Here is a 144,179-nt window from a genome sequence, read left to right on the forward strand (position 1 = left end):
CCTCTGAGCGAAGAGTTGAACTCACTTAATAAAGCTTGAATTCATCAGAGAGTCCAAAGCGAGTTCTTTTCCTCAGTGCTGATTGACCATCGACCTCCAGCTAATCATTGTGCTGTGTACAGGAGTTAAAACAGAATTGACTGACTACCTATGTTTAATGGCTGCCTGCTTATTTATAAAAACTTACTCAACAATGGGGAGGCTATTGTGATCGAGCAGCAAAGAATGTATGTTTGCAATTCCTTGTCACTCCAGGTGTTGAGGATGGGGATTGACATTCTTAGGCTTGCAGCAGGAGGTGAGATACATTTCACTGATTCCCTGTTGAGGTGCATTTCTGAAATGGGGAGCATTATGCGATTACAAGTCTTTCCTGATATACTTGTTTTGCTTTATCTGATTTAAAAGAGTGCTCATGCATTTAGATGGGAGTTAAATGAACTATGCAAATGGTGCACATTGGACATTGACACAGAATTCACAGTGACTACTAATCAGGTTGCATTCTATATGAAATAGAGTTGTGATAACACAGTGTGGAGCTGGAGGAACACAGTGGGCCAGGCAGCATCAGAAGAGCAGGAAAGTTGACGTTTCGGGTCGGGACCCTTCATCAGAAATGGAGTTGAGTTCTTTTAGCTGTGTTTTTATGTCTCAGTTAGATAAAGTTAGAAATTCACACGACACTAGGTTATAGTCCAACAGATTTATTTGAAAACGCAAGCCAGTACAACACCAGCACCTCCACATCTGTTAAACCACCGTCACCATTGTTGCATACACACAGACAATACCACAATGACAGAGAAGAACTGCTCTTGTCATTACAGAACTTGTTGTGGAGGTGCGAGTGTTGGACTGGGTGGAAAAGGTCAGAAGTCACGCGACACCAGGTTATAGTCCAACCGATTTATTTGGAATCACACAAGTTTTCAGAGTGCAGCCCCTTCACCAGGTGCAGTGAGAGGAGCACCTGACAGAACTGGCTTGATACAATGTCCAAATCCATCTACCTGAGGAGGCTCAGCTCAAGAGAATCAGAGCAGGTTGCACATTCTTTTAGATAGGTCATGGAGAGAAGGAATGACCTGAAACTGTCAAAGGCTTTGGTTTCACGAACCATCTCCTCAATAAATAGACTTACCTTCCCAAGAGTATTGATTAAGCTCAAGAAAGTGCTTAATCTCCCTGCACGGCAACAGGCAAGCTACGCTCATCAATGCATTCACCCCCACTGTAATCAACCCTGATGATGTCAGGGATAAATTCTGTGAAAGTCTGTGTGTTCTTTGATTTCTGCTGTGCCAAAGTCTGACTAAACTTTCTTGGTAACTTCAATTAGCCCTCAGCTTGGGAAAAAGTTCCCCTTTCCTAATTCCTTTGAACCTATTTTATGAGTTGGTGCAGATCATCAGGCAGAGAAACTAAAGAGTCGCCCATGAATAGTGAAAAATGGACCCTCACTGCACTGGGAGAATGACAGGTCAATCTTTAAGGTTACAGTGAAGCCCACTATTATTAGAGGTCCTTGGCCTTAACTCACGTAAGCGTCAGATTTATTCAACAAAAGCAATGAGCTGACCCAGAAACTACAAGGGGAGAAGTGGTAGATTTAGGGGGCTTAACTTAATGACAAGTCATCATTATCCAAGCACGATGGAGACTGAAACATTTGCAGGACTGTTGAATGAACTGTCACCAGTTTCTGTGGCTCAACAGCTCAGCATCACATTGTGAATTGAAAGGTTGCTGGTTCCAGACCATCCAGGGACAGGACTTTAGTTAAGGGGTGGCACAGTGGCTCAGTGGTTAGCACTGCTGCCTCACAGCACTAGGGACCTGGGTTCGATTCCAGCCTCAAGCAACTGTCTGTGTGGAGTTTGTATGTTCTCCCCGTGTCTGCGTGGGTTTCTGCCGGATGCTCCGGTTTCCTCCCACAATCCAAAGTTGTGCAGGTTAGGTGGATTGGCCATGGGTAATACATGGTTACAGGGAAAGGGTGGGGGGATACAGATATGTCTGGGTGGGATGCTGTTCGGAGGGGTGATGTGGACTTGTTGAGTTGAATAGCCTGTTACCACCCTGTAGGGATTCTATGAAAGCTCAGGGAAAGCAAGAAACTTTGCTGAATTAGAAGGTGGACAAATTTCAGTGATATTTTGACTGGAAGAGATTCTACGATGTCTGAAATCTATCTGTAAAATTAGAACACTGAATCATCATTGAAGTGGCATTTAGTGACTAGTGGGGTACAACATGTATCAATGCTTGGACCCTAGCTATTCACAATATATATGAGCGATTAAAATGGGGAAACATTCAGGGAAAGAAACAAGTAATAAGAAGAAGAGGAATGGTGATTGGATTGGATGGATGGTAAAAAAAAATTGCACAAATAAGGAGGAACAGTTTCAGAATTAGGAAGTAACTAGAGTGGTAGGCGAAATTTAAATCGCTCAGTGAGGCCAAAGGTGAGGAGGAAAAAGCAATTTTTTAATCTTTGGAGTAAAGGCAAATTGTTGAAGGACAGTAACAGGAACTTTATTCCATGTCCAACCTGCTACACATGACTTAATGGGACAGTTTAGAGGGGGTTTTAACCTGCCTCTAATTCATCCTATATCTGATTTTTTGAACACCCGTGTTCTCAATTTGATAAGCAGAAGTGTAAACCAAAATGCAAACAGAATGAAAATTATATATACAGATTATTTCAAACTAACACAGACTTAAATGCTCCTGAAATGTATCCATAACTGAGGGACGTCAAACCTCTGCCGGGCATCTGATTTGATTGGTTCAAATGGTTTTTCAGTTACACCTATGATGTGGTGTTAGCCAGAGATTCACTCATGCAGACTGCAGCACTTTTCTCCATCATTTCTGGATCTTAGGATGACGTTCAACTTCATATCTGTACCTGTTCTGTATCTTCACTTCCAGAGAAGTACCTTAATCAGTGCATCCACTCATGCTCCATCTTCAAATATCATCTGGACTTTGATCAGCTGCCACACATATCTGCAAATTTGGACACAGTTTGTTAATGTTATCTCTTATCTATTTCTTATCTGCAATGGTTTTTATGTGTCACGTAAGCAGGCTAATGTAACTTGAGCTTTTTTTAATACCCATTTGCATTTGCATGTGCATTTTGGCATTGCTCTGATCTGACTTTTATGTTCATATTTTCTCCCTTTTCCACTTCTTTCTTATTTACCTCCCCAGATCTCTCTCCCTCCTGTCACCATGCCTCTTCTCATATTCTGCTTGCCAGTACTCTGCCTTTCTAATTCCCAAACCATCAGTTTTCCTGACCATCCTACTTGACTGCCACCTTCCCAGATTTGACTTACTATTGAACTCATTCTATAGCTTTCCTATAAGCCTTTATTGGAAACATCTGAAGGACCGATCAAGGCACTCAATACCAGTTACGAACAGCAACTGAACTCTCTCATCCTATACTGTCAATGATCTTCCCACACAAAGACCATGCTGAAGAGTAGCCTTTCCTATCTTCTCCCCATCCAACTCAATCCTCTCACTATGACCCTGTAGAATGTGCCAGCATATCAGTTATTACTGTCCTCTTTCTTCCTCCCTTATTCCTTGTTATCCATATTGTGAATGATTACATTGGTATCATCACTAAATCAGGCCTAATTCCATTCCTTACTCCTCTGGTACTTAATCCTCCTTTGAACATGTCACTTTGTTGAGCTCCTGTCACCTTCATTTTAAATCTTCTTTGTCTATTCTTTCCCCATTAAAGAACCATAAAAATTGTTCACTGATTTAACTTCACTGTTAGTCTCTGCAATGAGCAAATGCTCAGTGCCAGTTATTTCAAACTCCCTTTGAACTCTTAAGAACGTAAGAAGTAGAAGCAGGGAAAGGCCATCTGGCCCATCAATTCTGCTCCGCCATTCAATAAGATCATGGCTGATCTTTTTGTGGACTCAGCTTCACTTACCCACCTGCTCACCATAACCCTTAATTCCTTTACTGTCCAAAAAACTATCTATCTTTGCCTTAAAAACATTCAATGAGGCAGCCTCAACTGCTTCACTGGGCAGGGAATTCCACAGATTCACAATCCTTTGGGTGAAGAAGTTCCTCCTCAATTTGGTTCCAAATCTGCTCTCCCTTATTTTGAGGTTTTGACCCCTAGTTCTAGTTCCACCCTGCAGTAGAAACAACTGCCCCTACTTCTATCTTAGCTATTCCTTTCATAATTTTATATGTTTCAATAAGATCCCCCTTCATTCTTCTAAATTCCAATGAGCATAGTGCCAATCTACTCAATCTCTCCTCATAAGGCAACCCTCTCAATTCTGGAATCAACCTAGTGAACCTCCTCTGCACCATCTCCAGTGCCAGTACATCCTTTCTCAACTCTCAACTCATCATGCTCTCTCTGAGTTGACTGTCATCTTATTCTCCCCAGGATTTTCCCTCCACGTAAATTCCATTACTCATATTCAGAGTTACACCCTTGGCTTTACCATCGGTCACTACACCTATATCAACGATCACAAATAAGGCCACCTCTGATCACTTCCTTGTATCAGTTACCAACCACATCCCCCTTCCACAACCAAACCCTACATCCTTCTGTATTCAGCGTTGGGGGAAAATAACATTCCCATTTCACTTACAACTGTACTTTCAACATTCCAAAAGTTGAGCCTTTGACCCGATGACATTTCTACAGCTACTGATTCGCTCAAGTACATCCTTACCTCCAACTTTGATGTCCTAATCCCCACAAAATCCATTACTGCCTCTCCCCTGATACGGCTATCATTACTGCTTACTTAAATCCAAGTGATACAGACTTGGAAGGATAGATTGAAACACCAGTTTAGCCTTTCATCAACACATTTGGCTGGAACACATTATTGTTTGCCAAAGCTGCTCCTTATTTTAGGATCTCTCTGGAATGCCTACCAGGGGAACAGCTACAGTGAGAAAGGCAGTAGTAAGAGCATAAAAGAATCAGAGCAGGAGTAGACAATTTGGCCCCTCGAGCTTGCTCCACCATTCAATAGGATCACAGCTGATCTGACACTCTTCATATCCACTTTCTTGCCCATTCCCCATAACACTTGATTCCCCAACAGATCAAGAATATATCTATCTTAAATATGCAGAAGGACTCTCTCCCCACAGCTCTCTGTGGCAAGAACTTCTAATGACTAAGACTGCCTCTGGAGTACTGTGTACAGTACTGGTCATTATATTCATGGAAGGACGTTATCACTATGGAATCAGTTAGGAGAAGGTTTACTTGACCAATACTTGGAATGAGGTGCCTTATAAGGAAAGGCTGGACAGGTTAGCCCTGTATCCTCTGGAATTTAGGAGAGACAGAGGTGACTTATTTGAAACATATGACAGCCAGAGGGACTAGGCCTGGTGAATGTTGAAAGCATATTTCCTCTTGTGGGAAAATCTAGATCTAGTGATCGTAGTTTAAAAATAAAGGGGGCAACAATTTAAAACAGAGATGGCGAAAAAAGAATTCTCTCCAAGGGTAGGGAGTCTTTGGAATTCTCTTCCTCAAGAGGCAGTGGATGCAGATTTTATAAATATTTTAAAGCAGAGGTAGATAGATTCATGATTACCAAAAGGATGAAAGATTGTCTGTGGTATGCAGGAAAGTAGAGTTGAGGCTACAATCAGATCAACCCTGATCTTATTGAATGGAGTAGCAGGCTTGAAGGACCAAATGGCTTACTTTTTTGTATACTCTTGTTTGTATTTTCATATATTTATATGCAAAGAAAACCTTGACTTATTTTCTCTACCACAAGCCATCTTATTAAACCCTCTCCGCGGCTTCTTCATCCTCACTTCCAGCAAGCAAGGAACTCATAGATTTCTTTACTGTCAAGTTTGAGACCGTCTAACAGCTGTCTCTGTCATTTCCTTTCCCATAGCCCATCAAGACAAGCTCAGTATAGTATTGACCCTGAGATGAACTTCCAACCAAACAGCTGTTTCACCGCTAAAGCTAGCAATTCTGCTCTTGTAACATTGTCAAACTCTCCCTCTGTATTTGTGCAAATAATAATTAAGCTCTCATTCACATTGATATGACTAAACTCAATGATTCCAATATACACTTACCTTATTCAATCCTCCATAAACTCAAGGTTCTATAACTCTGCCATCCAAATCTGCACCAAATTCAGTTCATTTATTGCCCCTTTGCTTGCTGACTTACACTGACACCTGGTTAAATACTGCTCTGATTTTGAAATTCTTATCCTGTTTCCACATCCATCCACAGACTCACTCCATTCTAATCACTATTATCTTTGCCAACTGGAGAAAACTTCAAGGTATTTGTGCTTCTCTCAATCTGGCCTCTTGAAGGCCCCAATTTTAAACTCTGAAGGTCCCTGCATTAACCCCACCACCTCTCTACCCCTTTAAGATATTCCTCAAAACCTATCTCTGACTAAGCTTTTGACCATTCGCCTTAATACCCCTAACATGGTGCAGTTCAAATTTTGCTTCAATAATGTTCCTGTAAGCACATTAAAGGTGCTATATAAATGCAAATTGTTGTTGCTGGCATCCTATTACTTCTGAATATGAGATGATTTGTATTACGAAGAGGCCCATCCACTCTGTACATAATTAATTGGCTAAATTGGTATGCCAGGAATCTAACCTACAGACACAAGTAAACTACTAAAAGCGTTTCTGAAGTTAGGGGATTCACTGTTTGCAATTTTGCGGATAACACCATAAGATTGGAGAGATTACTAGAGGTATAATCCTAGCAGGACTTTCCCAGCAATTCAGCCCTGAACTATCATCAATCTTATTCACAGCTACAGGAAGAGATTAGGCGGCAGCAGGCAGCACAGTAATGAGTGGTGGCTGTCACAATGTAACCACAAAGTCACGCTTAAGCTGCTTATTAGAAACCTGAAACCAATAGCAAGAAGATAAACGCTGAGATACCTGAACCACACGTCCAGCTTATGTACAAAGGCTTAAAGAACAGGTTCAAAATGGCTCTATTTCACCTGAGACTACCAATGTGATTAACATCTTTGTAAATGGTGGTTAAGTGGAATTTCACAATCTGCAGAACCAGGTGAGTCACACATGGGGAGGGGAGGGGGCTTTCTTAGACACATGCTCAGCCATAGGTGTGTTGGTATTTTTAGAATCAATGACCTCACTTGTAGGAAAAATCAAAGTGTTGTAGAATGTCAAAGTTACTCATACTTTAAAGTGAAACGCACACCTAATTTGCATTGAGTTTCTTTCTGCTGGTGAATCATTTTGCAGTTAGAAACAGATGAGGAAACATTCTGTCTCAGCCACACAGGAAATAACTGTAAACATAGACCTCTGCTTCCCCCACAGTAACTGTAACCTTTTAGATTCTGGTTGGGAGCAAGGAGACAGATTAAAAAGGATTAAGGTTTAATGATCTGATATTCCATTTTAGCCCCATTCACTCGTTTCCAAAATGGGACGAAATGGCTATGTTTTATTCAGATGACAGCAAGCTACCCCTTGAGCATCAAATTCATCTGCTTCCAACAAGGAGTGACTGAAAATGAAATTGTAACAGACTCTGATATTGTCACTCCCACATGATTTAAGCTCAAGCAACATTTTGTCCCCAGCTGTCTGTTCACCAACATTGAGAAATGGCCTCTTTGAGCAAGACTTGGAGATCTCTCTTAAGACTTAAAAAGGAAATCAAAGAATTACTGTATTTGGGGGAATTTCAGACCTGATTCCACCCAGAAAAATTCAAATTCAATTTGCCTCATGTCAGAAATGATTCAACACAATGATCTATTACAATGAGGCTCAAAGTCCTTAACATTAGGGAGGTAAATGGTCAATTGAAGTTTCCATTCCTGATCACAATCCAATGACTTGTACTGGAAGATACAGACTGTGGCTGAATATTTTACAACACTCATTATCTATTTCAAGCACTTCTGGCTGGCCTACATAAGTCTGAACACATATATTGCTGGTGCCCATGTTCCAATTCACACTAAGTCATATTCACTCATTAGGAACATAGGAATAAGTATAAGTCATTCAGCCCATCAATCCTGCTCCACCATTCAATTGGATCATGGCTGATCCTATCTCAATGCCACTTTCCCGCATTATCTCCAAATGTCAGTAGTCTCCAATAATCAATCATAGAATCATCAAATCATTCAAAACTTTTGCCCCTCGAGTCTGCATGGACAAAATGCTACTCTAAATCTACACTTGTCCCATTTTCCAACATTTGGCCCATAGGTTTGAATATTATGACATTTCAAGTGCTCATCCAAATACATTTTAAATTTCTTGAGGTTTCCCACCTCAACTGCCTCCCCAGTCCATGACAGTATTGGTAAGAGTGACCATCACACAGTCATTGTGGTGACGAAGTCACACCTTCACATAGACAATACTCTCCATCATGTTGTGTGGCACAATGACTGTGATATATGGGACAGACTTTGAACAAATCTAGCAAATCAAGACTAGACATCCATGAAGCGCTGTGGACCAAATTCAAACAAATTGAACACAATCTGCAACTTCCTGGCTTTGCATATCCCCCACTCAAACATTACCATCAAGGCAGGGGATCACCCTTGGTTCAATGGAGAGTGCAGGAGGACATGCCAGGAACAGCATCAAGCATACCTAAAAATGAGGTGTTATTCTGATAAAGCTGCCAAACAAGACTACTTGCACACCAAACAGTATAAGCAGCAAGTGGTAGACAGGTCTTAGTGGTCCCATAACCAATGAATCAGATTTAAGCTCTGCAGTCCTGACACACCCAGTCATAAAAAATGTTTGATGATTAAATACCTAACTGGAAGAGGAGGCTTTGCAAATATCCCCATCTTCAATGGTGCAAGAACCAACACATTGGTACAAAAGATAAGCCTGAAGCATTCGCAGCAATCTTTCGCCAGAAGTACTGAGTGGATGACCCATTTCAGCCTCCTCCCCAGCATCCCAGCCAATTCAATTCACTCCATATGATATCAAGAAATAGTTGGATGTGTTGGATATTGCAAAGGCTATGGGTCTGACAACATTATGGCAATAGTACTGAAGACTTAAAGTCTAGAACTTGCCACTCCCTTAGCCAAGGTGTTCCAGTAAGACTTCAACACTGGCATCTACCTGACAATGTGTAAAATTGCCCAGGTATGTCCTGTACATGAAAAGCAGGACAAATCCAACCCAGTCAATTTCCGCCCCATCAATCTATTCTCAATCATTAGTAAAGTGATGAGAGGCGACCTCAACAGTGCTGTCAAGCAGCACCTGCTCAGCAATAACCTGCTCAGTGATGCCCAGTTTGGTTCCATCGGTCTACTCGGCTCCTGACCTCATTACAGCCTTGGTTCAAACATGGACAAAAGAGCTGAATTCTGGAGGTGAGGTGAGAGTGACAGCCCTTGACATAAAGGCTGCATTCGACTGAGTGTGGCATGAAGGATCCCTAGCAAAACTGGAATCAATGGATACCAAGGGCAAACTCTCCGCTGGTTGGCATCATAGGAAGATGGTTGTGTTGTCTGACATTAGTCATCTCTGCCCCAGGACATCTCTGCAGGAGTTTGCAGAGTAGACCTGGTGGAACTCAAACTGGGCATCACTGAGCATGTTATTGCTTAGCAGGTGCTGCTTGACAGCATAAGTGGAGATGTTCACTGATGATTGCACAATGTTCAGCACCATTCATGAGTCCTCAGATACTGAAGCAGTCCATGTCCAAATGCAACAAGATCTTTGACAGTATTCAGCCTTGGGCTGACAAGTGGCAAGTAACATTTGTGCCAGGCAATGGCCATCACCAAAAGAGATAATCTAACCATCTATTGACATTCACTGGTGTCACTGTCATTGAATCCCCCACTATCAACATGCTGGGGGTTACCATTGACCAGAAACTCACCTGGAATCACCATATAAATACAATGGCTAAAAGAGCAGGTCAGAGGCTCAGAATACTGCAGTGAGTAATTCACCTCCTGACTCCCCAAAACCTGTCCACCATCTACAAGGTACAAGTCATGAATGTGATGAAAAACTCCACACTTTTCTCTTTCATCCTTTAAGACTCCATTTAATCCTTTTTTGTTGCATATTTTGATATTTCCTTTGACTGTGGGGGCAGAAATATATAGGGGCCTGAAGGATGTGGGCTATGATGAGAAATCTGGTAGAATTATTTGAGAACTTCAGTGAAGCCTATCTTGACATTGAGACCAACCTATTGCATTCTTTGCCTAATTTCTGGACGTCAAGATGAGATTCTTGCTAGGCAGCAATAAGTTGCTTATTAAGAGGGATGATTGCTTGTTAATGACATTACAAACTGCAAAGCTCACCTCATCAATTTGCAGCTTTATATCCTAACATCCACCACACACAAACTGAACATTGACAATTCTTAACATGCAAGTCAGAACAGGTGCCTGGTGACTCCAGCTCGCTGCTTGCTCCAAAGGATCTTCTTGTTGAACACCACGCACCAACATCTCAGAGCATGTGCCATCGGCACTGGTCACATGCACCCCAATCGACTGGCAATGGCATCCTCTGAGTCCTCTTGGCACATCTCTGATTCATTCAGAGTAGGCTTTGGTACTCAAATGCTGCACTTTGTACAGGCAACTCTCAATGTAATGCTGCAGCAAGGACACTGTACTCAGGGATATGCACACAGCACATGGATTCAGCCAAGCTGCAGCTCCAGGTTGTTTGCTTGCTCTCTTCATGCTCACTCAGTCACAGCCTACCTGGATACTCCACTGCGTCGCTGCTTGGCTTTGCCATGCCTTTTTGTACCTTGATCCTCTGCCAGAGAAAGCAGTCTCACTGTATTGCATATTGCCTTGCTTTGTAGTGCAGCCACAAAGCATGGAAATTGTCATGGTTGTCAGCCCTCCTCAGTCAAGTCAAGTGGGATAGCCTTCACTCAGAGGTTCTGGTGCAATAAATCAATAGGTCTAATATATGGCTCTTTCTTATTCTTGACCAGAACCTCAATATTTTTATTCTTCCGTTGTTCCCTACTCTTACCAGCCTTACACTTCACTCTAAAAGGAACGTAATGCCTCTTAACCCCTGTTAGTCTCCCACTTGTCAGTCAGCCCTTTACCTGTGAACAGTCTACTTCAATCAACTTTTGAAAGTTCCTGTCTCATACCATTAAAATTTGCCTTACTCCAATTAAGATATCTAACTTTCATGGAAGGCATATCATTTTCCATAACTATTTTAAAACTAATAGAATTATGATCACTAGTCCCAAAGTGTTCCCCTACTGACACTTCAGTGACTTCTTCTGATTTATTTCCCAAGAGAAGGTCAGGTTTTGCTCCTTCTGTCTTAGGCACATTTACATACTGATAAAGAAAATTATCTTGAACACATTTAACAAATCCCTCACCATCTCAGCCCTTAACATCGTGGCAGTCTCAGTCAATGTTTAGAAAATTAAAATTCTCTACTATTACAACTGTATTATTCTTACATATATCTGAGATTACTCTACATGTTTGCTTATCAATTTCCCTCTGACTGTTGGAGGCCCTACCGTACAATCCCATCAAGGTGATCATCCCTTTCTTATTTCTAAATTCTACCCATATAGCTTCACTGGATGATCCCTCAGAAATATCATCTCTAAATACAATGGTAATGCTTTCCTTAATCAAAAACACCACTCCCCCTCCTCTCTAGCCTCCTTGTCTACCTTCCTATAGCACCTAAAGTCTGAAACATTGAGCTGCCAGTCCTGTCCTTGCCTCAGCCTGGTGGCTCAGTGGTTAGCACTGCTACCTCACAGTGCCAGGGTCCCAGGTTTGATTCCACCCTTGGGTAACAGTCTGTGTGGAGTTTGCACGTTCTCCCTGTGTCTGCGTGGGTTTCTTCTGGGTGCTCTGATTTCCTCCCACAGTCCAAAGATGTGCAGGCTAGGTGGATTGGCCATGCCAAATTGCCTGTAGTGTTCAGGGTTGTGTGGGTTATAGGGGGATTGGTCTGGATGGGATGGGCTGAAGGGCCTGTTTCCACACTGTCATAATTCTATGATTATGAAAAAAATCCTAGTCCCATGTTTACTTACATGCCCTGAGTTCATCTGGCTTAGTGAACAAATATTGTCTAATTCTTCACAGCTGCCTTGTTTTTTGACTTGCTCTTGTCTGTCTTTTCTAATGAATTTGTTCTTTTTTGATTCAGAACTATCCTCATCTATCTTTCCATTTTTATTGCTACTTAGGAACCACCTCAACTAAAGGCACCCAAAATAGAACTAGCAAATTTCCCCACTAGGGTATTGGTCCATTTCCAACTGAGATGAAACCCATTCCTTTTGAACAGGTCTTTTCTGCTCCATAAGAGATCGCAATGATCCAAAAATCTGAGTCCTTCATATTGCATCATATCTTCAGCCATTGATTTATCTTTTTATTCCTACTCTCACTAGAACATGGCACCAGGAGTAAACCAGAGATTACTATCTTTGAGGTTCTACTTTTTAACCTTCTAGCTAACCTCCTATATTCTCTCTACAAAGCCTTAACCCTTTTTCTAACTATGTTGTTCTTACCAATGCGTACAACAACTTCCAGCTTCTTACTGTCCCTTTTAACAACGTGTTTCAATTGTTGACATTATTGACCCTGATACCAGGAAGGAAACATATTATCCTGGATTCATAGTCATGGCTGCAAAATCTCCTGTCTGTTCCCCTGACAGGAGACTCCCCTATAACAATTATTCTTTTAAATCTTAACTAACCCTCCTTAACATAAGATTCATTCTTCGTGCCCAAGATCTGACTGCCACTTTCCTCTGAGAGACTATCCCCTTCAACAGAATCCAAAACAGTATCCAATTCTGTTTGAACTATTTCCACGAGCAATTGTTTTGATCCTAGATGATAGTGATAAAGGGCAAGTCAAATCCCAGAATGGAACTTGGCTTCAAAGATCATATGTTTAATTTTTGCAACAGTTTATGTGGTGGTTAGAGACAGAAACATATTTACATGAATCTGCAGATGTTCTTCTACAACAGAACATAAGTCTATTATACAAAAGGGAAAAAATCAAAGTTATATGTTTAAAACAGATTAGAAAGATCTTAAACAAAACAGAAGCTGCTGGAAATGGTCAGCAGGTCTGGCAGCATCTGTGGAGAGAATCAGAGTTAACATTTCGAGTCCGGTGAGCCTTTCCTCAGAAAGATTTTAACGTGTTCAGCAAAACAAAGTTTCAACTTTTTTCCAACAATAACTTTGAAGCCAAGTTCCATTCTGGGATTTGACTTGCCCTTTATCACTATCATCTAGGATCAAAACAATTGCTCGTGGAAATAGTTCAAACAGAATTGGATACTGTTTTGGATTCTGTTGAAGGGGATAGTCTCTCAGAGGAAAGTGGCAGTCAGATTTTGGGCACGAAGAATGAATCTTATGTTAAGGAGGGTTAGTTAAGATTTAAAAGAATAACGTGTTCAGCAAAACAAAGTTTCAACTTTTTTCCAACAATAACTTTTTACATACACTCAATACCAGAGAAGTAGCATTTCCAATCTCAACTCTATCATTTCTTTAACTGACTCTTCTTCTTGAACTGCTGAGATAGTTGTACGACTTTTTTCTAAGTGTACTATCTTGAACTCTTTTCAAAACTGATGGTTTAAACCTATTTTTAGTTTGGAAAGCCAGAACATTTCTAAACATGCTCACAACCTGGATGCTTCACAGACTGAAGCCACCTCTACCAGGGTCAATGATTCCCCAGAACTGACAACTTCATTCTGCTTCTCGGAGGAAAGTTGCTCTTCTTTTGAAACTGAATTCTTGATTCTTCTGAACTAAGGTCAAAAGCTAAACCAATGACTTGTTGTAAACTCAGCAGTATAAACATTCCATCCATTAACACTACATGTGTCCTGTTTGTCAGTTGTCTGGGTCACATGCTTTCATGGAAATTATGCAATTATGTCACTGTTTCATTTAATGTTCTCAATATTTACAGGAAAAGTCATTCTGAAATCTTATTTCTTTAAAAACTGGCCAAACCAGTCTGCAGCTTGATCTGTGTTAAGTCTGATTAGTAATAAAATGAAATTCAGTGTAATGTTAATAATTGAGTAGATAACACAACATGATTTAACATTATAAGACTCTTATGATGACAAACAAACTCAAAGTACTATAGGCAACAATCTATTTGTGGACACAACTTATACATTAAATTACAGAACTTTTTTAAACACACACAAAAACCTTACTATCAGGTATTTATTGTAAAAGGTAGAAACAGGTATCTTTGAGACACCAACACTCTTTTGTCACATAAGTAACTGGACAGTTTAAAGCATAACTATTTACATCCAACACTTTCAACTCCTTCCTGGGACTTTGCAAGTAAACAGTCTGACCACCACAAACATAAATGTTCCTGCCATTGTCTTTAAGTCTTTAATACCTTACACATTTTTTTCCAGCAAAATAATTATTTGTTTCTTCCTTTAATGTTTAGCAGCCACATCAACCAGCCTGCCTCCAGGTCGACTTCAGCAAGATCACTTGACATCATTTTATCTAAATTAAAATTGCAGTACCAAAAAAGAACAATCAGATTCATGGAGATATACAACACAGAAATAGACCCTTCGGTCCAACTGGTCCATGGCGACCAGATATCCTAAGTAAATCTAGTCCCATTTGCCAGCATTTGGCCCATATCCCTCTAAACCCTTCCTATTCATATACCCATCCAGATGGCTTCTAAATGTTGTAATTGTACTAGCCTCCACCACTTTCTCTGGCAGCTCATTCCATGTACACACCGCCCTCTGCATGAAAAAGTTGCCCCTTATATATCTTTCCCCTCTTGTAAAACCCAAAGTTGATATACAATCCATACATGATTAAGTTGGATTCCTCTGTCCTTTCTACTATTATAAATGGTGTGGATAGCATATCTGGCAATACCTCACAAAGTTTATGCTGTTCCTCTAGCATCTGCCTTTTATTGTGTGGTTCAATGTTACACTATGAGTTTAGGTTCAAGCCAGAATGGTTATGGAGAAGGCAAAGTCAAGAACTACCTTCAGGATAAAGACTTCAATATAGCATGACATATTGTACATTGATGCTAAACACTGCTATACATGCTATATGATCTTTGTGTGTTCATGCCTGTGTGCTCATGTGAGTCTTCCAGAGAGTAATGTAGTCTAATTTAGTTTGGTCCAGTGTAGAATGATCTAACTCCATCCACACTGTGCTATTTATACTCCACGATGTGTAACCCTGTGATGTTATCATGCAATTACTCCAGGATCTGAAGCCCTCATACATAAACAATTTTTCAATGCATTTCTCCTCCTCCCTACCCCAACCTTAACTCTCCAGCACTGCACCTGCCACTAGTGTTTGCTCATCCTCACATGCAAATTATGAATAACCAGGTCAGAACCAAACTGTTTAACATGACTCTTCTGATGTGTAAGGATTTGCACAGGTGCATGCTTGTACATCCAGCAATACTGAGAGAGATTAGGACGAATCAACCTCATGCATTTCCAACAATACTTGCTGTATATGTGAAGATCCTGGAAGGAAAAAAATGAGATATGAATTAATCGTGGCAAATAAACAAAGAAAACAGTTGCCACATTCAGTATTCTCATAGCTCAATCATTGATGAAATCAACTCAGAATGTGTATCAAAGATCAGTAACCAGCTATCAGTGAGTGTGTTTTCTCTCTGTTTCTGATGGACAGAGCCACAGATGTACCATTTGTCTTCAAAGCATTCTCCTCCGCATTTATGTAGTGGACAATTTGTAGTAGCCCACTTTCTGTCCTGTGCCTCTTCTTTGTGCTTTCTGCTGTCTTTGTTTACAAGGAGTGAGAAAACAGCCTGGCAAGTTATTGAATGTCAGGCATTACCTGAGAAGTGCAGTGTATTTGATGGGGGTGCCCATAAGTTAGATGCATTACATTGCATCAGCAAGGGAGTATGTGGCACGGTGGCTGGATTAATTGGTAGATGAAGAAGTGAATAAAAAGCGAAGGATGAGTTCTGCAGAAACGTAAATGAATGTGAGTAATATGATGGAGTAACCTTGATAAGACAGAGTAAGTTTTGTATACACAGGATGTAGATCAGGCCTGTTTTCTTTTCTTATTGGGATTAAATCATTAAACCACTTTCTATATTGATCCAAGATTGGGGACAAAATTAACCTGTTCACTTTGTCAAGAATCTCCAACCGCACCGTTCTGGTGAGAATTGCAGTTTCTTCCTCCCAAAGGTGGGGAGAAGTATGTCCCTATGGCCCTCAACTCTATCCAGCAGATAGGGAAGCATCCTTAAATCTGGTATAAATAAAACAATGAACTGCGGATCCTGGAGATTTAAACAAACAAAAACAGAGATTGCTGGAGAAACTCAGCATGTTTGGCAGCATCTGTGGAGAGAAGATAGAGTTAATGTTTCATGTCTGGAGACCTTTCTTCAGAATACTTTGTGATAATTTGTAGTAATTTTTACATGTGGCCTTCATGTGAGAGTATAGTATTCTTGAACTCTGACAGAAGACATCATTGTTAAATCTTCTGGCTATCATCTAGTTCCCTGATGACCGATGCTTTAAATGTGGAGAATTTACAGCTCCTCGTGTTTTGCATAACAGCTGACTCTTCACTGCTGGCATGAATGTTGCCACTGGAACACTTATATGTACAATTGGATCCTGGTTAACTGGTTCCTATTTCTTCACAGACAATACATTCCTTCATCATCACTGATAAAAATTTTTGTGCTCCTTACCCAACAATACTGTGGAAGCACTTTTACCACATGCATTTCAGCAACTGAAAAATATGTCTAACCACAATCTTACCAAGGGAATTGGGGATGGGCAAGAAATGTTGCTGTTGCCAGCGACACTCACATCCCTGCACAGATAGAAAAAGACATAACACAAAATAAAGGAACTTGGTAAAACCTAAAAACCAAAAGAACTGTGGATGCTGTAAATCAGAAACAAAAACAGAAGTTGCTGGAAAAGCTCAGCAGGTCTGGCAGCATCTGCGAAGAGAAATCAGCGTTAACATTTCGGATCTCAGAACTGAGGAAGGGTCACCAGACCCGAAATGTTAACTGATTTCTCTTCGCAGATGCTGCCAGACCTGCTGAGCTTTTCCAGCCACTCAGGTTTTACCAAAAAACAAAAACAGATCTAGTGATTCATGTTGTCATATTTTTATAGTCCAGGATAAAGCTGACCTGCTGGGAACCGAAGGCAAGGCCTACACTTAGGAAGCAGACAGCAAGATTACATACTGGGACTCCAGTTCAGAACTAGGTTTGAATATGTGACAGAGGTAGAAAGAGAGAGCCTGAGGTTTATTGATATGCTCGTCTGGTCTATAGTGGGTCTACGGCATTCCTAGCCATTTTGCTGTTTGGCAATTGTGTAAACAAAATAGGGGTATTTCATATAAATAGACTTTTGAGGTTAAAAGCACACCCTCTGCTGGACAATGAAAGGTTCAGCAACAAATATTCTGTTTCAGAATAATTTACATGCTAAACATGGAACTCTTGGTTCAATGAGGCATAGTAAAAGATATGGTTAATTTTAGAATTAATAAGTTTAATTTTGGAATTTCTGAAATTCATTCACACAGAATTTAGTTAGGGTTGAAATTTTTAATTTTCTTCTTAACATTATCATCCTGTTTCTTATTTCCATTAAAAATATCCTAACTGCCCTTTCTATATCACTTTCTGTACATTGTTTTACAGTGAATTTAATTGTTCTGAATTATATTTCCTGGTTTAGTTTCCATGAGGATTCTTCAATCTGATTGATTCAAACACCGTGCTGTTGTTCATCCTGTTCACACGTGCCATAGGTCTCCATTAGAGAATGCCACACTGAAAACGATATTTAAAAACCATAAATTCCTGTCAAATGCCTGCAGAACTTTTCGTTTAAAACAGAAATAGCCTGCTCACCCACTTTAGATTCCACCTGAACCAAATGCCTTGTGACCTCAATTCAGCCTGAGTCCGAACATGTCCAAATAGCTGAGCTCAAGGCCAGATGTCAGGGTGATAGCACCCCGACATTAAAGCAGTATTTTATCAAACATGGCATGAAGGAGCCCTAGTAAGTGGAGTCAATAGAATTGTGGAAATTCCACCACTTATTGGAGTCATATGTTGGAGGTCAGTCATCGCAGCACAGCGCAACAGAGGTTCACCAGATTACTTCCTGGCAAGCATGTTTAATGTGAAAAGATTAAGGAAACTGGGTCTGTATTCCCTGGACTGAGTCTGAGAGGTGAACTCATCGAAATTTTCAAATTTTATGCACAGTAATATAGAATGCTTCCCCTGTCTGTGACTCTAGAAGCAGGGGACGTAATCTCAGAATAAAGTGTAGTTCATTTAAGATTGAGATGAGGAGATATTTCTTCACTCAGAAGTAATTGAATCTTTGACATACTGCACTCCAGAAGGCTGCGGAAGGTAAGTATTAAACAGATTTAAGTAGGAAATCAATAGATTTCTGGAGACTAATAAAATCAAATGATACGGAGATAGTACAGAATAGTCACAGTGGGTGCCATGATCCAGAATAGTGAGGCAGCCTTGATGGGCTGAATGGCCTACTCCTGTTCTCATGTACCGATGATACAGTGCAGCAACTCACCAAGGCTAATTTGATAGTAACTCCCAAACCAATGACCACTATAACTACCATATGGAAGAACTAAGGACAGCAGACACATGGGTACACCACAGGCTGCAAGTTCCCTTCCAAGCCACACACCATTCTGATCTGGAATTATTTATTATTCCTTTATTTTTGCTGATCAAAATGCTGGAACTCACAGAGAATTTTCCAAACTAATGACCTCTACCACACAGAAGGAAAAGGGCAACAGATACATGGGAACACCACCATTGACAAGATACCCCAAAGCAATACTCCATCCTGACTTGGAACTTATTACTGTTCTTTCACTGTCATTGGATCAAAATTCTTGAACCTCTTTCATAATAGCACTATGTGTGTAACTAGAGCACATGGACTGCAGCGGGCCAAGAAGACAGGCCACCAACACCAAGGGCAACTAAGGATGGGCAACATATGATGGCCTAGACAGTGACATCCACATCATCTGAATGAATAAAATAAAACTCCATTCCTAACAGCACTGTAGGATTACTCACACAAGAAGGATTCCAATGTGTAAAGATCACATCATTTTATTTTACTTTATTTCTAATTGTGGACTGAATTGGGAAAGGTCTGTTTTCCAACAAAGGACCAAGGAAGGAGTTGCTATACTTTTAAAAGCCAAGTTACTGAAACTCATTGTATTTTGCATTTATATTGTTGCTTTGCAAGCAGAGGGGAAAAATGTAATTGGTGATGGCATGGTACCAGGGTGTGTGTACAAAGGAAGATTCAATTGGCAGCAGGTCACTGATAGGTTTGAGGATTTGTGACCAGGTGCAGATGCCAGAGGTCATCAGCCTGACAACAACTGTCTATTGGTTCCTGGTCTGACAAACAGCTTGTGGGTGTGAGCAATACAGCGAGAAGCCTTTGGACATCTGGAAGGGGAGGTGGTGTGATTCTGTGCAGTAAAAATATCTGAAGTCTGAAAAAGTCAGGTTTTTTTTCTGAGTAGTTGTTCTAAACCAAGGCCTTTAACCCATAACTAAGAGATTTTGCAGTTACGGTACAAATAGCCTGTGCCTCCAAGGAAATGAAAAGGTCCTGGAGAAAAGAAAAGAAAATCTTGGGAGGCAAAACAATCATCCCAGTGAACCCTGTGAACTGGTGTTATCCAACCGTGGTTCCCAGTCTTTATTTTCCCTTCACCCATAAAACCAATTTTTTTTTTGTTTGTATAGGAATTTTAGAAGAGGATCAGTGTTTAACTAGTAGAACCTCACATTGATAGTACATAGCTGTTTACTTGTGCTGAGAATCTATTTATCTGCAATTAGTAGTAGTTCCTGTTAAGTACAGAAACATGTATTTTCTATGAACCTGGGTCTATCCGACAGGCAAATTAGGGGCTTTGCGTACATTGATAAAGTTTTTTAAAGTTTTATGATGACTTAAGAGTGGGGTTTGATTTCCAGCAAGCTCCCCCAGTGAGGTGTAACAAATGGTTTAAGAAATCAGCTCACCACCAACCTTTCAAAGTTAATATGGGTGGCCAATAAATCTGTCTTGTCAGCAACTTCTAGATCCTATTAAAAATTAAAAATCATCATAATGAGTGCTGTTCTTTCACTAATGATCATAAAATCAGGGCCATGATCTTTGGAATACTTAACCAATACCATACCCACTACCCCATCTTAAAAAGTATAAAGATATTGCACATAATGAAATATTTAGAGACCACACATATGGTAAGTGCTTTACAATTAGCTTATTAAAAAACATCATTTTATAAACATGTTAGCTCTGTTACTCTCTCCACAGGTTTTGCTCAGTATGCTGAATATTTCCAGCAGTTTCTGTTTGTACTTCAAATTTGCACTGTCCAGAAGTGCTGCCCTTGTCATGTTGAAGTCACTTGAATGAGAATGAAATAAAATGCAGCACGGAACAAACTAGATGATATATATGGTAAACAGTTACAGGTAAGTTAGAGTCAGTGCTTATAGATTACAATCTGCCATTATAAGTTGTATGATGAGAAACTGGATAAATGATTGATGTTTTTTGAGGACTATGTTTGCTTTGAAGCGGAAAATTTGTGTCCATTTGTATGCACAAGCATCCTTATAGAGTGAAATAATCTGAACACCATATTTGTGCAGCCATTAACAACAGTGAATGTCATTGTTACTGTGCAGAGCTGACAGACCATGATGTTGATCAACATGCAATGCTGATTTGACACCAGCAGTATCGTTTCGGAGTTCAACATGCCAGTTAATGCCTGCTGTTAATTTTGCACAGCTAAACATATGTTCCTAGCAGGAAGTCTCCTCCTCCCTCATCCACCAACATTGTTCACTTATATGGCTTTTTATTAATTTCTTCTAGCCCTTGCTATGATTTGCAAGTATTTGGTACTTTCTACAGTTGTTTTAAGTTGTAGAAATCTACAGGACTTCATATGACAGGTGTAGAGATAGGGTTTTAATGGATATATGGACGTGCCTGTATGATAAGCTGTGAAATCCGTGCCTTCTTTACAACCTGCTTTTCCTGTATACTAACTTTCTACGATGCATGCACGGGAACATCCAGACCTCTCTGCAGCAAAACATTTTGAAGTTTCTCTCCATCTAGATATTAGGGTACCTTTTTATTCTTCTGACGAAAATGGATAACTTCACACTTATCCACACTAACCATTTCTGTGAATTTTTTGCCCAATTGCCTAACCTATCCATACCCATTTGTAAATTTTTTATTTCTTCATTTTTGATTTACTTTCCCATCTATTTTAGTGTCATCAGCAAATTTGGCTATAGCACATTCAATCCCTATGAAATAACTCCCCAGAGGCTGGTATCCCATCACCAAGTCACCCTTTATTTACACATGCATAATACTTGACACAGGCCTGGCTTCCTCTGAGCCAGCTGTCAGAGTGAGCTGAACCTCTGACACTCATGTTTATATCAGTCAGCCAGGCTCCCTGATTGGACCAGATTAACAACCTCAATCAAGGAACTCATAATTTATGAGATCCAACTGGCTGACCTCATTACAATCACTACATCCTGCATCCAAATCCAACAGCCTGAGGACAGAACCTGTGGTACTCCACTAGTTACAGCTTACCAACCAGAAATACAACCCATTTATCCTGACTCTCTGTTTTCAGTTGAAAGCTAATCCTCTATCCAAGCTAACAACATACTCTAACCTCTAATGTGATCTTACATTGTATATTAATCTTTTATGCAGCACCTTAACAAACACCATCCTGAACTTCAGATATACGATATCTACAGGACTCCCAAATCTGCTTTGCTTGTTACACCTTCAAATGACTCTAGCAAATTAGCCAAAAATGATTTATCCTTCATTATACCATGCACACTCTGTTCAATTTCATTTTGACTTTCCAAATGTCCCTTTAATACTTCCTTAATAATGGATACGAACAATTTCCCAATGGCAAACATTGGTTTATAGTTTCCTACTTTCTGGCTTGTTCCCTTTTTAAATAAGCATTTTTAGCATTTTTCCAATCCATTGGAATCTTTCCAGAATCCAAGCAATTTTAGCCAATCCATCACTGCTGACACTTGCTTTGAGACCTTAGGATATAACCCATCAGGCCCTGGTGACTTGTCTGTCTTTAAGCCCAATATTTTGCTCGGTACTTTTTCCCTAGTGATGCTGATTGTTTTACGTTCCTCCTTTTCTGTAAGCTGTGCGTTACCTGTTACTGTTGGAATTGAGGCAAAATATTACTTAAGTGTTTCTGCAATTTCTGTGTTTCCTATTATTAACTCCCCAGCCTCAATTCAAATGGGCCAACATTCACTTTAGCTACACTCTTTGTTTTAATGTAAATATGGAAGCTTTTGTTATCTGTTTTTATATATTTTGTGCTAGCTTTCTTTTAGAAATAATGTTTCTGCTTTTTAATTTTTTTTAGTAACCCTTTATTGGCATTTAGAAGTTTCCCAATCATCCAGCCTTCCACTAACCTTTGTCTTTATGCCTTTATGTTATCTTTAACTTCCTTGCTTAGCCTTTTCCCCTTCTTACAATCTTTCTTCCTCTCTGGAATATATTTTAGTTGGGAAGAATTAAATATCTCCTTAAAAGTTTGCGACTGTTCATCATCTGCCCTACCTTTTAGTCTTTCTGCCAGTTCATTTGGGTCAAATCTGTCCTATGTCTGCATAATTACCTTTGTTTAACACTAGAAGCTAGTGTGGCACCCAACTTTCTCATCCTCAAACTGAATTTGAAATTGATCTTGCTTCCCTAGACAATCCTTTACTATTAATTAATCCTACCTTATTACACAATAGTAAATCCGAGAAAGCCTGGTTGGTTCCCCAACACAATGCTGCGAGAAATAATCACTATTACACTCTATGAACTCACCCTCAAGGATACCCTTGCTAATTTGATTAATCTGGTCTATAGGTATCTTAAAATCACCCATGATTATTTTCATACTTTGCTTATAAGAGCCCAGTATTCCCTCATTTATACCATGTCCTACTGTGGAACTGTCAAGGTACCTATAGATTACTTCCTCTCAGGGACATCTTTCACTTGCTATTTCTTATTTCTGCCCAGACTGATTCTAATTGCCAAAATGATTTGTCACTACAGTACTAATTTGCTTCTTTACTAACAAAGTTATACCTACTTATTTTCCTTTTTATCTATCCTTCCGAAACACCGAGTACCCTTGGATATTCAACTCCCAGACCTGGTCTCCCTGTAACCACATCTCAGCACAACACAGAGTATGCAGCTCTGTAGCCTTATCATCATTTACAATCCATTAACAAATGTTGTTTAGAAGTAACTCATAATTCTGGCTAGAATTCGTATGAAGATTCAGAGAATCAATCCTAAAACTTGGTCATAACAAGGGAGACATATTTGTCTTTTATTCAGAGGACCCTGAAGAGCAACAGGGAAGATAAATGACCACAAGGCAAAGCTGAGAAATCACCAGGAAAGAATCCGTTGAAGACTTCTTGAATACAGTGACTTGAAGATGCAAAGTATGGTGAAGGAGGTGAAGACTTACCCAAATTGACGTAAAATGAGACATGCTCCAAAGTGTCAGCATATCCATGTCAGCGAGCATGCAGCCCCTTTTCAAAGCACTTTGATGCTGTCAAATATTTGATACAAGTACTTTGATGGAAGTTGTGGAAGATTGTCTCCCTGCTATAGGAAAAATGTTGTGAAATTTGAAAGAGTTCAGAAGAGATTTACAAGGATGTTGCCAGGGTTGGAGGGTTTGACCTATAGTGGAGAGGTTGAATAGGCTGGGGCTATTTTCCCTGGAGCATCGGAGGCTGAGGGATGACCTTATAGAAGTTTATAAAATCGTGAGGGGCACATAAGGTGAATAGTCAAGGTCTTTTCTCCAGGGTAGAAGAGTCCAAAACTAGACGTTACAGGTTTAAGGTGAGAGGGGAAAGACTTAAAGGGGACCTACGGGGAAACTTTTTCACACAGAGGGTGGTGCAGATATGGAATGAGCTGCCAGAGGAGGTGGTGGAGGCGGGTACAATTACAAAATTTAAAAGGCATCTGGATAGGTACATGAATAGGAAGGGTTTAGAGGGATATGGTCCAAATGCTGGCGAATGGGACTGGATTAATTTAGGATATCTGGTCAGCATGGATGTGTTGGACTTGTGGGTTTGTTTCCATGCTGTACATCTCTATGACTGTATGAATCTATGCATTTCCACAGGTTCAGCACAGTGATCTTCAATTGGTGCTAGTCATTGTGATAGTTCCGATGGGCCTCACCAATGATGAACAGGACTAGCTCTGGTTGGACACTAAACAATTCAAAGCTATTCGCACTCACTTTCATCAATTTTGCTTCCGTAGCATTAAATTTTGAAAGTTTTTTTTAATCATTCACATGATGAGGGTGCCTTTGGCTGGGCCAGCATTTATTGCTCATCCCTAATTGCCCAGAGGGCAGTTAAGAGTAAACAACATCACTGCAGGTCTGGAGTCACATGTATGCCAGACTAGGTAAGGACAGCAGATTTCCTTCCCTAAAGGACATTAGTGAACCAGATGGGTTTTTCCCCCAACTATTGAGAATGGATTCATGGTCATCATTTTACTCTTAATCCCAGATTTTTAATCACATGGCACGATTTGAACCTGGACCCCCGGAACATTACCGTGGTCTTATGGATTAACAGTCCAGCAATATTGCCACTAGGCCACCTCCTCCCCTTTGCTGTCAATACATGACAGATAGTGAACTCAAAGAAACAGAAAAATACTTGGATAGTTTTTTGCTTGTTAATTTGGAAAGGTGAAGTTGCCATAACCTTACCAAACCACAGCACAGCTCTCTCATTAGAGTAAAATGACTGGTGGTGGTTTAACCTGAGGATCATCACACTCCAGGTGATGGGAGAGGTTGACAAGGACAGTCAGTTCATGGTAATCTCCATTGATGCAGGAATTGAACCTATGTCATTAGCACCACTCTGTATTGCAAACCAGCTGACCAAACACTGATCTAACTGACCCCTTAGCAGTTTGAAAAGTGTTACTGATGACTAAACAGATCCTGGTTGCATTCCTTAGGTCAGCTAGAAATGTATTAATTCTCCTTTTTGCATCACAGCAAGAGTGTTGCATGGATTTTAAAACTAGCTTGTGCAATCGGTGAGGCAATGGCCTCGTGGTATTATCACTGGACTATTAATCCAGAGACGTAGGTAATGTTCTGGGTTTGGATTCTGCCACAGCAGATGGTGGAATTTGAATTCAACAAATATCTGGAAGTAAGAGTCCAATAATGACCATGAGTCCATTGCCGATTGTTGGAAAAACCCATCTGGTTCACTAATGTCCTTTAGGGAAGAAAACTGCCATCCTTACCTAGTCTGGCCTACATGTGACTCCAGACACACAGCAATGTGGTTGGCTCATAACAGAGGGCAATTAGGAATAAGCAATAAATGCTGGCCTAGACATGGTGCTCTCATCCCCTAAATGAATAAAGAAGAAAAAAATTATGTTTTAGATACTTCCTGGTGGTTTTAGTCAATTTCTGGATATTTCTTGCTAATTGCAAAGTGTAATATTTTTTGAGCTGATGCCAAAAAGCTGACCCAATGTTCCTTGAGAGTTCCTGCCATTAGGTTGCTTTCCTGGGGATGTTTTGCTTTCTTCAAAGAATCAGTGTTATTTTCCGTAGTCCAACCTTAATTGATTGTGGTGTGACTCTTGTACTTAGCAAACAAGTAAGAAACTGTGCCACAGACGGGACCATTTTCTAAGCATTAATTGCCAAACACAGAATGAGAGCACTGGCTTTTTGTGTGTTTTTGGTCCTTCTCCTGATCAAAGATTCTTCAGCGACTGTGAGGAAGCATTACATCGCTGCAGTGGAGTTTAACTGGGATTACAGAAACAGCGATCTCTTACTAGGGTTAGGAGCTGGAAATGTGAGGTGAGAATTTAAACTTTTTTGTATGGTAATATCATCAATGTGAAATATCTATTGCAATGCTCCCTACAACTACTGATTTTAAGTGATAGTTTTTGCATTTGTACTTTTGAATTCTTTTCTTGGAGAAAAGGGCAAATTTCTGCACTGATTAGCAGTCTGACAGACTGTGAATTAAAAATTCTAATTACTATTTTACCTGTCCAAGATTTGCTTGATCTACTAGCCATATATACTGAGATAAACCATTATACAAATCTGGGATCCTCCTATGGACAAACATAATAGTAAAGAACAGAAATTATAGGAACAACTCAGCAGGTCTGGCAGCATCTGTGGAGAGCATGGTTCTTAAGAAGGGTCTCTGGACCTGGAATGTTAACTTTGTTTCTCTCTCCACACGTGTTGCCAGACATCTGAGCTTTTCCAGCAATTTCTATTTTGTTTCAGATTTCCAGCAGTCATAGCAGTCTTTGTGGTTTCTTTTTTACAATAATTCAGAGTTTGATTAGACTTTTGCAACTGTATTTAACTTGTAACAAATATTGCTTGAGTAGGGCACTTGGTAGTGTTGTGGCAGTAGCCTGAGCTCTGACCTCGGTCGTGGTAGCATGGTGAGACACAAAATGTAAGAAAGGGAAAGACTGTCTGGAGCTAACATTCTTGCAGCCTGGCTGGCAGCAGTATTTGTGAAGTCACGAGATAATCAGAGATGGTCTCGAAATACAATCATTTGACGAAATAAATTAATGCTTAAATGTCGATTTCTGCGCAGGTCATTTTATTCTTCCAGAACGATCCCTCAGTACAGGAAGGCAATTTTTGTGGAATTCAAAGATTCTTCATTCCTCACACCAGAACCAAGGCCCAAATGGATGGGTAAGAAATGTTTTCATCTCGTGTGAACATCGACATGTCATTACCAAATTATTGGTGTTCTTCTTTCACTCCTGCTTCAGGTATTCATGGGTCTTTTAGATGTAACTACAGCAATGGGCTCCCTGATGGAGAGGAATTGCTGTTTAACCAGCACTGCAGTGGACATACCATACTGATTGTTCAGTACCAGGAATCCCAGACTCATTTCTAACTATTCTCTAATCCAGACAGATTGCATCCATGTATTTAAAATAATCTGGGGAAGAGGTAGAAGAGGAAATGTTGCATATAATTAATAGAATTTTTTTTAGGAAAAAGTGTATTGTCAGTGAACTGAGAGGTAGGTACCTACATTCATGAAGGGAGATAGAACATGTCCAGGGAATTATATAACTAGTCAGCCAATATTGACAAAAGAAAAAGCTAAGTAAAGGAATAAAGGAAAAGAAGAGAGAAAGATCTTGGAGTTAAGGTTGGGGTGCAGGTGTGGTGAGGGAAAAAAATCGAAATCCTTTGAAAATTAGTGCAGAACATTCTACATTTCGAGTTGCCTGCTCATTTTAATGATGATAATATGGAGCTTAGTGTTAATCATGTGACTAACATGCTGCACGGTAGCTCAGATTATTCTTGTGCAGCCTCAGTTTGCTCACACATAAACTCAGAGTGTGCTGTCATCATAGCTGCAGATGCAAACATGAAAAGGGGTTAGCAACGTGCCACAGCAGTGCAGCTACCTGTCCTTTAACATATCGCTATGACATCTCAAGGAAGTGGCAATGTTAGCAGGCAACACAAACTCAGGTTGGCAGATCCCATGGCTCCTACTCTCCTACTCCACCAATGTCCATCAGCAAGCCAGCCAGCTGAGATCACTGCCGCCCATGCTGATGTGGTGGAAACTGATTCTGAGTTTTCTCAGGCCTGAGCTTCTTGATATTGTCCTGCAAGGTTATCTGCGGTCTCCTCCACTGCAAGTCAGCAGGTGTCTACCTGCCATACTGCAGCCACTGGATAACAACGCACAGGAGCACGAGGACAGGCAAAGATACATGGAATAAAGGCATCGAGCATATGTAGAGGATGATTTGTTGGAATATTGAATGTTTCAATTTATAAAGTTGGTTTGAAATGTTAGCTTTATTGGAGCTTTGACATTGTGACAAAGAGTACAGTATGACATTCAGTAACACAAGGAAGGTAAAAATAATTGGTGAACGGTAACTTTGGGTTGCATTTACTGGTACTGCAATCAATCATATGCTAATTGGACAGAAATGGATGACATTTTTATCCAGTGATTTTAGAGGTTTTTTGCAAATTGGTATGAAAAACAACCTACAATAACTTAAAAAGTAGATATGAATAATCTAAACTGAGTTATGGCAGGGCATGTTTTCTGTCTGGGCTGCAGGACGTATGACTTTTTGGAGACAGAGACTGTCCATATTGAACACATCTCCAGTATAAATTAAATCCTCTGCCTCAGTGTCATTGAGCTGGAGACACTCTGACACGTAAGGGAGGGAGACAGTATGTGAGCAATTTCAGACCTCAGTCATATCTTGTAGAAAGATGTAGGTTCTGAACCTGGTTGGTGCAACCTGTACTCAACAGTATGAAGGAAATCCAAGTAAGACAGATAATGCAGACGTGCAGAACCTCATCATATTAAACACATACAAACTATTTGTTACCTGTGAAGGTAAACGTCATGACTGTCGGGAGAACAGCCAGAATGCAGGCCATGGCATCTCAGAGCAGAAGCTTGTCCAAAGCAAGGAAAAGGATGAGAAACATAATATGGTAGATGTAGAGAACTCAATTAATAGGGGAACAATCATTTGTAAGCATGATTGAAAGCCACATGTGGCACCTTGCCTGCCCGGTACAAGCATAAACCGACTTGTAGGCATATTGGAAATGATAAAGCTAAGTGCTAATTCAAGAACAAACAAAAGGGAAGAGGATAGAATAATAATCAGTAATTGTGCTATATGCATTACTGGTAAAGGAAAAGATTTAAAAATGTGAAGTGATTAAACTCAGTCAAAGAAAAAAGAGTGTTAGAGCAGAAGGGCAGCTTATGGTATATGGTTCAAATAAGCTTCTTTGACCAAACAGATGGAGTAAAATGCAGACACAAATTCAACCTGAATATTATGGCATGGTAGCCAGTTCTGATTCATGACTGAAAGATAGGCAGGTCTGGGAACGAAATATATAAGGTTATAGGATCTACAGGAAAGATGATAAAAATGAAAGGGCAGCGGGAGAAGCATTAGTGATTAACATTTGGCTGCATAGAGTTCTTTGTGTTACTGCAGACTCTCCCATGGACTTGTCAAGTTACAAAGATCATATCAGTAGTATTTCTGGATGGCTGGAAACTATGCTGGATCTCTGGAAATATGGAATATTTGACGAATAGGAAGCTGTTCAGGAGGCCCACAGTGGATGGAGGGATATGGTTCTATAAGTTCCACAATTTGATTTAGCACCTTCTTTGAAAAGTGATACAATGATGGCAATGTGGAAGTCATAATTACCTCTTCTTCCCAGATATTTGGAAGTATCTGCGAACTTCAGCAAGTGTTTTTGACCACCAGCTTTATTGATTGCTGGAGGAACATTATCCAGAACCCATTGTTCTTCAGTTGGATAGTTTTTAATATCTCAGCAAGTGATGGAATATACTCAAATTTAATCTCTCTAGTTATTGTGGGATTGCTTTGTTGGTTTGTCTGATACTGCTAATTGAGAAAGTTCTAAAAATAGTCTTTCTGACAATCTTGAACAGTTGCCCCATCTTTGTGAAACATATTCAGCCGGAGGGAGAAAAGACAATTTTTTTTTGTTTTCTCTGAACTTTGGATTTGACTACTAAGTATTCCTCTCGTTCCTTTAGTCCATATAAGGCATCACAATGTAGCTAACAACTTAGGGAGAGATGCACTTTTACTTTTCCTGCTTGTGTATTTTAAGAGAGATTGAAGTACATTCAACTCTCGTTGTACACCAAGCTTCAATTATTTTCCTCAATGCAGCAATGGGTAGCAAACTGGGAGATGTTGCAAGTTTGCCTGTTCCAGCCTGGATGGAGCCAGACACACAATGATACATCATTGCAATCATATTCATAGCCACTGACAGTGTTGACCTCACCCTGTTCTGATGCTGCAGATGTGCGTAATCGGGTGGCATATTTCATCAGAAAAACAGAGTTACTCACACACTGTTTCTTGCTGAGGTTTGAAGTAGGTGAACTGCTTCCTGAAGACTCTTGACAGGCATGTCCTCCAGCTAACAGGTCTCCTCCCTTTCCACTTCCTCCTTCTTCCAACAGGTTGTCCTCCTCTGCACTGCCTCTCTCTATTCCCCCTACCATGCTGTAGGCCAAACTATTGCACCCATAACTGGGAGCAAGTAATCTGTGCAGAAGCCTTGTGGTCAGAACAAATTTTTTCAGTATGTGCTACATCGTTCCCTGGAGACTTCAACAGCTTTCAAAAAAAACCAAAAATATCAAACACTTGTATAAATGCAGCAACAGCCAGTAGATATCGATAAGGGACTAATCTGAAAGTAAAACCAGTGTTCTGATGAAGAGTCACTGGACTCAACACGTTAACTCTGTTTACTTCCCACAGTTGCTGCCAGAGCTGCTGAGTTTCTCCAGCAATTTCTGTTTTTGTTTCAGATCTCCATCATCCATAATTCTTTGTTTTATTATATAACTAACCTGAATGTAATTGATAATCCATTTTAATATCACTGCTATGAGCTGGTGGGTGGGGTTCCTTCCTGATACTCTTGTTCAATTGTGCAAGGTTGAAAGAGGGCATTAGCTGGAGCGCTATCTGCAAAATTGCAGTGGAAAAAAGCATTACACATTTATTGACAGCTCACTCTGTGTTTTGTAAGGCAGGCTTCCTGTACCCAAACTAAGACCTGACTCACAATAACACCCAGCACGACTAACACCAGAAATATGATGCAGACATTACTTAACAACCAAAACAACACCTATAACATTGAAATTCTGAACACTAAACACTCTCTTTCGGAACAGTAAAAACTCAAAGTGTAGACTTAATGGTCAAAATGGATATCATAAGGGAAAGTCGTGCTTAGCCAACATCATTGAATTTTTTGATGTGATGACTGCTAGTGCAGACAAGGGCAAGTTAATATACACAGAATACATCAAGATTTCCAAAGAAACATTTGGTAAATTATCACGTAGAAAATGAATGAAATAACATCAGAGCTGCAGAGTCAGGAGCAAGTAGCAGAATGGATAATTAGTACTGCACAACAGAGAATTGAGATTGTGGAAATCTGAGGTGCAGAGGGATCTGGGTTTTTTAAATTCATTCATTGTTCATGGGCTCTTGAAGCCACAGTATTTATAGTGCTAGCCCAGTTCAGTTTCTGGTCAATGGCAATCACTAAGATGTTGACTGTGGAGGTTTCAACAATGGTAATGCCGTTGAATGTCAATGGCCGATGACAAGTCTCGTTGGAGATGGCTGCTGCTTGTATCTTGTATGGAATGAACTTCAATTGCCACCTGTCAGCTCAAGTCTTGGTCCATGAATCGTAAAAGTTAGTGAGCAACTGGAAATGGGCAATAAATGCTGGTCTGCCAGAGACATTCATGTTCCACGAATGAACGACAAGTACTGCAAATGATTAGTAATGGAAATGGGATAGTATTGTTTGTTACAACATGAACGGACTGTGAAAGCAGACATGTTTTTCTAGAGTTGTACATGATGTTAGTAAGATCATATCTGGAGTACCAGTTTGGTCTACCTGTTAAGAAAAGATATAAATATGTCAGAAACAGTTCAGAGAAAGTTCTAATATCTGGGATTGGCATTGTTGTCTTTGAAGGAAATATTGGACAGTCTGCACCTGTATCCACTGGACTTTATAAGAATGTAAGGTGATCTTATTGAAACCTATAAGACACTAAGGGGAGGCACTGGCCGAGTGGTATTATCGCTGGACTGTTAATCCAGAGACCCAGGTAATGTTCTGGGGACCTGGGTTTGAATCCCGCCATGGCAGATGGTGGGATTTGAATTCAATAAATATCTGGAATTAAGAGTCTAATGATGACCATGAATCCATTGTCAATTGTCAGGAAAAACCCACCTGGTTCACTAATGTCCTTTAGGGAAGGAAACTGCCATCCTTACCTGGTCTGGCCTACATGTGACTCTAGACCCACAGCAATGTGATTGACTCTTAACTGTCCTCTGGGCAATTAGGGATGGGCAATAAATGCTGGTAGAGCCAGTGGCACCCTTATCCTTGTGAATGAATAAAGAAAAAATACTTGACAGGTTGGTTGCTGAAAGTTTGTGGGAGAAACTAGGACTAGGGGACATTTAAATTCAGGGTATTTCCAATTAAGATGGTGCTTGAGGGGAACTTTAATTTCTCTGAGGGTCACAAATTTCCTAGAGAGCAGTGGAAGTAGAGTCACTGAATATATTTAGGGCAGAGATAGATGGATTCTTGCCGAATAAGGGATTTAGGTTATTGGGTGTAGGTGGAAATGTGGAGTTGAAACGTCAAATAATGAGCCATGATCTTATTGAATGGCTCGAAGCGCCAAACGGCCTACTCCTGCACCTAATCATAAGATCACATCTGGATAAAAAGTAGCTATTCAGCACGGCCAAAGGTAGCTCATAAGATCCTGTGTTGGGGCAACTGTTGTTCACAATTCATATTTACAATGTAGATTTTGGAATCAAAAATGAATTTATAAATTAGCAGATGATTCCAAATTGGGATTGTCAAAACCAAGGAGTACCACAACAAATTACCAAACAATATTAATAAACTGTTACCACAGGAAATAGTTGAGTGCTTTTAAAGGAAAGTTTGAGACAAGCATATAAAGAAGAACGGAATGGACGGTTTGCCAATTAAGTTAGGTGAGGAAAAATAGGAGGCATTGAGTGGCAAGGACTGGTTAGAAAGAAGTAATTACTGAGAAAATCTTTTTTGTTCTATCTAATTTTGAAAAGAAAACCTCAACAATTAAAGTTCATTTATATTGCCAGGGCTTAAAAGTTGCAACTATGAGGAAAGATTGGAAAGCCAAGGGAAGACTTAATTGATGTGTTCAAAGTAATGAGGCACTTGGGTAGAGCAGATAGGTCAGTTACAAAGCATCACTGATTTAAGGTAATTGGTAGAAGAATTAGAGGGGAGATGAGGAAAATCCTTTTCACTCGGAGTGGTTGGTTTCTGGAATTCTCTGCACAATTTCAGTGGCCAAGGCAAAAACCCACAACTCATTTAAAAGGAGCTTGGATTTGCATCTGGAGTACTGTAACCTGCAAGCTACAGATTAGGTACCAGCAGTGGGATTAGAACAGGCAGCTAATTTATAAAGCTGGGGCAGACGTGGTGCCCTCTTCCTGTGCCATAACTTTCACATGGTTCTATATAAAAGCACTGTATAGCATAAAGAAAAGTTGGAGTCTATTTCAGGATATTTTTATTTTTAATTTTACACATCTTTTGCTGATTCAAAGAAATTTCTGAGTCTTATTTTCCTCTATTCACTTCAGGCTGCACACAAACTGAAGCTGAGAGACCTGATCTCAAGCATTACAAAGAAATCTTTAACTATCCATTAGGAGGAAGTGGCAGTAGGCAAAGAACTCTACCATTCCTCTCGCAACCAGGAAAAAAATGGCCCTGTTGAGTTTACTACCTGTGTTCGGTGATATCACTGAGATCAGTAACTATGCAACAGAAGTCAGACTTCCAAATCTATGTGGCAGTGCAGTCTTCCCAATGTATTTAACTGCTGGGATTTTTCTGTTCTTGATTGGGTCCTCAAATCAGTGTGAGAAGGTTTCTCCAACAGTGCATTTCTTTTCAGTACTGTTCCAGAATTTACTGTATCCCTGTGTGAACGTATATATGTTTGTGAGAACCACTTTCAGTGTGAAAGTACATAATGCTTGCTTCAGCGAGCAAATATACTAAAACTGGAATGATACAGAGAAGATTATACAACACTAATCCATCACATGCACTCAGAAATCTTCACAGCACATTGCCTCAGTCTAACCTTGTCCCTTGTCTCACAATCTATTCTGAGTCATTCAACTCTTCATGAAGGCCATTGCCAAGTTCAATAGCTCAGGTCTTATGCTATTCACAGTCAGCTATCAGGCAGATCCATCAACTGACAGCATCCTCTCAGAGGAGCCAAAAACAATAAACATAATAACTCAAATACATAGTTAATTTTTTGCTAGAAGATATGAAGGGTCATATTATGACATGTTTTTTTTTCATGTGAATTGAGTTTCTGTTTATACAGTATCCGACAGTTGTTGTCACTCTTTCCTTTCCCCTCAGTTTTTGACCCTCATGTCCCTGCCTAGCCTAAATGCGTAGACATTAACTGAAATGTGGTTTGAATTACATTACGTGCCCTCACGTGTCCTTCACAAGTGGTCAATGTTTAACCCTCAATACAATAGTTGTTTCTCTACTTGAGTATGAGATTATAGATAAACCTAAACCTGCCTAGATTTGTGAATTTTCAACAGTATCACTGGTGTTTGTAAGAGTAATGAGCAATGGTCAACTCCTGCAAAGAAATTGATCACATATCTGAATTATGCATCATCGATCAAAGACACAATGGTAATTTGGACACTGACGTTATCATGCTGTGTAACAACTATGCATTTCTAACAGGATGACAGTATATTAATCAGAAGAGGAAACCTGAGCTCATTTTTGACTCCTTAGCCTATAGGTGCTCAGACCAATTGTAATATCCTAACTGCTACTGTTGGCTGTAATCAGCCAACTCAGCTAACTGCATATTCAACCTTTTTTGTAGAAAATGACAAAGAGTTCAATATGAAAACAACAACGCAATGAGACCTCAGTCTGAGACATAAGAAGCTTTCAGGAATGTGACGTTATCAATTAATTTTGCCCTAAAAAATTACGATCAATAGGACTTTGCTCTCGTTGTAACTATTTCATTGTGACTCATAGAAGAAATCAAAGAATCCCTACAGTGCGGAAGCAGGCCATTTGGCCTATCAATGTAAAGTTTCATGTGACCATCTCTTGTTCTTTTCCGCACCCATTAGACCTATATGTGTATGGTCTGGCCTGTCTCGATGCAGAGTTTATGGATTATGAGTTATTTAGCCTTGAAGATTATATTCTTGGAGTCCTAGTTCATCCCTGAATGGCAGAGAGAATGTGTTAACTCGGGCACCTTTTGGATGCATTCAGGCCATCTATTGATGATGGTCTTTTTGAGTTATTGCAGCTGGCTATCACCTGATGTAGCTTGCTGGATCTGCTCTGCTTGATCGTGACAAAATGTACAAGATCAATGTTTCAGTGTAGGATCTTCGTTGTTGTAACTAACTGACTTGTCACCTCATGGATCATAATAATATACAGGTCCAAGCATAGCATTAGACCAATAATAGCTGGTGAATCAATTTCAAAAGTGTAAAATGTTTCTGGTGTCCGTCCCAAGGATCCACATTGGCATTTAAGATGGATAATGGCAATGCATGCGTTAACATAACCAGAAAGATTATGACAATAATCATACCACATTGCTATCATTAAATATATAACCGTGTAAAATCCTGACGAAACTACCCAAATAACCAATCTGTAGACCTGGATGAACACAGCAGGCCAGGCAGCATTAGAGGAGCAAGAAAGTTGATGTTTCGGGTCTGGACCCTTCTTCAGAAGGTCATTTTTCTGAAAAAGGGTCCAGACCCGAAACGTCAGCTTTCTTGCTCCTCTGATGCTGCCTGGCCTGCTGTGTTCATCTAGCTCTACACCCTGTTATCTCAGACTTCAGCATTGGCAATTCCTACTGTTTCCAAATAACCAATCTGTCTGACTGACTGCTACTCAGGCTAAAGCAATTTACATTGGATTACCCAGTAACAGTGAAAAATACCTCTATTTATTGTAACATATTTAACTTTAAAAGGACAGTGAAATGAAAGGTGACTAATTTATGTAATTTCAATTATACTCCTTCAAAATCCCAAATACACACATGCCCATTCACAGTCCTTTTGAGGTTTGCAATGATGGCATGCTATTGTCTGTAGAATGATGATCATTCTTTGATTCAACGGTTGATGAAGTGGACGCAGGACTTTTCTTATTTTAGATTTTAAGTTTTCTTGGTTTTTTGGTCTTTTCCTAAAGAGAGAGAGAAGCTTTCTGTCCACAGGTTCTAGAAGTGTTCCTTTTCCTGACACTTAGAGCTTTGTAATACACTGCAGCTCAACCAATAAGAGAACTGTTGTCAGGCAGAGTTGCCTGAACTTGAAAGATTCTCTGTGTAATGCAGTCTCAAACTTTCTCTTTCACTGCTTCAACATTGCATTGCACAGCTCAACAAAATGCAAAACTTGAATTTTTAAGTTGAAAAATCTCTCCTGGTTTTCAGTAATAGCTTTTTATAGTCAGTTTATAGTCACAAAAAAGAAAATATATGGTCTCTCACACAGACAGGATGTTGGAGCGATTGTAAGCAGTTAGCTTGTGCTGTGTGGATTACACCACATTTTGCCAGTTTCCTGAATACTTCTCATGTAAGATTTGTAAAGCGTTGATGATTGGATTTGCAACGGTGTCAATCTTGGCACTTAGTGCACGTTGTCCATTCCTTCTGGGATATATCATTTGGACTGGAGGGAAATGCTTTCACTTTTCTGATGATGTCCGTGTGTTGTATCAGGTTGACCACATGCAGACTGGTGTCTGCAAGCTGTAACATTGTTGTTACCTCTTTGACTTCATTAACATGCTTGCAGGCCAAAGGTAGAAGTTTCAGTTTCTTTTGCATAGCTCCTTCATTGGCTTTTCCTCAGTTTCTGCTTGGAGTGTTTTGCTGCACTTTGAGTTTCTCTGCGTGATTAGACTTTCTACACATTATAGCCCAATAACCTCTTGTGGAACTTAACTTGCGTATATCACAAAATGCGAGATGCTGTCTTGATGGGTAAAACATGCCATATTTCATGCAAGATTTGGAAGTTCCATTGAACATGTTGATGACTGTTATAGTTATTCCAGAGTCAAGCACTTGCTATGGTTTTGAACCTCATTCTTTGTGTGGTAGTGTGTCAATGGCATATGCCTTATGTTTGTCCAGAAGTGAATTATAGAGAAGATTGGATAGCTGTAAAAGAAATGACAAGTCCTATTAGCCTTTCATGAGATTAGATTTCCATCAACAGCTGCCTACAAACCAGTGGATTGTTTCACCTGGTTGGCAGTATGATATGAACTCAGCCTACGCATCCTGAAATTCACCTGAACTTTAAATTAATCTTGTAAAATTTGAAAAAAATTGATAGGATCTTTGCATTCATCATCAGAGGCACCAGAGGATTTATTTCTTCTTAACCCACCAGTATCTAAAACAAAAAGAAGTATGACTGATTGGCAGATAACTGATAAAGAATGACAATCTATACAGTAAAGATTGGTTCTTTCTTTCCTTGAAGGACTGAAGATCTGACAGGAGCTCAAAGGTGTACCAATCCACGATTAAATATTTGCTTTCCATCTCTTTGCACCTTAAAATGCCAGTGTAAGAAGTAGTATTATGTAGTAGTGTGTTTCTGAGTTTTTGTCAGCTTGTCTGCTCTTCGTAAATTTATGTTAGCGTCTCTTTAAAAAGTCTTGTAGTAGCAATTTTCTGCCTATAGATGGCATTCATGACAAAAGTAGAGTGATGATATCACAAGAATATAAGAACATAAGAAATAGGACCAGGCTATTCAGCCCCTCAAAGCCTGGTCCATCTTTCTAAAGATCATGACTGAACTGTCCCAGCTCTCAAATCCTCTTTCATCTCAGCTTCTGGCAGATTTTGAAATATCAAGGAATTGAGGGCTATCTACCTGCACTTGAGATACTTCCAATGATCTAACCTCCACAAATTTCTGGTGTCGAGAATTCCAGACATTCACTCATCTCTGAAAGGATAAATTCCTTCATATTTCAGTTCCAAGTGGGTGTCTCGTTATTTCATAACTATATCCCCTAGTTAAAGACTCCCCCACTGGTGAAAACATCCTCAACATCTACTCTCTCAACTTCTATCCCCAGGATCTTATTTGTCCAATAAAATCAGCACTCATTCTTCTGAACTTTTCTGAATAAAGGTCTAACGTGTTTAACCAATCGCAATAGATCAACACCTTCATCTCAGGAATCAGCCTAGAGAATTTTTTTTAACTGCCTTCCGTGTCAGTGAATACTTTCCTACACACAATGACCAAATAGTATATAAACCTTCCCTATTTGAAACTCCAACACCCCAGCAAAATTCCATTTGACTTTTTACTTACTTGCTGGGCCTATGTGCTAACTTTTCATGTCTCGTGCTCAAGAACATCCAGGTGCCTCTGTGCTGCACTTCTTTGGAGTCTCTGTCCATTTAAATAATAATCTGCCTTATGATTCTTCCTACCAAAGTGCACGACCTCACAACTTCTACATTAAATTCCATCTACCAAATTTTTGACCGCTCATTCAACCTATCCATATTCTCTTGCAGATTGTTCACTTCAACTCTAACCTGCATCGCAATATGCCTTCCCAGCTATATTTGTATCATCAGCAAATATAGATATATTACACACTGCCCTCCTCAACGTCATTAATATAGATAATAAGTGATTAAGGTCCCATGACTGATCTTGTGACACGCCACACTGTCTTTCTTACCTGAAAAGACACATTAATCCTGACTCCATCTTTTGTGTGTTAAGTAATCCTCAATCCATGTGAATACATTAGTCCCCAGTAGCGTGAATTCCTGTCTTGTGAATATCCTTTTAAATGGCATATTGTTGAATGTCTTCTGGAAATCAAAAGAAGCTATATCTACTTGTTTCCCTTTATCAACTTTGCTTGTTGCATCCTCAAAGAACTCTAACAAACTCATCAAACACAATTTCCCTTTCACAAAATCATGTTGACTCTATTTGATTATTTTAACCTTTTCTAAAGATCCTGTTATTTCTTTCTTAATAATGGATTCTAGCATTTACCTAACTGGCCTACATTTCCTACTTTCTGCTTCTTTCCCTTCTTCAACAAGGATGTCACTTGAACCTTCCTGGAATCCAGTGAGTTCTGAAATATTTTTACCTATGTATGCCTATCATAGAATCCCTACAGTTTGGAAAGAGGTTCTTCAGCCCAACAAGTCCACACCGACCCTCAGAACATCCTAGCCGGACCATCTCCCTATAACCCATCTCAACTACACATCCCTGAACACTACGGGCAATTTAGCATGGCCAATCCACCTAACCTGCACATCTTTGGACTGTGGGAGGAAACTGGAGCACCCGGAGGAAACCCATGCAGACACGGGGAGAATGTGCAAACTTCACACAGACAATCTGCCCAAGGGTGGAATCAAACCCAGGTCCCTGGGGCTGTGAGGCAGCAGTGCTAACCACTGAGTCACCGTGCCACCCTAAATATAAGCCACTTCCTTTAAATTCCTTTGCTGCAGGCTATCAGGTCCTAGCGACTTGTCTGTCTTTAATTCCATTAGATGATCAAATATTTTGACCCTTGTGATAGAGACTGTTACAGGATCTTTACTCCCAATAGCACCTTGCTTATCTTTTATACTTGAGATGTTTACAGTGTCCTCCACCATGGAAACCAATGTAAATATTGGTTTAAATTTTCTGCCGTTTTCCTGTTCCAAGCATCAAACCCCAGCCACACTTGCTAGGAGTCCCACTCTCATATTCGCAACTCTCTTCATATTTTTATAGAAGCATATGCTGTTCATTTTTATATTTCTTGCTAATTTATTTTCATAGTCATTCTTCTCCCTTTTTATTAACTATTTGGCCATCTATTGCTAGTTCCAAGGCAAAATTCCCAATTCCCAGACCTATCACAAATTGTTGCCACTTAAGTTTTTGATTGAATATTCTCCTCGACCACTTTTGTTCACTGCAGGTGGGTTATCCTTTTCATTCAGGTCCTCATTTTTTGACCTGAATAATATTTTTTTGAGCATTATGAAATATCTACTTAATTGATTGTCACTGCTCATCTACTCACCTGCCCCTTAGTCTATTTTCCCAGTTTGCTTTAGAGAACTTCCTCTGTAATTACTCTTATTTCAGTAAATGACATTATTTGAGACTCAAGTTGCTGTCCCTCATACTGAATTTGAAATCCTGTAATGTTGTGAGTTCTACGCTCTACAGCATCCTTAGCCACATCTCTTATTAATCCTGCCTCATTACAAATTACGAGATCCCTCGGTAGAACCTCATTCCTCATCCTACTTATATTATTGGCAACTACGTGTACCACAGTGACTGGATCCTTTCCCTCCACTCCAAGTTTCTTCACAGCCCCAAAGAAATTTCTGTACCTTGGCACCAGATGGGCTACACAGAACAGTGTCTATTCCCATACTGTATTATCCTCTATTACTACTATATTTCTCTTTTCTCCTCCCACTTGAACGGTACTCTGTACGACAATGATTTAGTCAGTTTGCTTATCTTCCCTACAGTCTGTGCCACCACCCACAGGAGCATGAATGTCATAGCTGCTGGATACAGGAACAAAAACAGCAACTTTGTTTTTGTTCCTGATTCACAGCATCCGCAGTTCTTTCAGTTTTTACTGGATACAGGCACTGGCTGAGGCTCCTCCAAAGCTACATACCTGATCAGGTGGGCATTTTTCTATTTTTACATCGATTTGAAAAGGAAAAATGGTAGAATCAACAGATGGCTATACTCAGGCAAGCCTTTTTTAATGTAGAAAACCACATTTTCAGTATTTTTAAGCTGCGTTTTCTTCTCGAAGCACTTTGGAGCTGTCCTTTCAGGTCCTTTTAAAAATCCAATTTTTTTCCATGGAGTCAGACATGCCTCCCATTTTTGTTTCTTTTAAGGACAGCGAGAGAGAGAGAGAGAGAGTACTTACAGATGTGTCTTGCTTCTGTTAAGATTGTCGAGCTCCAGCACAGGTTTGTAGCCTTTGATCATGGATGTAGTTGTAACTTCAGCTCTGTATTTGGACAGATGATAGATGACTGTTAGAAAAACACATTTCACAACTATTTGCTGTGCTGTTACTTTTTCACCTCTTACCATTCAGCTCTTACTTACTGCTGTGAACAGACTGTCAAGACTAACTTTTAGGGCCCAATTATTGATACCAGCTTTTAGAGTACATGGTCTTCTAGTACCCATATACTGCCACAATGATGCCATTTATAATTTATTATATGTTCATTCACACAACATAGTTTGGTTCTTCTTCAGTCGTATATTTGAAGTTTATTTCCAAAGTTAACTATTTGCAACAACTGACTACACTACTCTGTAACATAAGGTGAATGACTGAAGGTGAGGCAGATACATCCATGCTGGAACCTCACATGTTGTGATGTCACTGTTTCACGGCACATAGTGGAGAACCTGTGCCATAATACAACAGACATTTTCCTTCTGGGATTTGGAAAGTATTTTCTCTTTGACTTGGGCCTGGATACTGGTTCCCATGCTCTGTATTTGTGCTCCAGCTGAGGAAAACATCTCTATTCTCCTCCTATAAGCAATAATTTATATGTCTGCTAGTTATTGGTTATTTTCAGAAGAGTTCAGCAAAGGTGAGACAGAAAAATCTACGATATCTGGAAAATTCTATTGCTCAGTGAGAAATGAGCAGTAAGACAAAGTCACTGATCCCAATTAATTGTTCTCTTTCACACTATGTCAGATTGTTTGTTGTTTATTATTCTGACTTTCCACCAGCTTGATCCTTTGCAGCAACTTCCTTGCAAGTCCTGCACAATATCAAGAATATATTTTATTAAAATAAATTAAATGACATAGAGCTCATAGGATAATTTTTGATATATTAAAAGGTTTTATTAAGATAAGGCACTTGGTGGTAACACAACACATTCCGAGTCCTACCTACTTACTCTTTCGACATTGCCCTATGAACCCAAAACAACAGATAAAACAAAACAATGCAGGAGTTAAATACAACAATTAAAACATTCTATTTATTCATTTACACAACTAGAAGTAATAGGTATTTGTATTTCCTAGGGATTCTTGGTCCCACAATTCGAGCCGAAGTCAATGACAAAGTAATAATCCACTTTAAGAACCTAGCTTCGCGGCCTTTCAGCATTCACCCATTTGGGATCTCTTACTGGAAGATGTCAGAAGGTGAGTCCAATATATTTATTTGATAGGCTTTCAGATAATTATCCATATAATGTTTCAAATAAAAGATATCAGCCATAAAGTTGACAATGATAATATATCCATGATATGAATATTTATTATGAGTTTCTGTTCACTTATATATTGAGTCTGTGCCTATTGAAAATCAAGAAGGGAAATCATTGCTACAAAACTCGTTTTCACTTTCTTTAGCATCAATATGACTGGCCTAACAAAGCAATGTTACTCTTATAGTAATAGATAATAAATAAGAGATATATGGTGGCTCAGTGGTTAGTACTGCTGCCTCACAGCGCCAGGGACCCGGGAGCAATTCCACCCTTGGGCGACTGTCTGTGTGGAGTTTGCATATTCTCCCCACGTCTGCGTGGGTTTCCTCCGGGTGCTCCGGTTTCCTCCCACAGTCCAAAGATGTGAAGGTTAGGTGGATTGGCCATGTTAAATTGCCCATAGTGTTCAGGGGATGTGTAGATTAAGGAGGCTAAAGGGGGATGGGTTCTGGGTGGGATGTTTTGAGGGTCGGTGTGGACTTGTTGGGCCGAAGGGCCTGTTTCCAAATTGTAGGGATTCTATGATCAAAAAATCCATGATAATGATATATCTGAGGTTTCAAAACTGAGATGACAAATTAGACTCACATCATTATTATGAGACAGTGCTTCAAAAAAACAGTCACACCTTTGACATCTTGTGTTGAAGTGTTTGTGTTCAAATGCTGGAGTTCGGCTTGAATCCATAGCCTCCTGATTTCTGAGTCGAGCTGACACAACAACAAAATACCAGTGACTTTGTGACAACTGCACTTATAATTTCCAAAATACTTTGAAAATATCTAACACAAAAGAATATACATATTTACAAGAGTACACAATCTCATCAAAAGTAACTAAGGAAACACTTAAATAAGAGATAACAAGGTGTAGAGCTGGATGAACACAGCAGGCCAAGCAGCATCAGAGGAGCAAGAAGGCTAACGTTTCGGGCCTAGACCCTTCTTCAGAAAAAGTTATCCCAATTGAGTGAACCTCAACCCAATCTTGTTTCAATATCACCATGAACACGACAGTGCGATATTTAGCATCACTGTGTCAATTAATAGACTTGTTTGTTTATATTGAATTTCATTGTCATTTAGTCAAATGGTGCTGTGAAGAAGATGAAAGTATAGTATCACGATTTTTGTAACTATTATTTGGGAGTGAGGTAATTATTCTATTTGCTGGTGGTCTGGTAGGCTGGGTGCATTTACATTCCATAGCTGTTAATGGAGAGGGTTTATCTGCATTCTTTCAACTGCAATCAAAACAGCCATGATTCTTTCTGCTTGTATTGTATTTTCCTGCTCATCTGATGCTGCTCGGCCTGCTATGTTCATCCAGCTCTACACCTTGTTATCTCAGATTCTTCAGCATCTGCAGTTCCTGCTATCAAGGAAACACTTAAATTGTCCCATAATTTTTCATGATGAAAGGTGCAGAATGTTGGATGGACTTGCAGAATATGAATGATGACAAGCCTATGCCCTCCTACTTTCAATACCAGTGTGTGTCAGAGTCTTACATTCAGGAGCATTTGTCATCTTTCACCAGTTTTTCAGATTGGCAAATATATGAGAATCAACAAGCACAAAGAAATTCTCTGTCTTTACATATTAAGCTTTAAACCCTAATCCCAATTATAGGAATAAGCTTTCCATTATATGTACAACTTGACAGATTTAAGTCAGGTAAACAGAAGAGAATGAAGAATTCTAACTTTGTGGAATTTATGAAAGCCTGAATCCAAGGTAATCATTTTTATGGAACATTGGAATACCCCAGAGGGTTGGAACCTACCACTGGAATAGCAGAGACATAGACATAAATTTTCACACTGCATTGTTAAAAAATGTCTACCTGCCTTCAAGTTAAGTGACTGGACAATACAAGCAGAAAGAATCATGGCTGTTTTGATTGCAGTTGAAAGAATGCAGATAAACCCTCTCCATTAATAGCTATGGAATGTAAACGCACCCAGCCTACTACACCATCAGCAAATAGAATAATTACCTCACTCCCAAATAATAGTTACAAAAATCGTGATACTATACTTTCATCTTCTTCACAGCACCATTTGACTAAATGACAATGAAATTCAATATAAACAAACAGGTCTATTAATTGGCACAGTGATGCTAAATATCGCACTGTCGTGTTCATGGTGATATTGAAACAAGATTGGGTTGAGGTTCACTCAATTGGGCTAACTCAGACCATTATAAGCAGATGTTTAAGTTGTCATAGTTCCTAATATAAGTATAAAAAAGATGTCATAAACCATTATGCAAGGCAATAAAATAAATACAGTTTGACAGTTTAATAGTTAAGGTGATTTTACTACACATTAACAAACTGGTTATTACAATTCCTTTGCTCCAGAATGTCTGTATATCTTTATGTGAGTTATAACTAATTAAGAACATTCTGTACCAAGGAGCTTCATACAATGATCACACATCCATGCCCGAAAAGAAAGATGACATAGTGCCACCCAAAGGTGAATACATGTACGTCTGGGAAATTACTGACAATCTTGGCCCAATGAATGGTGATTCCGATTGTCTTACCTATGCGTACTCTTCATACGTGGATCCTGTGAGGGATTTCAACTCAGGTTTAATTGGAGCAATGCTTGTATGCAGACAAGGTGAGTGTGAATAAGATGCAGGAATAAGACTGAAATCTGTGTGCGGTGGCATGGTGCCATACCACAACCACTCCCCCTCCCCACCATCACCCCAACTCCTCACTCCATCCAGATGAAGAGCTGAACTAGCCTCTGCCTGCTGTCTCTTGCCCCAGTCAGGCCACTATGGTCTACCTGGCAGCCACAGTTGGACTCCCAGTAGAGACAGAGGAGTGGCCATTAATTGGCTATTGAAGGGCTTCCATTGGACCAAATCCAGGCAGGCCACCCACCACTGACCAAGCCAGTCACTAAATTCCAGCAGAGGATTGCTGGCACGGAAACCCCTTCCTTTGGCACCCAATTGAACAACCCAGCCAATCCCTGACTGTCAGCTTCTGGGAGGGTTGTAAAATTCCAGCCAATATTCAACTTTCTCACTGTTAAACTTTGTCTGTCTATTCCAAGTGATATTTTGCAGCAAAGACCACTAGGCTCCATTTGCTGATGTTATCAGATGAAATTGATGTACCCCAGTTTAGCTCTCCCATTCTCTAACCCCACTACTATTGAACTTAAATCATCTCCTTTAATTCTGCTGCTTTACTAAAACTATTTTTGTCTGTATAGTCTGCTGTTATCGATTAGCTGCATATAGGTAAAGTTGCCAAAGTCTCATCAGACCATAGGGCTGCTCTCTCATTACAGAGAGAGAGACAACTGATGGTGGTTTAACCTGAAGGTCACCACATGTCAGGCAAGGGGAAATGTTGAGAAGGAGAATCCTTCGTGGTAACCTCAGCTAGTGCAGGAATTGAACCCATGCTCTTGGTATCACTCTGCATTACAAGCCAGACATCCAGCCAACTGAGTTAACCTGATCTGCATATACACAGGTACAGTTACACACTGTAATCTATTTTCTAAGTCAATGTATGTAACTTATTTAACATTTCTTTTTTGCTTTAACTTGTTCTGCATCTTTGAATAAAAAATATATTATTTGAATGGTACAAATTCCTAAATTGTAAATATTGTCACTTCAGGGTCTCTAAACGAATTTGGGAAGCAAATGGATCGGCAGGAATTTGTGCTTTTGTTCTCGATCATTGATGAAAGTAAAAGCATGTATCTTGAAACAGACAGGATCAGATACAGACTTCCTGGCCGTCAGAACCTCAAAGGGAGGATGTATTCAATAAATGGGTATACCAATGTTTCCTTACCAGGTTAGTACAAACACATTCCTTAGAGTTGAGTGCTTATTTATTCATGATGGCACATTATTATTAAAGTATGAAATTATAATTAAACACAATAATTAAACAAAAAAAGGCTAACGAAATATTGGAATTTATTACAAGGGTTTGGGAATACAGAAGTGAAAAAATGATATGCGTTGTACAGTGTTTTGGTCAGGCCCCATCTGGAATCTGCTTTCAATTTTGGACTCCACATGTCTGGAAAGTTATATTGAGCTTGAGGGAGTACAGTGCACATTTCACAGAATAATTCTGGGGTTTCAAGGGTTAGATTAAGAGAACAGCTTGTATAAACCTGGCTTGTATTCCTTCAGTTTTGAAAGACAAGGAGTGATCTGGTAGCAGTGCCAAAAATTATGAAGTATTTGATTGAGTAGAGAAGTTTCTGGTTTGGAAATTCAGAACAAATATTCCACAAAAATCTGAAAATTAGAACTAGATTATTCAGGAGAGAAATCAACAATGTCTACAGAGAAGGTGGTGTTACTCTGAAATTGTTGCTTTGAAAGGCAGTAGTGCTGTAATGATTGAAATTTTCATTACTAAGATTGAAGGGCATCCAGGGAAATGAATCAAAGATGGGCACATGTTGTTGAGCTGCTGAGCAGCCCTGATCTCTCTGGATTAAATTGCTGACTGGTTCTACATTCTATTAGAGTTAAACGTTCTTATTCACTGATTTACTCCACATGAACTTCCTATATTGCAGCTTGGTAAAAATACATTTCTCAGCACTGTTACTAAATAAGAATATCAAGATCTGTTAGTATCAGAAACCTGTTAATATCTGAATAATGTATGAAAATTATTGGAACTGTCCTGTATAAATGTGACTCATGCTGTATCTAGACAGCCCACACGTCAACAACACTCAATAATTTTGACACTACCAGCTCATAGGAGAACAGAAAACTGTATATCAATTAGGCAAGATGACAACATAGTGAGGTTTTCATACAAATAGGTCTCTTACCATTCACTAGGATGAATCTCATCTCGCAGTACAACATTATTGGAAAACGGGCCTTTTCCTTCTTGATGTTGGGAAGAAACTTACTGGCCACCTCACGCCACATTCCCAACTTTCCCACCATGTTGTTCAGGATTGGGAAGATTTGACCTATGGATTATTTTGGTGCTAGGAATGCTGTTTGGTCTTATTGCTGGAAATAGGTGTTTGGAAATTTTGAATTTCAGTCTCAAGTTTAATGCATTTTGGTTTATTTGGTATGGATCTGACTCTACCCTCAAACATTAACGAATACAATGCTTAAGATTTGACTTTCTTTTTATCTGCCTTCAAAAGACATTTATTATTTTGGTATTACTGCTTGTCAGATCTGAATATTTGCAAGAACAAAGTCGTCAGCTGGCACTTAATAGCTATGGGCTCGACCCCAGAGTTGTACTCTATTTATTTTGGTGGATATGGGCTTCTACTGCGTGACCACAGAGTTGTCTCAGTTGAATTGGCTCCAGCTGCATTTGTGACAGCAGAAATGATCCCAAGTTATGAAAGCAAATGGCTACTGAGCAGCCAAAACCCAAAACATCAACAAGGTAAGAATTATACCAAGTTAATGCCATGAAACAATGTCTATTTGTGGAACCAGCACATAAACTACCAGTTCTTTAAACAAAAGGAGCCACATCATTATGACAGCTTGTCAAGGAACTGTAAAGTTTAAAGTCCTCAACTTTAGTAAAAACAGTAATTGATTTTGCAACAGCTTTCGTACAGGAGTCTGAATACTACCTAGTAGAATAAAATGAATGCCTATACTAAAAAGCCAGAATCTACATGAAATTAGTTTGAGGCAATCCAACAAAGAGATCCATAACTGCTCACAATGTGGTAAATATGGGTACTCCCACTAATACATCATAAAGGTAGATTATACAGGAAATGGAAATGTCACATTGATGCTCATCTGTTGCTCAGGTTATGGCAAAAGAGACAGAGTATAAAGTCCTTAACTCTGTCTCTAACACAAGACCTAAAGGAGGTTAATAGGACAGTGCAGGTTTTAATGGATCTTGTACAGACGGTGCTTACCTTCTCTGCTGCTATTTGACAGATCTGAATGTATTCTAATCCCCAACATTTCCATCTCTTACCTGGGTGAATCCAATAAAATGTCAGTATGAGGATATTGGATTTACTTTCAAAACCAAGATGAATCATCTCTGAATGCTGGGAAGATATGAGCTTAAGGGAGGCAGATCTGAGTGGAACAAAATGTGGGTTGGGTCTTTGTTTACCATGATTTCTTTTCTATGCAAGCTGAGGGAGGTGGGTGTTTAAGTTGCCCACCTGCATATATATATAGGTGAGACATTAGAAGCCTGTCTCACGAAAAGTACTCTGCTTCCCTGGTTTCCAAGTATTTCTTTGAATTGGGCAACCCAATAGCACCAGTCAAGGTTTGGGCTGCCCAGCAAAATCAAACGGAAGAAACCTATACTTAGGGTTTAAGAGGTTCAGTTTCCCACTCAACTGCACTTTCAATGGCACATCAGTGCTCAGTCTTTATTGTCAAGCCCATACAGTCAATTTACAGGATGACAAGTATCCAAATACTTACAAACACTTGTGCTTTCAGCATTTAGGAAAATATGAGATTTACTCCATTTTTCTTATAATATTTTGCATTAGAAAGACTTGAAAATCTATTAAGAAAAATCCACAAACTTTAAGAAGAATGGAATTATTTCGCAAAATTTTGTATGTGGTTTGTGAGGACTACAGTGGGCTAACTGAGTTCTTCAAATACAAGCTGACTGATGTTACTGATCAATATAAATGCAGTGATTGGGAATTACTTAATAGGGATATTTTGTTCAAGAGAATGGTCTACTTGCTATCTTGGAAGTACATGACAAATTCTCACGTCTTTCTTTGCTGTTGTTTGTACAACAGCTGGAATGAAGGCTTACGTTAATATCAAGGGAATCTGTGAAGAAGATAATGCTTCAATTTTGGAAACTAAGCAAGTGGAAGAGGAGACTGATAGTAATTATTATGAATTTGAAGATGAGGAGGACAATCACATACAAATTAACTATTTGCCGCGAACAACTGTAACCAAAAGCAGGTCAATGGAATGGATTTATTATATTGCTGCTGTGGAATGTAAGTGGGATTATGCTCCAACTCTTCCAGACAATGTGAACAGGTACAGTCCTTATCTTCATTAGTAACCCTTCGGGTGCTTTCTGAACTATCATTACTTACAAGAATATCACCAGTAGAGCTGAATTTAATCAACATATCGCCTACGATAGTATCTCTAATAATGGTTCCTTCTGAAATAAGTCTCCAAGAGTAGGACAGTGTTCAATCAGACACACTTGTACAGAATGTCCAACTTCAGTGTTTGGGATATTAGTGCTTTATGGGGATGTGCAAAGCAGACATTTAAATAAGCAGACAATGGTTTCATGGTCATCATTAAATTATTCATTCCAGATTATTATTGAATTCAAATTCCACCATCTGCCATGGCAGGATTTGAACCTGGGCCCTCAGAATGTTACCTGGTCTCTGGATTAACAGTCCAGCGGTAATAGCACTAAACTATCACGTCTCATGAGGAAATGAGGAACAATGGGGTGAATTTTAAAAATTTGGTTGAATTTCAATTTCAGGGATTTTTAAGAATTCATTCATAAGATGTGGGCATCACTGACTGGGCTACTATTCATTGCCCATCCATAATTGCCCCTTGAACTGAATGGTTTACGGGACCATTTCAAAGGGTAGTTAAGAATTGTCCAGTTTTCAGGGAATTTCATGAAGAACTCCTCTCTGTGCACTCTAATGAGTTAGCTCATACAGTTCTTAGTTGCTCAGCATATTACATGTGTATTATGCCTCTAAGGTGCCACTCTTGCACTATCCTGCATTCACCAGTGATGTAAGCCCCACTGCTGGTACCTTTAATTTAGGGGATTGTATTCTGATGCATGCAGTACAAGTTATGTCACACAAATACAGTAGGAGATTGTAAATATGGTAGGCTTACTGAAACCCTGCTCCCCAACCCCCAACCCCATGACACTCAAGAAAGGCAGCATTGAATATAAGCACATGTTGTCAAATACTTACAGTTCAAGGTGAGAACAAATCAGCTCCGTGCCCTTCTGCAAGCTGTGAGGCTTCGGATTGTCTTTGAATTGTAACACACAGTAACACTTTAATGTTGCTTGTGATTGCTGCTGTTTCACAGAGAGAGCTATGATCAATTTGTAATGACCAATGATATAATCCTGATTTTATGTGGCCAGGAGGAGAGGACATGATAACAAGCTCAAAGAAAGGGAAGAAATGGCTCACAATTGCAAGGTGTTGAACTCAATATTAAGTCCAGAAGGCTGTAAATTGCCTAGTTTGAAGATCAGATGTTGTTCCTCCAGTTTGCACTGTGATTCACTGGAACACTGCAGCATGCCGAGGACAGACATGTGGGCATTGAGCAGGACACTGTGTTAAAATAACCGGTCCAGGTCCTAATTGCACACAGACATGCTGAAACGGCAGCCTCTGCATACAAAGGATCATTCTCTGCCATTTCAGACAACTCCAGCAAAACGCCAACACCAAACACATCTTCCCCCTCACTCCTCCTGTCTGCATTTCGTAGGGATCATTCCATCTGGGACGTCCTAGTCAATTCCGCAACCACCAACACCACCAGCTGTCTCCCCAGCACCATCCCATGTAACCACAGAAGGTGCAACACCTGCCCCTTCACCTCCTCCCTGCTCACCATCCAAGGGCCTTAACAGTCTTTCCAGGCAGCATTTCACCTTTACCTCCTCCAATCTTGTCTATTGTATTCGCTGCACCCAATGTGGCCTACTCTACACTGGAGAAACCAAACGCAGACTGGGTGACCACTTTGCTGAACACGTCCGGTCTGTGCCTAAGCAAGACCCTGACCTTCCTGTAGCCAGTCATTTTAACACAGTTCTGTTTAACACATATCTGTCCTCGGCTTGCTGCAGTGTTCTAGTGAATCACAGCACAAACTGGAGGAACAACGCTTCCTCTTCAGACTAGACACTTTATGGCCCTCAGGACTTAATATTGAGTTCAACACCTTCAAACTGTGAACTATTTCTTCTCTTTGTTTTTGTTATCATGTCCTCCCCTCACCGCCCAAGTTACTGTCCTTTCAAGTCCAGCAGGAGACACAACATTGTTCTGCCATTCTCACATTCCAATCACTTAATCTGAACTATCAACATGTTTCCTCCAACTGCACCCTACACCCACTACCTCAACACACATTCAACACCCCCTGCCCACAGCCCCACTCTCCACAAACTATACCATAAACACTGTCCCCTCCATACTTTAGCTCTGATAAAGAGTCATGTAGATTCAAAACATCAGCTTGCTCTCTCTCCGTGGATGCTGTCTGACCCACTGTGATCTCCAGCATTTGTTGTTTTCAGTCCAGATTCCAGCATCTGCAGTAATTTGTTCCTGCATTTTGGGAATTTTCACCTTCTGGTTTCTCTCTTCTATCTGGGAGAGTAGCAAACTGCCTGAAAACGAGGTGAGAATAGGTGATAATGAGATGTTAATACGTGCAAATAGGCCTCTCACTTGTCATTTTTTCTAAAGAAGGGTCCAGACTCAAAACGTCAGCTTTCCTGCTCCTCTGATGCTGTCTGGCCTGCTGTGTTCATCCAGCTCTACAACTTGTTATCTCACCTCTCACTAATGGGATTATTGTCTGGTTGCCAAAACCTTGAGTTGAAAATCACACTTTAATCGCAATATCCAGAATAATTTTTCTGATTTTCCCAACGTACTTGCCGCTGCCCATGTCATGTAGGTCTGGGAAAATTCAGCCCATTATGTTTAATTTTGCCACAGAATGACACAATAATAAAGGGTAATAGAATAATTATTCTATTAATTAATTGTAACATTCAGTCTCAGCATCCAAATAGAAGGGAAAAAAGGAGACCATGGCCCTGAGTGGAGTTAGATGAAATCTACTTAGCAGATCCTCAGTTTTGCAAGTTCCCTTTGTCTATGTCCCAACAGTTTGGCATTAAACAGTTTCAGCAGATTTCAGGAACTTTCCTCTCGTGTTTGATCTCAGCCCTGGGATAAGCAATACTCCAGAAAAAAAACTATGAAAACTAAATTAAAATGAGAAACAGCTAAAGGAGAAGATTGTAGTGAAGGAAATTTTTTTTGATGAGAAGTGCTTCCAAATAGTTCCTTTCCATGTTCATTTCTCCCCATAGCGAGTTAAGACGCAAATTTCTGGAAAGGGGTCCAGACCGAATCGGAAAGGAATATAAAAAGGCTGTTTACGTGGAGTATACTGACAGCACCTTCACGGTTGTAAAACACAAACCGAATGCAGAGTCGTCAAAGGGGATTCTGGGCCCAGTTTTACGTGGAGAGGTTGGAGATCGCTTTAAGGTAAAGTACTCCATTATACTTGGGTAGTTTGTAATAGAAGCAAAATGTGACGGCGTGGAGCATTCTGCTGAGGCATGTCAACTGAGATTATGATAACAGTGCTTTTTTTAAAATCTATGTTTATGTTTAATTTATATGTTGTATTGATAGAAGTAGCTTTTAGGTAGTTATTAAAGTTAGCCTGAAACACACAAATGAGTAATTGAGTCACCAGATCCATACTGGGTAAACACCCAGACCATTCTTTTCAATGGAAAATCTTCTGCTAGAGTCAGTTCTTCTGCTGAATTTTCTTTTAGGTGTAAGTTTGTTTTGGCAGTTCTTAAATCCGGTTGAGGAGGAGTGAATTGGTATCTCTCTTGTCAACTTCCTTCGTTGGCTGCAACAAATATATGTTCTAATTAGCAAGTAGTTATACCTCAGTCCTATTAATATGCAGTAAACTAGTTCAGCAGAAATAATAAGGTGACATTCCCAAGGTTTTCTTGAGTGATACTACAAATTTTAATAATTGCTAACACCAAGAAAAATATTAAAGACATAACCTCAAACACACACATTCAAGGAGAATAGTGTCAAAAGATAAAAGATGACATTGTTTAAAGTTTTTAGGGTATTCTTGAGCTGTTAGATTTTAACCTGAGATCATGATTGGTTAGGAATGTTCTGGATTAACAGCAGCTGTGGTTACTGTGAATTGTTCTGAATTCCCAGGGTTTCAATGTTTTTCCAATTCACTTTGGGAATGGGATTTGTCCTTCCAGTATGTGTGTGTGTGAGACGGAGAAACCCTTCTCCAATTCTAGTCACAAATCCATCTCTCCTGCTCTACCAAAAGCAGATCCCTAAAATACAGCTGGTTTGTATGTTCCAATGTTTGAGATTTTTGTTTTCAAACTGGACTGTTGCAAGCATATCTTTCATCTCTAATATATGAAATTTATCATACAGATTTAAATCAAGATAAGTGATGCAGATTTCTTCATGCCTGGTTGGTTTCAGCCCCTTTTGATTAAAAATGTTAGTTTTGCTTCAGATTGCTTGGTGTTTATTGTTGGCTTCTTGAAGCTAGGTTTAACCTGGAATCAGATATTTACTACAGCTATTTTTACATCCGTGTTTTGTTTTTAAACCAATTCAGTACTAGAAACTTCCAGGTGTTAAAAACAGACGATGGAATTCAAAAATTGGTAGCCCATATTTTATCATTATTGTACCACAATGCTAGTCTAAAAGCTTCTGCAGTCTGCAATTATTCAGTGATGGCCAGAGCGACTGGTGTTCTAGCACCAATGTGGTGGTACTAAAGGTGTAACTGCGCTGTCACCCTGAGACAGGGCAAAGTAGTTGATTTTCATAGCAGGACAGCTCCTACGGCCAACAACAACTTGCATTAATTTAGTACCTTTAATGTGATAAAAAAGTTGAAGGGCACATCGCAGAAATGTTACCAAATACCATTTGACACTTATCCATATAATGTGATACCAGTTTGGGTGGGCAAAATCTTGGTCAGGGATTTTAGGGAGTGGTTGAAAGCAGGAAACAGAGATTGTGAGGCAAAGGGCTTTAAAAGGGGTATTCAAGAGTTTAGGGCCAGACGGCTGTAGGCATAGCCACCAATAAGGTAGATATGATGGGAAATCCTCTTTTGACAAACCTGGTCATCTCAGTCCATTCCTTCTTTCACTGGTTCTTGTAGCAATGAAGCTGGCATTGATCTTATCAGCTACTTCTTTCCACTTGCGATGGTAGATTTAATGGGCCACTGCTATCCCATACAGCACAAACACGTCAATATGTGCTTCAGAGAATGCGTGGGCTCTTGACCTTGTTACGCTGCGCCAATAACACCAGCTCCCTCTATTCTGCTTTGAATAGTGTGCCTTGTATGCTGCAGGCTGAATCTAAGCAGCAGTCACCAAGTCAGATTTTGCACCCTCCCATTGGCAAGCTGCCTATAATGAGCATAGTTAGTACAAGTTGAACAAATGCCTGTCAACAATCTGCCCAAAAAGCACATATCAAACACCTCTTCATAACACACACCAACAATTATCACATCCATTCAGTCTTCACTACAAACCTCTGGAACATATTCATATCCTTGCCTGTCAGATTAACTGATAAATTTCCTGCTTTGCTCTATCACTTTCTCACGCAACTTATGTTTCCCTTAGGCTAACAAGACATCCCAGTCATGTCAACTCCAACCTGCAGAGTCCATCAGTACTGGAAATGTCCATAATTCCTGATGACTGCGCTTTTTCCTACAACCTGAAAGCTGGAGCAATTACTCCAAACCCCAAACTGGTGAATAAGATGACACATGTGCAGGTGGGGCTGGTGACATTAGCTGGCTGTGACAAGCTTCAGAATGCCTGAGTGCACATGCTGTGTGTGGTGATGTCAGCGCCAATACATGCATAGACTATACCACATTCATTTCATGTCAATTAATTTTTAAAAGTGACGGCTAGATCAGATCCTCTTGCTGACTTGGTCACATCTTCATGCACTTCCTCCCAGCACCTGATTGCTGTTTCATGAGCGTGGGAGCATGGGACAGGTGGTGGTTCTGGTCGGTACCTCACATCATCTGTTTTGTTCCCTTTTAGAGATGATTTTTCCATTTTGTCAAATTTTAAAATAAATTATCTAGCTCACTGCAGAGCTTTATTAAATACTCTCTGCTCTTTTGACTTTCTGCTAAACTTGGAGATTGTTAATTTTCCTGATGAGTTCAGGGATTAATCTCCAAGATGCCAGCCAAATAACTTGGCAAGTTGGCAATTCCAGGGACAATAGAAACAGCCAGTTTCCCATTTCATTTGGAAACTTTTCACTTATTTCAGTCATTGCTTTTGAATGATGCCCGCATCCTCTTTGCACATGTATACTCTTTGCGCCACCTGGAGGTGGCATTTGAGCCATTTCACAGCCAAACAAAATCGGCTAGGAAAAAGTGAACACATCCTAACCTAAACTAGATGAGATATGGATCCCCAATGCTGTCATGTTACCGAAATGTCATCGGCCGCCAATCTTTAATTCTGTGCGGTGGTCAATTATTCTGAGTCCCATTGGACATTTCCCATTGTCTTCGTATTTATAGAGATCCCATTGAAAACCATTTTCTGGAAAACATTTTTGACAGCAATTGCACTCTGCATCTATAAATGTTGTTCTTTTTTATACGTCACAGATCATCTTTAAGAATCTTGCTAGCAGACCATACAATATTAATCCACATGGACTGACAGAAATAAGGGTTGACACAACTGAAGGTAAGAAAGTATATTGTTAGAGCGACAAAGTCAAAGCAGCCCCTAATGGGGAAGTATTGCCCTGGCTTTAGATGTTTTCTAATCAACCTGTTCAGGTTTGTTATCATACACTTCTAGAGCATGTGGAACTTGAACCTGTGTCTCTTGGCCCAAAGGTAGGGACACTACCACTACACCCCATTGTCCCCACTTTACTTAGAACTTGCAAGAATCCTCTGTGATCAAAAGATCAGTGTATTTTGAAACAAACAGAACTGCACTGGACTTGAAACATTAAGTTTCTGCTTTCTCTCCGCAGATGCTGCCACAACTGTTGAGTTTCACCAGCAATTTCTGTTTTTATTTGTTTCAGACCTCCAGCATCCATAGTTTCTTTTTGTTTTATTATATCAGTGTACTTTTCTATGTTGCAGAAAGAAAAAAATCTATTGCAATGTGGTTAAACACAGGTACATCTTACTTTACAGATTAACAGATACTTGCAATAGAGATGAAAAAAATACCTGAAATAGTGGCTCAAGCAGGTGATTTTTGGCAACTTGCTTTCTGCTCCATATGTGACTCCAATAATTGTCTAGCAGTCCCCTGAAAACAGAATTGGTTTTTGTTTGAAACCCTCAAACTATCCCTTCCTAGCTTATGAAGAGAGTTACACTGAATACTTTGCATTGTTATTTACAGTTGAGATAAATCTATTCATATCCAGGTCAGTTATAGAATAAAGTGTTTTGAAGAGCAAGACCCTTTGGTCTTTCCTTTTACCTTTGCTTACTGGCACATTGGCACAGAAGAATTTTATAAACAAGGAGAAAAATTACTTAATGGCTCAAGAAGAATCCACCTAAATATCTATTTATGAAAGCATCTGCTCAGAGTTTATCATGCCCTTTGATATTGGTCACACGCTGGAACAGTTCCTGAAGAACCCACCTAAATATTTCTTTATGAAAGCATCTGCTCAGAGGTTTATCATTCCCTTTGATATTGGTCACTTGCTGGAACAGTTCCTAAAGACGTATGTGAAAGCTGATCAATTCAGTCACTATATCAAAGATCATAGACAAAAGGATGATGCTACCAAATAATTTTCTTCACATGTAATCCTTACCTTGAAATGAAAACTAAAGGCTACATTGATACACAATATTATTACATAACCTAAACATGCCAAAAACTTTCTTCTAGAATGAATTACTTTGAAGTAGCTGTTATGTTGGTAGATGAAGCTACTATTTCGTGTACAAGATTCCACCAACAATAATAAAATGAAAATAACAATTTTATGTTTTTATTATGGGAATATAAGAACTAAGTACACAAATAATGAAGCAACATTGACTGAGACATCACAAAAAACAAATCATGGATGGTCTTAAGACTCTCTATTTCTTCCAGGATAAAAGACCTGAACCATCCACATCGACCACCACCACCCACCTCTGCCTAGCCAAACTCATCCTCACTTTGAACTCCTTCTCCTTTAACTCTTCTCACTTTCTTCATATCAAAGATGTGGCCATGGGTACCAGCATGGTACATCAATGACACCAACAGAGCTGTTTCCCTCCCTTGTCCAGAAATTGAAAATTTTGTCAATTTCACTTCCATATACCACACTGCTCTCACCTTCACCTGGTCTATCACTGACTCCTCTCTTCCCTCCCTCAACATCTGTTTTCATTTCTGGGGATAGAACTGGCCACTGGTATCCAATGCAAACCCACCAACTCCCACAGTTAGCTTGACTACACATCCTCACACCCTGCTTCCTGTAAAGACTCCATTCTATTCTCCCAGTTTCTCCGTCTCTGCCACTTATGTTTTGAGGATGCCGACTTCGACAAGGGGGGCTCCAAAATGTCCACCTTCTTCCTCAATTGAGGACTCCCCAGCATCGTGGCTGACAGGGCCCTCAGCTGTGTCCGACCTATCTCCTGCACTTTTGCCCTCACCTCTTCTCTTCCTTCCCACAAAACCATTAGGGTTTCCTTTGCCCTTATTTTCCACTTCCACCAGCATCCACATCCAAAAGATCATAAGTCGCCATTTTTGCCACCTCCAATGGGATGCCACCCACCAGACACATGATCCCTTCCCCTCCCATGTCAGCCTTCCTCAGGGACAGCTCCCTCTGGAACACTCTGGTCAACTTCTCCTCAGCACCTTCCCATGCAATCACAGAAGGTGTAACATCTGTCTGTTTATTTCATCCTTCCTCATTATTCAAGGCCTCAGACACACCTTCTGGGTGAAGCAGCGATCTACCTGCACTTCATTCAATCTAGTCTAATGTATTCGCTGCTCACAGTGAGGTCGCCTCTACACAGGGGAGTGGAAACACAGACTGGGTAACTGCTTTGCAGAATACCTATATTCTCTCTGCAAAAATGACTCCGAGCTTCTGGTTGCCTGCCACTTTAACATACCACCATGTTTCCTGGTCAGCATCTGTGCCTCAGGCTTGCTGCAGTGCTCCAGTGAAACTCAGCACAAGCTGGAAGAACAGCATCACATTTTCCATTTTGGGACCCTGCACTCTTCATGATAATATTGAGTTCAATAATTTCAAGCCTGAATATCTCCCTCCATTTTGTTTACCCACCCCACACCAGGCCTTGTCCTCACAGCCAATCCGTTTTCACTCACTAATGACCCCCAGTAGCAGCTTTGCTTTCTCGCTAACATTACCCATTCCTTTATCTGCACAACTACTGTTTTCTCTCTCTCTCTGGGCTCCATCTCCACCTAACATTTATTCCCGACCCTTCCACAACCCCACAACCCCTCTCTTCAGCATATACACCAAACTCCTCCTAGCGACAATCAGTTCTGAAGAAGGGTCACTGGATCTGAAACATTAACTTTGCTTTCTCTCTGCAAATGCTGCTGAGTTTCTCCAACAATTTCTGTTTTTGTTACCAACTGAGTCTTAATAGCAGATAATATCCATGTTTTTCCTCATACATATCACAGAAATAGGAAGAACAGCTTTTCTATAATGATGACATTGATAGAGAAAATTTATGCCACATTTTTAATGAAAAAAACATTTCTTTCTTACTTGTAAAGGACATGATTTATACATGCAAAACTTGTCTACTGGTAACATGATCCATTTCCATATCAGCTTCATCTTGCAAAGGTCAAAGACTTGCAAAATGTGAGCAATGTTAAAGATATCCAGCTGAGTAAGTGATTTTGTTTTTGGAAAGTTGGATGACTCTTTTCAGATTTTCCTTAGATTCTTAATAATGAGCAATTCTGGTAAATATCTGGATTTAATTATTTTCATTGTAGTAAATAATTGGCATGTGAACTTTGAATACAACTATCAATTCTCCTTATTTTTACAAATATATGAACAAAGAGCAGGAGTAGGCCATTCAGCCCCTTCAGCCTGTTCCACCATTCAGGAAGATCAAGTTGATCTGATTGTAACCTCAAATCCACATTCTTACCTATCCTTAATAACCTTTCATCCCCTTGCTCAACAAGAATCTATTTACCTCTGCCTTAAAAATCTTCTAGGACTTTGCTTCCACCACCTTTTCAGGAAGAGAGTTCCAAAGGCTGACTACACCTTGAGAGAAAAAAAAGTTGCCTCATCTCTGTTTTAAACAGGCAACCTCATATTTTTATTCATTGACTCCTAGTTTTTGATTCTCCCATATAAGAGGAAACATCCTCTTGATATTTACCCTGTTAAGATCTCACAGGATCTTGTATGATTCAATTGAATCACTACTAACTCTTCTAAACTCTAGCCTGAACTGCCCAATTTTTCCTCTTAAGATATCCCACTCATTTCAGGTATTATTCCAGTAATCTATCTTTGATCCATTTCCAATGCACTCATATCCTTAATACTTCTCACAGCATTTCAGACATTGTCTCACCAGTGCCCTGTATAACAGAAGCATAACCTCCTGACTTTTATCTTCAATTCCCCTCACAATAAATGATGACATTCTATTAGCTTTTCTAATTATCTAGATGCTAATTCATGCATTAGGAAACTCAGATCCCTGTGCACTTCATTCATTTAAAAACTTTTCTGTTGAAAAATGTCATAATTAGGATTGGAACAACATTAGGAACAAAATGTTACTCCCAAACAGAATACACAAATTTCAACTGTGTTAATATATAATGGTAACCAGAACTGCTCCATCTTGCAGAGCATCCATATTTCATCTTTACCAAAATGTCTACTTTATGTGCTCTGCTGGACAATGTCCTCACTTGATTGTATATCTGAATAGATTGTTGAATTACAAGTTTGTAAGAGTTATGGCAGTTAGATTCATATATTGTATTAACAATTTTTTTTTGTTTTCCCCCAATTTCTGGGACCAATTCTGCATGCTGCATACATTCTGGTTGGATTTGCTCTGCAGGTTACAATGTAAGAAACCATATTGTTCCGCCCAATAAAACAGTCACTTACTTTTGGAGTGTGACTGAAAATGATGGACCAACCAACTCTGACCCGGGCTGCCTGACTCGATTTTACTTCAGCAATGTGGATATGGATCGTGATATCGCCTCAGGGCTTATTGGGCCTCTGTTGATCTGTGCAAAAAACATGCTGGATATCAATGCACGAATGGTGAGGAGAAGCTATGTGTTAATAATTTGAGATTATTCTCCTTAAGTAATACCACACTTCCCCCCATCCTTCTTTTCCTGAACACCTCCACTGTTATCATCACAGCATCATTTTTTAACATGATCATCTGCATATGAAACTCATCAATATAATTTACGGCATTAACATAAATACACTTTACCCCTAATTTAGACTTTGTGACTTTCTCTCTTATGCTGAACCCACTGAAGACTTTACTATTTTCTTACTCCAGCTGTCTCTTCCAATATTCTTTGCATCGTGATATCCCTTTCTAGTATAACCTCCTAGTTCCCACAATGTTGTCAAGTTAGTTTAAACCTTCCCCAATAACAGTAATAAATCACACTGCAAGGAAATTGGTCCTAGCTCTGTTTAGGCTGAAATCCATCTGGGCCTGTGTATATCCCTCTACCCACAGCCAGACTGAATTTCACTTGAATTTAAATCCCTCCGTCTTGCATCACCTTTCCAGATACACATCCATCGGTTTTATCCTATTTTATAGTCAATTGTGTGTGGCACTGGGACTAATCCGGAGACTACTACCTTTTGAGATCCTTTTTGCTAATTTCCTACCTAACTTCATATAAATTCTATGTTGTTGGTACCGAAATGGAACACAACATCTGGCTTTTCACCCAATTCCCACTGAGGGTGTTCTGCAGTCATTCAGTGATATCCTTGACACGTGAACTAGGAAGGCAGCATCTCATCCTAGATTCAAATCTGTAGCTGTACAAACACTAGTCTGTTCACATAAAAATCAAATTTCCCATAACCATTTGACTTGGAATCTTTTTTGTGTCCTCTGTACAGCTCAGCAAGTCATAGTGCCATGTACTTGGTTTCGGCTGTGCTCCCCAGATGAAACATCACTTTCATCGGTTTCTACTTGACTGCCCAGTGGCCAACCATTCATTCCTTCCCTGAAAGTTCTGCAGTATGTAACTGTAGGGTGACTACATCTATAAATCTGTTATCTACAAAGCACTCAACCTCCTGGATGTGCCTCACTGACGCTCGTTGCTGCTAAAGCTCTGAAACACCATATTAGAGCTGCTGCAACCGACAATACTTCCTGTGCAAATGGTCATCCAGAACACAAGAGGTGCCATAAAGTTCCCACATATCACCAAATGTTCACTTGAGACATCAGAACTGTCTTATCATCCCTTCGCCTATTAGATGATAAACATTGCTACTATTAATAAACCTTACTACTCAAAAAAAAGGCTCACCAACTACTCACTTCCACTTTGTTGGAAATAGGGAAACTAACCGAACGTTTGTTTTATTTAAAATTTACCAGATGCTTGGAACATTTTCTAACTTTAGAGAAATGGAAATGTTGAAGTAAGAGCCAGCTACAATTAAAGATGTCAGTCCCACATAAAAAAACAATGAATTGGAAACTGTAGAGAAATGCAGAATAGAATGCCACTACTTTAAACTATTAGATTTCTGTCAGGTCTAACGATGAATTATCAGGCTACATCATGTACATGTCAAGAAGATTAGATGGTTAACACTTAATACTAGGTTGGATTAATGTCCTTCTGGAATTTTATTTCGGTTATCTTGTGCAACAGCGAGAAAATTAGTAGGCGAAATATGCCAAAGATTAAATTAGTTTTATATATCTGTACACTTGTCACTGTAGTGCTATAAGCTTGTACTCAGGTACACGTGACAATAAAGTCAAATCTAAATTCACTCCTTCCTTGGATCCCAAATCCAAGCATCTTTTTATCTCCTGAAATCTTCCCAACTTCCTGTAATCTTAACTTTGTTACTTTCTGTAACTTAACCTTCTCTTCAATCTGTCATAGCTTTAGTCCATCATCCAGATATTCCAAAAGGATTTCAAAACCCTCAAAAGAAAGTATAAATAAGATCGCAATGCAACTAAAATGTTTTCACAGGTTTAGAATGACTGCAATGATTTGACAATCATTGGAGTAGACATGAAATTCTCTTCAGAGAGCCACATTCGGACACAGGATGTAAAGGAGTTGCAAGTACAATTTTAAAAGCTGAACGCTCAAGATAAGGCAAGTAACATATCTCCACTGTGAATAAATGCAGCCAAATTTTTTTTTTCTGTTTTCTTCACAGGTAAAAATTGACAAAGCCAAATACCTTTTTTTCTCCATCTTTGATGAGAATAAAAGCTGGTACATAGAGGATAATATTGAAAAATATTGTGAGGATCCATCACGGGTGAATCCAAATGATCCCAACTTTTATGATTCCAACCTCATGTACAGTAAGTGATTAATGTTTCACTAACACAAGACATCCAACTTAGCCCTAAATAATCCTCTACATAGCTTTCAAGCTTTATGTATCTAAAGTTTGCATTTGACTTTGATATTAACAGCAATTGGTTGTTTGGAGGATTATACAATTGTTCTAGCTCTCAGCTTAGATTGCTCCTAATTAACCTCAGGGAAGTCCTAGACCTGGTTTTATGGGTTTCAGTATGGAGTTGGTAAGACAAGCGCTTGTAACTGACATCAGTGAAACTGTACTCTGTTAAGAGGCAGAAGGAATGAGCAATAAAGAGGTATTCTACTGGATAGTAGACAATTTCCACAGCCTTTATTCTAATATATATTAGGAGAAGACCTTTAGTTTTATGTCTTTGGGGCATGTGCCTGTGCATTTATGACATAAACACTCTTAATTATGATATATACATTTCCAGACAATAAGGATGAGCTTTTGGATTAAATATCAGAGAGGCATTGGAGGTGGGCAGGTGCTTAAACCTGCCCTTCAGATTGGCATGCCCATTTCTCCATGCAGCGATGTGTTCAGATCTTAAAATACTCCGAGAAGAGAAGGGTGAGGCAACCTGCCTGCAATGGATAATTGGCCAGTTAAGGCTCTTCACAAACCTGTAAGCTTGCCCAGGCCAATTTTGTTATAAAGCACTGCATGCATGCACAGTGTCACCCACAACAGGGAGGACAAAGCAATGAAATAATGAAAAGTATGTAATAATATTGGAACAGTAGCCACAGACAGCATTGATAAGGGAATGAACATAGAAGGCCCATTTTCACAAGCAACCACTCATAAAGTGTTAAGAGAATTCTTTGCAACATCCCTTCATCCCTGATAAGGGCTCTATAAGGGAATGGTTCTGATGGTGGACATGTCTTTCTACATATGGACCTTAGAGATTCATCACTGAGGTTCAGGATGACTCCATGTTCCAAATGAAAAGGAAGAAAGAACATTACAAGAAATAGAGAAGTGCTACCCAGAAGGTCAGATCAATAGAGGCAAATCCCTGGGCAGCAGGGGTTCGAGAGGAATGAGGAGTTGGAGAAAGTTATGCAGTCAGCATAGGGTCGATCACCTGCATGCCTTCATGAGGGTTGTCAAAAGATTAACAGAACTCTTGCCAAGGACCTCCCATGACTGTAACATTCAGAGGACTTCCACTTCTTTGCAACCAGGTCCTTCCAAGAATTGGCAGCTGACACTGGTGGCATCTCACAGGCAGGAGGACATCATTGCATCATGGGGTTGACAGATGCTTCATGCATGGATTGAATAATTTTGACAACAATACACTGCCTTGTCATATTCCTGTATCCACATATCTGACCATCCATCTTCTAACCCAATTCTCGTTACTCAGTCTCAATTATAGGCTCTGGATGAATCTCACATCTGTCCTGCCAATGTCATATTTCAGCACTTTAAGAAATCTAAGCGCATGTGACATTTTAGCAATCATTCTTCATTTGTGTGTATGTACGTGTTTTGTGTGAATCTGGAGTGTTTGTTCTGATTGCGTTTCAAGTGTTCTTGAAAGTAAAAATTTTACCTTTCTTTTGATTTAAACTTAGAAGAAAGCCTGTCTGACCTTTAAAGTCACATCATAAGAGATAAAAATACTCCTTCTCAAAACAGACACCCAGCTGCAGTTTGTTAAAAAGTGGGTTAAAAGGGGAAATATATCTCACATTTGTATGAAGATATGAGGGCTCAGAGGTTTGAGTGTGTGCACTGATGGAGTTTGCACAAGGAAGATGCCATAGTACAGACACACCCTAATGTGTCTTCTCCCTCTGGAACTTGCTGTCTTTGTGTCAACTCCTCCTCCTCTGCAGCCGGTCCTATGGGACACATAAAAAAAAAGGTAATCATGAGATCTCAGCACAGTTAATGCAAAAATTCTGCTGCTTAAAATAATGAGATGACAGTTCACTGGCTGAAGAGGGCATGGAGATGTTCAGATCTTTTCAGCCCTGTCCATGTTCGGCTCTTGTTGCTCCATCTCCAATGCTCCAGTGGCTTGATGCTGTGGCCAGATCAACAGCCATCCTCAAAATGGGTCCGTGGTGTGCACTTGGGTATTCCACCACATGAGCGTGTTCTCTTTCTCTTTGGCATAATTTGTTTAGCTTTTATTTGACCCACAAGCTGAAGAATAATTCTTTCGAAACAATAACTCTCTCCCTCACTCACTTGCAGATTTTCATTCATGAAAGGTATTTCTGACATCCCCGTAGCCTACTGTCCATTAGCGCTGCTTATAGGTTCCCAATGCTGCAGTGCACACATTCTCTCCTATGATCAGGAAAACTATACATAACTTCAGTCCCCAAATATTTTGCATTCTCGTGATTGCTGATCACGATGCTTGCCTTGTGGGTCTATCTTTGGACTGACTCAGCCAGAGCTGCTAAAGTCATTGAAATGTTTCCTGCACAAGACCTGATTCCTCTTCACCTCTTCTCTGCTGTTTGACCCCCCCATGCCATCGACAGCCTTGTTTTGCAGTCTGCCATGCAGGGGCTCTCTCCTGACACTGACAATGAAGTGGATGCTTCTCCTTGCTGTCTCCACCACCAACATATAGCAACTGAGGAGTTAGAGAAATGATGTGGGGGTTACTGAACTCCCCTATTCATTGCCCCTCTGTTCAACACATCTTTCAACTATTGAGATAAACAGCAATCACTGCAATAACTGCAGCTTGCCCTTTAAACTGAGCCTGCTACTTCCTCTGAATTGCTTCCATTCTTTGCCTGCTTTCACTAGTTGGACTACGAGCAGCGAATGAACTTTGGGCAAATTAAGTTGATTATCAATTAAGAGGGCAATATGTGGAACCCAGAAACGAATATGATGCTGGAGTCTCGACTCAGGAAGTGAAACCCTATCCCAAATGTTTTTCTTGACATTTGAGGCTTGTCTGCATTATTAACATATCTGTATGTTATCTTTCAGGTACTGATCCATATGTGTGCATGTTATTTTGCAGGTATTAACGGGTTTGTCTATGAAAATGTGCCCAAGTTGAAGTTCTGTGAGGATGACGTGATTTTTTGGCATGTAATCGTTGGTGCTCAAGACAACTTTCTTTCAATTTACTTCCATGGACAAACATTTAAACATGATGGGGTGTATGAAGATGTGTTAACTCTCTTCCCACTTTCCAGTGAAACAATCCACATGCACATGGATAACATTGGTCAGTAATGCAGAATCTTGTGCTTAGCTTGCAGGGAAATAAAATATAGGGACCCTTCAAATCCTTTGTACGTGATCCTGGCAGTTACGGTGGGATCATGGCTTCTGTTTTAGCTCAGCCCCTGCTTCCCCAGAGTGTATGGCAGCAGTGGACTGGGATCTAATTAGCAAACAATTACCGAGAGTTGTAAATTCCAGCATCACCTCTCTCATGCAGTCAGAAAATTTGATCCAGTCATAATCCTGAAGGCAACAAAGCAAGTAAATTTTGACATTCCCATCCCCTAACTTTGAGGCAGGGTCCAGATCATTTTAACCAGTGGGACTATCTAGAAACCAACATGCTGGAACTTACTAAGCCTAGTAAATCAAAACTTCTAGCATAGAAAGACTCTGGGTCTGGCTTTGTTTCCACTCCATGAACATCAACAACGTTAGTTTGTAAAGATGGTTAGCAGTTTTGCCCTTTACAAGGCATGTCACAAAAATCAAGCAAATGTTAGTTCAAATCCAATGGAATAATTTGAGTTTCACAATATCTCCGCAGGAGTTCCTCAGGGTAATGTCCTTAGCCAACCATCTTCAGTTGCTTCATCAATGGCCTTCCTTCCATATAAGATTAGAAGTGGAAGATGTTCACTGATCAGCACCATTCACAACTCCTCAGATACTGAAACAGTTCAAATACAGCATAACCTGGACAGCATCAGGCTTGTGCAATTAAGTGACAAATAACAATCATGCCATACAAATGCTAGGCAATTGTGATTTCCAACAAGAGAGAATCTAACCACCTTCTCAGTCATTCAATGGTCATATCATTGTCGAATACCCCACTAATAACATCCTGAGGAAAACAATTGACCAAAAATTGACCTTGACTAGCCATATAAATACAATGAATGCCAAAGCAGGTCAGTGACTGGGAATTCTAGGGCAAGTAACTCACCACTTAAGTCTCCAAAGCCTGTCCACCATCAATAATATACATTGGGGGTGTCAAGTAATATTGTCCACTTGCTTGGATAAGTGCAGTTCCAACAACATTCAAGAAACTTAACGCCATCTAGGACAAAGCAGCCCACCTTCAATACCTTCAACACCCACTCCCTCCACTGCTGATGCTCAGTGGCAGCAGTTGTGTTTCATCTACAAGATATACTGCAACAACTCATAAAGCTTCCTTTAACAGCATCTTCTAAACCCATGATCTGTACCCTGCAGCAGATGCATGGGAACACCACCACCTGCATGTTCCTTTGCTAATAGCACTGTGGGGTGTACCTACACTGTATGGAAAGCAGCAGATCAAGAAGGGAGCTCACCATCAACATCTCAAGAAAAAAAAGCTAAAGAACTGTTCATGCTGGAAATCAGAAATGAAAACATAAATTGCTAGAAAATCTAATCAGGGCTAGCAGCATGTGTGGAGAGAAGACAATCAGAGTTCTGAAGAAAGGTCATTGGACCTGAAATGTTAACTCTGTTTTCTTTCTCTACAGATGCTGCGAGACTTGCTGAGATTTTCCAGCAATTTATGTTTTTGTACCAGTTCCTCGGGAGCAATTATGGATGTGCCAGTAAATGCTGGCCTAGCCAGCAATGCTGACATCCAGAAAGTATAAAAAAACCTATCTGGATTCCTTTTCCTTCTGTATCTTTCTAATCTAGGACTGACATCCCATCTAAACCACTCTCAAAACTGAAGAATTGCTAGTTCTGAAGGAGAATCACTGGACTCGAAATGTGAACTCTGTCTCACTTTCCACAGGTGATGCCAGACCTGCTGAATTTCTCCAGCACTCTCTGTTTTCACTTCAAATACCAAACTTAAACTGGTTATGTTTGGTTACACTTAAATTTAAGTAAAGATTAATTCTTTCTGGCTTTATTATTTTACTTGGTTACTCACTTTGCTGTCAATCTCAACTTTCAGGTTTGTGGTTCCTTGAACCCCTCAATTACCATTATCAAGTTCAGGGCATGAGAGCAAACTTCAGAGTTCGTAACTGTGACAATGACCCGGAAACCTTGGAAGAGTTCCTGAAGGAAATTGATCCTGACGAGGCATATGGAAACATACTTCAAGAAGAAACAGAGGAACTTATTTTCAAACCCCGAACATTCAACGCGCACAACAACAACATAACAAAACTATATGAAGCAATTGAACTGGAGGAATTAATGAACATCACTAATGATGTGGAAAATATGACTGAGAAAGACCCAATCTGGTCACATTGCAGACCAAGGCCAAATCGCATCTCACATAAGCAATACACTGATGGCAAAAAAGAAAATGACTTTCTATATCATGCCAATCATTTATCTAAAGACTCCAAGAAACTGAATCAAGCTATTAGAAAGGATTTGTCTCATACAACTGAAACCAGCAAGAAGCAAATTACAAAGGAACTCGATAATTCTTCCTTCGTTAAGAACAGCAAAATTAAACAACACAATAAAGAAGGGGAAATTGATGAGTTAATTAAAACAGATCACAGCTTGGATGAACTTGTTTGGAAAAGCAGAATGAGAGAGATGCCATTGCATGATCAACCAGAACATAACCTGACCTTTATGAGAACAGATGGAAAACTAGACTTCCTGTATGCAAATCAGGTTCTTAAAAAAGATATCATATCAACCAACAAATTGCAATTGAATCAAAGTCAAAAACTGGACCATGGGACTAACGCAAAAAACCAGCTTCGCAAAACGTTTACATTTGAGCAGATAATTAACAATGAAACAACTGGGGTGAAACTCTGGGACAATGATACAGCAGCAACCTTTAGGGAATCTGATGGTATAACGTCTAATCAAACATCATTTAACAGAACTTCAACCACTGAAACTATAATCAATCCTCAACAAGCCAGGGAAGAGTCAATTGATTATGACGACTACGCCGATGACATTAACAGTGGAGGTGGTGATGATTCCAACTACAGAAATCAGCATAGCGCTAACTTTGGAGATTTCTCCAATAGAGAGTGGTGCCCAGAGGAGGATCCAATACAGATCCTTCGAACAGCTAATTCGCAGTCTAAATACTATTACATTGCAGCTGAGGAACTGGTTTGGGATTATGCAGCCAAGCAAACAACTGAAGCTTCTAAGCACAGGTAAGTGAATATCAATTTTGCATAGTAAGGGTGGATATATCAAAAAAGATAACATTATCTAATCAATTTAACTACAGATTGCACATGTAGCAATCCTATTCAAGCCCAACACTTTTGCGATTTATATAAATAAGGTACCAACCTGTTGCAGGTAAAGCACAGGACTACAAACTTGTTAAACAGCAAACAGAGCATTATAGACAGAGTGACATAGAACAGATTAAATAAGGCTCTATTGCCCTGCCACATCCAGTCATAAATGGCCCAGATAACTAAACAATGAACAAAAAAAATCATAAAGAACTGAGGTACTAGAAAACAGAAACAAAAACAGAAATTGCTGGAAAAACTCAGCAGGTCTGGCATCATCTTTGGAGAGAAAGCAGAGTTAATGTTTCGGATCCACTGACCCTTCTTCAGAACTAAACAATGAACCAGAGGAGTAGGTTCAATGAACATCACCACATTGAGTGACATGAGAGGCCAACACATTAACCAAAGACATGGCTAAAGGGTCACAGACACATTCTGAATGGCAAATGCCGAACAAATTATTTATCTTGGCCTTCTTCTGAGTTTCAACGTTGCAAATGTCAGTCTTCAGCAAATGCAATTCACCTGACACAGCAGAGATTCCAGATCTCAATAAGTTCCCAGATTTAATACTGAAGAATTATGCTCAAGAATTATCCATATCCCTAGAAAAGTTTGATTGTATATCCACAACTCTGGTCAAAAAAGCACAAAATTAATATAACAACCATTCAAAATGTTGGCCAAAATATGGTTAGCAGTTACACAGTTTAAATAATAAAGACATATAGTGAATTGCCCATGTTGTGTCCACAAAGTGCAAGACAAAATTATTGCCCTAGTTTTCTGTTTTGTGAAGACCATTCAGCTCCAAACACTATAACAGTATTGATCCAATTATGGACAAAACAGCTAAATGTCAGTGTTGAGCTGAGAGTGATTGCCTTTGATATTAAGAGAATATTTGACTGAGTGTGGCATCAAGAAGTCGTGGTAAAACTGAAGTCAATGGAAGTCAAGGAAAAAACTCTCCATTCATTTGAATCATAGCTAGCACAAAGGAAGTTGGTTGTGTTTGCTGGATGCTAATCATTTCAGTGTCAAGGCAAGAGTTTGTCAGGATACTGTCTAGGCCCAACCATCTCCAGCTCCTTCATCAATGACCCTCCCTTCATCATAAGGTCATTAATGAGGGATGTTCGCTGATTGACACCATTCAGCTCCTCAGTTACTGAACCAGTCTGGGCTCATATGCATCAAGACCAAGTCAACATCCCAGCTTGAGCACATAAGTGATAAATACCATTCATGTTCCACAACAGCCAGGCAATGGTCATCTCCAAAAGGAGAAAAATTTAAACTTCTCCCTTTGGCACCCAATTAGATTGTCATCACTGAATCCCTCACCATCAGCAATCTAGAAATCATCAGTGTAACAGGATAAAATTCTACAGTTACAAAAACAAGTCAAAGACTAGGAATTCTGTACCAAGCAACACAGCTCCTGACTCCCCTAAGTTTGTTCATCATCCAAAAGTCACAAATCAGGAGAATATTCTCAACTTGCATGGTACTTAAGTACTTATAAGGCACTACACCATCCATGATAAAACAGCTTGCTTGATCAGTACCCAATCCACCTAATTCATCTTATCAAAGGGTTTCAGCTTGGAACGTTGAGTTTCCAGCTCCACGGATGCTGTCTGATCAGCTGTGCTTTTCCAGCTCCACATTTCTTGACTACAGCTTCCAGCATCTGCAGTCCTTACTGTCTCCAAGCCACTCAACTTCACCATTTCCACAATGTGTACCATATATAAGAAACAACTCACCATAGGTCCCTTGAAAGCTCCTTCCAAATCTACCTATCATGACACCATCCTGACAATAATGTATTGAGTTCCTTCACTGTTGTTGGGTCAACACCTGGAAATCACTCTATAGTAGTACTGTTGGTATACTTACACAATCAAAACTGCAACAGTTCAAATAGGTGATTTACAATTACCGTTTGAAGGACAATTTGGGATGAGCAATCAATACTGATCTTGACAGCAATACTGAAATTCCATGGAGGTGTTGAAGGATGTTGCAAAGCCGGAAGGAAAATCAAGTAAAACTTGCGTGTGACATTCAAAAACAGAAATTGCTGGAAAAGCTCAGCAGGTCTGACAGCATCTGTGGAGAGAAATCAGAGTTAACATTTCAGATTGAATGACCCTTCCTCAGAACTAATCTGGGGTTAACCCTAAATATTAACTCTGATTTCTCTTCACAGATGCTGCAGACCGGCTGAGATTTCCCAGCAATTTCTGTTTTTCTTTCTGATTTACAGAATATGCAGTTCTTTCAGTTTTTATTGTGTATGACATGTACTAGCGCGACTCATTACGAATGCTACAAAATGGAGTTCCAACACCCCATCCATTCATTTCCAAGTATTACTGAGTTTTCTTGAACAGATTTTTCCCTTAGGAAGAAGCAGATATTCTAGAGGAGTTGCAATCTGCTTTTTTTGCAGATGCAATGGGCTATTTTGATAAAATGAACAAGTACTAACATGAACAAATACAAATACAGATGCAACATGCTCAGCTTATTGACTGGAGAATGCAGAGGGATTAAAGATGTAAAGCAACAAAAGCAACAAATCATGAAGTTAAAACAAAAAGTAATGATTGTCAAGGTTTTAATTGAGAGATAATGAGAAATCACTTCAGTTACTGAGCTTGTTTTGGGGTTTGTTGTTTTACTGTTATTTCATAAATGTCTAGTCAGGCATTAAGTATTGCAACATTTGTTGAGTTATTAAGCAGTTAAGCACTTAGCAATTATCTGCTTTACTAGGCATTTTGAGTACGTACTGAATACATTTGTTACTTTCTGGGTGCAGAACTATATTAATTCTATTTGCAAGAAACTGATGATGTTTTGCAGAAATGACCCTATTCAGTTTCTAACTGAGATAAATATCATCAGCTCAATAGTAAACTAATGCCAATTTCATATAGGCAGAGACAGCAATCACAGGGGAAGACTCTTGGCAGCAAATTCAAGAAGGCAATGTTTTTGCAATACAAAGACAACATGTTTAAACATCCTGTAGTCCGTGGAGAAGCTGAGGAACATTTGGGTATTCTCGGGCCTGTTATCAGTGCTGAGGTCAATGATATCATTGTGGTGAGTCACTAACTTTTCAAAACCAATATATGGATTTAAATTGAAGTTTTGTAAATTGATTGCAGGGCTACATTTAGGCTCATAAATTAGTTTTGCATTAAATGGACTTCAGGGGGTCACCAATCCAATTAGCTCCACTCCAGATACTTATGTATACACCTCAGAACTCAGACTTTCCTCTTTTTCAATTCGCTAAACATCTCCCTTCATTCTCTCACTCAGGGGTAGTAGGAACTGCCGATGCTCGAGTCCGAGATAACAAGGTGTGGAGCTGGAGGAACACAGCAGGCCAGGCAGCATCAGAGGAACAGGAAAGCTGAAGCTTCGAGTCACCTCCATCCCATTCCCCAAAAAAAACCTTCCACATTAAACATATGTTCACCTGCACATCCGCTAATGTGGTCTATTGTATCTGCTGTTCCCGATGTGGCCTCCTCTACATCGGGGAGACCAAGCGGAGGCTCAGGAACCGCTTTGTGGAGCACTTACGCTCAGTTCGCAACAAACGACTGCAACTCCCAGTCTCGAACCACTTCCACTCCCCCTCCCACTCCCTGGACAACATGTCCATCCTGGGCCTCCTTCAGTGTCATAATGATGCCACCCAAAGGTTGCAGGAACAGCACCTCATATTCTGCCTTGGAACCCTACAACCCAATGGTCTCAATGTGGACTTTACTAGGCTCAAAAACTCCCCAACCATGACCTCATCCCAAGACCAGCAACCCCCCCATCCCCGCCTCCTTGACCTGTCCATCTTCTCTCCCACCTATCCATCCCTCCCTCCTCACTGACCAACCCCCATCCCAACTTCCTACCTAGACTCACCTTTACTAGCCTCATCCCCGCCTCCTTGACCTGTCCGTCCACTATCTGCTCCACAATCCACCTTCTGTCACCTCCCCCCTCTCTATTTATTTCAGAGCCCCCTTCCCCTCCCCCATTTCTGAAGAAGGGTCCAGACCCGAATCATCAGCCTTCCTGCTCCTCTGATACTGCCTGGCCTGCTGTGTTCATCCAGCTCCACACCTTGCTATCCCTTTATTCTCTGTTTTGTTATGTCAATTAGAGTGGAATCCTCCAGTGGCCTGAACGATGCGTGCTGTGGCAAGACCTGTGTAGACCTTGCTAGACTTCTTGCATGAGTAAGTAAGGAGTATCTCATTCCATTTTTTAAGCATTTACATAATGGTGTGGCAAGTTTCTTACCAGGCAGTGGTGAGTTACTAATTAAAGTGGATTACTGCTTGTTAAATGCCTTATTAGTGCTGGAAGCCATCTCACTAATATTCAGTTTCCGATCTTACCAAACTGGGCAAGCAATCTAGACATTGAGAAATCTCGACATGGAAGTTGGAGCGAGTACCTGATGACTTCAGCTCAATGCTAGCTGCAAGGATCCTCCATGTTGCTCAGCACCATACAACACCTCAGGGCATGATCCACAACCACCAGCCTTCATCCATGGGCATTGGCATCTGACAACTGCCACACGCTTATAACCATCTGATCCACTTGCAAGGCACTTAGGAAGCACAGAGTTGCTTTGCAGGGTGCAATAGTAAATAGCTTAGAAAGGCTGTTGCAAGGACTCTTTGCACACAGGGACAGGCACTCAGCTCACATATTGGACCAGGCTGTACCTCTGGGCTACTCACTTAGTCTCCAAGCACTCGCTCACTTACACCTACCTGCATGCTCACAGTAAGCCTGCCATGCCTTGGTCGCTGTGCCAAGTAGAACAATCTCAAAACCAGACAGCGTTAACTTCAGCAGTCCACAGTCAAGGGGACATACGTCATGCTGTACAGCAGTGAACTATGTCAATCTCACAGCTGCATCATGTGCCAGCAGCTTTCACACCAAACACACTGCACGTGCATTATGCATGCAGCCATGTCTCAAATTAGCACTAATCAACATGGAGGCTCATCACAATTGGTGGCAAGCTGAAGTGCCAGGTACCTGCTCTGACTCCCATGTTGAGGTTTCACAACATCTAGGTAGTTTGGCACATTGGGAAGGATAGGAAGTTGATATAAAAGGGCAAGTTGGGCTATTGACAAGGCATTCAACAATCTGCAAACCCCCTTAATTGGCAACTCACTGCTACCTAGCTAAAAGTTGCTACCCATCATAACTCACACTCAGATTCTTACAAAATTCCACCCACAGTTTAATACAATAAGCAAGTAATATTTATTGGGCTGAGTCAAGATGAAGGCTGGAGTCATAGCAACCCAAACGAGACAACATTTATACCCCGAAGTTCATGGTTAACAATTTCTATTTGAAAACAACATCAATTGCATCAAGAACAATTATACAAACATTTTAATAACCGGTACCTGGTGGGTTGGGGGGGTGTGGTGGTAGTGCAGGTGTGTGCCGGTTGATCAAATATTCCGGTTGATCAAGAGGTCAACCTAATCATGTAAAAACACACACAAAGTAATAGAAACATAATGCAGGAGGTATATATATATATCACTGTTATACTTTGTTTACAGCATAAATCACTGAAATAATAATGCAACTTTGCCTTAAATAAAACTTACTAGCAGAGAGCCTTCTGAAAGACAAAAAAACTGCAGATGCTGGAATCCAAGATAGACAAACGGGAGGCTGGAAGAACACAGCAAGCCAGGCAGCATCTGGAGGAAAGGAGCTGTCAATGTTTCGGGTATTACCCTTCTTCAGGACCTCCTAAAACATTGACTTCTCCTTTTCTCCAGATGCTGCCCAGCTTGCTGTGTTCTTCCAGCCTCCTGAGAGCCTCCTTACTCACACAGTCAGCTAACTACTCAGGGATCGCGACAATAAACTCCTGGTATTTAGGTGTAGCTATTGCCGGTTTATCAAGATCACCTTTTCGCAGGTGCCAGTTAAAACAATGTTTGCTGGCAAAGGCACCTAAGGTGGCTAACAGAAAAGAATCATAGAGTACTGCTGCAGAGAAGGAGGCAGCTAGTCTCTGCTGAATCTTTCAAAGAAAAATCCAGTTATCCTCACTTCTCAGTTCTTTGTCGATGTCCCTGCAATATTTTTCTCCTTCAAAGTATTTATCCAAATTTATTTTCAAGACTGCTTTTTAATCTGTAGACACACTCTATCAAGCCATGCATTCAAAAATTCATGTAGAAGAAAGGTTTCCTCGTGTCACCTCTATTACCAATCACTTATACCTATCCTCTCTGGTTATTGGTCGTTCTATCTTTGGAAAAGTTTATCTTTGTTTCCCAATCTAAACACTTCCCTTTTTTATACACAGTTATTTTAAAGGTGATGCCTAATTATTTTTGCAAATCACAACTTAAAATAATCATCGCTGCCATTATTGCTTGCTATTACAAGATTTTTTGATTTATGTGCTAATTCAGAAAAACAGATGATTGCATATTATTCAGGGAAAAACAGGATTCAAACTTCAAAGCAGAGATTTAATCCAACAATGAACAGAACTGTAGTTTGAAAGCTACTCCTTACCCTGATGTAAAATTATTCCATACATCCAGGTGAAGTTCAAGAATATGGCCTCCAGACCTTTCTCCATTCACACTCACGGAGTGCCACGTGAGATACCATACGAATACAAATATGAAGAGGAGGAGGTGATAGACTGGCCTAGAAAGGCTGATGATATTGTTTATCCAAATAAAACAAAGGTTTACATTTGGCATGTAACAAAGGGATCAGCACCAACCGATAAGGACTTTGATTGCAGAGCCTGGACATATTATTCAGACGTCAATCCGGTAAGGCAAAATCAAACTCTGCAAACATTTCCTGGTGAGTTGAGCTGTCTGTGGTATGAACTGAATTTCAGGCTTATTCCAATCTTTGGATTTTTAGGAAAATTATTTTTTAAAAGTTTTAACTTAAGTCTTTTAAGCTGTTTCAGCTCCCCATTTAAATAACTTCATGCTTCGTACTGCTGAATGTACAGAAGGTATGATGCTGTATATTTAAAGGGTTACATGAAGCTGGCTGCATTGTTACAGAGTTACATTGTGTTGTTTATCTAACCAGGAACGAGACATCCATACAGGCTTGATTGGTCCTTTAATCATCTGTAGAAGAGGGACGCTGAACAAGATCTATAGTGGGAAGCTAAAGATTCAGGAATTCTCTTTGCTTTTCATGACTTTTGATGAAAACAAAAGCTGGTACTTGGAAGACAACATCAAAATGTTCTGCAAGTACCCTTGTCATGTCAGAGCCGACGACCCTGCATTTCAAAACAACAATAAATTTCACGGTAAGAGGTCATAAACTGATTCCAGCTTTTGACAGCTTGGGCAGGAGATTGCCATTCAGCACTCCAGCACAGGGTCATGCCCTATAATTCCCCACAATAGACATCGAAGACAAGCTACAAACTAGCTTTGATTATAAAATGCTACATTCCCATTGTTTCACTCTGACCATTGTTTAATTTGGTTAAAATGTCTCATCTATTGTGATTATGGTCAACGTTTCTACTTATAGCGTGTTCAGTTCTCCAAGTGGAGCAGCTATTCACTGAGGAGTTTGCACCTTAATGTACAATATTAAAAGTAAACTCATATTAAAAGTAAATTATTGTGAACCACAGAGTAAGGTTAATAGGTATGTACTCAAATTGGAATGAAGTGGTTTGTAGTATTGCAAAGGAATTTATAGTTTTCTTTATATTTATCAATAACTCACAATGCAATAGAGAATCATTTCAAGTTTTCTGAATCGATGCAAGGTAGGAACATGGAAATCCAAAAAGATTAAGGAGCACATGTATACACATCACTAAAATATAATAGGTACAATAAGAGGTCAAAGAGATGAATGGAATGTTATCTTTTATAACTGGAGGGTAAGAAAATGAAGACTGAGTAAATTGTGCTGCAACCCTGATTGGATTTGAGTTCTGTGTATGGTCTTCTGGCAGGCATGCAGTACAGATTGATCTGAAATTTACCAGAACACACAGAATAGGCTTGTAACCTCATGAATATAGAAAGTTACTGGGTGATTTAATTGTCCTTTACAGATGTTGAACTATACTGATACTTGCAGAAAGAGAAAACATTTCTTCTGCTGTTGAGGGCATCTGGGATGAGAAGATGTAACCTTAAAATCAGAGCTACAGCATTCAAGAAAGGAGGTGGAAACATTTCCTTATGCAAAAAGACCATAAGATGTAAGAGCAGAAGTAGGACATTCAACCCATTGAGTCCGCTTCAATGAGATCATAGCTGATCTGAAATTCCTCAACACTTTACTCTGTTTTCTCATAAACTATGATTCTCTTACTGATTAAAAAAAAATGTCTATCTCAGCCTTATATTTTCTTAATGACCCACCCTCTCTGGTAAAGAATACCACAGATTCACTACTGTCTAAGAGAAGAAATTCCTCCTCGTTACTGCCTTGAATGGGCAACCTTCATTCTGAGATTATGTCCTTTGGTCCCAGAGTCTCTGACAAGAAGAGACAACCTTTCCACATCCATCTGGTCAAGTTCCCTTAAGTTACAATAAGATTGCCTCTCATTCTTCTAAACTCCATACCTTGTATCAGCCTAGTGAACTTTCTCTGGATAGCCTCCAATGCAGTATATCTTTTCCTTAGATAAGGGACTCAAACCTGTTCACCTTATTCCAGCTGTGGTCTGACTAGTGTCTTGTATGGTTTTAGCAAAACCTTCCTACTTTTACAAACAAAGACAGAAATTGCTGGAAAAGCTCAGCAGGTCTGGCAGCATCTATGAAGAGAAATCAGAGTTAACGTTTCGGGTCTAGTGACCCTTCCACAGAATTTTTATACTGCATTCCCTTTGAAATAAAGCCCAACATTCTGTTTGCCAACCCGTTTTACCCGCTGAACTTGGATGCTATCTTTTTGTGATTCATGCATGGGAAATCCCAATTGGGGTAAAAAGCAGTAAATATTTCCTCAATCAATAATTTCAAAAATCATATTGATTTTTTTTTGCAGGCCAAGGGAATTGATGGATAAGGCAGTCAGAGTTAGGAACTATATCAACCATAATGTCATTGACTCTCCAAACAGGTTTAGGGGGCTTCATGCTTTTACTTCTTTTTTCACTTCTGTTCCTACGTTCCCAATTGTACTTGTGTACACTTCACACTGTAACTCCTGACACAAGCTGCCCAGTAAAACAAGAACAGTTCCCAAGTATAGTCGGTACACATTACATCCCCCAGCATATGCATCCTGCCACATAAGTTAGTGGATACAAGGATGGTTTTGCACTTTTACAAAGTAACGTCACTCAGTGACATCCCATTTACTGCTAGCCCATTCCCTCTGCCATCTCTTCTCACCCTTTTGACTCTGCATGACTCTCCTCCATTTCCAATCACAAGTCAAACTATTGCTTCTCCCTGGGTTCCATTTGGTTGATGGGTAACAATTTTTCCATGAATGTTTTCCTCATTCCACTATAAGCACTTCAAGTTGTTTGGAAAATTGAAAGGGATTCAAGCTCCAATAACCATTAAATTCTCCAGCTTGAAAAACTTGGAATAAAGTATCCATAGTTTAATCATGTGGATTTGAATCAATAGTTCATCCACTTCCACAAATTTGTACTGAACTTGAAGCCACCATGGGAAATGTACCCTTTCAGTCATGCTGTCAGTAGAGTCTGCCTATACTTGTTTCAGCTTGCACTTCCCAGCATTTGGTGCAATATCATATCCTTAAGGTTCAAAGTACAGTGCAGCCACTAGATAAGTGTTTCTCTTCATTGTGATCTCCCTACAGCTCTACTTCATTCATCATAATTTAGCTCTCAGTTTGCTGCAAGCATCCACCTAAAGAATATGCCAAAATATTCAAAATTGTTTCACATTTCCACTATTAAATCACTGAATCTTGAAAGACGCTTTTCTTTACATAGCTCTTTATATTTTATCATCAAAACTATTTAACTGATATCTGAGTTCCTTCTTCTGAGTAGCCATGATGTGGAGGTGCTAGAGTCAGACGGGCGAGGACAAGGTCAGAAGTTAAATGACACCAAGTTATAGTCCAACAGGTTTATTTGAAATCACAAGCTTACTCAGCACTGCCCCTTCATCGGGTGAAATACAGAGAGGCACACAGACCCAGAATTTATAGCAGAGAGATCAAAAAATCATTCGAATGGTGAGAGTGGAGTGTCAACAGGTTGAATAATAAGTCTGCAAGTGATCAAAAGTGTCAGACGGTGTGAGTAAAGTGTCAACAGCTGAATAACAAGCGAAAGGATGACCTATAATCCGATTAAATGAGGCAGAGAGATAATTACAAAAAATTAAAAATAAGGTGGTGCTGGAGACAAACTAAATGACTGGGAATAACATAATAGGTATAAGTGTCGCATGCTGAGGGGCTAACCAAAGTAACAAGTAATCCAAAACTGCACAAATTAATTAAGGTAGAGAGATCATAACAAGTTATCAAGGTGACGGCTACAAAACAGGACAGTAAGGAAGATTTTGCAGAATAGTATTGTGGGGTCACATGTAGTACGACATGAATACAAGATCACGGTTGTGGCCATCTTCGTAGGGACAGAATTGGCTATCAGTTTCTACTCGGTGATTCTGCCTTGGTTGTGTATCTCGAAGGCTGCTGTGAAGGGCACTTACCCGAAGATCAGAGGATGCCCTTGAACGCTGAAGTGTTCCCCGACTGGGAGGGAACAATCCTGTCTAGCAATTGTTGCATGGTGTCCATTCATCCGTTGTTGTAGCATGTGCATTGTTTTGCCAATATACCATGCCTCGGGGCATGCTTGCCTGCTACGAGACACTGTGAAGCAGACGAGGCAATGGAACTATACCACCTACACGCACATCAAGAATGGGAAATTACAGAAATTTGGCATCACCACCAGCAGTAACAAAGCCTCCCCCAGTAACACGATTGAAACCAGTACCACAACAGGGAATTCCATTATCAATTTCTCTGAACACACCCTTCAACCAGCCGAATCAAAGTTCTCAGCTGAGGGCTCAATTTCTGCCCCATTACCAAAACGAACCCCATTGGTCTTGCAGCAGACTCAGAGAAATTCATCAGGTGAATAAGGTTCTGGGAATTCTTCCACAAACCCCAAGACGCTCTGCAGCAAGCTGAGTGAGACAACCAATGAGCTGGAACAGTCGACAGAGACATCCGCAATGCAGAGGCCAAAGAAGAAAGAGTCGAATTGGACTCAGGAGATGCATGAACGCCAGATTCATCAGCCACACACACAAGGTCATGCAGAATGTCACCCAGGCACAAGGCAACGCCATCTGCTCTCAAGACCAATCACAACATTGTCATCAAATGAGCAGACAAAGGAGGAGCCATCGTAATACAGAACAGAACAGACTACTGCAAAGAAGCACACCAACAACTGAACAACTAGGAACATTACAGACAACTACCTGTCGGTGTGACCAAAGAACACACCCATCAACACAACAGACTAATTAAGACCTTTGATCCAGACCTCCAGAGTATCCTATACACTCTCATCATGCATTCTTCTCACAAAGGAGACTTCTACTGCCTTCCAAGATAAACAACACAACTGGATACCCCATCTTATTAGACATCAGGACCCTGTGTGAGAATCTCTCTGGCTATGTCAAGGGCATTTTGAAACCCATTGTACAAGAAACCCCCAGCTTCCATCACGACGCTATAGACTTCTTATAGAAAGTCAGGATCCGCATACCAGCCGAATCTGGAACATTCCTTGTCACAATGGACATTTCAGCACTCTACACCAGCATTGCCCACAACAACAGCATCGCTGCAACAGCCTCAGTACTCAATGTCACAAACTGCCAATTTCTAGATACCATCCTACAACACATCTGTTTCATCCTCGACCACAACGTCTTCACCTTCAACAACCAGTTCTTCATCCAAACACACGGAACAGCCATGGGGACTAAACTTACATCCCAACATGCCAACATTTTCATGCACAATTTCAAGCAAGACTTCTTTCCTGCTCAGGACCTCCAATTAATGCTACACACCAGATACATCATCGACATTTTCTCCCTTTGGACTCATGGCGAGGAATCACTGAAATGACTACACAATGGTATCAACAAATTTCATCAGATTTACCATGGCCTACTCTTCAGATTTAGTCTCGTTCTTGGACACACATCTCCATCAAGGATTGACACCTCAGTACCTCATTCTATTGCAAGCCAACAGATAACTTCACAATGCTGCATTTCTCTAGCTTCCATCCTAAACATGTTAAAGAAGCTAGCTCCTACAGACAAGCCCTGCGCATACACACAATCTGCTCAGATGAGGTGGAACATGGTGGACAACTAAAGAATTTGAAGGACAGTCTCATAAGAATAGGATACAATGCTCACCTCATCGATCGCCAGTTCCAATGTGCTATAGTGAAAAACCACAACAACCTCCTCAGAAGACAGAAACAGGACATGACCAATAGAGTACTTTTTGTCGTCCAGTACTATCCTGGAGCAGAGAGACTATGCCAAGTTCTCCGCAGGCTTGAACATGTCATTGATGAAGACGAACATCTCGCCAAGATCATCCCTATGCCTCCACTTCTCGCCTTCAAACAACCACCAAACCTTAAACAGACCATCATTCACAGCAAACTACCCATCCATCAGGACAACAACCACAATACCACACAACCCTGTTAGAGCAATCTCTGCAAGACATGTCAGATCTTCGACAATACTACGATCACACGTGGGAACACCACCTATCATGCACACGACAGATACTCATGTGGTTCGGCCAATGTTATCTACACATACACTGCAGGCAAGGGTGCCGTGAGGCATGGTATATTGGTGAGACCATGCAGACGCTACAACAACAGATGAATGGACACTGGGCAACAATCACCAGACAGGAATGTTCCCTCCCAGCCGGGAAACACTTCAGCGGTGAAGGACATTCAGTCTCAGATCTTCAGGTAAGTGTCCTCCAAGGCAGCCTTTGAAATACACAACCACGCAGAATTACCGAGCAGAAACTGATAGCCAAGTTCCACGCCCAAGAAGACAGCGTCAACCATGATCTAGGGTTCATGTCGCGCTACCTGTAACCCCACTATATTGTTCTGTGTTTGTAAAATCTTCCTCACTGTTCTGTGTTGACAACATCACTTTGACAATTTGATATGATCTCTCTACCTTGATTAGTTTGTACTGTTTTGGATTACTTGTTACTTTGGTTAGACCCTCGGCATGTGGCTTTTATTACCTATCATGTTAGTTCACTCATTTAGTTTGTCTCCAGCACCACCTTATTGTTAATTTTTTGTAATTATCTCTCTGCCTAAATTAATCGGATTATAGGTCATCCCTTCACATGTTATCCAGCTGTTGACACTTTACTGACACTGTCTGACACTTTTGATCACTTGCAGAGACTTATTATTCAACCTGTTTACCCTCCACCATATGATCTTTTGATATCTCTGCTATAGATTCTGTGCCTATGTGCCTCTCTGCACTTCAACCAACAAAGGAGCAGCGCTCAAAATGTCAACATGCCTGACAAAAGCATTGGAAATACAACAAAGACAATTGAAAAAAGAACATCTCTAATAGATCATTCTCACTTTTTAAATTCATCCCATTCCTATTCTAACCTTTTTTGTTCTTTTTCTTTTAATGAACCAGGTTGTATAGGTCAGCTCTGAAACTCAGAATGTATCCAACATTATGCGCTAGTAAAGAAAAAAAAACTCTCCAAACTGTCACAATTCAGAGGGTGCCAAAAATTGAATGTATTTTGTGATATTTCTGTCATTGACAATCTGAGACCATAAAAGTGTCTATTCTTGACTTGGTCTTAGTGTGGAACTACTCACCACAGCTTACCAGTTCTCTAAAAGTTCTACTTCAATTTTTCCTTGATTTCCATACTTAATAGGATTTTATTGCAATGGATGAAATTAAAGAAGATCCATTATATGTTCTCAGTTTATATAATTCACACTTCTAACTCACAGAGTTTTCACAACCAATTGTAATTCAAGGTTTAAAGCTAATCAACAATGAAGAGTTACTTTCAGATTAAGAAGTATGTGCCAGGACAAACAAAATCAGTGCAAAGCTAAAATCATTGATGGAATTCATGGGATCAAATATACACTATAATTCTGACACAATTCCTGAGACGGGTATTTGAACAAGGAGGGAGGAGCTCACTAAAGGGTGACTTTGGCTACACCCCCATGCAAGTAGGAAGGCAGGGCGTGTCAGCCTTATTGGGAATGATGCTGGGTACACACCTCGGCAATCGATCTGCATCATCACCCCTTAACCTCTCCCTCACATCCGCCTCCCCCTGCACCCTCCAAACCCCAATAGGAAATGGGAATCCAACTGAAATACCACAGTCGGCCTCCTAAACCTAACTTTGACAAGGGCCTTAAGAATCATAATTAGGTCTAATTCTCATACTGGGTGGGGATGATGCAAAGAAGCAACCTCCCATACCCAAACTCACCTTGGCCAAAATGGCTGACAATAGGAACAAAGTTTGAAAGCAGGAATCTTCAGGCCCTTACCACCTCCATTCTTGACATCAGCAAGGCCTGAAGCTTCAGTCTGAGGATTGTGTCCTGGACTCACCAAGAATTTTTTTGAATTACTACAAAGGATTTATGCTTTTCACAAAGAAGGCAGATAAGTGTTGTTAAATATTTTTCTTGTAGGCCTGCATTGGTGGGATGCAAATCAAGGCATCTTTTATGAATGTTGTAAGATGCTTCTGATTTTTTTTCCACAAGCTTGATTTTCAAGTAAACAAATTGGGTGCATGCCTTCCCCAGGAGAGAAGAAAGTCAGATAATCCATTTCATCCAGGACTGGCCAGCTTTCTGCGGATCAAAGACAGAGTAGAGATTATGTAAATTGTTGAATGTCTAAGTTGCTTAACCATTGAGCACTAGAGCTCATTTTAGAGTAATCCAGTAACATTCCTTTAGTCTTTGATTTTTCTTGCAGCAATCAATGGGCATGTGGCAGAAAGTCTGCCTGGGCTGGTAATGGCACAGAACCGCTTAGTCCGCTGGTATCTCATAAACATGGGTGGATCTACTGATATTTACAGTGTGCATTTCCATGGCCAACCTTTTATAATGAGAAGATCTAAAGAGCACAGGATGGGTGTTTACACACTATTCCCTGGTAAGTACTTCGAAATATAACTTCTAGATCTCAACTCTTCATGTAGCAATCTCCAATACACACTACACCAATTATTGTAGCACAATCTGATGTATTCTATGCTCCTCACTTGGTACAGATGGATATATTATACATTAATTACTATTTCTTAAGAGTTTAAACTACAGATATATTTTTGTCATCATCCTAAATGGTTTATTCCTCTAAATTGCAATGTCCACCCCTTTCTGTCTTCGCTAAATGATGTTGCATTACCGTACATTCTGGTGTAAACATTGAGGTTTTAAAACCAAATTTCTAATCAAAAGGAAGAGGTTGATACATATACAAATAGAATTTGAAGCGGATGGAATCCATAGTTCTGATTTCAACAGGGAAGTGCTGTCCCAGTCTATCTATTTTTGATTGCTTAAGTGAGAAAAGAGCAATGTGCACAAAAAAAAAACTCACTAGACTGTTGGCACCAAACTTGCTTCCAAAACTAGCAAGAGCTATGCGAAACATTAAAGATTTTAAGCTAGATTTGAGGGTCAACTTTTACATGAGGTTGACTATTCGTCAAGTATCTATGATAGATAATGAGTAGTTTATTTCCCTCTATCTTAACAAAGGCAGTAAAATGGTGTTGTCACCTCCTAATATGTCAGATTACATTTAGCATTGAGTAACATTGCATTTTGGTAGAGCAGTGACGATATTTAATAGCACATTGCTTACCTTCTACACATTCCATTTGCTTTCCTAAACTGGTATTGTTAAACATTTTGTTATATCCCTGTGTCTTAAAAGGGCAATGACACAGCTATCATTAAGCAGGTTTATATCATTAGCATAATTATGGAATGTGATTGATCTCAGTCAGGCTGAGTTAGGTCATCACACCCACAATGACAGGTGATCCAAATTTGGACTTCCTGTGCCCATAGGCGTAGTTCAGAAATTATCAAGATAAAGATGTACAAATGGCACTGGGAATGGAGTTGGGTAGGTGATAGCCTAGTGGTATTATCACTAGACTATTAATGCAAAGACCTAGGTAATATTCTGCCCACCCAGTATGCCATGGTTGGATATGTTCAATAAAGAATCTGGAATTAAGGATCTAATGATGACCATGAAATTATTGTCAATTGTGAGGAAAAACTGATCCGGTTCGCTAATATCTTTTAGGGAAAGAAATTGTTTGTTCTTACCTGGTCTGGCTTACCTGTGACTTCAGAGCCACAGCAATGCGACTGACCATTGACTGTCCTCTGGACAAATAGTGATGGGCAATAAATGCTGCCCTAGCCAGAGATGCCCACATTAAAAAAAGCGGCCATTGGTGGACAAAATCAAGCATTGTTACATTACGCCTTCTGATTGAATAATGCTCAAACACTCACACAAAAATAATGACAGTTTGGACAAGAATGGGAGGAAAACTGCTGCCGATGCACTTGGCATAGAAGAACAGGACAGAGGAGGAAATCAGAGAAGGAAAGCAACACTTATTGTCTTGTAATAATTCACCAACAGCTTTAATTTTTTGTATTTTTCTGCTTCTATTTTATTGAATTTCTTCAATATGATCATTGTTACAGGTTCGTTCGGTACAATTGAAATGCTTCCAACTAAAGTAGGCTATTGGCTTGTGGACTGTGAGACTGCTGAACACCAACAGGCAGGGATGCGTGCCATCTTCCTGGTATACGATGCCTGTAGGTACTATTGTCCTATGTGAATCATGGATAAGGGAATTAGATAACACTACATCAATTAACAGATTGCAAAATACACAAATAATTATCTGAACAGATACAGGAATTTGACTGAGGAATCAAGATCAAGGACCCTGGCTCCAAGTCCGTCAAACTTTTTATTAACTGGGACTTCTGGGACCAGGAGTGTGCCGGTTGATCAAATATTCCAGATAATCAAGAGGTCCATATAATCAATGTAAAAACACATACTAATCAATAGAAACACAATGCAGGGGGTATACACACTACTGTTATACTTTATTTACAGCACAAATCACTTAAATAATAACAACTTTGCCTTAAATAAAACTTACCAGCAGAGAGCCTTCTCACTTGCAACCTCAACTGACTACTCATCATTGTGGTAGATCACAGCATCTGAGGAGAAATTGACTCAAAATTGAATCAGCTGTTGATATTTCATGTGGTAATTCGATTGGACAAGTATATTTACATCGAAGTAAATAAATTTATAAAACTATAACAATTAGACAGAATAATACAGTAAACTTCATGGTATTTGAGGTACATAATTTTTGCTGATTTATCAAGAGTGCCAGTTCATAGCATGCCAGTTAAAACAAAGATTGCTGTACCGGTAATTAAGTGGTTATGTTAAAACTCACCTTTAAAAGATTGAAAATTGTCAGAAAAAGATAGACTGAGGGAGGATTTGGTTGGATTTTTGTGGATTTGGAATGAATCCAGAGTCATTTAAAAATGGTGAAAGAATGTGATTCCAGGGTTCCCACCTTCATGCCCAGTGCCAGCAATTTTCACTGGAGCATGGTTAAGACTCATGTAGTAAGCCCACATCCTGCAATGCAACCTGTCAGCCCATTGTGGGCGTAGGAATCTGAAAACCATAGCATTTTTAATGGATCCAGGCCAACTTCTTCATAACCTATGGTTCACTGTATGGGAAGTGCAGTGTCTTGATAGAGCAGTAATTACATTTGATGCTATACTGCTTATTATCAACACGTTCCATCTGGTTTTCTAAATTGTGACATTGAACATTGCAGTTGTTTTGTGAATCTTAAAAGAACAATGAATCAGCAATCACTGTTCAGAGTTTTATATCAATGACAGTGACTAAGAAGGTCAATAGTTGATTCCTAGTCATGCTTAGTTATCTGAGGACAACCATGGTGGTAGGTGGCAGACTTTCCACTGTCTAGAGACTAAGTTTTAAAGGAGGGGCTAAATTAACCAAGATTCCTGCTGTGATCACTATTCAACTCCTGAATGAAGATGTATGTGTGTAGACAGAAGCCACTTTTTGAGATGTAAATCACTAAGGGCATCACTCTTCAGACTGTGGCCCACTGCACTCCCACCTCTGGTGGATCTGTCCTGCTGTTGGGTCAGATCATACCAAGTACAATGATTTGTGTCTGGAACATTGTAAGATACAATCAGAATGACGATGTTGGACTGTTGCTCAACTAGTCTGTGGGATAGCAAGTCAGAGGCTCAGTAAAAGTGGGCGTCTGTGTGAAATCAGTACTAGTTTCAAACGACCTGTCTAAGTTTTGGATTCCTGCCTGTGATTCACACTTCAGTCTTTTCCCTGGGATCTGCAGGAAAGTTGGATCTGAGGCCGACATCATTTTATAAAGGCCTCCAGAATTGGCCTGCCTCTGTGAAAATCCAGCCCTGGAATTATTTCCTGGCTAAAATGAAATTTAAGTTGTTGGAAAATTATAGACTGTTTTACCACAGTAAAGGGGGAAAGACAACTTCCTTTGCCTGTGGAATAATTATTCATCACAAAGAGTGTAGGGAAAGGACAGAAGGAATTTATTTACAGCGTTGTTACAGAGTGAATTGCTTTGTCACACAGAGAATTGAGACAGATGCACTTGTATCTTTTAAGGAAAAGAAGACAAACATTTGATACAGAGGAAAATTCAGAGATATGCCAAGAGGCTAGGGCACCTCACTCAAAATGGCCAAATGGCCTCCTTGTCAGCTGTTAACCCGACTGGTCAGAAACAACAGGGGTAGGGATAACTGTAGGGATCCCAAATGGACACAGACGTATTCTGGAGTGCAAGTAGTTTAAATCAGTTAAAGGCCACAGAACACTGATCACCTTTCTGCTACTTGTCCAGCTCAGTGATATATAGAAGAGCCCACAATTCCAGAAGGCATCAGCATACTTAAAATATTTGTACTTGCAGTGAGTGAAATAAAGGAACTATAGAAATAACAAGACTGAAACATGTTGAACTTCAGAATTTTCAATCGCTTTATTGTTTAGAAACAAGTTCATCCAATTCACCATTGGTAGAGTGATTGCACTTTAAAGCACATGAGACAACAACAAAGATTGGAACTGTACAGTAATATTGCTTTATGTATTGTAAATGCTGACACCATAAACTCTCACTGGTCTGAGATAAAAGGACAACAGTGATTCTTCACAGAGAGAACAGGATAAAGTTAGGAAAATGTGTAGATTGATTAACAGTCTGAAAGGCTGCAATGTAAACACAGCTTCTCTGGTGGTAACCACTGGTATTGCAGCCAGTTAGTTGTTAGTCCCATAAAGCCGGAAGATCTGTTAAGTGTTCACAACTCATGTTGTTACCCCAATTGTGATTATTCCACTGGATGTCAACACAGATTTCAAGACCGTTTTCGCCTCCACTATCAGGGCTGTCTAAAGTGTGGTTTGAATACTACCTGACTTGCTGCTATTTATATTCTAATCAAAAATATATTTTTATAAATGGAATGCTTTAGTGTGTTCACAGATTCTGGACATCAAAAAGTATGACAAATTCATATTCACCTTCAAGGTAACTTTGCACAAATTTGTTTGCTCCCCAACTGGAGAGGATGTGGCCTTTAAGCTTCCTTACTATGGGAGTGAGTTTCCAGACACATGCCAGAAAAAATAATTTCAATCATATTGTGAATATAACAGGGTTTCTCATTAACAAGTAAAACATGAATTGGAGTGAAATATCATAATGCATTGGTGGTTAGACTGTAACAATATTCTGCATCTTTCAGACTGCGTAGTACCCCTAGGTCTGGCCACTGGAAGAATAGCAGATTCACAGCTCACAGCTTCTGGACAAATAGGTCAGTAAAACTTTATTGCAATCTTCTAATGTCGACTAGTTTGAATCCTTCAGCACTGAGGTATGTTGGAGGACAGAGTTTGGCCTTACTTTCTCAGTCCCACAGTGGACAATTAAAATGGTCTGGGCTACCTAAATACCAGAAAACCAAGCGGTCCCCACCTGTCTGATTTAACGTATTCTTTTTCATTCAACCAGTCCACACATGTTATGACACACCTTGGGAGCAGGTGGGACTTGAACCTGGGCCTTTTAACCAGTCCTTTTGCACGGGTGTGAAAGACACTCACATGAAGCCTGTAGGTTTTCCTTCTAAATGTGCTATATGATTCTTGTGGCTCAGTGATATATCTCCACCTTTGAACGATGAGGCATGCAATCAAGTCCATTATAGCATAACGACATCTATGAACAGGTTAGTCAGGGAAAATATCAATGTGCTAATCAGTGTCTGACAAAATCAAACAAACTCTAGTGGTGTTTTCATTGGGCCTGAGCAGGAAATCCATTCCAGATGTAAAGTGCACTGGCATCACAGTAACTAGGCCCAATGGTTAAAAGCACTTTGGCCTCTTGCTGCTGTAGCCAGACAGAAAAAGTAATAAGAAGGGTCTGAAGAAGGGTCTAGGCCCAAAACGTCAGCCTTCCTGCTCCTCTGATGCTGCTTGGCCTGCTGTGTTCATCCAGCTCTACACCTTGCTATCTCAGAAAAAATAATAACCTGAGTTTTGCGCTGAAAACCTGCTCAAACTTTGCACTTACACAAGTCAAAGTTGATGGAAAAGCTCAGCAGGTCTAGCAGCAACTGTGAAGAAAAAATCAAGAGTTAACATTTCAGCTCCGGTGACCCTTCCTCAGAACTGATGGTAGCTGGGAAAACGTCAGTTTATACGTAGAAAATAGGGAGGTGGGTGGGGTAGGGAATAAACGATAGGATAGAGCCCAAAGAGAGAGAAGAACAGTTGGGCAGACAAAGGAGTTGATAACAATCAGGCTGGGTGGGAGAATTCGAGACAACAAGGTGCAGAGCTGGATGAACACAGCAGGCCAAGCAGCATCATAGGAGCAGAAAGGCTGACATTTCGTTGTTAATGGGGACTATTAGTGATTAACAACAGGAGGTGTGTAATGGCAGGCTATTGATAACAAGGCCTGGTATGTGGGGTAGGGAGCTGGGACATGGGAGAGTTTAGGCCCTAAAATGATTGAACTTGATATTGAGTCCGGAGACCTTGTTATCACATAGCCTGCCATTACACACTACCTGTTGTTAGTCACTAACAGTCCCCATTAACAACTATTCACGCTCCCAGCCAGATCGTTATCAACTCCTTTGCACGTCCAACTGCTCTTCTCTCTCTTTAGGCTCTATCCTATCGTTTACTCCCTACCCCATCCACCTCCCTATTTTCTGCATATAAACTGATGTTTTCCCAGCCACCATCAGTTCTGAAGAAGGGTCACCGGACCCAAAACGTTAACTCTGGTTTTTTTTTCTTCGCAGATGCTGCTAGACCTGCTGAGCTTTTCCAGCAACTTTGTTTTTGTTCCTGATTTGCAGCATCCGCAGTTCTTTTTACTTACACAAGTCATTTCTCTTGAACTATTATTTTAGTAGCCCCTTGAAGACAAAAAATAAATATAATGTTTCATGATTGTTGTGATTTCTGTTTATTAGATAGCTGTGTATTTATATCACAACACTGACTGAACAAATATAACAAGCTACATACTCAAGATTTTCTTGGGATGCTTTTCTTAAGTGTAGTAAATACACTGTAGGAATAGAGCCACATAAAGGTCAAGAAAGGTTCAATTCCTAAATTGGCAGCAGTACCTTATACTTATACTATGTAAATCTGTAACGTAGTATAACTTTTTTCTTATTTTCTCTATTTTTGTACGTAGATACTTTGTACCTAAGATGGCACCATGTATTGGTGACATTGTACGCTTTTCACTGTACTCCCGTTTTTTGTAATTTGCGTACACATGACAATAAATCTACCATGGAGCTCAAAAACAACTAGGACTTCAAAGTATCACTCTTAGAAAACAGCATAGTTCAGGGCTGGCTGTGGTTTCTCTTAAAGTAAAAACACAGAATTGAATCATAGAATCACAACACACAGAAAGGCAACTCAATCCACTGATTTGGTGAAGATCTTTTAAAGAACAATGCGGTTAGCCTCAGTACTCTGTCTTTTTCTACCACAATATAATTTTTCATCCTTTAAATATTTGCCCAATTCCCTTTTGAAAACTCCTACTGAATCTACATGCACTGGCCAAGTAGGCAGTGCAGCCCATATCCTAACCACTCAGTGGGCAGCAGTTTTTAATTGGCTTAGTATGCTGTCCTACCACTGGAAAAGTTGGCAGGAAATGCATCCCAGCTGATGGCTGCAGGGCTGCTGATCAACACAGCCACTTCCAACTGTTTGAAGAGAGGGCTTCACCCTCCCCCTTCACTTGGAATGAAGTCTTGTCTCAGAGAACTTGGCTTGCAGCTTAGATGCCACCAACTGCTGAGGAAAGAAGTGCTCCCACAGCCTCCAGAAGATGGGCTGAAGATAATTACAAAAAGCTAGCACTGATGGAGGGGACACTCCTCCAAGGAAAGCACTGGAGCTGCCTTCCTACCCAATATCACTTCTTATCTTAAATAAAAAGGTTCTCTTTCTCTCCCCATCTCCTGCTGGGAGGCCATCGATATCCAGCCAGTAGCTTCCCCTCCCAGCAAGAGACCAATCCACAATCAACAAGATGCTGACATTCCGGTTGATTGGTCCTCACAGGGGTACTACACAATCTAATTTGGTTCCCACCTCCTTGTGGTGGGCAAGCTGTCTGCTCCCTTAGTCGCCATCAGCAAAACTTACTGACTGCAGGAGCAGATCTGTCTCATGGGTCCCCCCAATTTTATTACTTCTTCCATCTTACTCCTAACTCATGTGGGCTGGTAAAGTTCTCCACATTGTGTAAAATAGTTATCCCTCTTGCCACCTCTTTTTTTTGCCAATCATCTTAATCTGTGCTCACTCAGCTAGAATCATACAGCATAGAAACAGACTTTCGATCCAACTTGTCCATGTGACCAGTTTCCCAAACTAAACCAGACCCATTTGCCGCATTTGGCCCATGTTCCTCTAAACCTTTCCTATTCATGTACCGGTCCAAATGTCTTTAAATGTACCTGTATCTATCACTTCCTCTAGCAGTTCATTCCATGTACGAATCAACCTGTGTGTGAAAAAGTTGCCCTTTACGTCCCTTTAAATCTTTCTCCTCTCACCTTAAAAATATGCCCCCGAGTTTTGAACTCCCCTTCGTTATGGAAAAGACCTTTGTTATTCACCTTATCAATGACCCTCATGATTTTATAAACTTCTATAAGGTCACCCTTCAACCTCCTATGCTCCAGAGAAAACAGTCCCAGACTATCCAGCCTCACCTTATAACTCTTAGGCTATTGACCATTGTAAATAGTTTCTCTCTCTTTTCTCCATGCATGGTCCTCACTGTCTGCAGGTTGATAATCATTACTCATGCCATAATATAACCACAGGCAGTATGAGAAAGAATAGGCCCCAAGAACTACCTCAGTTGGGACAGGAACTGAACCCACACTGATGGCATTACTTTGCATCAAACACTAGCCATTTGAGCTCACCAACCCAACCCTTCTTTCCTCACTTACTTCGTCGGAATCCTACATGACTTTAACACCACTATCAAATTTCATCTTACTTTGTGCTCCATGACGAACAACCAGCCTAACCACAGGAATGTAACCGTACTGCTTTGAACCATTCTGGTGAAATCTATTCTCTCTTCCTTTCCAATCCTCTCACATCCTTCCTAAAGTGCAATGCACAGAATTGGACAAAATACTTCAATTTGGATCCAATTAGTGTTTTATGTAGATTAAGCATAATTTCCTGATTTTTGTTTCCAATGCCTCTATTTATAAAGTCTAGGATTACATAAACGTTAATAATTGGTTTGTTAATCTGTCTTGTCACTTACAAAAATGTATTCACAAACATCCCCAAGACCATCTTCATGTAGCCCCTTTCAAATTGTATCATTTAACATCTTTTGTCTCTCCTGACTTTTCCTACCAAAGTGCATCCCAGACTTTTCATCTGCATGTGTGAAGCCTATTACTACCTTCCACATTGCATACTACCTTAGAAGTTTTATAGTGTACTGGCACTCACCAATTGTGAATATAAATGTAAAAAGAAGCCAATTTTAGACAAGGTATCTTATGTCTTTCAGGAGAAGGAAAGAGATTAGGTGTGTCAGTATATCAGAATAAAATAAACAAATATGAAGGTCAAATATACTCTACTCATAACAAGAATGCTTTGAAAAATATTTTGATTTCACTAAAAAATGCAATTACATTTACAATTCTGTTGAACAATCACTAGAGGATACTTATTCCTATCATTGGAGTAAACTCAAAGTAGGGTCCCTGTTACTTTACATCTTTCCTTTTTGTTCATCTTTAAAATTACAAACATGACCTTTGTATCAATTATACCTGGTTTAAGAGGAAGCTTATTATCTAACTCCATTTTATTATCTTTATCCAACCAACAAGTTGGGTAGGATAGTAAGATAATCACAAATTACTGAGGTTCGCTCTTACTGGATTTTATAGGGAAATGGAGACCTCAGTTGGCAAGATTACACAACTCTGGATTCACCAATGCATGGCGGGGCAAAGGAAGTCGACCATGGATTCAGGTACAACTGCCATCAGGAGATTTTATTGAATTTATAACACGGGACGCTATACTTAGACACAGAATATGAGCACGCACCCAGTAATGCGTTATTGAGGGCAGATGGCCTCAATACTTGCTCATACAAGCTGCAGCTACTTCTGAATTATAGAAAAAGTAGGTTTAAACAGAAAAGTTATTATTTCCCATAATCAACCTATCTAAATAAGTCAAATGAAAAGAAATGAGCCTTGTTGGAAAAAAACACAAGCACAAAGTCCAAGCATCAGATTTGTGCTGCTAGTGTTAGCAACATTGCTGATCACTGATCACATAATCACTGATGGGTCTAAGATGATCCAAGCGTTTAGATATGAAAGCCCAGTTCAAATTGAAATACCATAAGATGTAGGAACAGAAGTAGGCCATTCAGTCCATCAAGTCTCCTCCGCCATTCAATGAGATCATGGATGATCTGATAACTCTCAACTCCACTTTCTTGCCTTTTCCCCATAACCCTTGATTCTCTTATTGATTACAGATCTGTCTTCCTAGCCTTGAGTACACGTAATGACCCAAACTCAATGGTCTGTGCAGCAAAGAATTCCACAGATTACTAACTACCCTCTGAGAGAAGAAATTCCTCATCGTAAATGATGAGCCCTCACTCTGAGATTATGCCCTCTGTTCCTTAACTCTCCCACATTGGAAAACAAGTTCTCAGCATCTACCTGTCAAGCCCCCTAAGGATCTAATATATTTCTACAAGGTCTCCTCTTATTCTTATAAACTCCAGTGAGTACAGAGCCAGGCTACTCAACCTCTCCCCAAAAGAAAATGCCTCCATACCCAGGATCAACCAAGTGAAGCTTTTGTGGACTGTCTCTAATGCCAGTATATTGTTCCTTAAATAAGGGATCAATACTGTTCAAAGTATTCTAGGGTGGTATTCTAGATTTAACAAGATTCCATTCCCATTCCCTTATATTCCATTCCCTTTGAATCAAAGGCTAACAGTCCATTTTCTTTTCCTTTTACCTGCTGAACTTGCATGCTAGTTCTTTGTGATTCATGTACAAGGACACCCAAGTCCCTCTTTGCTGCAACTTTCTGTAGTTTTTCTCCAATTATATAATATTCAGCACCTGTATTCTTCCTGCCGAAGTGCATAACCTCACATTTGCCACATTATATTCCACTCACTAACCATAGAAGAATATTCTATTCTGAGGGTCACCAGACCTGAAACGTTAACTGTGATTTCTCTTCCAGACCTGCTGAGCTTTTCCAGCAATTTCTGTGTTTGTTATAGAAGAATATTTGTTGTTTGAGTCTTATCACGAGACCTTAAGTTCATTCTTTGAAAAGAGGCTGTGGGATACTTTTAAAAAAGATGGAAAAGTTTAAGTATGTACAGGCAGTCTGAACACCTCTCTGCCTTGACCAATTTTGCATTCCTTCCATTTGTATTGTATATATACACTTACTGCTATATTATACATAAATTAGCAGCTCACCTTTTCAGACTTTGATAAAATACAGCTTTTCCATTTATTGATTGAATATTAACCTTTGACTTTTACTTCCAGGTTGATTTAAAGTCACCAATGTTTGTTCATGGAATAATTACACAGGGTGCCCGCCACTATTTTAAACACCTCTATGTTGACCACTTCTATATTGCTTACAGCCTGGACACTTATGCCTGGAGAAATTACAAAAGCAATTCAACCTTGGACATTAAAGTAAGTCACACTTTTTCTTACAACAAAAATAAAACAAATAGGATCCTCAGATACAATCAGAACTTCATCTTTCTCAAGTATCTGTAGCGTTGTGCACAGCCCAGACCATCACAGAAGCCAACCTTATATCCATGGCCTCTACTTACATGGCTCGCTGCCGTGGAATGGTGGCCAACAACATCAAAGACCCATTGCACCCTGGTAATGACCTCCCACAACCTCTTCCATCAGGCAGAAGATACAGAAGGCTGAACACATGCACAAGCTCAGGAACAGCTTCTTTCCAGCTGTAATCAGACTGTTGAATGGACTGCATCCTCAAATAATGTAACCTGCAATGTAACCTGTATGCCTCTAAGTCTTTTGAATTGCATATCCTTTATTTGCTCTGATCTGCCTGTATCGCTCATAAACAAAGCTTTCACTGTATTTTGATACGTGACAATAAAATCAAAGTTACAATTCTTCCATCGCCTTATTACTGGAAAGTGGACTCACTGAAGGTAATTGGGTAGTGCGTATGGGCAAAATCCATTCATTACCTTGTTATCCCAATTTTCATATCCATTGCGTGCAATGGAAATGAAAATCTATAAAATGGGAGTCTGTCTGTCTGACTTTTCAATGAATGAAAAAACTGAAATTGTAAGCCTTGGTCAGGCAGAGTAAAGATGGACAGGCATATTGGTTTGCATCCTGAACAGCCATTGTCTGAAAACAAACAAGAATGAGCAAAAAAAGGAAAACCAAAACTGAACAGGAAAAACAAAAAAAAAGCTGGCATAGCTGCCATCTGCCTTTGCTACTCATGCTCTGCAGGTGTACTCCCCTGACTCCATTCCACTTTTCTCTGAGGCAGAGTGGGGGTGCAGTCAGCAGGGCTATCCACCAACAAACAGCAGATAACCAATTCAGCTGGTTACTGGAGAGTTAAGGCTTGTAATAAGGGGAAAAGGAAATTAATTCTTCTGATATTTTACAAAGGACTTTCTTTGAGTGGGTAGGCAATATATTAACTTCAAGTTATTCTGAAACAATGTGATTTAAAATATAGTGCAAAATCTTGACGGACTTGATCTTACAGTATTCTTATTTTTAATAAAGACTTCTCTTTAATTATTGCTAAGAAGTATGAATCTCTAATTGCAGGACTTTACATTTCCACCTTTTAATTCCAGATCTTTATAGGAAACACTGATGCAACAGGGACAGTGAAAAACCATTTCAATCCACCAATCATAGCTCGGTATATCAGAGTGTACCCAAAGCCAAGCACAGGACAGTCAGCACTACGAATGGAGCTGCTGGGCTGTGATCTACAGAGTAAGTTCAGGGACACAATCCCAATAATTTTGTAAATTCATCACTGAATGGTCAGAATTGAGAATAACAAAAAAGGGTGAAGGAAGTGAAATATTGTATATGTACAAAATCTGAATCAAAAGCAGAAAATTGTAAAAATGCACAGAATGTCAAATGTCAATGGTAGGGAGGGCTAACATTTCATTAACGCTGGGAGAAGTTAGAAATGTAATGGGTTTTAAGCAAGTGAAAGTACGAGAGGAAAAGAACAAAAGGAAAGTCTGTGGTGATTCAAAGACATTATAAGTTTTCATTATCAGGATTACCATTTCTGCTCATGTCTGATTTAGTTAAAACCACCCATTGAAATGGCAGCAGAATGCACATGTTAGCCTGTGATGCTAAGACAGAAACAGACAGGGTGGAAGGCAAATGAGACGAATTGGTAAAGGGATGGGTAGTGCAGAGCCAAATGTTGTGCAAATAGGACAAGAAAGAAAAGATGATCCCAGAAAAGGTGTAAACAGCAGGATCATGAACAGCCATTGTCTGAAAACAAACAAGAATGAGCAAAAAAAGGAAAACCAAAACTGAACAGGAAAAACAAAAAAAAGTGGCATAGCTGCCATCTGCCTTTGCTACTCATGCTCTGCAGGTAGCTTCCACCTTGCACTAATCTCTGCCATTACATAACTATAGAAGTTCTTAGAATTCATTTTTATGTCTCTTGTTAGTTCGATCCCATTATATTTTCTCCTTTGAACAACATCATTGTAATATTTTACTGAACTGTAAAATCATCTCAGTACTCTTTTTTTAAACAACATTGTAAGCCTCTTTACTTAAAATTAATACACCTACAGCATCTCAATAACCAGCATTGAACCACTTTTCCTACAAAGATTTTATCCTTTTAGGGCATGCATATTGATAATTATTGAACTATTTATTTTAAATGCTTACCAAGGCTTATTTATGGTTGTATATTTTAACCCTGCTTGCCAATCTACATTAACCAACATGCTTGGCACAACTCTGTAGTTTGCTTTGGTCAGATTTAAGTACCTAGGCCTGGATTCTGAGTTGTTATTCCAACATACGTGGGAGTTGAACACAGGGACCCTGCAGAATCCCAATTGTAGCAGATTCCAAAGGAACTGGCTGAGGAATTGAAGCTTCCATTTGGCCATTCTGAGTTTATGAGCTGAGCTTTCTAAACAGCGCCACAAGATTGTGTCTCAAACTGTCTTCCATTATGCTTCCCAGGTTGTTCTTTGCCACTAGGGATGGAGAGTAGAGTCATTGCAGACCACCAACTCAGTGCCTCTTCATTCTGGGTTAGCATTAGTGCTTGGACCCCATCATTGGCTCGACTCAACAAAGAAGGATTCACAAATGCATGGGTACCAAAGGTAACAAATAAAGAACTTAGGTACTCAGGAGTGAGTTACTTGTTGGCGTCTTATGAAATTATTCCAGTAGTCTATATAATAGAGTCCTACGATTTTCATTCAATTTTATGTTGCTCATATATTATTTACACTGCTGTCTATAATTAACAAAGGACAACTTTGCAAAGTCCAATTATGACAAACTGTTTTCTATTCACAGAGAAATAACCCACATGAATGGCTCCAGATCAACTTCCAACATAGGAAAAAGATCACAGGAATCATAACCCAGGGTGCCAGTCACCTAGGGCGGGCTATGTTTGTGAAGGAGTTTATTGTCTCTTACAGTGATAATCGTAACAACTGGACAGTATTCAAAGACAGGCAAACCTTAAAGGAAAAGGTAGGTTCTGAAAAAAAGGAATTATAATCTAACTATTAACTATTTCTGCAATGGGAGTCTAATTGTTGATCATGCTTTGTAGTTCATTATTAAAAACTGGATAGGTTCTGATAAATTCTTTCAATATTCTAAGTATGAAGCTTTCTCCATACATTCATTACACTCTTAAATCCAAAAGAATACCTTCACTCTTTATTCTCATTTTCACCTCCCAATGCTCCCATCAAACACAGCAGAAATGAGACAGCGTTCAATGAGGCATCATGAATGCATAGAAGCAAACCTATTTTCCGAAAATGACCACAATAAGCAACATTTAATACAATGGTGAACATTCAAGGGACCTTAATCACTGTTACTTTAATCAAAAATGCAAATATAAGTTCTTTTATTAACTAAATACCAGCAGTGCTGTACCAGCTATATGTTTAATTGAGCTGTGAGATAATAATACTGGAATTGAGACTTTTTTGGGCCTGATTAGTACAAGTTAGCTGGGCAATACACGATATCGTCCTACCAAAACTAGTTCCTTTAAGTCAGACAAAAACATTCTTCAATTATTTCTAACTTGAAATTGTTTATCATTGAATCACTGACAATGAACTTATTTGTTGTATATGAAGTTCTCTTTAGATTTCTTTATGACAAATATCATTCCAGACTGACAAGATAATAATTGCCTGACCATCTCAAATTAAACCGGTTCCTTCTCGAGAATTAATAATACTTAAAAATATATTTACTATGAGGAAATGCAGGCAGGAAACAGCAAGACAGAGTGGCAGTGGTGGGAGGATGAATGCTCTATTCTTGAAAGAAATAGAAGGTACGTGCTCCTTGAACCACTGCTATACCGTGGGTCAATTGTCAGACTGCAGCCAGATCCTGCAAACCTCTTTGTATGTTGATATCTGCGGTCATTCAGGCAGCAGTCTGTGGTTGTGGGCCAGTAAACTGAACATACCTGATCTTGGTCTGAGTATGCACTGCAGCACTCATCATACAGTCTATTTGAGCTGCAATGGAAATAATTATACTAGCTTCCAGAATATGCATTATTGTTGATGATGTCTTCCCACACTGGAAGAGATGATTCCAAGCATTGTTCAAAGCCACATGCAAAGTTGAAGCTGGAATTCTCTGGGTTCCTTGACAGTCACAAGAGACTTATTAGTGGGCCTGATAATGTACTATCACTTCTTTTTCTGCTTCGTGCTCTTGCACCTAGAGTTGGCCAAGTATAGTTCCTGGCTATCTGAACGAAGAAAGGCACAGTGAAACTCTGGCCCCATGGATACAGGATATTTCTCTTCCTGTCCACCTCTTGCACCAAGGTATCTGGTGTTGCATTGGAGAATCCTGCAGTTCGCTCTCTGCCACTGAATATTTCCCAGGTCAAACTAACTTCTCGAATGACTTCCAGAACATGTTCCAGCTTAAATATAACTCCCTTTAAGGTGCTGCAGGCTGGCTTTTCACTTGTACAATCTTGGCTTGAACTCATGCTAGGCGCTCATGACATTGTGCCCTTTACTCAAATGTGCAGCCAGTCAGCATGTATTTAGTGTTGCCTGCAAAATGCAAACACTTAAATGAGCAGGCTGCATGAAGTTTGCCTGTCACCTTGACTGTGAGCAACGGGTGTAAATTGGTTGCACACCACACTCCGAGCCCATCTTTGGGCAATAATGATTTTTTTATTCCCAAGTATTATAATCTTGATACCTCTGGGCAGAATACAAGGCTTCCCGTACATCAACAAAACTGAAACCAACTTAGAAAACCCACGGAAAGAGGTCTTAACTGGAGTAAAAATTGTTCCGCTCTGTTTGTATTTGTTTGGATAGAAGATAGATATTTGGATAGATTGGACAGTTTGGACAAATATTCCAACTGGCCTGTAAATCTCAGATAAAATATAGTGGAGGTAACTTTTAAGTGAGCATTGTACAAGACAATATTAAATTGCTTGCCTAGCACACTCGTTTACAGAGCACGGACAGTCCATTCTATCACAGACAACTGAGCTGAAAGGTTTTCCTCTTCCAAAAGTAATTGAGGCAAAAACATATTCACCACATCCAGTCCTACACCTTCAACGCTTATAAGGAACTGTATCCCTCTATGAAAGAGATCACATCATTTGAGAAATTTCATATTTCACACAGTATTTTCTCATGTTTTCTGCATTTGTTCTATCTTTAATCCCTTTCCTAACAAGATACTCATGCATCAATAACACAATTTTCAATAACACAATAACCCCACAACAATCTGAGGATTTATTCTGTACAAGTGAGTGGATGGAAAACACTGGTTCCACTCTCAAATTGTGTTGACATAATTTGTCAAAACAGGTTTTACACTCAGCTAATTAAGATATTTTTGATCACATTATCGATTCTTATCATTTTAAAAAAAACCTAGGAATGATATTGCCTCACACACTTGTCTTAGCAAAAACAAGATTATTGCTATGAGATTTTGTATAACCTAAGCCTTGAATTCATGCTCATTAATCTTCCCTGAGCATTGTCTAATTAATCAATGTCCTTTTGATTAAATAATACCCAACTGTTGCCCAAATTTAGCTTCAGGAATGTACTATAACTTATTGTGACAGTGACACGGTGTTCCCATCCCCATAACTGGTGTCCCTCATAAAACAAACAAAAACAGAAATTGCTGGAGAAACTCAGCAGCTCTTGCAATATCTATGAAGAAAAAAACAGATTTAATGTTTTGAGTCCATTGACCCTTCTACAGCTCTTCAGCATCCGCAGTTCTTTGTTTTATTCATGTCTCTCACATTGTGAACACAATGGTGGGATGGTGAGGCACTGAAATAAAAGTAAAATGAAAATACTTTTAAATGAGTAAGATGATTGTGGCTTCAAATCTCACAAAAAAAGAACAAGGGAATTATTTCCGGTATCCTGACCAAATTTATCCTTTAATCTCAAAGACAAAAAGAGAAAGTCTCATTATTTTCAAGTTTTTGTTTGAAGGAGCTACCCATATACAAATTTGTTCCTACGTTTGCCACATTACATTACCATCTACACTTCAAAATACTTAGTTGGCTGTAAAATATCTTGGGATGTCTTGATGTTGTGAAGGCAATATATACATTTTCTTTTCCACAATCTGGCTATAATATGCTATTCTTCCCAGTTCCCCTGCAAGGTTTATCTGTGTTAGTCTAATTGCATCTCATGATCCTTAACTAAATGCTCATGATTATCTTGAACATTTTTTCCACAGGTATTCAAAGGGAATGTGGACAGTAAAGACCAAGTTCAGAACACCTTTGATCCTCCCATATTTGCTCAGTATTTGAGAATATTTCCAAAAACCTGGCAACAAAATATTGCCTTACGTGTTGAGGTATTGGGATGTGAGACCGAACAGAGACTTTAAAGACAAAATAATGTATTAAAAATGAGTAAAACTGAATATATTAAAGATTTTTGAAAGAAAATGTATTGTAGATAGCCAGACTTTCAAGTTTTGCTTTTATTCCAGTGTATCATGTCAATGTATATACGTGAGTGTGGCACTTTTACCTTGAGTCTGTTATAGAGTCATACAGCATGGAAACAGACCCTTTGGTCCAACCAGTATTCCCATGATCATGTTCCCACACTAAACTAGTCCCACCTGCCTGCATTTGGCCCATATCCCTCCAAACCTTTCCTATGCATGTACTTACTTACCCAAACCTCTTTTAAATGTTGTAACTGTACCTGCATCCACTACTTCCTCTGGCAGTTCATTACACTGACGAACTACTCTCACCTTAAAAATATGCCCCCCCTAGTTTTGAACTCCCCCACTTTAGCGAAAAGACTTTTGCTATTCACCTTATCTATGCCCCTCATGATTTTATAAACCTCTGTAAGGTCACCCCGCAACTTCCTATGCTCCAGTGAAAAAAGTCCCAGCCTATCCAGCCTCCCCTTATTACTCAAATCCCCCAATCCCAGCAACATCCTGGTAGTTGTTTATAAACCCTTTCCACTTTAATAATATTCTTCCTATAACAGGACAACCAGACTGTTCACAGTACTCCAAAAGTGGCCTCACCAACATCCTGCACAACCTCAACATGACATCCCAACTTGTACACTCAATGGTCTGAGCAATGAAGGCAAGCATACTAAATGCCTTCTTAACCACCCTGTCTACATGTGACGTGACTTTCAAAGAACTATGTATCTGAACCCCCAGGTCTCTCTGTTCGACAACACTACCCAGGGTCCTACCATTAATTGTGTAAGTCCTACCCTTGTTTGTTTTACCAAAATGCAATACCTCGCATTTATCCAAGATTATCAATATGATCACTTATTTATCTACCCACAAGGTTATTATATATTTACCTGTTGTTTCCTCCCAGAATGACAGCAACTAGAATCTTGATTCATTAAATCATGAGTAACAAATATCAATATTACCAGATGATCCCACAAGTATCCATACTTTATAAGTACCTTGTGTGTTCTTCAAGGATTTATGTAATTCTTAAGAAACAAAGTCTGATTATCTTCATTGGTAAATTACATCATTGTGAAACTTGTTTCCACATCCATTTGTTACATAATCATGTTGATTTTTATATTGGAATGAGAGCTACTAGCACTGTTGATCAGACAGGTGTCAAGGATTTCTTAGCGGGATCATCATTTACTGGAATCAATATCCAGTGATGCTCCACTGAAAGCCGCTCTATGATGGTCACAATGAAGTACAGGTCAGTTAAACAATGCTATATGATCCACACATGTGACAGGATGATCAGGTTGTTGCAGCAGAAACAGCAGAAGTGCTGTACAATCTCAAGTTGTTGTTATATTCCTCCACCTTCTTCATCTTTCTCCACGGCCATCTGAAAGAAGACTTCAAGTATGTTCCTTTGTTTTCGAATGTTGATTGAAAAGTGCCCTTATTTGGGGAAAAAAAAACTCATTCCCAGCTTTCTGCACTTCAATAATTTAAAAATTGTTTGTGCACTTTGCACTGTTCCAACGGCAGATTGGTAATATTTAATGAAATTCTAAGGAACTGACAAAGTAAATGCTTTTTAATAAGGGAATTTTGGCAGTTAAATTTTCATTGATAAAACACAGAACCTCGTGGCAATCAGTTTGTTGTATCACACTCCCCTTTGGAAAGCCCCAATAAATCCCTGTATTCCTTTACCAAAACATTATTTGCTGTCTTTTTACTTGGAGGATTATGGTGACTGAATTTTAATTAGCCTAATTAACTCAGGAGGTCATGGTTGTATGAATATAATAATGGATACATTCCATTGAGTTAAGTCAGAGGCAAACAAAATCTACTTTATGGTATCCAATACTATTTTTTAGTTCATTGCCCACTGGTTCATGTCCAATATTTGAAGTTCACCATGACAATGAAACGAGAAGTATTATTTGAGTATTTCAAGGTGTATATAGGCTATTAAAACTACCTGCCTTGCAAGACTGACTTTCTGTCATCATTTGTACGGAGTGTTTTGTGGTTATCTGTCCAAATGGAGTGCATTTATCCCTACACACGTATGAATGCATTTCCCTCTATGTACACAGTGCATAATTTAGTATCACAAATGTACAGATGCATAGACAGATGATGCTCCATCAGGTCATCTGGATAGATGTGACCTAACAATGTGTTAAAATATTTCATTCGTCAAGTAAATACCCTAATCTGATCTAATTGATGGTTTGTGTGGAGTTGTTTCTTGTCTGCTAGGGCGATGGCAGCTACTTATCAATGGGGACATGCTGTAGTTTGCCAGAATTATAACTCTGACAAGATAGTAGGAGCATTACAGCTTTTTGTAAACCAAAAAATGACATCCTTAAATATGGAAAAGACCACCATTTGCCAAATGATCCTACTTCTAAGAGGCCTTTTACAACATTAAGAACTTTTCACAATGTAATTAATTTTGCAAGATGGATGAAAAACATTAAATTGATATCCTGAAAGTTCTGCTCAAGCATTCAAAATGTACTCCTAAAAACCCAAAGTTACATTTTAAACACAACTGTAATGAATAATACTAAGAACAGAACAGCACAGCAACAGGCCCTTCAGCCCATCAAGCCTGCATCAACACATGATGCCTTTCTAAACAACCTTTGCCTCCATGCAGTCTATATCGCTCTTTTCCCTGCCTATTCATAAATTTAGGGTGGCACAGTGATTCGCACTCCGGCCTCACAGTACCAAGGACCTGAGTTTGATTTTACCCTTGGGCGACTGTACTTGTGGAGTTTGCACATTCTCCCTGTGGCTTCATGAGTTCGGTTTCCTCCCATAGTCCTAAGATATGCAGGACAGGTGGATTAGCCATTCTGAATTGCTGATAGTGTTAAGGATGTGCAGGCCACGTGGATTAGCCATAGGAAATGCAGGGTTACAGGAATAGGGTAGGGGGTGGGTCTGAGTGTGATGCTCTTTGGAGGGTCGGTGTGGACTCAATAGGCCAAATGGCCTGCTTTCACACTGTAGGGATTCTATGATCTTTCACAATGTCTCCTAAACACTGCTATTGTATCTGCTTCTACCACCCCCTCTGGCAGTGCATTCTAGGTACCTACCACCCTCTGTGTAAAAACTTGCCTCGCACATCCCCCTTAAACCTTTCCCCTCTTACCTTAATCCCATATCCCCTATTAATTGATATTTTTATCCTGGGAATAAGATTCCAACTATCCATTCTGCCCATGCCTCATAATTTTGTAAACTTCTATCAGGTCATCCCTCAGCTTCCAATGCTCAAGTAAAAGCAAACCAAGTTTGTCCAATCCCTCCTGATAGCTAATACATTCCAAACCAGGCAATATCCTGGTAAACCTATTATGTACTCTCTCCAAACCTCCCACCTCATTCTGGCACAGCTTCCCTTCAAGCTTTCCAGACTGCCTCCCAGTACTTCTGTCCCACCAGTCCCAGACCCGATATTTGCTCACTGTACTGGTCAACCCACCATACAGGCACTTTCTTATAACCTCTTCCCACTTTGGGTACTGTGCCATTTTCCCTCTTGTATCTTTTAAATTTACTGTTTTCTCCCCCTCTCTCTGTGTCTCTTGGGTCCCCGACCCTATAATAGCTGCTTTTTCATTTCTCTATCACTAACCCTTTTCACCATCTCTTACTTCATGGGTCCCCAACGCTACTGTAGCTTCTCTATATCCTCATGGGTCGTCAACCCCAATATCTGGCTTCTTGCCACCTTATGGGTCCTCTGACCCTGTAATTCAAATAAAGAACATCCAGGACTCAACATTGTTCCTTTGAAATTTTCCAACTATTTGTGTTGTTGTAGTATATTCTCTGTGATGTAACGAAAACCTTGGAAGTTGCCATCCTGATGTTCACATATGAAACTTCTGCACTGAATGTCTGGGCATGAGGATAAAGGATGTAATGAATGAGAGAAATATAGTGGACAAAAGTTAATTTTACAGTAGTTTATGGAAGTATAGGGAACAGTCAAATGTGAAACAAAGGCTTACTTGGAGAAGGGTTAATTTCACTGAGTTGAAATGGGTTCTGGCTCAAATGGTTTGTAATTAATGACTGGAAGGTAAATCTGTAAATGTGCAATGAAAAGCCTTCAAACAAGAGATAAGTTGAGTATCGGCCTTACATAGTTTCATTAGGAGAAAAGAAGGGGCACCCAAAGATAACAGCACTCAAGATGACGAGAGTTATAGTGATTAAAATGAAATAGATAAGGGATTCTTACAATATCAGGTTCTTGGATACTTGAAAAACTAAGCCGAAAATGGCAAGTACAGAGATGAATGGACAAAGGAAATAAAAGGGGCAAAAGCAATGCATGAAAATAAACCAGGAGTTAACAGAAATGGGAACCTAAAAGTCTTTTTATAAACTTATCAATAATAGAAAAGGTGGACAAAGGATGGCTCTGGTCACAGTTTTCCAATCCTCGTTAGAAATGGGCATGGTGTCAGAGCACTGGAGATTTGCAAATGTTATACATTTATGGAGTCATACAGCATGGAAACAGACCCTTCAGTCCAGCTGTGTATGTGCCGACAAAGTTTCCCAAAATAAACTAGTCACACTTGCCTGTGTTTAGCCCATTTTTCTTGGAACCTTTCCTAGTCATGTACTTGTCAAAACATCTTTAAACGTTGTAACCGTACCTGCATCTACCACTTCCTCTCCCAGTTCATTCCACACATGACCCACTCACTGTTTGAAAAAGTTGCCCCTCAGATCCCTTTTAAATCTTTCTCCTGTCACCTTAAAAATATGTCCCCTAGTTTTGAACTCACCCAACCTAGGGGAAAGACCTTTGCTATTCACCTTATCTATGCCCCTCATGATTTTATAAACCTCTGTAAGGTCAACCCTCAACCTCCTACGGTCCAATGAAAGAAGTCCCAACCTATCCAGCCTTTCCTTACAACTCAAACCCTCCAATCCCAGCAACATCCTGGTAAATCTTTACTGAACCCTATCCACTTTAATAATATCCTTCCTATAACAGGATGACCAGAACTGGACATAATACTCCAGAAGATGCCTCATCAATGTCTTGTACAACCTCAACATGACATCCCAACTTCTGTACTCAATGGGCTGAGTAATGAAGGCAAGAATGCTAAATGCCTTCTTAGCCATCCTGTCTACATGTGACACAACTTTCAAAGAACTGTGTGCCTGAACACCTGGGTCTCTCTGTGCAACAACACCACTCAAGGCCCTGCTATTAATTGTATAAGTCCTGCCCTTGTTTATTTTACCAAAATCCAATATCTTGCATTTATCCAAATTAAACTTCATCTGCCACTCTGTTTGTAATGTTAGATGACCTTTTTCACTGTCAACTATACCACTAATTTTGGTGTCATCTGCAAACTTAGTAACCATGCCTCCTAAATTCTCATCCAAATCATTTATATAAATTACACACAAATGTGGACCCAGCACCGATCTCTGTGGAATAACGCTGGTCACAAGCCTCCATTCCAAGAAGCAACTCTCCATCACCACTCTCTGTCTCTTACCGTCAAGCCAATTTTGTATCCATTTGGCAAGCTCTCCCTGAATGCCATGTGATCTAACTTTACTAAATAGTCTGCTGAGCAGACCTTTGTCCATGATTTACTAAAATCCACGTAGACAACTGTTCTACTCTTATCAATCTTTTTGGTTATGTCCTCAAAAATTTCCATCAAAAATTTGTTCAAAAAGGGAGGGTAATAAATCAGACAACTATAAACCAGCGAGCCTAAGATCATTGACAGAGAGTTTTTTTAAGGATAATCATCTAGGACAAACTGAATTGTCACTTGGAAACATATGGGTTAATAAATGACCAGCAACATTTACAAAGGTAAATTGGGTTTGATTAACTTATCAAAAAATTGTAGATTATAGAATGATATCACAGAGAAGAAGGTCATTTGACCTATTGCGCTTGTACCAACATTAATCCCACTCCCTTATTCTTTTCTCATAGTTCAGCATTTATTTTTTCTCATTTTAGTATTTATCCAATTGTCCTTTAAATGTTTCCATTGAATCCACTTTAATTACCATATTGGGTAGCACTCTTCTGATCACAACAACTCAGTACATTATAAAAACTCTACTTCATTTCTGATTCTCTTGTCAATCACCTTAAATCTCTTTCCTCTGATTACTGACCTTTCTGCCATTAGAAATAGTTTTATTTTATTCACTGCATGAAGCCTTTAATTGTGTTGAATTTTTCTATCAAATGAACTTGCTTGAAGGAAAACAGCTCCAGTCTACGTAGGTAATTGAAGTCCCTCATTCCTGGAATTTTTCCAATTAATCACTTTGCCACCATCACTATATCCTTCTGGGTATTTAAATTAAACATAATACCTGAACTCAAGCCTAACTCATGTCTTATAAAGATTTCAGAGATAGTAGGAACTGCAGATGCTGGAGAATCTGAGATAACAAGGTGTAGAGTTGGATAAACACAGCAGGCCAAGTAGCATCAGAGGAGCAGGAAAGCTGATGTTTCGGGCCTAGGCCCTTCTTCAGAAAATTTTTCCTGCTCCTCTGATGCTGCTTGGCCTGCTGTGTTCATCCAGCTCTCCACCTTGTTATCTCTTTTAAATCTTGTTTTTGTTTTCCTCAATGAACGAAGCAAAGAAACACATGTAATTTTTGAGTCTTCTCAACTTGTCCTATCATGTGCAAAGATTTATGTACATACTACCACATAGTCTTCCTATTCCTACAGCAATTTTAAAATTGTACCATCCAATCTATATTGTCTCTCTTCATTCTTCCTACCAAAATTAATCACTTCATATTTCTGTGTTAAATTCCATCAGCTCTGACATTCCAGTCTACGTCCTCCTGAAGCTGTTATTATCTTTGACCAGATCTTATGGTCAAGATTGGAAGCCTTATTTCCTACCCTGATCGACAAAAAAATTACCTTTGGAGTTCTCCTTGAAAATTTCTAGGCCAGGGCTTATTACACGTGAAGCAGGGTAGTGCAGGCCTAGAATCCACGTACTTGCAGTGCAGGAGGTTGGTTTTGAAATCATGTCCCTTTTTTTGACATGAGCTGCTTTTTTCCAAGACTTGAACATCCTGCAGCCACTTCGATAGTTGAGAAAAGAAGGTAACTATGTGGAAGGTAGAAGGTAGGCCCCCATGTGGGTAAGGGGTATAGTGCCAGCTGGATTGGGGTTAGGGTGACAACTTGGTAAGGGCTGAGATGCAAAGTGGGTGAGGTTTAGATGGCAGGAAAGTGAATGTTTGCTTAGGATAAGTTGGGGTTGGGGCAAGCTGGGGATATTTGGGTTGGTCAGGAGGGTAGGGTTCAAGTCGAGTTGGGTCCAGGGGTAGGCGTTTGTGGGGTTTCTAGATTATCAGGGATGATGTAGTATGTTTTGCAGGTCAGTCCAAATTTTGGAGGGTGGGAGGACCAGGAAGGGTTTTGGGTTGGGTTTGCTTTGAAGCAAAAGAAGGTCGTCAGGCCATGCCACGATTGCAATCTGCTATATTCTATAGAATAGCGAACCACTGGAATATATAGTCTGCTGGTGTGATGGCTTTCAGGAGAGGTTTCAGCTGGTTCCTAACCACAGCTGATAAGTATATTTATCGCTAATATCAGTCCATGTGACCTCCTGGATTGGTTTTAATGTATTGAAAGGACAAACAGCAATTTGCTAGAGCACTTTCTCCACGTTAGCTATGCTTTTTTGATCCCAGGATATCATACATGGATCATAGGAAGTGTTTTGTCCTGATACGCGGATCATCATGGGAATACTGCAAGATTGATAGGTAATTTATTTTCTGCCTATTTCATACCTTCTTCCTAAACCATTGTTGTAATTCATGGATTAGTCAGCACAAACTAAAACTCAACACCATCCACTATATATTGTGCTGCTAAACATGCTTCATCTAACAAAAATATGGGCATCGTCAATCTTTTTATTCATTTGTGGGATGTGGGCATTGGTGGCTGGCCAGCATTTATTGCCCATCCTTAATTGCCCTTTAGAAGGTGGTAATGAGCAGTCCTTCTGCTGTGGGTTGACCCAAACGCTATTAGTGAGGGAATTCCAGGATTTTGACCCAGCAACAGCAAAGAAATGGTGGTATATTTCCAAGTCAGGATGGTGAGTGGCTTCGAGGGGAACTTGGAGGTGGTGGTGTTCCCATATACCTGCTGCCCTTGTTCTTCTAGATGTGAGCGGTTATGGGTTTGTGAGGTGCTATCTGAGGATCTTTGGTTAACTTCTGCAGCACATCTTGTAGGCAGTGCACAAATCCAACATATTGTCCAGTCCTGCCTCTTGTATTTGATGAAAACTAGTCAGGCTGCTGCCCTGAAACTGAATTGGTTTCTAATCTGAACGTCTGCTAAATGTAATGTGTGGGTTAAGCTGCTCTAAACTTCTGTTGGTTCAACCACCTCTGGCTGTAGCTGAGCAGCGTTTAGTATCAGCAGCGAAGAGCCAGTCTTTCTTATCACGCAACTCTTCTTCTCTCGAAATCAGAAGTCACACGACACCAGGTTATACTAATATGAATATAAGGTTTATTTGGAATAACATAACACCTTCCACAACTCCAGCCTTGGTCTATGTCGAGCGATTGAGCATGCTCCGATGCCGGCCACGCAGCACGTGCTCCGCTGTGACGTCACAGAGAGCGAAGAGCGAGCGCTGGCGGAACAAACCATTCTCAGTTTGTCCCCCAAATCCTGCAGCGGCACCTCCACATCGTGATTACCGTTCTCCTTCCGAGCCAGCTTTCTAACGTGAAACATTGCCCAGACACCGCTCTACAGATACATTTTGGGATAAACCCGACGTACGGGAGACAAACAGGCAGAAAAAAAATGGTAAACCCATACTTCCTGAAGCAAACCTCCTGGGGGTGTGCGGCTGTAACACAAGTAAGATGTTTTTTTCCTCCAATAAATTAAGATCTAATTGCAAAAAAAAGTACGAAAATGGCATGTTGGGGTAAAAGCGTGTTCCCTCTCTGAGTTTCTGAAGAAGGGTCTAGGCCCGAAACGTCAGCCTCTCTGCTCCTATGATGCTGCTTGGCCTGCTGTGTTCATCCAGCCCTGCACCTTGTTGTCTCGCAGTTCCTACTATCCTTGTTATCTCTTCCCTCTCTCCCTCCTGGAATCGGAATGGTTTGATCCGCCTGCGCTCGCTCTTCGATCTCTGTGACGTCACAGCGGAGCGCGTGCCCCGTGGCTAAGTTCGGAGCATGCTCGATCACTCGCCATAAACCAAGGCTGGTTAACGCGGTATTGGTGGGAAAGGACAAGGACCGAGGCTGCCTTTCAATCAAATTCAACAACGTGGAGCTTTACAACTCCTTTTGACTAGGATCCAGATTGGTAAAGGGAAACAATAGGCAGGAACAAGTTAGCTCACTTAGACTTACCACAAGGGGAAACAGCACTAATGTGGTTGCATCCGCTGGCTCAAAACCACCTGCAGATGATGATCACTTTTAACATTGGCCATCTAGCTTTGCTGTGGGTTTCTGCTTTTGGATTATCCTCAGTGTCCATAGTGGAGACATATTGTTTGAAATGTGAAAAGAAAATTCAACCTACCTTGAAACTCATTGACTACCAGATCCAGCTATATCCAAGTGGTAGTAATTACGTAAGACAACTTACTTTCATTAATGCTTTCCTCCAAGGGAAGAAACTGCCCACAGGTTCACAGAACTTGCCGTTAACAGAGAACATTCATAAGGAACTGGCCAATCCTACAGAGTTATGTGAGTACTGTTGTTATGATTTGAAGGAATTCCTTTATAATTTACTGCTTCATGGTACGTGAATGGACTACTATGCTGTGTCAGTGCTTCAGATTCTAAATATTTTTGTATATTTAGAGAGCAGGTATATTTGGGATAACACAGTGTGGAGATGTGTTCCTCCAGCTCCACACTGTGTTACCTCTGACTCCAGCATCTGCAGTTCTTACAATCTCTAAGCAGGTATATTTGGTTGTTTTGAAACTATGGTAATCCCATCAGTACTACAAAACCAGTTGTATCAGTTAAATTTGTACATAAAATGCCATCGTTTTATACATGTCATTTTAGAATAACCTTTGCATCTGTTTCTAAGTTATTTCCAAATGTTCTGTGAGAAGACCAAATTAAAATTTATCTGCAGTAGGATTATGCCCAGTACTAATTAGATTGGGTGCTTATGAGGTTTGAAGGCTCTTTTAGTTATGTGAAATCTATGTGCATTTAAATAACTTTTATTTAGCAGAGTATTGAATGTGGAGTGGCTTGCTATTTATGGTTCAATAGCAATATTCGGCAGATGTTGAAAATAACAACAATAGAAAGTACTGGAAATGCTCAGCAGGAGAAGAAGCATCTCTAGAGGCAGAAATAGAGTCATGGCCCAGATTTTCTCTCTCCGAGAAGTGGAGGTGAAGCTAGCGAGAAAGGCAAATAATTGGGCAGGTTGGCACCAGGCAGATAATGCCAATCCTGAAGTGACCTTGACAATTATGTTCTAGATGGGAAGGCCATGGTCAGTCTTCCCGTTGAAACCCGAAGGTGGTCAATTAACAACCCTTAAGGGCCTCATCCTGTACTCCAATTTTGTTGCAGGTGGACAAGAAAGGTAACAGTCTTGGCATGCTTGTCTGCCCAGTTTGGTGGAGTCCCAATTTGCTCCAATCTTGGGACAATTATTGATTCAAATGGAGCGTCATGGGATGTTTGCTGAAAACCATATCATGCCCTTGCTTCTGATGTGAGTCCTCCTATTTTACTGGAGAAAACGCAGGCCCTGTTAAATGCAATCTAGCAGGTAAATCTTTACGAATAGTGTTCTGGTTTATTAAAAATTTTTAAAAATCCTTTCTCCTCTTTTGTTTGAGGCATTTCATTTGACAATGGCCTCCAATTCTACTCTAGCCATCTTATAAATTGGTTTCAGAATGATGGCATAAACAGGATGAGAGCCTCTCCCTCACTCTGAATTGTGTTTCAGTTAATCCAACTGCAGCTAAGTACCTTTAATTTGAAATTGCTTGTGAATTATTTGCTCTTCACAACATATTAATTCCTTTTTAGATGTTTACAATTCTGAAGAAGAGTCATACAGGGCTTGGAACATCAACTCTGTTTCTCTCTCCAGAGATACTGCCAGACCTGCTGAGTTTCTCCGGTATTCTGTTTGTTTCAGTTTTAGTTGTAGGTTGATGAGTATGTTCAAGATTGAGATCGACTGACTTTTGGGCACAATTGTATCAAAAAGTACGGGATGGGCATTTGCTATGATTATATTACGATGCTTTTAAAAGTCTGTCCTAGCATACTTTCAGTTAGATTTTTGATATTTTAGTAAACTCGGAGAAAATGCTAATTTTAACCTTATCTTTACATCTGTACTATAAACTATTCCAATCTCAGCATCAGTGGCACCAGGGGATAAGATATATTATACACACTTACTGAAGTATTAACAGAGCATGTATGTATTACAGAGGCAAAGACTATGCAGTTTATAGTTGCCTAAGATAGTTGCCTCAGCTAAATGCATATTCTTTACATAATGTAAGCACCAACCAAGGTTGTACTGTAAGAATAGAACCAGGTTCTTTTAAGGCAGAGCATTCTTGAGGTTCAAAACAAGAAAGCCGCAGAAGTGACTGAAAAATGGGACTTGACTACATCAGAACTTGTACCCTGGAGTTGATTAGTCAACACGGTTTTGTGAAGGGTAGGTCGTGCCTCACAAACCTTATTGAGGTCCTTGAGAAGGTGACCAACCAGGTGGATGAGGGTAAAGCGGTTGATGTGGGGTATATGGATTTCAGTAAAGTGTTTGATAAGGTTCCCCATGGTAGGCTATTGCAGAAAATACGGAGGCATGGGATAGAGGGTGATTTAGCGGTTTGGATCAGAAATTGGCAAGCTGTAAGAAGACAGAGGGTGGTGGTTGATGGGAAATGTTCATCCTGGAGTTCAGTTACTAGTGGCGTACCTCAAGGATCTGTTTTGGGGCCACTGTTGTTCGTCATTTTTATAAATGACCTGGATGAGGGCGTAGAAGGATGGGTTAGTAAATTTGCGGATGACACCAAAGTCGGTGGAGTTGTGGATAGTGCGGAAGGATGTTGCAGGTTACAGAGGGACATAGATAAGCTGCAGAGCTGGGCTGAGAGGTGGCAAATGGAGTTTAATGCGGAAAAGTGTGAGGTGATTCACTTTGGAAGGAGTAACAGGAATACAGAGTACTGGGCTAATGGTAAGATTCTTGGTAGTGTGGATGAGCAGAAAGATCTCGGTCCATGTGCATAGATCACTGAAAGTTGCCACCCAGGTTGATAGCGTTGTTAAGAAGGCGTACAGTATGTTAGGTTTTATTGGTAGAGGGATTGAGTTTCGGAGCCATGAGGTCATGTTGCAGCTGTACAAAACTCTGGTGCGGCCGCACTTGGAGTATTGCGTACAGTTCTGGTCACCGCATTATAGGAAGGATGTGGAAGCATTGGAAAGGGTGCAGAGGAGATTTACCAGGATGTTGCCTGGTATGGAGGGAAGATCTTATGAGGAAAGGCTCAGGGTCTTGAGGCTGTTTTCATTAGAGAGAAGAAGGTTAAGAGGTGACTTGATAGAGACATACAAGATGATCAGAGAATTAGATAGGGTGGACAGTGGGAGCCTTTTTCCTCGGATGGTGATGGCTAGCACGAGGGGACATAGCTTTAAATTGAGGAGTGATAGATATAGGACAGATGTCAGAGGTAGGTTCTTTACTCGGAGAGTAGTAAGGGCGTGGAATGCCCTGCCTGCAAAAATAGTAGACTCGCCAACTTTAAGGGCATTTAAATGGTCATTGGATAAGCATATGGATGATAATGGAATAGTTTAGGTTAGATGGGCTTCAGAATGGTTTCACAGGTCGGCGCAACATCGAGGGCCGAAGGGCCTGTACTGCACTGTAATGTTCTATGTTCTGTGTTCTATGTTCTATTTCCATTTTGATAAATGGTGCCTGCAGAGGGGACTCTGATATCAGAGCGTGTGTTGGGATCTGGTCACATTATTTATTATTTGTTATTGTTAGTTGAACAATACTTCCTATAACTAGGAGATAAGCCAATCACTATGGCAAAGTTTTTAATTGCAAAAAAACCTATATGTGAATCCTAACCAGAGTTAGTGTCTTTGGACTCAACACTTTATTTCGATAGTAACCTCTAAGGCATGACCTTCTTCATTGGCAGAGCAGGCTCACGGGTCCAAATGGCCTATCTCTGCTTTTAGTTCTTATTTTTCTTTTTTTTTTACTTCTTTAATTCTCAGAATTGCTCACACAAATCAGATGGGATTTAACACTCTAGGGATATTTGTATTCATTTGACGTTTGTGAAAGTGAAAAATTATGATGTTGGAAAAGCGAAGATTTTTCATTTCGATAACGCTATGCCACCATCGAGCATGCCTAGATGATCATACTTCCATGGCACCAAGCTACGTCACTGAAATAGCTCAGGCATGGTTGTCACCAGATATCCATTGCAAATCCATCAGAGTTGCTTCTAATCTAGTCCTTGCCTGTGTCAATATTGTGGACACTTTCTAATCAATCTGTGCAGAGATGTTATTACACACCCTTGGCGCAGGTGGCACTTGAACCCAGGTCTCCTGGCTCAGAGGCAGGGACTCTACCACTGTGCCACAACAGCCCTTATCCTTAGCTTTCAAAGGATAAGCCAGTACTACTGTCGCTAACTATAGTCACTCTGGCTAAGACGTAATGACTTAGCCAAAGATCAAAGATCAAAAATTTGACCCTTACAGCCTACATAGTCTACAGCCAAAATCAACATCAAATGATTGTAACTTCTTTCGTATATCCTGTTGCTAATGATTGTCCCGTACTGACCAGTCTATTGTTAGAAGTATTAGCAATCTGTTTAATAATTTGCTGCTGTGCTTGTTGAATAGCTCTGTATTTCTTTCCACTTGTTTTTGTTCCAGCTGCAAATGTTCTTACCTCCATAAGAAATGAAATACATAACTTTCTGAAAAATAATTTTGAGAACAAAAGTAAGTTCTTAGTTTTGTATTTCTACCTTTTAGGAAAATATCATTTGATAACATGTTTATTTTTACCTTTTTTTTAAGCTGTTAATTTTTTTGCATGTTAATTTTCATTTTGATAAATGTCACCTGCAGAGATGACCACCATCACAGCTGTGGTGAGGCAGTATGCACAGCTCATTCAGGCACCTGTTCTACCAGGTCTGTTCTTCAGTTCTTATTGTTTTATAAGAAACTAAGTTATCTTATAAACTGTAGAGTGATTTATTGGAGCAGTTTAATCTTGTTAGACCACAAATATTCAGTGAGTGAAGTGAAATAAAGTTTCAGCCACTTCCTGAGTTCTACTAAGCAGGCAATTATCTTCCTACAGAGGAAATGGGAATAATATTGGGTGGAGAGTTTGTTTGTGCTGCTAGCCGACTACAAGGTTCCAAACCAAATGATTTGGGAGTGGCTTGACTGCCATGCAGACTATACATGAGCTATAATTTATCAGTAAAAGAAATTAAGAATGAAATGTGACATGACTTGGCTTTGCATTCAATATCCACACAGAGCTAACTCAATCAAAGCCTGGTCTGCTTTCATTCTCTGGGCTGAACCTATTTCAAGCATCCTAAACTAACCAAAACATCCTTCCATTCTAACCTAATCAGGTCTCATCATTTTCCTAACATAAGCAAAAGCTGCTATCAGGAAGAAGATGTTGAATAGAAGTTAATTGTTTCTGCTTAGGAAATGAGAAGACATCACAGACTGACACTAAGCACTGGTTACGCTAGAGCACTGACAGAAGCCCTGAGGAAAAAAATCACAGGACAATGTCTCAAATAGGCCAAAACTAGGAAAACTTAGAAGATGGAATAAAACTGACAAAAAAAATACTGATTCTAATTACCAAAAATCATAATAACATTCCCTCATAAACATGGTGAAGCATTTGCTGCATTGGTTTGAATACAAATAATACTGACATTTTCTTTCAATTCACTACTTCTTTTTCTATTTTAGATCAACGGTGTAATTATTCAAATTATAGTAAGTAACCAGAATATGTTCATTTGTAACTATCTAAATCCCTCTCTCATTACCCTAACCTAACTAACATAGTGTAATCTAACCAAAACCTAGCCTGACCTCTTTGACCTTTTATATGACTAAACTTTAAGTCTCTTTGTAGCCAGGATCACTTCAACAAACTAACCTACTATAAGCTGTCTGAAATCATCCTAGCATGTGCTATCAGTACGTGAGGAATACTTTAGAAATAAGTTTTTTTTAAAATCAGAACCTTCTTTCATATTAACCTATCCAATCTCCCCTTAACCATGCTCATTCAACCAAACCCTTTCTCATCACAACCCAGCCAGAACCAAGGGTAACCGTCGAACCCTTTGCAGAATGGAACAAAATACTTTTAAGTTTGCAATTAGCAGCAGAAATGCATTTTGATTATTTGTAACATACAATAAATCTTTTACAAAAGCTTATAAATGTTTGAAAGGTAAAAATAGAGATCTTTAGAGCACTGTTGAATCTCCAACATGTATGAAAGCAGCCATTTGCTAAAACTCATTTTGCACTCTTACAGTACGTTTAGTTCACTGTGGCACCTGTAAGACAAGAAATGTAGCATGTCTATCTGGAAGTAAGTCTGTTCAAAGAGATACTTTAAGCATAGTGCAAAACATTTAATTGAGCTGGAACCTGTAAGCTCTAACTTTACCATTCCTTTTATAGAACATAGAACATTATGTAGCTAAATGTTTTATTAATCTCTCCTGTCTATTGGATTTGTAACCAGCACTACTCCTTAGTAGGTAGTATGTTCCCTAGCATTTGGCCAATGACATCTTGTAGCTCAATGCTAGAAGCTGAGTAAGTTGTGTCAAAGGAATCTGCAGATACTTTCTTTGAGTGAGGCAGAAACCAATCACTGCTTACACATTCTCCCATCTTCACTGTTCCAATTCCTTTGTGTGTTGGTTTGTAAACAAATAAGAATTTTAGATAAGCATTACATTATCAAAAAATCTGGTATGTAAATTTTTAACAGGAAACTTTAGTTGAAAAATGGTCATGCTCCTGCAGGACACGATGTTTACTGATATTTTATTATTTGATGTTACTGCATGGGGCCCCTCTAGTATGTGTTCAGAATGACTCATATAATGAGTGAAACTCATATCACCTATTAAGTTTATTCAAGGTGTATCAGTACATTTTTTTTTAGTCAGAATTATTTTGGAAACTAACCTAGATTACACATTTGTACAAGTGAGGTTTCCTAACTTTGACATTTGATCAATAAGAGGTGAAAAACATTTTTTATTCATTCACGGTGTCCAGGCATCACTTAATTGTGTTGCATCCCTAAATACCTCTGAGAAGGTGATGATGAGCTAACTTGTGCAGCTGCAGTCTGTGATATAAATGCAGCCACAGTATTGTTTGGGAGGGCGTTCCAGGATTTTGATGTAGTCATAATGAAGGACTGGTAACATATTTCCAAATCAACATGTTATGAGATGCTGGTGTTCTCATACACCAGTGGTAGAGGTTGCAAGTTTCAATGGGATGGTAAAGTCGTAGTAAATTCTTGCAGTGCATCTTATACATTGGTTGGTACAAACTGCAGCCAGTGGTGGAGAGACAGAACAGTTTGAGTTGCTTTAAATTATGCCAGTCAAATAGGTTTTGTTGTCCTGGATTGTGTCACATTTTATTGAGTATTGTTAGAGCATTTTCATCCAGGCAAGTGGAGAGCGTTCTTGCATGCTTAAAATGTGCCTTGTAGATGAAACAAAATTTTGGGTAATCAGGAGGTGAATGACACTGCAGAATAGCCAATTTCAAACCCCTGCTTTTGAAACTAATATTTATTTGCTTAGTTTGGTTAAATTCTTGATCTTTGCTAACTCAAGGGATTTTGTTGGTAAGAAATCAGCAATGGCAATGCCTTTGAATGGTAAGGGACAGTGGAAAGTAGTGAGAAAGACGCTGGCTACCTACCAGCCCAAGCCCGAATGTTGTCCAGGTGTTGCTGCATGCATACATGAACTGCTTAGTACCTGAAGAGTTTTGAATGGAACTGTCTTCAGCACACATGCAACTTTGAACCATATCATACAGAGAAAGTCATTGATGAAGCAGCTGAAGATGTTTGGTCCTAGAGCTAAGGAACTTCTGCAGCCTGAAAAGATGATTGACATTGATGACTTGTGCCAGGCGTGATTCCCATCAGTTTTACCCAATATTCAAAAATAAAAAATCTTACATGGATTGAGGTTGCCAGGGGTGACAGACATATTTAAACTTGTTACAAGGCAGAAGTGTTTTATTTCAATGTATGACAGTCCTTTTGTTCTTGAATGTAATAGCTGAGCGTCTGTGTAATTCCCTCTGATTTTTATAGAATACCGCAGAACAAAACGAGGAATACGTTTTAAAGTTGGAAAAATCAAATTGGACATGCTTTCTCAATCCTCCAAAATTCCAATGCCTCGATCAGTACTGTACTCTATTCCTGTTGCTGTTGCTATTGTTGGTTTTCTCTGCTTTATCACGTAAGTAATATGTTATCCTTTTATAGTTTAACCTGTTGAGTGTAAGATATTTTATTTAGTTATATGATATTTGATCTCCAGTGACATTGCTATGTTAAGTTACACCTCTAGGGTAACAGCAAATGTGCTTATCAGAATACATAAGATGGGAATATAACAAGGGGAATGTTTGTGCCTTAGTAGATCACTTCCAGTGTGGATAAAGACTTATTTGAGGACAGCCACCTCAAGGAAACTTGTACTTATAAGCTTCCTTAATGTAACAAATGTTCCAAAGTGTTTCACAGGACAATTATAAATCAAAATGTCACATCTAGGCGAAGTAGGAGATATAGGGAAAGTGGCTGAAAATTTTGATCAAAGCAACAGGTTTTAAAAAGCATCTTAAAAGGAATCCAGATGTTAAGTACAGGGGAGCTGAAAGCACTTCTGAAGAAAGCAAGCATTTCTGAAAGAAAGAAAGGTCCCAACCCGAAATGTCAGCTTTCCTGCTCCTCTGATGCTGCCTGGCCTGCTGTGTTCCTCCAGCTCTGCACTGTGTTATCTCGGACTCCAGTATCAGCACTTCGTACTATCTCTGGAGCTGAAAGCATGGCTTCCAATGATGGAGCAGCTGAAATTGAGGTTGGTCAAGTGGTTACAGATATTTCAAAGAGTCCTAGGCCCAGAGAATGTTGCAGGGCTAAGGAGGGATAAGGCCCCAGAAGAAAGCCAGGCTGAGAGTTTTAAATTGAGGCATTGGTTAAGTGCTAGATTGGGAGCCAATTTAGGTAAATGTCTGAAGAATCACGTTGTTGGGGGTGAGACAATGGATGGGTGAAGCAATTTTGTGGCATGAGGGAGGGAGGAGAACTCTGTTAAGGGGGGTAATGGAGTGGTGGTGGAAAGGTTATCACTTCAGGGGGCAAGGGCTAGTGAAGTGGGTATTCACACTGATCAAAGTAATACCAGTAATAGAATAATGAGCAATCGTACATGTATAGCCTTGGGACATTTAAACTTAATGTGCTGTGGAAAAGGGGGCATGGTTTGACTTGCCCTGACTATGAGGCAATAGTTGGATTTCACATGCGCTCCGCATTTCTGAAGGAGCCAGGACTGGAATTGCCAGTGACAGTTGCAGGGCTCAGTCCTAATGCAAAAGTTAGGAGCAAATGCCAATAATGTCCACAGCTGATTGTTGGAACTATTCAGAAGTGAAGTCATTCAAGGCCACAGTGATTTGAGAGCCACTGTCAGGGCAAGGTGATCAGTGCTGCAAGATACAGGGTCTTCAACAATGAAGGAACAGTTGTCTGTGACCATATGTCTGGAGATATGCAGTCTCCTGTTGCACCGTGACTTAGTCATCTCCAGCAAGCTTCATTTTTGGCAGTACATACTGTGTCAGGAGTTTGGTGTCCATTGCTTTCTTGCCCTTCTTTCCTCTTCCAAGCCCTCCTAATGGTCAGAGGTCTTCCCTTTCTAAGGACAGTGTTGTTTCTTGACACCACGAGACCAATATCTGACAGTTATGCCCCTATCACCAGCTGGGCCTTCCATCTGGGCAGGTGACCAACAACTATCCCTCGCAGCTTTGCCCCCTACTGTTCCACCCTTGTAATGCCAAGGGAATGCTGACCCTATATGAAGCTTGTGTTGTGCCCAATCTCTGCCACCTATGTAATGCCAAGGGGACATCCTTACCAAGCTCAATGGAGTTTGGCCCATTGACCACTCTCTTATGGAGTTGGTGTGATGCCCGCGAGCAGCCATTATTCATTCCCCACTCCTTGCCCACCTCTCTCCAGCTGCTCAGTTTGTGAAGATGAGGATAGCTATGTGGACCTTTTAAAACTTTAATCCTAAAATCTTGACAAGTTCTGAACACTTCTTGTGCATATCTTCAAATTTGCACAGCTGGGAAGAGATTAGGACTGTTGTTGCACACTGGTAATTATTTCCACTACCCATGACAAAGCATTTGTATCTGTTCTATCATGCATCTTGACCCAATTATAATTGTGAAATTCATTAAGTTAACATCTGTAACAATTTAATTTTGACTCATTATTTAACTTGCTCAGTTCCTTTAAAAAAACTTTTTTTTTGCAGATTTTATTGTGATGTTCCCCATCGATGAGCAGAAATCTTCATCTGTTAATTATCACTTGAGAGTTGTCAAATGTATCACTCCTAAACTTGCAAATGTAAATAGGGATTCCCTTTATCTATTGTAAGTGTCTAAAATGACATGTAGCTTCAGCTAGGTGACACTGACTAAATAGCTTCTCTGGTATTCGGGGAAACTTGCAGCACATCTCGTTTCTAGCAAAGAAGTAATCCAACGTGCTGAAGAAGATCAGAACTTCTGTGAATTTTATAAAAGGACAAAATAAATGTGCATGAAAATCTGTCATTCAATAAAAAATTATTTTGGAAATGATTTATTACTTTTATTTTTAGCATTTTCACAATCAAACATCATGGGCTAGATTTTCATGGTTAAGACAAGTATCAGGAGCCAGGAAGTGTTCTGACCCTGCAATCCTGTCTTCATCTTGAAGGAGCTTGCCCTGTTTTAATGTTAGAGGCAGAGGCAGGTCAATTCTGATGCATCCTGGCTCTGAGGTCTGTCTCTAAAGATGAGGTTAAACATCCCACAATACCAGGTTATAGTCGAACAGGTTTATTTGAAATCACGAGCTTTCGAAGCGCTACCCTTTTATCAAGTGATGCTGCTCTATAGATGAGTGCCTCAAAACAAAAAAAAACAATGCACATCAGTTTTTATAGCCCCTCAGTTCCCTCCACCTTCAGCCCCACGCCTATCTCCTTAACTGCACTTGCATATCACCCTCAATTGTCCACCTCCCTTCACACTGTCCACCTTTCACCTTATCATAACTTTAATTCTTTGAAATGTCCATTGATCTGTCGAAATATAAAACATTAGCCAAATAAACCATTGCAGAAACACTCCCTCCTGGAGGATGTATGTCTTTCAAAATAACCATATCATTTAATAACCACTTCAAAGAACTATTAGCCTTTTGAAGAGGTCATTGAACTGTCAAAGCCAATTTGATTGTTTGTTACACTTTGCATCCAAAATCCAGCCAATTCTAAGTAAGAGTGAGACACTCCTACCTCCAGGTCACAGTTCACAAACTCACCTTTAAAACAGTGCTGGCTGTTTTAAACATAAGGCAGGCCAGGGGCCCTGATATGCCTCCATTCACTGTGCTGGTGAGAATAGCTGGTGTTGGGAACAGAAAGAGATAACTGGCTTAACAATCGAGGCACTATTTCTTCTCAGCACTGACTCCACTTCAGCCCCAACTGGGACCATGAAAATTCAGTCATTATTATCTGGATGTACGCTGTCACTGAGACAGTACATTACACTATTATCAAAACACATAATTACATGCATTGTGGTACAAGTGAGGTTTCACCATTTATTATGGTTCCAGATGGGATACAACAAATTGGCAAGCTCTCAACTCTTTATTAAGCCACCCTCTCTGTTGATCACAACAAGGTTAATTTCATTTGTGGATACCATTGTCCCATACCCAAATAAATTCATGTTTAAAAGCAGCCAATTTAACCAGGCTTTCAAAGAGTTAACTAAGGGTGAGTTTATTAGTTATCTCAAGAAGAATCAATAGCAGACCACACACAGGTTAGAAATGATAAGTGAGTCCAGAAAAAAAAAGTTGAGTAGGTAGTGGAACAGTTGATTTTAGTTTTCTTGAATTTGCAGGTTAATTGAAATCCTTTGTCATACTTGCTTATGACTGGATTACTGCCTAACTGGCTTCTGGCAGTCAGAATGAGAGATACCTTTTCCTGAATTCGGGGCGGTTCTTTGACTCTGACCTTCACTGCGTACTGTTGCTTGAACCCAGGTTAGTACACGAGTACCTCATCTCACAGCACACATGAACACCTCAGCTCATTTGCAGGTGTTCTTCCACTAGCACACACAGATTTCCAGCATTAGTGACTTTTAGCCCCTTGTGTATTTTTGAAAGGGAACGAAACTAAACATGTCTCTCACCCACACTGCTGCCTTTTCTTCCATCACGTTCATGGCTTTATCAATCCTTTTTCAAAAGACAGAAGTTGATATTAAAATGCAATGTTTCTATAAGTGATTGGGAATTATGATCTATGGACATGGCACTTGCCCTGCACATGAGTTACGTCTCTGATGCTTGTTAGTTTCTGAGACAAGTGCCTGATTGGACTCTGTATTTCAGATGTGCCTTTCTGAAGGTGTACAGCCCATACCCCAATGTCACTTGCATTGATGATATGGAGGTGGCAGTGTTGGACTGGAGTGGACAAAGTCAGAAGTCACACGACACCAGGTTATCGTCCAACAGGTTTATTTGAAACCACAAGCTTTTGGAGCATAAACCTTTTGTCAGGTGAAGTGAGACAGAAGCACACAGAACACAGGATTTACGGGCAGAGAGAGATCAAGGGCCGAGAGATCAAAGGACCATAAAAGTTGTGAGTGGAGTGCCGAATAATAAGTCCCTGCAGGTGATCCAAAATGTTAGACGGTGTGAAGGAAATGTCAACAGCTGAATATCAAGCAAAGGAATGACCTATAATCCGATTAAATGAGGCAGAGAGATAATTACAAAAAAAAATCAAAAATAAGGTGGTGCTGGAGACAAACCAACTGACTGGGATAACAGTAGGTATAAGAGTCGCATGCCGTGGATCTAACCAGTCATAAGTGGTCCAAAACTGTACAAACTAATTAAGGTAGAGAGATCATAACAATTTATCCAGGTGATGGTGACAAAACAGAACAGTAAGGAAGATTTTACAGACACCGAACAGTGTGGTGGGGTCACATGTAGTGCAACATGAACCCAAGATCACGGTTGAGGCTGTCTTCGTGGGTACAGAACTTGGCTATCAGTTTCTGCTCGGCGATTCTGCATTGTTGTGTATCTTGAAGGCCGACTTGGAGGATGCTGACCTGAAGATCTGAGACTGAATATCCTTGAATGCTGAAATGTTCCCTGGCTGGGAGGGAACATTCCTGTCTGGCGATTGTTGCACGGTGTCCATTCATCTGTTGTCATGGCGTCTGCATGGTTTTGCCAATATACCATGCCTCGGGGCATCCTTGCCTGCAGCAAATGAGATAGACAACATTGGCCAAGTCACATGAGTATCTGCCATGTGCATGATGGGTGGTGTTCCCACGTGTGATGGTAGTATCCATGTCGATGATCTGACATGTATTGCAGAGATTGCTCTGACAGGGTTTTGTGGTGTTTGGTCAATGTTGTCCTGAAGGCTGGGTAGTTTGCTGCGAATGATGGTCTGTTAAAGGTTTGGTGGGTTGTTTGAGGACAAGAAGTGGAGGCATGGGGATGATCTTGGTGAGATGCTCATTGTCATCGATGACATGTTGAAGGCTGCGAAGAATATGGCATAGTCTGTCTGTTCCAGGGAAGTACTGGACGACAAAGGGTACTTTATCGGTCGTATCCTGTGTCTGTCTTCTAACAAGGTCATTGCGGTTTTCCGCTGTAGCACATCAGAACCGGTGATTGATGAGGTGACTGTAATATCCAATTCTTAAGAGGGCATCCTTCAAAATTTTTAGGTGTGCATCACGTGCCTCCTCATCTGAGCAGATCGTGTGTATGTGCTTGGGGCTTGTCCATAAGGGATGGCTTCTTTAACATGTTTAAGGTGTAAGCTAAAGAAATGCAGCATCGTGATGTTATCTGTGGGCTTGCAGTAGAGTGAGGTAACTGAGGTGTTCGTCCTTGATGCAGATGCGTGTGTCCAAGAATGAAACTGATTCTGAAGAGTAGTCCATGGTAAGTCTGATGGTGGGATGAAACTTGTCAATATCGCTATGTAGTTGTTTCAGTGATTCCTCACCATGAGTCCAAAGGAAGAAAATGTCATCGATGTATCTGGTGTATAGCGTTGGTCAGAGGTCCTGCTCAGCAAAGAAGTCTTGCTCAAACTTGTGCATGGAAGTGTTGGAATACTGGGGTGCAAATTTGGTCCTCATGGCTGATCCATGTATTTGGAGAAAGAACTGATTGTCAAAGGTGAAGAAGTTGTGGTCAAAGATGAAGCAGATGAGTTGTCGGATGGTGTCTGGAAATTGGCAATTGGTGGTATTGAGTACTGAGGCTGTTGCAGCGATGCCATCGCTTTGGGGGATGCTGCTGTAGAGTGCCAAAATGTCCATTGTGACGAGGAATGTTCCTGGTTCAACTGGTCCCTGGGTGATGAGTTTCTGTAAGAAATCTGTAGTGTTGCAACAGAAGCTGGGGGTTTCCTATACAATGAGTTTCAAGATGCCCTTGACATAGCCAGAGAGATTCTCACACAAGGTTCCAATGCTTGATACAATGAGATATTCAGGTGCGACCCACGAAGACAGCCTCAACCGTGATCTTGGGTTCATGTCGCACTACATATGGCCCTACCATATTGTTCTGTGTCTCTAAAATCTTCCTTAGTGTGCCGTTGTGTCACCATCACTTGGATAAATTATAATGATCTCTCTACTTTAATTAGTTTGTACAGTTTTGGATCACTTATGACTGGTTAGACCCTTGGCATGCGACTCTGATACCTATCATGTTATTTCCAGTCATTTGGTTTGTCTGCAGCAATACCTTATTTTTAATTTTTTGTAATTATCTCTCTGCCTCATTTAATCGGATTATAGGTCATCCCTTCACTTGTTATTCAGCTGTTGACACTTTACTCACACCGTCTGACAATTCAGATCACCTGCAGAGACTCATTATTCGGCACTCCACTCACACCATTTGTATGTTCGTTTGATCTCTATGCCCTTTATCTCTCTCTTCCCGTAAATTCTGTGTGCTTCTCTCTCACTTCACCTGACGAAAGGGCTACGCTCCGAAAGCTTGTGATTTCAAAAAACCTCTTGAACTATAACCTGGTGTCATGTGACTTCTGACTTGCATCGATGAAGGGTCTAGGCCCGAAACGTCAGCCTTCCTGCTCCTATGATGCTGCTTGGCCTGCTGTGTTCATCCAGCTCTGCACCTTGTTGTCTCGGATTCTCCAGCATCTGCAGTTCCTACTATCTCAAGTTCTATTTATTACCTCCTTGGGATCTTTGACGCTCCCAAAAAAGAATTCAGATAATCAGACCAGAGGGCCTTTTGTTTGTAGTATCACCCTAGTCTCCACTGGCTGAGCTGATCTGGCCAAGAACCATGTGACCATAGGTAAAATGTCAGGTACTCACAGCTTGCAGCTGATTGGTCTCCCTTGAATTCGAAGTGAACATCTGGGAGACCACTGAAGATGCTAATATCTTTGAACTTGCCAAGACAGTGCTGTGGAGCAGGTTGACTCCACCCACAGGCAAAATGGGAATGACCCCCATAGTCACTGGTCCCGACACAAGGTTGCACTCCAATTGTATCCAGCAAAGAAGAACGTGTACCATCCTTCAATCTCTTTTAGGAGCATCTTGGCACATACTGCGCTCTGGTGGAAAGACCATCTCTTTTCATAGCAGTAGAATTTGGCTGGCTCAGATTATCCCTAAGTATTATGACAGGCTCACTTTGTCATCCTGGGAAAATGTGGCTACTCTACCTTTGGATACAAAATCTCAGTAACTGTAAAGAAATCTTTTAATCTTATCTGTACTCTCTGGTGTACATTACAGGGATTTGAATCATAGAATCCCTACAATGTGGAAACAGACCCTTTGGCCCAACAAGTCCACACCAACCCTTGGACCATCCCACCTGGACCCATCTCCCTATAACCCACACACCCCTGAACACTACAGGCAATTTAGCATGGCCAATCCACCTAGCCTGCACATCTTTGGACTGTAAGAGGAAACTGGAGCACCCAGAGGAAACCCATGCAGACACAGGGAGAATGTGCAAACTCCACACAGACAGTTACCCAAGGCTGGGATCAAACCTGGGTCCCTGGCCCTGTGAGGCTGTAGTGCTAACCACTGAGCCACCGTGCCACCCATATTGGCAGCTGCCAATTAGCCAATTAGCAGCACCCAGATTGGCAGCTGCAGTCAGATCCGTAGACTGGCCTGCTATATTCTTCATCTCTTGTTCCCTGTTTAGAGTATTTATGGCCCAGTACATCCATTATTTTTTCCTATAAGCTCCAGTAGTTGTCTGCACATGCTTTACCTATCGTTGCTTAAAATACACAGCGTTCCTGGCCCTACATTTCACCTTTTTTCACTTTTTCCTATACTTTCTCAACCTCTATCCTATCCAGTTGGTTGGGATTGGTGAGGAGAGGGTTTCTTCTGGAAAAGGGTTTTTATGACCAGCTGATGATCATGTGTGGCATCCTGCCTGAACCTAGTCATTCTCTATTCCTCTATGTTTATCCTTATTGGGAAAGTCATGGAGTTCTTAAATTCCTCTAGCAGAATTATACCATGGAAGCTTTCGTAAGTGGCTTTTATCTTAATTGTCTATACCAAGTCATCAAGAGCAGGCTATTTAAGTCTTTCAAATTCCAAGTATGTCTGTTCAGGCCTGACCGTTTCCAGAGGGAATGAAACTTTTGATGGTTTGCCTTTGGCACTAGCTCTTACACATGTAAGATAACATTTCTAATTGCCTCATAATCGTGGCATTTTCTTTAGGCAAAGAGGGAGTATATCTCTGAGCTTTCCCTGAAAGCTTACTCTGCAGGAATAAGGACCAATGTCAACAGCCACTTTAATTGCTCTGCTACCCATTGGAAGAAATAGAAAAGTTTTCACCTCTGCATTCTCAAACCTAGGAATTAAATGTTCAAACAGAGTAGGATCTACCTTTACATCTAAGCCTTCACATTTCTGTCTTCATGGGGCAAAGTAGGATTCAACTCCTCAATACAAAATGTCTTAATACAAACTGCCTTTCCAGCCATTCTTCCTGAAATTCATTCTTGTTTCTTGCTCCTTCCCACTTCTCTCTGTTTCTTCTCTCTCACACTCAATTTCTGCTTTCCCACTCTCTCTTTGTGTTTCCTTCTATTTTGCTTAAAACTCTAATTTTCACTGCTCAAATTTTAATCTATTTACTGCTGTTCGATCCATTTCACCATCTTCAATTTCTGTATGTAAACAGCTGGCTAACCCTTTTGAAATTTTGAGTTTTCAGGCTTCAGGCAAAACAATCTAATCCCAAATGCTTTGTTAATTTTTTAATGGCTTGAAGGACATAACTTTGAAATTCTCAACGTCACTTTACTAATGTCCTTTAGGGAAGGAAACTGCCATCTTTACCTGGTCTGGCCTACATGTGACTCCAAACCCACAGCAATGTGGTTGACAATTAAATGCCCTCTGGGCAAATAGGGATGGGCAATAAATGCTGCCTGGCCAGCGAAGCTGTCATCCCGTGAATGAATAAAGAACTTTCCCTAATTCTCTTAGGAACACACTAGCATCTAATGTGGACATCTCTATACAGTAACAGCAAACTCAAACATCTTTTTCAGTTTTCTTTAAATTGCTTTCAAAGTGATAATTCAACAAGCCTAATTCTTTTGTTTTGTGTATGGGTTCAAATAACAGCCACAAACCCTTATTTTATTATGACAGGTCTTTGTTCGAGGTTTGCCGATTTATTATGGTTCCAGACAGATACTCCAAATTGACAAGTTCTTGGGTGAGGAAGAATGAACTGGGTTTCTTTATCAGAGATAGTAGGAACAGCCGATGCTAGAGAATCTGAGATAACAAGGTATAGAGCTGGATGAACACAGCAGGCCAGGCAGCATCAGAGGAGCAGGAAAGCTGACGTTTCGGGTCTGGACCCTTCTTCAGAAATGTGGGAGGGGAAAGGGAATCTGAAATAAATAGAGAGGGGGGAAGGTGATGATGGAAGGTGGATAGTGGAGCAGATAGGTGGAGAGAAGACGGACAGGTCAAGGAGGCAGGGATGGAGCGACTAGGACTACACTTCCCAGTCGCAAACCACTTCAACTCCCCCTCCCACTCCTTGGACGACATGTCCATCCTAGGCCTCCTCCAGTGCCACAACGATGCCACCTGAAGGCTGGAGGAACAGCACCTCATACTCCGCTTGGGAACCCTGCAGCACAGTGTTCTCAGTGTGGACTTCACAAGCTTCAAAACCTCCCCACCCCTGACCTCATCCCAAGACCAGCCCAGCTCATCCCCACCTCCTTGATTTGCCCATCTTTTCTCCCACCTATCCATTCCTCCCACCTCATTGACCAACCCCCACCCCCACTTCCTACTTACTAGCCTCATCCCCGCCTCCTTGACCTGTCCATCTTCCCTCCCACCTACCCACCACTCCCTCCCAACTGACCAACCCCCATCCCAACTCCCTACCTACACTCACCTTTACTGGCTCCATCCCCACCTCCTTGATCTGTCTGTCTTCTCTCCACCTATCTGCTCCTCTATCCATTTTCCATCATCGCCTCCCCTCTCTATTTATTTCAGAGTCCCTTTCCCCTCCCCCATTTCTGAAGAAGGGTCCAGACCCGAAACGTCAGCTTTCCTGCTCCTCTGATGCTGCCTGGCCTGCTGTGTTCATCCAGCTCTACACCTTGTTATCACTAATCTTTATCACGTGCCCTCTCAATTAGATGTAACAAAATTAATTTATAAAAGATCCCCTCTCTTTCGCCTAGACCAAATAAATTTCATTTTAAAAGTAATCTTTTAACCAGGCTTCCTTGAGTTCACAACAAATGAGTTTACTGGTTATTATACTGGAGAAGAAATAATAACACTACCACAGAGACACAGATTAAGAAAAAGTGCGTCTAAAAATAAGACATAAGTTAAAAGATATAGTTTAGTCTTTGGGTTTGTTCCTGAAGCATAGGCAATGTTGACAGTCAAGCAATCAATTTCAGGATTCTTGGCTTTGCAGGTTAATTGAAATCCTTTTGTCTTATTTCCTGTTGATTGGATTGCTCACTTTTAGCATTCAGCGCAAGAGATTCCTTTACATACAATACAGGATGTAGGTACAGTTACAACATCTAAAAGACATTTTGATACATATATGAATAGGAAAAGTTCAGAGGAATACGGGCCAATTGCAGGCAAGTGGGACTAGTTGAGTTTGGGAACATGGTCAGCGTGGCGTCTGTTTCCAGGCTGTATGACTCTGAGTCTGGTGGATGTTTCTTTAACTGTGATCTCAGAGCACACCAGTAGTCTAACCCAGGCTCATGCACAAAAGTCATGAATCCAATGGCACAGATGACACCTCAGCTCACTCACATATCTTTTTCCACTAGCACACACAGACCGGTGTTGAATTGGCTTTCAACCCCAATCCCTGTGTATTCTGAAAGGAGAAGACAGAAAACACATCTCCCACCCAAACTGCTGTCTTTTGTTCCATCACGTAAACAGTCTGAGGTAACTCCCAGGAAATCACAATTCAGCATACAGCACATTTCTTCCTTTTAAATCAATCCCTTTAAAGGTTCTTTGAACCTTTTCTCTCCAGACAGCCAATGAATTTGCATGGAGATAGTAAGAATGGCCAATGCTGGAGTCAGAAATAACACAGTGTGGAGGTGGAGGAACACAGCAGGCCAGGCAGCATCAGAGGAGCAGGAAAGTTGACATTTTGGGTCAGGACCCTTCTTCAGAAATTTTCAGCCCATTTCTGAAGAAGGGTCCCGACCTGAAACATCAACTTTCCTGTTCCTCTGATGCTGCCTGACCTGCTATGTTCCTCCAACTCCACATTGTGTTATCAATAAATTTGCATTCCCACTCTCTCAAAAACACATGCTGGAATTAAATTTTGATATGTCCAAAAGAACCATGCACTTGGTCCTGTTTCCAATGTAACTTGTGCCTCGCAGTTGGTGTATTGGAGTATCTCTAATACCAAGATTCCATATTTTGTTTTTCTCTGAATCTTTTCCTCCTTGAGTTCAAGAGAATTATTTTTAACATCATCTTGGATGATAATGTAAATAATTTGTCTGTGTAGATACTGGAGAATAATAGTAAATAATTGGTGAATTTTAAATCTGAGGTTGATTTTTGTTCACTAAAGATATTCAGGGATATGGGCTAAAGGCAGGCATGTAGAGTCATAGAGTCATACAACACGGAAACAGACCCTTCGGTCCAACTCATCTGCACTGACCAGATAGCCCAAGATGACCTATTTCCATTTGCCAGCATTTGGCCCAGAACTGTCTAAACCCTTCCTATTCATATACCCATCCAGATGCCTTTTAAAAGTTGTAATTGTACCAGCCTTCACCAAGATCTGTGGCAGCTTGTTCCATACATGCACCACCCTGTGTGTGAAAACAATAGCCCCCAGGTCCTTTTATAAATCTTTCCCCTCTTACCTTAAACCTATGCCCTCTAGTTCTGAACTCCCCTCACAGATCATCCACAATCTCATTGGACATCAAAATTGGGCCATGGGACTAAGTTATCTGTTTGTCTTCCTACTCAGGAACTTTGGCAGGCATTTCACCTGAGGAGCTAAGTTTGAAAGGGAGCTACACAAGCGGAGCTCATGTAATTTGTCGTGACTAGTAAATATCTACTGTCCAGTCTGCTGAGAACCAGGTATTTCGACAGCTAATGAGGCAGTCTAATGCAACCCTCATAATAGTAAATTCAGTTATAACTGACAGTCATAGAGACAGATAAGGTTGGGTGTGGTAGGTCACTGCACTTTGAAGTGTCTGTTTTTCCGTAGAAGGTATTTTGCCTGAAACCCTAAAATACAGATAATATTCCAAACTAAATTTTCCATCATTGACATGAAAATTGCTGGCAGCAAGTCTGTAATTTTCAGGACGAGTATTGTGAATGTTGGACGTTTACCCCTTACAGTGAATTTTTAAAGATTGATACAATCTAATATTCACACCCAGACTACATACAACACAGTCATTGATTATCTCAGTCAATATATCTTTTCAGAATAGACTTCCCATAAGTTACGAATGAATTTAGAAACACGATCACTTTACATCCAACAGTAATTTTTAACAGGAAATGTATCAATGGGAATTCCACAAATCAGACAATCACTTTATAGCCCAGAGTTTTTATTGTGGATCATCTATGAACTTTAAACATTGTACATAGTCATTCGTTGCTGCCAAAATTGGCTGGTGATGTGTGAAATACCAGTATGAATTAGAGAGGAGAAAGAAGCAAGACATTTGTTAGTTTAGATATTTATTAGATAACTACAAATGCATGGATTACATTCTACTTGTGAATTGGTGAAACCGAACTTTGAGATAGCAGTTCTGTGAATGTTGATTTAACAAATTTTGTGTGGACTAAGAAATGCTTTTTTAAAATCCAATCAGCAGCTTCAAGGAAAACAATTAAAACAACAAAGAGTCTGCCAGATAACCTAACAGCCCCAAGGTCCACAGCAGCGCAACCACCATCATCTGGGCTGAAAAGAAGGGGCAGCCAATAGAACCCCTACAGTGTGGATGGAGGCCATTCAACCCATTGACCTCACACTGATCCTCCAAAGAGAATCCCACCCAGACCAAACTCCCCTGTTGCATCCCATCACCCCACATTTACCATGACGAATCCATCGAACTTACACGTCCCTGAACACTATAGACAATTTCAGTATGGCGAATCCACATAATCTGCACATCTTTGGACTGTGGGAGGAAACCAGAGCATCTAGAGGAAACCCATGCAGACACAGGGAGAATGTGCAAACTCCACAGAGACATTTTGCCCACGGCTTGAACCCAGGACCCTGGTGCTATGAAGCAGCAGTGCTAACAACTGAGCCACCCTGCCACCTCAATGGTTGTTGTCCCTTCTTTTCCCATTTCAGATTAAGATGCAAGTACTGACAGTCAAGTGGATTAGTCTACCAAATACTGCTCTGTATCTATAGTGCATGAAGCAAAGTGGTTTGATATTGTGAAAAAGTAAGGTTTCTAGGATCAGATCTGAGCAAATGTGGAGTCCATTATTACATGGAATGAAGATTTGCTAAGAATTGATTGCAAATCTATGGATGACCGTTGGGAAAGAACCAAATTTAAATGTCTGTTGGGAATCTAAATTTATATTTAGGAAGCATCTTCAGTGAGCAAAGTGTCTCATTAAAGCAGCAGGAGGAAGCTCCCTTCATAAATGTCAGGTTTTTTAAAAACATTCCAAAGCTCTTAGTTAATAACCACATTTAGTAATGAACGACAAAAACCCAGACGCTACAGACAATCAAATGCTTTCATCATTCACTGGTCACGCACAAATTCCAGCGAGGCACGCTGGAAAATCCTGATAAGCACAAACACCAATTGTCGCAGTAATGCTCTCCTGCCCCCAGGTAACATGAGATGATTCAGGAAAAAGCACACAACACAGTCGTATTCAAGGTATGTGAGTCACCTGTGCACGCAATGGAATTTAACCCTTGGAACATCATATTCATATTCATTGATTACTTTTTAAAGTTTTTACTGACGACCACAGAGAAGACATTTCTGGTCCATGCAGCAGACCCTCTCAACACAGCACAAATCAAATTTTAATGATGTAGAGAGAGCTCCCTGGCATCATTTCACCCAATCCCAACAAAATGGAAGCTCTAAAACTAGAAGACTCGTCAACTCCCCCCCCCCTCCCCACTGTTTATGGCCATTTATGAATTAATTAATCCAAATTATTTAATGGTGGACACACAGGCTGCATGAATGGGGTGGCGGATCACAGCAAGGTGCTGGTGACTGTTTGAAGACAAATAAAACTACACAGGAGCAGGGTGGAGTGAGGAGAGTTTGGAAGTATTTGGTCTTGTGAAATGGAATTGGTAATCTGTCAGAAGCTCAGTGCTTAAAGGGACTTCAGTCAAGGTGGCTCTTCCAAATCAGGCTACCTCAGATTAACTATGAATGTGCCGTTGGGATTGTCCTCTCAACTGGAGTCTTATCCACCAACAGGGGAGGAGGAGGAGGAGGAGGAGGAAGCAGAGGGAGGTTGCTGGACAAGGTCAGCAGCAACCAGCCTGTCATCTGCATGTGTATCTAGGAAACTGCAGGAGGCTGAAACCCAGCAAGTTGAGAATGAGTCAGGACACCAATAGAGATGCTAGTATCCTGTGGTAGAGTCCATGGGCACCACTCCAGCTATCTGGACATAAGTGAGCAGCAGTGTCAAAGAATTGTCATCAGTGTTTTGTTGAAGAGAGCAGTAACTTCCATAATGTAACCTGATTGCTAGGAAGATCACACCAAATTGTGTGGGGGACACCAATGCTAGAGGTTGTCCTGAATTTCTATGCTTCAGACATTTGTCAAGAGTCAGGAGGAAATCTGTGCAGAATACTCAAATCCTCTGCTCACCACAGTCCGAAAGTGATTATGATGCTTTGTGCAGGAGGGTATAGCCACTCATTAGCTTCACCAATGGCAAATTGCCAAGTGGCAAGAGGGGAGGCCTCCCTGGAGAATCTGTCTAGTCCATCTCTTGTGCTGTTAATATCTTATTGAGATAATTACTGATGTGAGGGCTTCCAGATCTATATGTATACCCAAAGAACCTTTGATTGAACTTTGGCGTCTGGCTCTCTGAGAGTTACCTATTTCAAGATGGATGAAGTCATCTGTTCCAAATAAATGATCACAGCGCTCAGGGCCATTAGGGACTCCACTGTCTCCTGGCAGAGCTCACATATTGTCTGAAAGCTTTTCCAAGTCTCTTCACTCTTTCTATTGAACATCCAACAATCTGCTGCTCGACAGATGACTTCAGAAGCTTGACATCTGCCTAGGGCTCAGCATTGACTTGATCTCCCTCACTCTTCTCAGTGTCAGAGGTAAGATCTGTCTCAGTCTCCAGCAAATGCACTGGCAATTGTGTAGCATTCAACTCCATGGGTTCAACTGTTTTGCCTAATTCACTGAATGTTTCCAAGGTGCAAGTTTCTGAGTTGATGCTAGAGGCAGAACAAGGATAGAACAATGCATTCTCCGAGGTTCCTCCTTGTTCTTTTTTACAGATAGAAGTCAGACCTTTGGCATCGAAGGATAGTGCGGTCCCGAGTGACCCACTGGAGGAATGAGATCAGCGAGTCCACAATGTTGAGGAACACTGAGTGAAAATAGCTTCCTTTCACACACGGACATGTCTAACATATGGTGATCTCATTCCATTTCCAGACACAACCATCCTAGCCCCTGCTGCTGCAATTCCCTCACCCACAATGTTGAGAGAGAGAGCATCTACAATCCTCACCAGTCCCAGCACTATCTCCTCTACTAACTGGTCAGATCTGGAAAGCTTTTCATCCAGGTTAACACTGCCAAGTTAGGCACTTCAGCACCTGGCATGGATCTTTCATGGGCATTTTGGGCCCTTTTCTATGAAACAATACTGTAGTAGATTAATCCGTCCTAAATTGGGTAGGATCAGTCATTTAAGCGAGTCTACAATACCTTCGGTGCTTCTGGACTTGTCATCATGGAACTTCTCTGCTTGTAGGTGACCATCCCATCTCTGCAGAACACTGCAAGGTGCCAAAACCTCAGTTAGCATTGTGGGTGTGTGGGGACTATTCAGCAATACTGTTGGCAGACACCTCCTACCACATGATATCCTCCTGTATCTAAATGAATACACTGACAGTTAGCTTCCTCACATCTTAGCTAGAGGCAATTCTCCTGTTTTTCTTCATTGTAGCCAACTCCTATGCATGATCATATGATTACTGACTGTCTCCGTCGCCTCCATCAGAGTTTTTTTGGTTAAATGGGGAGATCTCCTTTTGCCAACCAAGAAGAGGAGGAGGACAACTTTGCTGTTTCCTGACAACTTGTCGGTGGCAAAGTAGGACATTATTATTAAACAGTGGAGCTATCTGTGCCTGTTTCTCTACCACTGCTGAGGGACGCAACTTGTGGTTGACTCTGTGCAATTCATTGAGGATCTCTCCTCAATCTCAAGGTCTATGAACTCCCTCAGGTGCAGTAAAACAACTGTCCTGTCTCACTACAACTTATCCACACTTCCTTTATTCCTCACCTCATCTCTGTATTCCCGCTGACTTTCCCCCCTTCCAGGTCCTCAACCTTAGTGCAGATTGCCACTGCCACTGTCTCTTTAAAACGTCTGTTGGCAATGATACCCATCCCATGGGCCAGTCCCTGTTACGGCATCCAGATCTGTCTTCGGCCTCTCTTCAGACGTGTTCCTGCTGGCTGGCTATTAATTGTCCTGCCAGTACGGTGACTGCTGTCAGCAGGCAGGCCCACTTGCTTCTGCCCATGGGTCCTGCATGCCAAGCGTTCAGTTCACAGCAAGGAGTGAGCTGGAGGAACACAGCAGGCCAGGCAGCATCAGAGGAGCAAGAAAGTTGATGTTTCGGGTCGGGACCCTTCTTCAGAAATGGGGGAACGGGGAAGGGAGCTCCGAAATAAAGAGAGAGAGGAGGGGTGGGGCTGGAGAAGGTAGGTGGGATGGTGGTAGGTAAGTGCAGGTAGGGAGTGGTGGGGATTGGTCAATGTGGTGGGAGGAGCGGATAGGTGGGAGAGAAGATGGACAGGTTGTTTCAGGACAAGGAGGCGGGGATGAGAGGGAGGGTTGGACATGGGATGAGGCCGGGGGTGGGGAGATTCTGAAACTGGTAAAGTCCACATTTAGGCAATTGGGCTGTAGGCTCTCAAGGCAGAATATGAGGTGTTGCAACTTTCCTGCTCCTCTGATGCTGCCTGGCCTGCTGTGTTCCCCCCAGCTCCACACTGTGTTGTCTCTGATTCCAGCATCGGCAGTTCTTACTATCTCACTGCAAGGAGTGAATTGTTCAATGCAATCTGATTCCAAACATTTGTGCAGGAATGTCAAAGTAATGCAAAACTAAAAGCGCGTGGAATGGCAGAAAACAGCTTGTGTCCTCAGCCAAGGCTTACAATGGGTTAGCCTGTGATAAAAGTCAGCAAACCAAAAGTATTTTCATGTTAGAGGTCGAGTTCAACTGCTCAGTGACAATTAGACATGGGGAGGAAATTTCCTCATGGCATTTTCTTTACACTATTAATTCAGAACCCCTGTCTATGAGAGGCATAGATAGAGTGGATAGCCAGAGACTTTTTCCCAGGGCGGAAATGACTATTACGAGGGGGCATAATCTTAAGGTGATTGGAGGAACGTATAGGGGAGATGTCAGAGGTAAGTTCTTTACATGGAGAGTGGTGGGTGCATGGAATGCACTGTCAGCGGTGGTAGTGGAATCAGATACATTAGGGACCTTTAAGTGACTCTTGGATAGGTACATGGATGATAGCAAAATGTAGGATATGCAGGGTAGTTTGATCTTAGAGTAGGATAATAGGTCGGGCCAACATCATGGGCCGAAGGACCTGTACTGTGCTGTACTGTTCTATGTTCTACGTAATGTTCTGAGGACCTGTGTTCGATTCCCTTCATACCAGATTGAGGAATTTGAATTCAATAAAAGAAATCTGGAATTAAGAGTCCAATAATGACCTTGTAACTGGAATGTTGGAAAAACCATCCAGTTCCCTTATGCAATTTGGTTGACTCTTAACTGCACTCTGGGCATTTAGGGATGGGAAGTAAATGTCCACACTCTTGTGAATGAATAAAATAAAAATAGTTCCTGATTGGTGCTAACTGCAAAGGCCAAATTCCTGAATAATGAAATTGATCCTACAGAGGGGAAAGAATTTCCACACCAACTATAAAGTAGGAGAATTTCCCACTGGTATCAGTGACATCAGTTCAGATGATGACCACATAGAAATATACCTATGAAAAGAAACTAGAATTCCCTTTCCTGAAATAACATTCTAGCCACCAGTGCAGAGGATTTAGAAAGCCTATAATATTATTGCAGAAGATACATAAATTGTTGCAGCTATTCACTTGTACTCACTGAATTTAATCCACAGCAACTAGTCATTACAAAGTACATTTCAGTATCTACGTTTCAGAAGTGAGGCAATCGGCCTGTCTGTGTTTAGACTGTGTGCAAATAAGGACAGGAAATCAATCGTATATGTCTACTGCTGTCACTGTATTATACCCCAACACCACATCTGTTTGACTAGTTAGAATGGTTTCTGTATGAGTGCCAGGATTTTACGCTTCATTTGATGATTGGCTTCATTGAGTTTTGTTTAAAAGACAGTTGCTCAAATGACTAAAATTCAAGTAAGCTGAATCTGAATGAAACTTAAACTTGTCCTTGTGCAATTGAGGGCTTTTTGGATTCTGTTGCATAATCAAGAATTTTAATGTAATAAATAACAGGATTGTAATTATTAACAGGGCTTGACACACAAACTCAGAATGACACACAAGCTCAGAATGACACACAACTTTGAACGACAAACTTAAAAAAAACTTCTCAAATACACCAGAATGGAAAGTCTGAGTAAATATCCATTAAACCCAGCTTTCCAAACACCACGTACAATCTATCCACTGTTTAACTATACCTAACTAATTTCTTAAGGGAACATTCTGCAAAGCTTTTCTCTGTCTCAAGCCATGAAGCAGAAATTCTAAAATGTTACACTAATTGCTTCATTTCTTGTGCATTCTTGACTGATTGCTTTGCTTGATGTGACTTTTCATGGTTTTAGAACCTAGATATGAGTCTGCTTCATAGAGGAATCTTTGTTCATGGAAAGAACACAGGAACTAGGAAAACACTCAGCAGAAAACAGTAACTCACCTCCTGATTCCCAACATTTGCAAGGCACAACTCAGGATTGATGGAATATTCTCCACTTGCCTGCAGGAGTGCAGCAACTCATCGATGATCCATCAAAAGCACCTTCAAAGGTTATAACAAGAAGACAGGGGCTACTGAGATGTAGCTCAGTAAACTTTACAATTTCAAAAAGATATTTATCACTTTAAGAAATTATTTGATTGATATTGTGTAGTGAGGAGTTGAGGAAAGAGAAGACAATTTTAAAAGTGTGTATAAAAATCTCCGATTCCTGACATAGCAGCCTCTCTGTAGTAGGTGTGCTGTGCTGAGAAGGCACTGACTAAAAGTTAGAACCTTCTTTATGGGAAGGAAGAGAAATATTAGAGTGAATATCAGTCCCACGCTCTCACACTTCCTGAAGATATCACAGCATTTCTCTTGTTCATGTTTCCTATTGTAGCACAGCTCTACCCAGTGTAGATGTAAAGATTAAAATGAACAGGGAAACAAAAAACAAATTAACAGAACTGTCCCGTACAGGTATTTCAGCAACACGATATATAAATTGTATCCAATATAGTATTTGATCATCTCAGTCTACACTTACCATCCAATGATCTATTCCAACCAGACATTAATCCAAGAGCAAAATACTCTTGTTTCTGAAAATCTGAAACAAAAAGCAGATCATTTGGCAACAGATCAGGCAGCATCACAAGTCCACATATCATTTCAAGTGAGCACAGAAATAGGGGATAAGATTAGGAAGTTACAAGTGCAAATTAGCATGGGAAAAGTATGATGTTGTGGCAAAAACTGAGACCCAGCTCAAGCAAGGGCAGGATTGGGTGTTCAGTTTTTACTGGTTACAAGGTGTTCAGATTTCAAACCTTTTGTTTTGAAACAGCTGATTAATAAAGTAATATTTCTTTAAGATATGATCTCCTTTACTCACACAGAGTTAAAAAGTTTGTGTTGGTTTTGGCTAATGCTATATTACCGCCCCTCTCCTATAGCCACACAATAGAGTTTGATGCTGCGTTCAGGTCTGTCAGTATTTGTGAGGTGTATGGTTTAATGCATTATTGCTGATACTAAACTCCATGAGCAGATGTGGGAGGATAATGAGCAGTACTCCTCTAAGCATGTAATCGTATCTTCAAACAATGCCCTTTCAAACTTTTAGAAGCAATTTAATAGCAATTGGTTGAAAGATTGTGCGCAACACATTTACTTGAAACCTGTAATAATTTTTCAATTGAAGATTGTCAAACAGAGAGACCTAGGGGTGCAGATACATAGTTCCTTCATCACAGGTAAGCAGAGCTGTGAAGAAAGCGGTTGGCACACTTGCTTTCATTGGTCAAAGCACTGAATACAGGAATTGGCATGTCATGTTACATCGGTACAGGATGTTGGTAAGGCCACATTTGGAGTACTGTGTACAATTCTGGTTGCCCGCTATAGGAAGGATATTGTTAAAGTGGAAAGGGAGCAAAAAAGATTTACAAGGATGTTACCAAGACTGGAGAGTTTGATTTATAAGGAAAGGTTGATAGGCTGGGACAATTTTCCCTGACGCGTAGGAGACTGAGGATGGTTGTTAAATCATGAGGGGCATAGATAAGATGAATAGCCAAGGTCTTTTCACCAGGGTAGGGGAGTCCAAAACTAGGTTTAAGGAAGAGAGGAAAGATTTATAGGAACCTGAGGGACAACATTTTCACACAGAGGGTGGTGTGAATGTGGAAGAAACTGCCAAAAGAAGTTTTAGAGGTGAGTACAGTTACAACATTTAAAAGACATTTGGACAGGTACATGAATAAAAAAAGATTTAGAGGGATATGGACCAAATGCAGGCAAATAGGACTAGTTCAGTTTAGGAAACCTGATTGGCATAGATGAATTGGGCTGAGGGCCTGTTTCCATGCTGACTGAATCTATGACTCTATGCAAAGTCATTTCATTTCAGGCTACCATGATTATAAAGTCATTGCATTTTTGTAAAGCAGTGGAAAAGGGTCAGCAGTGGATGCCATTCAGCTGCAGGTAAGCACTCGTTTGCAAACTGTCTGATCCTAAGATTCAAAAAACACACAATCAACTGAAAAGGAGTGTTGAATGCCTTCAAGCATAAAATTATTTTCAAGCTTTCAAACAGCGTAGTGTGAGACTGTAACCAATGAGTCACAATAAGTGGGAAAGCCCCAGGTGTGAGCTGAACTCAGTAAAGCACTAACAAAAACAGAGAGCAAAATACGGGTGAGATTTTATCAACCTGAAATTTTGGGCTGAGTTAACCGGCCCTCTGGAGATGGGTTGCAAGTTAGCAGCTGATGACTTTGGGAGGGGAGCCTGATATTTTCCTGTCACTATAGATACCCACCAGAACACAAATGTCAGCGGAAGCAGGAAACTAATTGAAGCAATCAATTGAACAATTATCAGCCACTTCCTGCCCTCACTGGCGTCTTCCCCAATGATTGGAAGGCTCTCGGATCACAATAGTGGTGTTCCAACTTCTCAACCAGAAGCTTTGTGTTCAATCTTACCTGCTCCGGAGATATGTCATTACATGTCCAAAATGGGTGAGTAATAATACTATCGCTGTGACTGGCCTCCGTCATGCGGGGAGACTGCCAGATAAGCCAAGGTTGCTTCCCTGAATAGCTGATCCATCAGGGGCCCCTGTGACCCTGAAGCTGTAGCTAGAGGGCTCACTCCTGGCTAGTTTGGTAATTTAAACTAACTTGGTCTTGAGAACTCTCTTCCCCCTCCTCCCTCTGTCACTTCCAGCAGCCTCAGCAATTGCCACCTCTGTGTTTGTTCTCTGATTGTCTCAGAGCAACTGGCTCAGTCTTTTAGTGGATGGCAGTCCTGGCGGGGGCCTCTGCATTGATTGGCACTGGTAAAATCCTGGTTAGGATTCTCCCAACCATCATGCAGGCTCAGGATCCAATTTCAGTCCTGATGGTGGTATTTCCACATACTTGCAAGGTTTTAGCTGCGAAATCTATTTCTCCCGACAGAAGCTGCCTGGTCTGCTGTGTGTTCCCGGTACTTCTCCTTTCTTTATTTCACTCAGAGAAAGCAATAGATTTGGAATAGGAAATTCAGTGAGAGTTTCTGGTTTTAATTTCTGATCAGCAATGTCTGCTGTATATGCTGTATAGAGGCCAGATTTGGACAGGATTCAGTTGGAGAAGCCACCTTGCAGTAGAACACCATAATAAAAATCAGTGAGTTCTATCAAGGGAGGTTCAGCTCATTTTCATATTTTGTCACCAAACACTGCATCTTAACCCTTGTTAGTATATCTTGAATGACTGGACAATGCAAAAGCATCTTACCAGATCCAAGAGGACCAATTCAGCTTCTCAGTACTGGTTAGGAACTAGATTCAGGGTTGGAGAATATTGATGGTGAAAAGGAATTGAGAAGTTGGCACTGTGAATCTTTTGAATAGCTGAGGAGCTGGGAGGAGCAGGTCCACTTCACATAAGCAAAAGTTTTAACATCAGTTCCAGATGTCATCCCTGGATGCCTTTGCAGCATGCTTCATTATTATGGAGATGGCAACTTCTGGCACTCATTACAACTGCAAACCAACCTGCCAGACTGGGTGCAGCAAAATAAAATTCTAGGCCGACAAGAAATTCTGCGCACCAGTTACGGCTCAGTTGCCTCTAAACGTTCAAGACCTCCTTCAGATTTTGAGCACAAACAACAAAGCTGATGATACTCTAGTGAAGCACTGAGGGAGTGTTGCATTGCTGGAGATGCTGCCCTTCACATGGAATTTTAAACTATGGCCTTATCCACCTACTCAAGAGGAAGTGAAAGATCCCATGGCACTACTTTGAAGAGTTGCAGGGGAGTCTTCTATGGTGTCCTGGCCAATATATTTCCTTCAATCAACATCACAGAACTAGATTACTTGGTTATTGTCACATTGCTGTTGACTGTGCACAAATTGGCTTTTACATTTACTCTGTTACAGCAGTGACCATTGGCTATAAAGTGCTTTAAGAAATCTGGCAGTCAGGAAAAAAAATGATATAAATGAAAGTCTTTCTACCTTATATCAAAGGTTATTACTTGTGACATGCTTTGAGAAGTTTTCATGTGACAGGCTCCACTTAAAACACAGACCGTAACATTT

At 40.3% G+C, this 144,179-nt stretch overlaps 3 protein-coding genes across 7 annotated transcripts in view; all 3 read left to right on the forward strand.

The window, feature by feature from the left end:
* Positions 1–26,015: 26,015 nt before the first annotated feature.
* f8 (coagulation factor VIII, procoagulant component) lies at positions 26,016–102,820 on the forward strand. 2 transcript variants are annotated; one of them, XM_020533297.2, is made up of 25 exons: positions 26,016–26,236; positions 27,009–27,112; positions 42,280–42,402; positions 44,893–45,105; positions 46,131–46,313; positions 47,685–47,906; positions 49,267–49,522; positions 52,614–52,794; positions 56,000–56,081; positions 60,479–60,690; positions 62,827–62,977; positions 65,996–66,205; positions 68,141–69,332; positions 72,377–72,545; positions 76,061–76,300; positions 76,575–76,803; positions 84,551–84,733; positions 86,317–86,433; positions 89,500–89,571; positions 94,243–94,328; positions 95,896–96,051; positions 97,230–97,374; positions 98,620–98,765; positions 98,965–99,147; positions 102,415–102,820. In XM_020533297.2, the coding sequence occupies exons 1-25, from the start codon at positions 26,085–26,087 to the stop codon at positions 102,568–102,570; spliced, it is 5,163 nt and encodes a 1,720-aa protein (XP_020388886.2). In that variant the 5' UTR covers positions 26,016–26,084; the 3' UTR covers positions 102,571–102,820. The 2 variants fall into 2 exon arrangements, with proteins under 2 accessions (XP_020388886.2, XP_048461414.1); XM_048605457.1 differs by lacking the exons at positions 26,016–26,236; positions 27,009–27,112; positions 42,280–42,402; positions 44,893–45,105 and adding an exon at positions 45,966–45,980.
* Positions 102,821–111,344: 8,524 nt separating this feature from the next.
* LOC125484819 lies at positions 111,345–122,748 on the forward strand. 4 transcript variants are annotated; one of them, XM_048605117.1, is made up of 7 exons: positions 111,345–112,455; positions 116,695–116,763; positions 116,893–116,958; positions 117,772–117,798; positions 118,352–118,408; positions 120,176–120,326; positions 122,421–122,748. In XM_048605117.1, the coding sequence occupies exons 1-7, from the start codon at positions 112,131–112,133 to the stop codon at positions 122,446–122,448; spliced, it is 723 nt and encodes a 240-aa protein (XP_048461074.1). In that variant the 5' UTR covers positions 111,345–112,130; the 3' UTR covers positions 122,449–122,748. The 4 variants fall into 4 exon arrangements, with proteins under 4 accessions (XP_048461074.1, XP_048461075.1, XP_048461077.1 ...); XM_048605118.1 differs by lacking the exon at positions 118,352–118,408; XM_048605120.1 differs by lacking the exons at positions 117,772–117,798; positions 118,352–118,408.
* Positions 122,749–142,475: 19,727 nt separating this feature from the next.
* LOC109934576 (cytochrome b-245 heavy chain-like) overlaps positions 142,476–144,179 on the forward strand; it is a 23,604-nt gene continuing 21,900 nt past the window's right edge. Inside the window, exon 1 of the mRNA XM_048605469.1 lies at positions 142,476–142,605. The gene's annotated coding sequence lies outside the window, so the exon portion shown is untranslated. The remainder of the gene's footprint in view (positions 142,606–144,179) is intronic.

Source organism: Rhincodon typus, chromosome 14, assembly GCF_021869965.1.
Source record: "Rhincodon typus isolate 14 chromosome 14, sRhiTyp1.1, whole genome shotgun sequence".
In the NCBI taxonomy this organism is placed as follows: domain Eukaryota; kingdom Metazoa; phylum Chordata; class Chondrichthyes; order Orectolobiformes; family Rhincodontidae; genus Rhincodon; species Rhincodon typus.

What these genes read in the sequence shown, in the direction of transcription:
- LOC125484819 (XM_048605117.1), top strand. Translation starts at nt 112,131, where the DNA reads ATGTGGTTGCATCCGCTGGCTCAAAACCACCTGCAGATGATGATCACT. An exon ending in AAATAATTTTGAGAACAAAA is followed by an intron (nt 116,764 to 116,892) that starts GTAAGTTCTTAG and finishes TGTCACCTGCAG; the next exon opens with AGATGACCACCATCACAGCT. An exon ending in TGTAGCATGTCTATCTGGAA is followed by an intron (nt 118,409 to 120,175) that starts GTAAGTCTGTTC and finishes TGATTTTTATAG; the next exon opens with AATACCGCAGAACAAAACGA.
- f8 (XM_020533297.2), top strand. Translation starts at nt 26,085, where the DNA reads ATGAGAGCACTGGCTTTTTGTGTGTTTTTGGTCCTTCTCCTGATCAAA. An exon ending in TGTTTACACACTATTCCCTG is followed by an intron (nt 84,734 to 86,316) that starts GTAAGTACTTCG and finishes TCATTGTTACAG; the next exon opens with GTTCGTTCGGTACAATTGAA. An exon ending in CTTCCTGGTATACGATGCCT is followed by an intron (nt 86,434 to 89,499) that starts GTAGGTACTATT and finishes TGCATCTTTCAG; the next exon opens with ACTGCGTAGTACCCCTAGGT.